At 29.8% G+C, this 111,648-nt stretch overlaps 4 protein-coding genes and 1 non-coding gene across 8 annotated transcripts; 3 read left to right on the forward strand and 2 right to left on the reverse strand.

The window, feature by feature from the left end:
- Positions 1 to 12,230: 12,230 nt before the first annotated feature.
- Positions 12,231 to 19,182, forward strand: LOC8269092 (nuclear transcription factor Y subunit A-1). Of its 4 annotated transcripts, XM_015718390.3 has the most exons (8): positions 12,231 to 12,387; positions 13,145 to 13,428; positions 15,014 to 15,126; positions 15,291 to 15,362; positions 16,519 to 16,683; positions 18,268 to 18,355; positions 18,434 to 18,711; positions 18,807 to 19,182. In XM_015718390.3, the coding sequence occupies exons 2-7, from the start codon at positions 13,176 to 13,178 to the stop codon at positions 18,673 to 18,675; spliced, it is 933 nt and encodes a 310-aa protein (XP_015573876.1). In that variant the 5' UTR covers positions 12,231 to 12,387; positions 13,145 to 13,175; the 3' UTR covers positions 18,676 to 18,711; positions 18,807 to 19,182. The 4 variants fall into 4 exon arrangements, 3 of the variants coding, with proteins under 3 accessions (XP_015573876.1, XP_002517826.1, XP_025012860.1); XR_007216356.1 differs by having other exon boundaries at positions 18,268 to 18,736; XM_002517780.4 differs by having other exon boundaries at positions 18,268 to 18,711.
- Positions 19,183 to 30,149: 10,967 nt separating this feature from the next.
- Positions 30,150 to 36,948, reverse strand: LOC8269090 (carotenoid 9,10(9',10')-cleavage dioxygenase 1). The gene is made up of 14 exons (XM_048375895.1): positions 36,614 to 36,948; positions 36,439 to 36,509; positions 35,974 to 35,988; positions 35,371 to 35,482; positions 34,670 to 34,769; positions 34,223 to 34,285; positions 33,975 to 34,085; positions 33,708 to 33,892; positions 32,961 to 33,099; positions 32,097 to 32,214; positions 31,910 to 32,011; positions 31,473 to 31,724; positions 31,049 to 31,160; positions 30,150 to 30,314 (listed from the first exon to the last, which is right to left on the reverse strand). The coding sequence occupies exons 1-14, from the start codon at positions 36,836 to 36,838 to the stop codon at positions 30,285 to 30,287; spliced, it is 1,635 nt and encodes a 544-aa protein (XP_048231852.1). The 5' UTR covers positions 36,839 to 36,948; the 3' UTR covers positions 30,150 to 30,284.
- A 10,737-nt stretch (positions 36,949 to 47,685) lies between these two features.
- Positions 47,686 to 47,793, reverse strand: LOC112534648. Its single transcript, XR_003078936.1, has one exon. It is a non-coding gene; the product is annotated as a small nucleolar RNA R71 (small nucleolar RNA).
- Positions 47,794 to 48,451: 658 nt separating this feature from the next.
- On the forward strand, positions 48,452 to 49,653 carry LOC125370281. The gene is made up of 3 exons (XM_048375288.1): positions 48,452 to 48,735; positions 48,918 to 49,225; positions 49,286 to 49,653. The coding sequence occupies exons 1-3, from the start codon at positions 48,452 to 48,454 to the stop codon at positions 49,651 to 49,653; spliced, it is 960 nt and encodes a 319-aa protein (XP_048231245.1).
- Positions 49,654 to 66,513: 16,860 nt separating this feature from the next.
- LOC8269089 (polygalacturonase QRT2) lies at positions 66,514 to 70,382 on the forward strand. Its single transcript, XM_002517777.4, has 9 exons — positions 66,514 to 66,909; positions 67,085 to 67,216; positions 67,495 to 67,662; positions 67,749 to 67,769; positions 68,002 to 68,209; positions 68,513 to 68,594; positions 68,724 to 68,832; positions 69,775 to 69,891; positions 70,038 to 70,382. Exons 1-9 carry the CDS (start codon positions 66,622 to 66,624, stop codon positions 70,251 to 70,253), a joined length of 1,341 nt encoding a protein of 446 aa, XP_002517823.1. The 5' UTR covers positions 66,514 to 66,621; the 3' UTR covers positions 70,254 to 70,382.
- Positions 70,383 to 111,648: the final 41,266 nt, after the last annotated feature.

The raw sequence follows: 111,648 nt of genomic DNA on the forward strand, positions 1-111,648 counted from the left end.
TTGCTAAATAAAGGACCTCTACAAGTTAGTCGGGCAAAAGTTAAATAAAGTGACAAGAGAAAACATATTCGAGTATAAAATCTAAATGGACTAGTTGATAACAAGAGCGATATTATGTGAAATAGAAAATATACCAATTTGTATCCTTATTAAATGAATAAGATTTAATTAGATTTTTTGTTGAATTAGCATATTAGTTTTCATTGCTTGTGTACTACTAGGAGGAGAAAACAAAATAAGAAGCGGAATCTATGAGATCTGAATAAAAGCACGATGATCTTCTCTTTTGTAGAAAAATTCAAGAATTTATAGCACTCAAGTCTCCATCAATCTTGGCATCATCTACAAGCTTGACAAAAGAGACTGGAAGTACTCAAATTACCAAATCTGCAAAAAGAGAAAATAAGAGAAAAGAGAAAATAAATAAAAGTAAAAAGAAAAGAAAATGCTAAGTTGAAAACCTGAAAGGGCGGTTTAGGCAAAAATAGAGTCTACTAAGTTGAAAACTCGAAAGGACGGCTTAGGAAAAAGTTAAGACATTAGTCTACTATGTTGAAAACCTGAAAAGTCGGCTTAAAAAAAAGTTAAGGCGTGAAAGTAAGAAAGAAAATAGAATTGGTTGCTATCTGCACGAGATTGTGGCAAAACTAAGCATCAATAGAACCCCCAGGCAAAATTATCTAGTCGTTGCATGCTTGAGTTATCTTTAGATCTGCACTTTCTATTATCACCATGACTTTAAGATCTTTGATGTGAATCTATTGCAAGTGCTCGAAGAGTAGATGATTAAACTTTAGAAGTGTTGATGTTGATGGGCACTAGAATGCCTCTATCCAAACTGAAGGATGATTTTTAAAAATGCATTACATATCATACATAACATGCATATCACGCACTCTTATTACTTTTGCTTATTATAATATTTGTACACTTGTATATGTACCACTAACCTGTAACTATAAAATGAAGAAAAGTTGATGAATAAGAATCTAGCTGCAACGAATATTGATCTCCACTCAAGCGCACAAGTTTACATCCCGAAGTAGAATATGATTAGCTCAATCCTCAAAGTGAAAAATCCAAAAAGGAAATATCCACCAGTTTGTTTTTCAAAATGGAAAATCACAAGCCTATTCTCCAAAGTGGAGAACTAGTTAAAGTTCTAAAGAACAAGTGTACTTCTCGAAGCAGAAGATCTCAAAGTGGCTAACCAATTTACTCCTCGAAATAGAAGATCCTGGAGTGGAAAAATCATTATTCTTCATCTCGAAGTGAAAATTATTAGTTTGACACCCAAAAGTGGGAAGATTTTCCAAATCACAATCCGAAGCGAAAATTATAATATAATTGCATCCCGAAGCGAAAAGTGATCAAGGAGACATAGGAAAGTCTTTACAAGTATAAATCATCAGACGTGGTTCTCAAATCAAACGTGCATGGTCCCAAAATCATCGGGCGTGGTTTTGAAATCATATGGATATATTTTCTAAATTAAGCAGGCCTGGTTCCAGAATCAATGGGTGTGGTTTCCAAATTAGATAGGCATGGTTCCCTAAATCATTAAGCATGGTTTCTAAATCAATAAGTGTGATTTCTAAATCACTAGGCGTAGTTCTCAAATCACTAGGCGTAGTTCCCAAATCACTAGGCGAAGTCCTCAACTCAAGCAGCCGAAGCCCTTAACTCAAGCAGGCAAAGTCCTCAAAATTCAAGCAAGCGAAGTCCTCAACTCAAGCAGGCGAAGTTGTCAAAATTCAAGCAGGTGAAGTCCTCAACTTAAGCAGGCAAAGTCTTTAAAATTCAAGCAGGCGAAGTCCTCAACTCAAGCAGGCGAAGTCCTAAAAATCAAATCAGGTGAAGTCCTCAAAATCCAATCAGGCGTGGTCCTCAAACTAAACAGGCAAAGTCCTCGAAATTCAAGTGGGCGTAGTCCTTACATCAAATTAAAATTTTGCGCATCATATTCGAGCTTACAGGTTGTGGCTTCTACAGCTCATCAAGATATCCTTTTTTGTCTTATTCTTGATGTCTATGATTTGTCTTAATTTTTTTAGTCACATGCATACTTATAAATTTTGACAAACCATGGGCAGCTGTCGGTACCCCTTTTTCAGATTCAGATATCGAAAAAATTACGAAAAATCCTATTATGAAAGTAACCGTCTTTCTTGAGTCTCAAGAGATTGAGGACAAATGAATCCAAGTTAGGTTTGAGAATAATTGGACTTAAATTAAAATCTAATTAGACTTAGTGGGTTTTGCCATATTTAGTTAATTAATCAAGTCACTTAGAATAGGATCATTGAATCAAGACTAGACATGTAAGATGTAGCCCATTTAGGTTAAAAACTTAGTAAGTAAAGCAATAATTTGTAATTGGCTAGACTAGGTGGGCTTGTACATAATTGACTAGTAAATTAGGTTAATAACTTTAAACATGGGTTGAGCTTAATAAAATGAGCTAGACTTAGGTGGACCTCACATTTTGTAGTGCTTAATGTGTAGAAATATAACTATTGCATTTATAGGAAACAACCTATTAAACAATAGAATTAAAGACAAGGATATACAAATAAGGAAATTAGCTTCTGGATTCATCTCTAGATTTATAGCGTAAGCTTTTTTATAGAATCGAGAAACGTCACTCATACATAAAAGTGTCTCGGTGAATTACTCGAGTGGCAACTCCCATCTCCACTGGTCTTTATGACTAGTTAGCGTGTTCTCGATTAGATTGAAAAACCTTACAATGCCATAGTCGCTAAAGACACTTGGGTGTGCGCTCGAAACCACTGCCCACATGAAGTATTTGAATTGTTGATGACTTAATCTGAAAGTTGTTATTGTTGATAAGAAGACGAACAATAATCGATTGCACTCCATTCGGGTTAAGGATACCATATTGCCTCAAAGTCGGTTATACATGTGGATTAGTTTCTCGCCCTTAAATTTGAGGAATTATTTATGGATCATTAGCACGTTGGTGGCCATCTTTTTTCGCTTTTTCCTTATCTTTTTAACGGTCTTCTCAAGTTCAGGGTCAACTCTAATAATAGTTGTGCTCTATTACTTCCCATGCACTATAAAAAGTACTTATTACCTATAAATGATGAATGTTTATGTCAATTACAAAATTATTTCAAAATGCATCACAAAAATAATAAATCTAACTTTCATAAAAAATCAATATAATTTTCATTTAAAAATAAATATTTCACAGTGATTTAAGAAACATATAAAGTTATAATTATTGAATTGATAATAACAAATTTACGAATATATAAATCATAAATGATAAACATCCTTACTATAATAATGAGCATTTAAACAATTATCGAATACAAAATAGACATCGTTATAGTAAATAATGAATATTATTTTATAAATGATAAATATTAATATCCATTATAAAAATGTAGCAGTTTTGATTATGGAATCATCAATTATATGCTGATGAGATTCTTTAAATTATCAAATATACAAAAAATTAGTTTAGTTCACCAATAATATAAAAATTTTAGCATATAAACAATTTTTAAAAGTTATATTATATTAATTTTAATAGATAATTTATTTTATTATTTACTAAAAATATATCAAGTTTTAATTCTTTAGAATATGACTAATTAAAAGATAAAAAATATATTATTAATTATGTTAATTTTTAACAGATGTTATATTTTGACATATTTTGATATTTGTACTATTTTTAATACATATAATTTAATTTTACATATAAAAAAATTAAGAAAGATATTAGAATATTTAATTTATAATTATTTATAAAAATATTATAAAAATTTAAAATTTATTTAATTCTATCTATAAATCTAATTTATATTAATTTTTAAAATTAAAATAATTATTGACAATTCTACAATGTAAAAATAAAAATTAATTTTATAAAATATAAAAATATTTTTAATATATAATTTCAAACTATATAATATTAACTTTATAATCTTATTTTATTAAATCTCAATTTATAATTCTAAAGATATTCATTTAATATATAATTTTAATTTATTTATTATAATTTAAAATAAAAAATTAATTAAAATAGCAGGACATAATTCGTACGTAGATTTAGTGCGGGACATAAATTCCCAGGAGTAGCTGTGCGTTCTATGCTTTGCTCGAGCATGTTTTTGCTATGAATCAGTTCCCTCCTCATTCATGGAAATTGCTAAGGTGCCTGCCCGCTCCATTGGAAGTCAACGCACGCCTTACAAGAAAATTGTTAGCTTTTCGCGATTTCTAATTTAATGTTATTCGGGGAGATAATACCATCGTCACTATCGTCATCATGATCGTCATCATCATGATCATTATTACTATTATTTATTTATTTTATTAGTAATAATTGTTATTTATGAATCCCTTATCCTATATATATGTGTGTGTGTGTGTCTGTATCTATTTTCGCCAGCTCTGCAGCAGCAGCATAGCCAAAGACAACAGAGTCTATGTATACATTTATTTTATTACTTTTGTCTTTTAGCATTCGCAACTTCCATAAAATAGAAACTCTTTTTTGAAAATGGCCGCTAGCAAGCAAGTGTTCCAGCTGTTTAAAGATCGGACTCTCCTCTCTCCACGTGGCTTTATCTCGGTGCTCCAAATGCCAGCCTGTTTACACGTGCCTCCATACACGTGGCTTTTCACCCTCCAAGCTCTATCAGAGACCTGAGAAACTCAATTGACCCCTTGATATTTATAGACATATCTATTTATACCCTTGTTGTTGATATTTTAGTAATTTCACCACCAATGACCCTCCCAATAATGCTTTTATCGTTAAGAATTTGTATACCTAATTAATAATTTTTAATATTCTATACTATCTTGATGAACAAACATATATTATATATTATATAGATATGATATGTATGTTTTATATTTATACTAATTCATATAAATAATTAATATATTAACAAATAAATTTATATTTTAATTTAGTCAAAAAAATAAGTTTATATTTTAGTTGAATGATAATTATGTGAAAATATGTAGCACAATGAATATAACAATATAAATAATGTGTGGAAAGATTATTAACATGTTTTTAAATTAATGTAAATTACAAGGGGACCAACAGACCAAGAAATAAGCAACAATAATTTTATCTCATCTATCATCGAATCTATTAATAGTGATAGGGGGCTGCTACCTAGGATCACGACAGCAATGCCGTCATCTAACGGCCATAATCGCCGTTAGATACCATAGTACAAACGGACTTCGGGAGTTGACAATTTGGCACAAGTGAGGCAGTAACGTGGCAAATTCTTATATTCGCAGACCCCATAACTTAAGTTATTACGATTCCGACACGTAGTGCTTCTACACAATTGGCAGCGCTGGCACAATTCCACTTACAAAACTTTTTTTATTATTTTTTAACCGATTATTTGTTTTTTTCTTTTTCTCCTTGTCTTGTTCTTCGTCTCCAGCAATGCAAAAGCAAATAATAGATATGTCCGAATTGCCCTTGTTTTTTTTGCCAATATATCCCGCTATTTTACTTGAAAAAGAAAAAGATAAAAAGGGATTTTATCAAATATAGTATACATTTTATATATATATATATATATATATGACCTTTTCACTTTTGAGAGATACCAGGGCTCTATCGAAGCAATATGCGGTGGTTGGTATTATTTTAACTGTAAAAAAAATTTATTTATAAGATATAAATTTAATTTTTATATTTTAAAAACTTAAAATATTATAATAAGATTTAACTGATAAAATTAAATCTTATACCAAATAAATATTAATTATAAATATTTTAAATTATTAAACTAATTTAATTAACTAAATTCTCGTTTTAGAGATATAGAGTGTGAAAAATAAAATATAGTTTGAAGTTAGAGTTTGTCCGAGCACATAAGACAATGTCGTATGAGATTTCGTTAGTATCATGCCAGAAAAAAGAAGATAGTACTTCAATCGTCTCCGACACTATAGAAAGGAGCCACATAAAAAAATGCTCGAAAATTAATAAATAGATATAACATCCCATTCTAAGAAGAGTGAACAGAAAAATTCAATCAATTAAAAATCAATTGAATTCTATTAATAAGTTTATTCATCTCTTTTTTCATTACACTTTATATATATATATTATTAATAAACTACTTTTTATTTATAGAAATAATATAAAATTTAAATAAATAAATTATAATTTAAAAAATCTCACCATTAAAAACTTACTATTTTGAATTTGATGTAATTTTATGATTTTGAATTGATGCAATTAAATTTAATAATTTAGTTAGTGAATTTATGTATAATATATGAGTAAACTTATTTTTAAAAAATAAAATCTAATTTAAAAATTATGTTAAATCTTTTCATAATTTTAAAGTTTAATAATAATTATTGTTCATTCTTTCAGGAATAATGAATAACAAATTTTAATTATTAAATTATTATGCATATATAATTGCGAGTATGATAAATTTACTTAAAAATTATTTCATATTAATTATATCAAATTGATATTAATATTTATGATTATTTATTTTATGATTATTGATTAAATCATAATTTATTAATTATATCAATTGATATTGATATTTATAATAATGTTATTAATTTAATTAATTTAATTATTTATAAGCTAAAAAATTTTAAACTGAGATTTTAACTCATTAATAACTTTCTTAAATTAATTAATAAAAGAGAAAACAATAAATAATTAAAGATTTAATGAAATATTAGAATTTTTCTCTAAAAGATTATATAAAAAACTGTTAAATATATTTTTGTAAGACTAGTAATTTATATTTAAATAGAATTTCTAATTAATAAATAGTTAATATTTAGAGTACTAATTCTTATCTTTTAGTTATTTTATTTTTAATGAGTTTAAATATTAAATTCACGTGTAATGCACGTGAAAAAAAATAGTATAATATAAAAGTACGAGGAGAAGAAAATTTTGAATTGATGAAAATACCTTATATAATTAATTCTAATAGAATTAATTAGTTATTAATATAATTCAATCTTAATCCTTTTATGATTTTATATATATTTATAAATCTATAAAAGTTTGATGAATTATTATATCACACTATATATATGATAAAATTCAGATTACTCAGTATAAACTTTTGTAAAAATTGAAAATAAAAAATCAGGAAAAGGTATAATATTTTTAATTTCATTTTATTAATATATTAATACATGTATATATTCATATTTTGCTGTATTTTGTACCTTTTTATCATATAAATTTAAAATTCATCTTTTTTATATTTTTTATTAGTATTTTTATTTTAAAAATAAAATTCTATTTATTTAAGTTATAATAATATTACTATTAAAAGTAGTATATTATAAAATAAAAAATCAAAAGATTACTAAAACTGAAATATGGTATCCTCTTTATATATTTTCTTTATTAACATAGAAATGTATCTCAATATTTTTATTAAATAATTATTAAGATAATACAATTAAATTAACTTTTAAGAAAATAAATAAAAATAATTATTCAACAAGAATTAATGTAAAATGTATCTCAATATTTTTATAAAATTTTTAATTAAATAATGATTATAACTCTAAAAAATAGTATTCTAAATTATATTCTTACTATTTTCGTTAACTAATAAGTTAATTTTTAATTATACCATAGATTATGATCTAAGAAAATCAATATTAATTATATTTATAGTATTGATATATATAATACTAAAATCAATTAATAATTTTTTATTATTATTTGTATATTATTATAGTGATACTTCTTTTGAAACCAATCAACTTTTAAAATATTTAAAGAATTTTAGAAAAATATATTTAGCTTATTATTATTTTTAAAAATATTATAATAATATAAAATAAAAAATCTGTCAAATCTTTCTATAAATATTAGATTTTTAACATGTGTTTTTATATTTTAATATATTTATTTATTTTTGACAAATAAAATTTAAGTTTATATAATTTTATTATTTTTTATTAATTCAATAATTAATAAATTACATATATAACACTAATCTTAGAAAATAGCCTTTATATTTATTTTTTATGAATATGATAAATATATAAAATTTAATATTGATAACGAATCATTAAATTAAAAGAAAAAAATTAAATATTTTATAATTTTATATATATTTAAACTCTAATTATTTATTAAGTTTGCAAAGTATATACTAATACATAAATTTTAATTATATAAAAAATACTCATAAAATAGTTATATATATTTAATAAGTATTATATCAAATACTAACTTATCAAATATATTTAAATTATAATCTTTATAATAATAATTTTAGAAGCATTTGACTAGAAAATGAAGTTTAATAAAATAGACAAAGATCGTCACCTCGATCATATAATAAAAAACTTCAATGATGTCATTATTTAAATTTTTACATCATTTTGAAGAATCAAATGAATTATTATATTTAGATGCATTTTTTATATATAACTGTGAATGCTTTTTAAAATCCAACTAGAGATCTATCAAAGTAAAAGGAAAACAACTGACTTGAGATGCAAATATAATTATGGGAAGAGAAATAATATTTTTAATATGTAATTAAGAATAGGGCTAGAAAAAGAGAAATACTTTAAAAATATTGAGTTTGCAAGCAACATTAATTAGATGAAAAAGTTGAGAGTGACTAATTTGCTAGCCTGATAATAACTTGTGAACTAAAACTTGTATATTATGCAAAGTTAGGTAGAAGATTAAAGTTAGTACTCAAGCATTTCTAAAAGCTAAAGGAAACTCCTTTTAACTTCTGGACACATGTCACTTCCATTGTGCCTTTCTCTTCTTCTCAATTTTAGGTCTTTGTTTGATATAAATAATTTAATTTTTAAATACAAAATTCTGTTATTTTATTATATATTTTAAAAATTAGTAATATTTATAATAAAATTAGTATTAATTTTTTTTTTAAATAAAAATATATTGATCCATCGAGTTTTATTTGTCTAGCTCTTTCTAGGTAAGTTATTTCCTTTATAATAAGGAAAATTGACTTTTGTATTTTTCAAGAATTTTTTTTATTATGTAATATAAATAAAATTAAAATTTTTGTTTTTTAAAAAGTGTTTCTTTCTTTCCTTACTTATTTCGAAGGGTATATTCAACTAAAAGTTTAAAGGCTTATATAGATTTTTATTTTAAATGAATTACTTTTAAAAAGTTCATGAAATTTAATAATTTTTATAGAATTTATATATTTATGAATGTTTTCATAAGTTTTATTTAAAAGAATTTTATAGACATTAATAAATTTTTATTGACTTTCATTAACTATTATTTTTTATTATTTAATTATTTAAAATAAAATTAATCATTGTGCTTTTAATTTTTTACGTTTATTTCAAGCATTATTCCACACAGTGGTATTTGCAACTCCATTTACAAATAATAGATTTTATTTCATTATTGTATTAAATCAATATCCATTTTAATATTTCTTACATCATAATAAGAATATTAATTTTTTTCGTCAAGATTAATATTTTAAAAAAAAAAATTGAATTTTGTATTTTTCAAGAAATTCTTTTCATTATGTAATATAAATAAAATTAAAATTTTTATTTTTTAAAAAGTGTTTCTTTCTCTCCTTACTTATTTCGAAGGGTATATTCTATTAAAACTTTAAAGACTTATATAGACTTTTTATTTTAAGTAAATTACTTTTAAAAAGTTCATGAAATTTAATAACTTTTTATAGAGTTCATATATTTATAAATGCTTTCATAGATTTTATTTAACAATTTTTATAAATATCATTCGATTTCTATTGATTTTCATAAATTATTTTTCTTTTATAAATTATTTTTGCTTTTATAAAATTAATCATTATGCTTTATTTTTTTTATATTTACTTCAAGCATTATTTCACACAATGGTATTTGTAACTCCATTCACAAATAATATACTTTATTTAATTGTTGTATCAAATTTATATTTATTTTTAAATTTCCTACCTCACAGTAAGAATATCTTTTTTGTCAAGATTAATATTTTTTTTAAAAAAAATTGTTATATCACAATTTGTCTCTAAATAAACTACCACATTCATATCATACTCAGTATATTTTATTTTTTACATATTTGATAAATAACCAATAACAATAATTTTAGAAATAATTATATATTCAAAATTTATACTTTTATAAAAAATTTAAGTAACCCTTTTGACTTGTCAATAAAGTGTAAATGTCAAAAATTACATTAAGCAAAAGCAATAATTCATAGCTACTTTCAGTTTTGTGGTGTGTACAATGCGGATACAATGCTGTTTTTGAAACTTGTCCTTGTACTTGATAGGATTTCAACTTATAATGTACTTCGTTTAGTTCCTTTTTCCCTTTCCTTTTTTAGCCAAAAACAAAGAAACAGAAGAAGGATTGTGTTCTTTTTATTTAATTTTATTGTTTTCATGCTAAAGGAACGTGTGCACTTTATTGTTCTGCAACCTTTCTTTCTAAGGAATTTCATGACCTATTATTATTATCATTCTTTTTCTCACTCTTTGCAAGCTTTTTTCAATTCCTTTTAGTCACTTTCAAATTCATTATTAAAATTTTTATCTTTTTATCCTGTTTAGAAAATTTAAAAGACTAAAAATATAATTATAGTCTATAATTTATAATATATATAAAGTACGAAGGATGAAGAATTCTTAAATTAATTAGAATATCTTTAAAATTAATCAATAATTAAAATGATTCTAATATATTGATCCGTAATTAATTTAACTTTATCCTAATCCTACTATATTATAAGTAATTAGCAAATTGTTATATCACACTATGATATAAACTTATAAAAAAATCCAAATAGCTCGATAAAGATTTCTCAAAAATTAAGACATGGTAGAAAAAAGATAAAATATATTTAATATTAAATATATTTTATCTATTAGTATTAATAGAATAATTGTAATTGAATTGCTTTAAATGATCAATATTTTTTATATACTAAACTAATTATTACATTAAAGTCTTCATATATAAAATTAAATTGTATTTTTATATATTATTATAAATTTAAATTATATATTATGTGGATAATTCTTTTGATATATTTTGAATTTAAAAAATTTATTTTACTTTATTTTAGTGAATTCAAGGCAACGTGGTAATATGAAAAAAATATGATTTAAATTTTTTAATATTATTTATTTGTTGTTTAATAGTTTATATTAGTCTTTTTTTCATTTATCATGAAATTTTAAAATTGATCTTCTTACATTTCTCTTATTATCTTCCTTCTACAAAAATAAACTTTTATTTTTTATTTAATTATAATATATTACTATTGAAAGTATTATACTATACAATTAAAATTTTTAAAAAAATTACTAAATTTAATACATTAAATATTTTCATATTTCTTTCTTTTTGAGATTTTACTTCAATATCCTTCTATTTAATAATTATTAAAGTAGTGAAATTAAATAATTCTAAAGATATAATAAAATAGTTATTCAAATAAAATCAAATATTTAGTAATGTAAAATCTTAAAAAAATAAACATTTAAAATTTGTGAGAAAATAATTATAAATAGTTAATATATTTAGTAAATACTATATTATTTTAATATATCAAATATTTTTATATTATAATTTTTATAATAATACTTTATATATGTGACGAATAAAATTAATGTATTTATATAATTTTTTTCAAAAATTTTATTCTAAAGCTAAAATGAATTTTTTATTTAAAAATATATTTTATTTAAATTGAAATATATATTTACTATTAAGATATGTTGATTTATATTTCTTTAAAATGTCACTCTTACAAAATTCATAACATATTTATATTTCTTGATTGGGTAACAGATTTAAAAAATCCGTCATAGTAGAAAACAAGAAAATAAATTAAAAGCAAACATTTATTTATAAAATCACATGTTTTTTATAATATATTTATTATGCAATAAGATATACCATAAACCATATTTCTCCACCAAAATAATTGAAAGAAAATAAAACAGAGTAAAGAATTGGAGAATTCATCAGGGGTAATATTGTCCTATCGGAAAAGTACAAACCTCATGTCCCAAGAATTTTATCATTTTCTTCATTAGAACGGACAAAGAAAACGACATATGCGTGAATTATGCAATTTTCTTTTTAAATTGGAAAAAATAGAGTGACTTACTTTTATTAATTTCAATTGTTCAAAAATACATATTATTATTATATTATTAATTTTCTTTATTATTATTGTTATTATAAATTCTCTTTCTCCATCAAAGTGAGACTGTCTCTCTTGAGGTTGCAGAGAAACAATAATATTTAAAAAAAAAGAGGAAAAAATGGACCAAGAACGATGACTTGTATATGGATTCTCCCAACTTCAGAGGCTTCTAGGATTTGGATTTTACAGTAAGTAAATTCTTTCAAAATTCTCTTTAAATTTGTCTTTCCTCTGTTTTCTTTTCCAGATATGTTCTTTCGTCTCTAAATTTCCTGTTTCTTCTTTCAATTATGAGATTCTGTCTGTTTGGGGATTTTCCTGTTTGGTTTGGTGGAAAAGTTGAGTGAAAGTAAAGGAAATTGGAAAGCTTGCTGTTTTGTGTGTTCTTCTCGCTGTTGTTTTAATTGTCATTCATTTATTTTTTATGTATTAGAACTAGATATATTATAATTTCTACTGTACTTAAAGGATTTAAGGGTATTTTTTTACTTTAATTAATTAATAGAGATAAATTTGTTTTTCTTCATGTTAGTTAAGTGGAGATTCTTGTATTTTAGATTATAAATAACTTTTAGATTTTTGTAATTTTGAATTATTATTATTTGGAATGGAACTTTGAATCTTCTGTTAGAGGCTTTTCTTCTTTCCTTTTATTTATTTATTTATTTCAAATTCAGGTTCAGTGGTGAATGTCTTATTTTAGAAGATTGATAATTGAGATTACTTGTTACCATGCATGCATATCTTTGACATTTGGTGTTTATGGATTATGTTATAGAATCTTAGTTGATATATGATTTTATGTCTTAAGTCAATAGAGCAGTTTTGATAAGTTGTGATGTTTTCTTTTCTTATTGAAACATCCAAAATGCAGTTACCCATGTTTCACTTTGAACATCCGTTTGCTTTAACCCTTTTATTTATTTTTTTTGTTTTGGGGATTAGGCTACTGATTTTTTCCTTAAGGAAGTGAATAATGCCGGCGAAGCTTGAAACTAGAGACCAACGGTTAGACCAGGGTGTGTTTCAGTCGTCCATTTACTCACAACCTTGGTGGCGGGGAGTTGGAAATAGTTCTACCTTTGAGGAAAGCACGTCAAAATCATCATCATCAGATCACCTGAATGGTTCTCTCTCTAATGGACCTATTCGATCACAAGCTAATCTTACCTTAGATAATGGTGCTAACTCCAATAAAGATACACAGGTCGCTGTATCATCACAATCTGGTAGTTATCCTTCTAACTATCGTGTATCCTGAGAATTTTCACATAAAAACATTGTTTATATACCTAACGTTCTCATACATTCACCATTGGAAATAGTGGCTCTATGTATAATCTTCATCCTAGTGATAATTTAGCATTAGCATTTTCTTAATGTTCTACCATCTTTTTCATGGTATCATGTTATCGTAATCTGAGTTATTAATTATTTATTTATTTACTTTTGCTTGGGATGGGATGGTTGGCTGGAAGGAATTTGTGTTCTTATAATTAATTAAGTGAATCAATTATATTTTGTTTAAGCAATTGATTTTTCTTTTTTGCCTTTCAATTTTTTGGGATCTAAATTTAATTTAAAAATTAAGGGAAATATCCTGTCTCATATTTTCTTTTTCTTTCTGAAAAATAGGAGATAAACGGGGTATCATGATGTGCCAATAAGGACAATATCTAGGCATATCAAGTAATGCTGGGGGCCTCTCAATCTCCTTGATTAAAATAGCAGTGTCCAGTGCTGTTTGACAGGAGTATTAGTGCTAAACACTTAGAAATAATGCAATGCATGTTCTAAACATATTTTCTCAATGAACATTAAGAGATGCATTAGTCTAGGATATTGCTATGGGTTACTTCTAATATCATTTTGAATGGACTATTTAAACCTTGCTCTATGAAATTTGAGGATACGCTGGTTATCCCTGAAGTTGACATTAGTAAATGGACAGGCAAGAATCTTACTGTTGGCCATCCTTCTCTTGCCTCCCTAATTTTCAACAGTTCAGGAAGTGCATGTGGTGGCCAGGCTTCAGTATCGTTTAAGAGTTTTTTTTTTATTATTGCTGACTGCACTTTCTTACTATTTGGAAGTCAGCCGAGGTTTATTTGTCAGAAATAGCCTTCTTTAGTTGGTTAGACAAAGGGATCATTGTTGTAATAAACTGTACGTGCTTCCAGGAATATAAATGCCTTGAAATTTCTGTTTGAGAGTGGAATTCGAAAGCCATAACGTTTTTTTTCTTCCTATAATGAGACAAATCAACAGACGCAAACCTTCAAATAACTTTTTGGAGCAGCAAAATTGGAACAACTCCTTTCATTTTCATCTTATGAGTTCCATGATCCCATGTAGTATCTTGATTTTAAGAATTGCTCCTAGACTTTTTTGTCTCTTCCATCGCTTTAGGACGACTTGTGATTCTGTTAAAATCTTTTCCATCAGATGCAGGCAACAGAAGAAAGGAACATTACTTTTAAAAGCAGCTGCTAAGAATAGTACCTGTGCAGTTCGTGAACTATTGCACTTTATTCTTTAAGGGAATTTATCCACTGTGCATGTACTTTATGTGTACATGGAACCATTGCCATCTTGTCATTCTGTAAATATGAATGGATGTCTATCCTGTCATGATAAACAATGCCTCGAGTCTTTCTACTGAGAGGTTGTTAGATGATGCTCTTGCTTCTCATTTTTAAGAATCATTTTTTGTGATATTCAATATGATGTGTTGCCAGCATTATACTTCATCAGATGATCCCCAGATACAGATCTGTATTTGATATTAATGCTAGTGTTTCTTTACTAGACCAGATGGAATTAATGGACAAGGACACCATCTCAAACAGGTTCCATCATCGGCACCTGTCACTATGGTTGGACACGTAGAACCAAATTCCCAAATGGAACTTGTTGGCCACTCAATTGTAAGCTCTCTCTTGTAGTTAATTTGTGCATGCTTGCATGATGTACACTTGCCTGTGGACCTAATGCACATCTTTTTGCGCTTACACTGTTGTGAACAGACATGTCTCTGGCGTTTGGCTTATTTTTTCAACTATGTGGGATTATGAGCTTTCATATGTTACAGGTTTTGACTTCATATCCGTATTCAGATGCACAATATGGTGGGATGTTACCTTCTTATGCGCCACAAGCTATGGTATGTATTTATATGCTCTTTTGTTTCACCAAGTGTAAGCATAAAGAGAATAGTTGTACAACTCAATTTTAAGGTCTTTAAATTTGACCTCTAGATAAGTCCCCAAACTTGCTTTCGCGGCATGGTGTAGTTGTCAGAAGGCGCGCCTGAGGCGAGAGGCGTACAAGGTGCAAGCCTTAGCGCCTCAAGCCAAGAAAGGCAGGTGACTTCCCTAAGGCGCGCCTTTGTGCTCCTCAGACCTAAGGCGAGGCAGGCCTTTGTAATATTTTGACTTTTATTTGTTTCTTTTTCTTTTAAGACATACAATGAGTTCAGCCTATCATCATAGACTTAATATAGAATATAAAGCTTACCCACACCTAATTATCTCCAAAAAATAATTTAAAAAAAAATGGAAGAAAGAAGAATAGGGCAAAAAGACATGGATCAAGAAAAAGAAGAGAAGAATTGCCTAGAAGGGTAGGAGTAGGACCAAGACACTTTTAATAAATTAGTAATGGAAGATGCTTTAGGATTTCTACTATCCTAGGTCTTCTGGTTATTTATAGGACTGTTTTACTTTTATCATCTCTTTTGAACATGACTTTTTGTTGTTTGTTAAATGCCTCTTGAACATGATTGTCATGATCTTTTCATTTCTTTTCTTTGGTTGCGTGTTATATTTATATTTTATGCATGGGTTGTGTTAATGAGTCCTAGTTTTATTTTATTTTATCTTTTGCGCCTCACTTCTGTCATGGTGCGCCTTTCGCCTTTAACAACTATGCGGATGGACCCTTCAAGGCTCACTTATGTAATCTTTGCTTAATTGATGTGGAGGATGCTTATTTAGACATCTTATCTTGTTCAATTAATGAATTCATAGATTTTTGAGTCATTTAGCAAAGAAACCAAATTATTAAAACTGTGGCATATGACAACCTGGTTGCATTTTAGGCCATTAGTTGGACCAACAAATGTTTGCAATAAATTTTGTATATTATGGAAAGACACTTTTTGTATATTAAAAATCATCAGTTCAAATAGGAAAACCCATCTGCCATTTTCCTAGAGCCTTCATTTCTGCAGGTTACAGTTTTATTATGATAATCCAGCTGAAAGCAGTTGGAGACATAAATGTTCTGATATATATTATATATATATTTTGTGATGCTAGGTAACTCCTCAGTTATATGGAATGCATCATGCTAGAATGGCTTTGCCTCTTGAAATGGAAGAGGAACCTGTTTATGTGAATGCAAAGCAGTTTAATGGTATTTTGAGACGGAGACAGGCACGTGCTAAGGCAGAGATTGAAAAGAAAGCAATAAAAGCTAGAAAGGTAGGACTTGTGCTTTTATAATTTAGTTAAAATTTTCTATGGCCTATTGTAAGTTGAGATGTGCATCTGTTATATTAATGAGTATAGCCTTGCCATGTTGATACCTGTTATTTTGGCAAAAGTAGACGTGGATTGTTATAGTTAAACACACCTTTGCCTCTAAAATTAGTGCCTTGTCCGTGTCACAGTTTGTCTGGATGAAATACTTCAGACTATAGGTCTCTTTCAATACAAGCAGGTATTCTTTTGTAGTCATGCAGAGCTTTTATGTGTGGTTTTTTCTCAGGAGTTGGAGGAAGTGAAATTTTCTGCATCTCTTTTGTTGCATAGAATTCTTTGTTAATTGCTTGATTTACAAAGCAGGTGTCATAAAAAACAACAAACTTGAAGGTTAAAGAAATCTTTGAGATATGAAATCTGCTGGTACTTTATGAACCAAATTGATTGTGGATAGGGACAATTGTAATAGCTGATTTAGCTTTGGCTGGTGGTAGAAAATTAAACTAGATGGGTGAATCATAGAAATCTGGAGGATAGAAGATTCACTATACAATCAAACTAGTAAACGCCTTGTGAAGGGTAGGCTACCTACACTAGGTGAGAGATTCAAAAGGGACAAATTCATGACTTCATCACATGCTACAACTGTCAATAATGGCAATGCTGATTTGCAAGATCAAACAAAAGGCATATCAATGGACGTATGGAAAGATATGTTTCAAGTTGCTAGAAAAGTGAATCTAGTTTGAGCTCATATTGGGCGAGTTCATGGTAGTTAAAAAGGTGGTCTGTGGCTATTTATTCTGTTGGTGAACTAATTATTATTCAGCGCCCTATTAATCATCAGAAGTATTATTTCAGTTTGTGAAAGTTCAGATTTACTTTTTTAATTCTATAAGTGTCAGATTCCAAGTTTTAATTTGATAAATCTCAAGGCCTCGATTGGGATTGAGAATGGAAAAGTGCTTTTCTCAAAAGAAACTTTTTCTTTTTTGAGTTTTGAAAACTGCTTTTAGGGAGAAGCATGTAAATTGATGCTCTTTTTTTTTTTTTTTTCAAAAGCAGGTTGAAAAATGCAGTTTATTAAAAATAAAAAAGATCAATCTATTAAATTAAATAATTTTAAAAGTGCTTTTTTCACGCCCAACAACAATTCTAAATAGGCCTTGAATAGCATTTCCCCCAAGTTGAAGATAGTTTTGGGGCTATGACATCAAGGAAACCAACATTTATTTGCTGTAGTTCTTACTGTTCTATACAATACACATTGAAAGCCGATGAACACATGTTGCATTTGCTCAAGGAGAAAGCATCTAGTGGGATAGAGCACTAAAAATGTTTTAATTGTGGTGGATGAACAGAACTGAAAATGGAAGACAGTGGATGGTCTTTAGAGCTATGAGTACCTTTCATGCTAAACCGCCTTACTTATGAATAATTTTATGGAATGGTACTCTAGTAGATGTTTGAAGACTCCGATTCTTAGTCTATATGATTTTGTTCTGTTGGCTTTGAGGTTGAGTTGATGCATTTCAGACTCCAAATTACATCTTGTTGCCTGACATGTTTTGTTATTTGCTATAGCCATACCTTCACGAGTCTCGACACCAACATGCTATGAGAAGGGCAAGGGGTTGTGGAGGCCGATTTCTTAGTTCCAAGAAGCCTGAAAGTAATACTAAAAATCCTGCATCAGATAACGATGTCAATTCATGCATTAATGCTTCAACACGGTCTGCCATTTTAACAGGCTCTGAATGGTTGCAAAAGAATGGAACTCGAAATTTGGATTCCGCCAATGGTGAAGGAAAAGGGTCTACTGACCACGATATGCAATCACACTCATCTTCTCATGGTAATGGTAATGGCCATGGACTGTCATCAATATACCATCCATCTTCAGGCGATGGCTTGGACAGAGGCTTCTTGGTTCAGCAGAGGGCATCCACACACTGGAACGGGGTCACAAATGGGGCTCTGCCCATAAATTAATTTCCCACCTTGGAGCTGCAGGGGACCCTGTCGCTGGTCTGATAGCTGACCCCTCGAACTGGTTTGATTGCTGACTTAGGCCTATTCTCATGTTTTTACATCTGATGGGATGTCTTTATTCTCCTTTGCAGGTGAAGCTGGATATCTTATGCCAGACTCAACTTGCGGGTGGAATCTTCTCTATGTAGTGTTTCCTCGGGCAATTCATTCTTGGCTTTGGATACTTGGTTACTCGGTAAATTTACGGAAGCGAGGGAAGAAATTATGGTGACAGTAGTCTTCACATGGTTATATGAGTTCCATTCAGCTTCTATTCACCTCTTCTGTAAAAGTAGTGAAACTTATAAGCACGTGTGCATTAGGAAATAGTTCCAAAATGTGGCTACACACTCTGAGCTGTATGAAAGACCTTTTTTTCTTTTTTTGGTTTTGTGACAAAGGGTTTACCTAGTGTTGTACATTAGCATCTTAACGGTGTTAAGAATTTGATGGTGGTTTTTTTCTGCATTTATCACTTCCCATCTAACCATGTTTTAAGGCTTTCGTTTCATCTCCATTTTGGTGGTTATTTCATGGCAGCTGTTCTCACGGCGGACAGGGTTTGCCTTTAAAGCCTTTTTCTTTTCCTTCATTTTTTTTTTCTTTTAAAATTTTTATAAAAGAAGGGAACTAGAGCTAATTCATGATTATGGAGGCATTTTGTTGATCTCTTTTTTTTTTTTTTTTCTTTGTATGAGAAGATCTACCCAATTGGTGGTGGCGGCTTGCTTTTTGTAACATTAGGGTTGGGGCTAACCATAGGAGTAATTGCACATGATGTGTTTATATGCTGGTTCACTGAGAATGGATCTGGTTTTTCTTGTTAGCATGTGGAATAACAATCCATTAAAAGAGTTAATAGTTAATTTTATTTATTTTCAATGAACAGTTAATGAGTAAGTTTCTTTTTTCTTTTTTTACACTGGATCCTTATTTTGTGTGAGATGGTAACATGGAAAGCTTCATTTATCCTGTAATTTTTCTGGTGGTTCACTTATATTGGTGCAGGCTCCAAGTCTAGGGTTTAAAATTATGAGGCTTCTGGTGCAAGAATGAATGAGTGGGACGTTTGGCCAATCAGTGAAGTAATTTCAGGGTTAATTTGCTGTATTTTAGTCAATAATGATTAGACATTTTGGATTTCTGGATTAGCATTCTTGTTTTGATTTTGGCTGGGAAGGTATAAAAACAACCTCTTTTGTTAGAAATCATAAAATGCTGAAAACACTATATGACTGGAAACGACGTCGCGGCACATAGTTACTGTACTGTAAGATTCGATAAAGCTAACGACGTCCGGCACATAGTTACTGTACTGTAAGATTCGATAAAGCTAACGACGTCGCGGCACATGGTTACTGGAACATTCAGTAAAGCTAACGACAACGTTTCACTCACTGGTCTAGCAAATTGATGCTCTCTCTTGTACTTGGTTTTGGTCACTCCTTTCCTCTGCTATAAAAACCCTTTTATTTCTCTGCAAACAAAGACGCCGCCAGTACTCTCTCTCTCTCTCTCTCTCTCCTTTGGTCAATTTTACGAATGCATGTATTAAGTTTTGATATCCCGGTGACGAGAAATTTAGTAATCTGAAAACGTACATGAAACGGTCATTATTGTTATTATTATTATTATTATAATTTTTTTGTTCTTGCAAAAAATGGATGCTCCCTATCTGCAGATGTAGAGAGGTTGAGGAACCATCTCTCTTTTGGTTTCATGTACCAGGTCGAATTTGGCGAAATTCCGAGGGATATCTCTTTCGATTATTTTCTTCTTTAAAGATAACTAAATCTTTGTGTTTTAGGTCTGGGTTCATTATTTTTTGAAATTATTGCAGATAAATAAAGTACTTCTTTTTTGCTGTTTGTTTGATAAGAAAACTGCAGGAAAATATAAGAAAACTGATGTGAAGTTTAAGCATTTTGGTATTAACTGAAAAAAATGTCTGTTACGAAGAACTTATTTGAATTTCCGGCAGTTGATTGAGTGTTACTTGTACCTACAATACAAGTAACATTTTTTTTTGAATAAAGGTAAAAAACAAGGAACATAAAAAGAGTTTCTTTAACATTAATATCATTTAAAAATTACTAAATTAAAATTTAATCAACTACAAAAGGCTTTTTATTCTAAAGAGTTTCTTTCAATTTTTATTTTTTTTAATTTCTGCTGAATTAAGATTGTATATGTGAAATAGAAAATTAGATTTTCATCAATAATAAAGTTTTCTCTCAGCTCTCCCTCGAGTCCTCTCAATAGAATCGTTGAGTAGAATAGATTAGATCAGTGGTCTCTTGGAATGGAACCATTTGATATCTCATCACTTTGTGCTTCTCTCGCTTCCTCCAATATTGCTATACCTTCTATTAATTTAGATGGACATCCGGGTGAAGTGGGAGAAAAGAAAGTAAATCTTAAATCTTACCTTGGTACGGAAGCTCATGTGCTCCAAACCTGTCAACAGGTATGCGTTTCTATTAACAATCAGATTTCTACGCAAATCACTTTTTAATCGTATTCATGACTTTAATATTTCTTTTAGATCATTAACAAAACAAATAAAAAAGAATCATAATCAAGCACAAAATAAATAAATTTAAACGCTAAAAATAATTTTTCAATGAAAGAACTGATTTCTAATAATTTTTATCTTTTTTAATATGTAAATAACAGTTTAAGTTTAAGAAACTGTAAATACTTTTTTAATAAATAACTTAATTTCTAAAATTTTGAAACTTTTTCACCAAGTAAATAACAATTCAAAAAAATTAAAAATACTTTTTTATATATTTAAATATCAATCAAATAACAACCAAATATTGAGAAAATCATGCAATTAAGAAAAATCTAAACAAATAGAAAACTTAAATTGACATAAAAAAATCATAAGGGAACTAAAGGTAGTCCAGAAAAAAAAAAAAAAAAATATATATATATATATATATATAATCGAAATAATTTCTTACATAAAGTTGAAGGAAGTTGAACTTTTTACAAAGAATAAAATCCAACAAATTTTAAGAAAATTAAAATGATTATTTTTTTACATAATAAAGAGAGCTGAAATAAGAGCGATCGTAAAAAAAAAAAATAAATAAATTGGGATCTAAAAAAAATAACAATGGAAGAAAAGAAATTAAAAGCAATTCTTCTTAAATATGAAAATCAACCAAATATAAACCAAACATCAATCGAAGATTAACTAAACATCAATAAAATTATTCAAAGTAACTAGTTCTACTACACATAAAGCACTTAATTTATTTTTTTCTCATATTTTTACAGACCGATCAATTTTTCAATGCAACCTATTATTTTTTTTTTTCAATTTTGTTGTATATATGTATTAAAAAAAGAAATAGATTATTTAAGGTTGCTTTTATGGATGTATATATATTGAATATAGTTGGGTTCTTGTTGTTCGTTGTAATAATATGAATTTTTATTTTATCTAAATACTTTTTAGAGGGATTTTGATAATTTAATATTTTTAAAACATTAAATATTTTGAGGTATGTTCGGATGTGCTAATTTATTTTTCATTAACTATATGTGAGTTATTATGTTTCTCTTAATTTTTTTTATTTTAATGTATTATATTTTATTTTTATTTCTATTTTAATTTACGTAGCTATCGTATTACAGGAAAAAATCCTCAATACTTGCACAAATACTAAGAAAAATCTTACCAACCTCCACATACTAAAGCATCCAATAAAAGATTATGCAAAAATTTAATCAAATGACTTAATAGAAGCAATAGATTTTGAATGAAGCATCAATGTACTTAAAATTGTTAATTCAACATCATGTTCCGGGCAAAGTCAGTGACTTGTTTGGTTGTGAGGTTGTTGGGAAGGTCTGGTGAAAAGATATTAATTTTTTTAATCTTATTAAATTTTTAGGAATATCTTAGTAAATTAGTATTTCTAGTATGATTTTCGGAGATTAAAAGAACTTTAACTAATAAGTCTTCATAATTAATTATTTGTTATTATTTTCTTAAAATAATAATGTGCTATTTGATTTTTATTGATTGAAGATAATTTTTGTTATATATATATTGATTTATAAAAATATGTATTTGGATCTAATTTATATTAGTTATTATTTTCTTTATTTTTTTATTATTAATGATTATAGACTAGTGTTAATTAGTTTTGAATATAATTAATATTTTTAAAAAATAAAAAATAAAAAGAAATTAATAAAATATTAAGAACCATATTTTATGGTAGCAATAATTTTCATTTAGGGATCTAAAAGAATTTTCTCTTTACAACAAATTCTATGCTATTAATACTATGCTATTACATCCATTCATTCTCAATTTATTACACTAAATACCCTTTTCGTCTACTTTCAGAAAATATCAACTGGTTAATAGGCTAATTTGGAAAACTAAGAATTTCATCGGCCCCTAGACTTTTTTGATGTAATTAAATTTTCTATTAAATTAGGATAAAATTTTTATTTGATAAGCTTTAAAAAATTAAAATACCACTAAATCATTGTTTTAATTTTTAGTATATGATTCTTTTTAAACCACAAGAGATATATAATTATAAATCGTAATAAAAAAAGATATCTCACGATTAAAAAATTTTGATTTATAAGGATTCAGTGTTGATAAATTATTAGAATGAGAATTAAGAACAACAAGATAATTTTTGACTGAAGAGTTGTTATTATTCATCAGAAACTCAATACAATTTAAATAGAGAAAATGATATCTGCTAAAACAATTATTGCAAATTTTAAGGAAACTAAACTCTCTAAAAATTAGGATTGTTATTCAACAAATCAACTAAAATTACTGGATGCTGATTTGACCAAGTCTTGGTATCTACACATTGACTACATATTAAACTTAACAACTCCTAATATCCACCCTTAAACCGGTTTCTGCTGAAAACAGTTTAGGATTTCATTGAAGTAAAAATACTTTGAGAAGAACAAACTCCAGGCATCCTCCTTAGCTTTTCAAATGCTGGATATTTGAGTGGCTGGGTTAGAATATCAGCAATCTGTTCATCACTCTTAGAGTACTGCAGCTCAATTTTTTCTTCTTTGCAAAGATCTCTTAAAAAATAAAAGCGAACATCAATATGTTTGCTTCTCCCATGCATCACTGGATTTCTTGACAACTTGATAGTTGACATATTATCACAATATATGACGGTTGGGCTCTTTTGCTTAACTCCAAGTATTTGGAATATATTTCTAAGCCACAAAGCTTGACACGAACTTGAAGCTGCTGGCACAAATTTAGCCTCAGTTGTGGAAAGTGTAACTATATGCTGCTTCTTTGACATCCATGATATTGCACCTGAATTGAGCATGAAAACATAACCAGACATGCTCTTGCGATCGTCAATGTCCCCTGCATAATTATTATCAATATACCCAATAAAACTATCAGTATTATTCCTTTTGTAAAACACACCATAATCAGTTGTCCCCTTTACATATCTAAGAATTTTTCTAGTTGCATTGAGATGCATCTCAGATGGTTTTTCCATATATCTACTAATTAAACTTACAACATACATGATGCCTGACCTGGTAGAGGTCAAGTAAATGAGGCTGCCAATTATTTGCTTAAAATGAGTACCATCTACTCCTTCTCCTCCGTCATTTTTATGCAACTTTAAACCAAGTTCAGATGGTGTACAAAATGACCTGCAATCTGTCATTTTGAACCTTAAAAGAATCTCATGAGCATATTTTTGCTGACAGATGAAATTACCAGTAGTAGTTTGAATGACCTCTAGTCCCAAGAAGTACCGCATTAAGCCTAAATCAATCATTTTAAACTCTTTCATCATAGACATCTTAAACTCATCAAACAAATTAGCATTATTACTAGTAAATATCAAGTCATCAACATAAAGACAAACAATAATTATTTTACCTCCTTCAGACCTGACATAAAGAGTATGCTCAAAGGGACATTTCTGAAATCTAAGCTTAGCAAAATGAGCATCTATGCGACTGTACCAGGCCCTAGGTGCCTGTTTTAGTCCATAGAGGGCTTTCTTCAGGCGATTTCTCTTCCCTTCCTTTCTTCTCATAACCAAGTGGTTGGCCAATGAATACTTCTTCTTGTAAGTTGCCATCCAAGAAAGCCGACTTTACACCTAATTGAAGGATCGGCCACGAGTGTTATGCTGCTAAAAAAATCACCAATATGATTGTATCCAACCTCACTACAGGAGCGAAAACTTCTTTGTAATCAATCCCATGCTTCTGCTTGTAGCCTTTTGCCACAAAACGAGCCGTGTGCTTATCAATCTCGCCTTTTTCATTCAACTTCGTCTTGAAGACCCATTTGACACTAATGGTTTTCCGACCTTTAGGAAGATCAGTTAGCTCCCATGTGTGATTTTTCTCAATGGACTCAATTTCTTTATCCATTGCTTCTCGCCATTTCTTTTCTTTCATAGCCTCATCAAAATGTGATTGGGTCACTATCTGCAAACAAAGCAAAGTAAGCATCATCATCTGAACTAATATCATCATACTTCATCATCCATGTTAGCCTTTTTCTTGAGTTTTCATCCCTCAAATAATATCTCATTTCTTCTTCTTCTAAATGTTGATCTGTTTGAGTGATGATTTGAGGTGAAACTGATTGTTGCTCAATTTCAGGTTGCTACTCGGTTTCAGTTTTCTGCTCTTGAAGTTCAACAACTTCTTTCTCACCAACTGAAACTTCATCAACCAGTACCGACATTAATGTTGCATTACCATCAGTCCAATTCCATCTAGTTTCTTCATCAAATACTACATCTCTGTTTATTACAACTTTCTTTGTCAAAGGATTATACAGCTTATAAGCCTTTGAGATTTCACTAACACCAAGAAATACACATTTCTCGCTTTTGGCATCAATTTTGCTTCGTCTTTCATCAGGTACGTGTGCATATGCAATGCACCCAAATACCTTGAAATGATCAACAATAGGCTTCTTACTACTTCAAGCCTATTAAGGTGTCACGTGTTTCACCGCAAAAGTTGGACTTTTGTTTAAAACATGAATGGACAATATCACCGATTCAGGCCAAAATTGTTTTGGAACCCTTCCTGCTGCTAGCGAGCTCCTAACCATGTTGAGGATTGTTATATTCTTCATCTCACTCACTCCATTCTGCTGTGAAGTGTATGGGGCTCTCAAGTATCTCTTAATCCCATTTGCTTCACAAAATGCAACAAATTCATTAGAGCAGAATTCTCCTCATCGGTATGTTCTAAGGGTTTTAATCTTCTTATTAGCTTCATTCTCAATAAGAGCTTTGAAACTCTTGAATGCATTGAATGCTTCAGATTTTTCTTGCAAAAGATAGACCTCCAGCTAAAGTCATCAATAAATGATATAACATATCTTTTATTACTATTTGAAGTTGAATTGACTAGTCTGCATAAGTCTGAATGCACCAATTCAAGTATAGAGTGAGTCCTTTCTACTTTTCCACTAGGAAAAGAATCCCTCTGATGCTTTCCAATAATACATTCTTCACAAGTTGTTGATAGAGGAATAATTGCAGGAAGACCAGTAACCATTTGCTTTTGATGAAGAGTCCTTAGGCCATTAAAATTCAAATGACCATATCTGTAGTGCTAATTCCATGATGAATCATCTGCTTTAGCCAGCAAGCATTCATTAACTGTTGTGATTTTCAAAGGAAATAACTTGTTTGAAGTCATTTTAATTACAACAATTGACCTCTTTTTGGATCATACACCTCACATTCTCCTTTGAAAATTGTGATCCTGTATCCTTTTTCTTATAACTGACCAGCACTCAAGAGATCAGTTTTCAAATCATGAACATAAAATACGTTTGAAATGGTTTTAATAAAATCATTCCTGGTTTTAATTTGAATATCTCCTTTTCTCACCACTTTAACAGTTGATTTATCCCCAAAATTCACAACAGAATGAAAACTATCATTTAAATTAACAAAAGATGACTTACAGCCACTCATGTGATTGCTACATCCAGTATCTACATACCAAGTCTTTTGATTAGGCTCCTCCATTGCATGAAAGGCCATTAGAAGTGTTTCTTCCTCCTTTTGTTTAATAAAGTTGGACTTTTCTCCCTTTTCTTTTAGCATCTTTGTATAGCATTCACTCTTGTAGTGACCATAGTTTCTACACCTGTAACATTCAATCTTGGATTTATCACCATGCCCTTTTCCTCTCCCATAAGAATTATTATTTCTTTTATGAGAGCTGTCATTATTTTTCACATCTTTATCTCTACGACTACCTCTTCCATGACCTCGTCCTTTTGTGCTTGATGATTCAATACAAGTTTTGAGTGTTGTTTGCTCATCCATTTTGTTGGATCGGTTGACCTTCGGTTCATGACAGATCAAAGAGCTTTGAAGCTCATCAATGGACATAAGATTGATATCTTTAGATTCTTCAATGGAAAAAAACAACATAATCCCATTTTGGATCAATTAACCTCAATATCTTTGTCACAATTTTATCATCTTCCATATATGCACCATGAAAACGCATCTTGTTTGCAATTCTCATTGTTCTTCCAACAAAATCTGCAACAGGCTCTCCTGATTTCATTTGAAGAGTTTCGAACTCTCTTGTCAAGAATTGAAGCAATGCTTGCTCACCCTATTTGTGCCTGAGTACTTTTTTATTGAATCCCAAGTTTGTTTGGAGGTATCCTTTTGGAGAATGGTCTCCAAAATTGAACGATCAATTGCCTGAAATAAGTAATTTTTTTTTTTAGATCCTTGAGCTTTCGATCTGGCAAAACTTTAGCTTGTGCTTTAGTGAGAGTTTCCCTTGTTGTTGGTTAAGCTACACCACTCTCCACAATTTTCCAATATTCTTTGGATCTCAAGAAGTTCTCCATCAACATGCTCCAGTGATCATAATGACCATCAAAATGAGGGATTGCTGGTTGTACAAAACCATTGCTATCGGATGCCATCTGCTTCAAGCTCTGATACCAGATGTTGATAATTATTAGAATAGGAATTAAGAACAACAAGATAATTTTTGACTGAAGAGTTGTTATTATCAGAAAAATACAATTTAAATAGAGAAAATGATATATGCTAAAACAATAATTGCATATTTTAAGGAAACTAAATTCCCTAACAATTAGGACTGTTATTCAACAAATCAACTAAAATTACTGGATACTGATTTGACCAAGTCTCAGTATCTACACATTGACTAAATATTAAACTTAACAATTCTTCACATTCAGCCACATTCACTCCAATTAGCTATCGTAAAATATTTTAAACTTAAATAAAATTTTGAAATAAAAATATTTGATCGTTAAATTGCATTTAAGAAGTCATTAACCAATGAGATTGATTTAAAATTTAAACAATGACGTTTTGAGCTGTTAAACTCTACATCCATATTATCAAACACGAAAAATATAATAATGATGACTGATTGGAGTAAAGATGGTTAAATCATTACCAATTGATACTTTTTAATGGTGAAATACTTCTTTTTATTACGATTTTTAATCATGTATCTTCTTTTGTCTAAAAAAAGACTAACTATTGAAAGTCGTCAAATAATAAAACCATAATATATCTTATGTGCTTATCTCTATTAAAAACGCATTCCTTTTAGAATAAATATGGAAAAATTATCTTTTTCTAGGTTTAAATTAGTTTATATAAATATTTTTAAACATAAATTAAATTTGAAATAAAAATATTTACTTATTTATTTATTTTTGAAATAGTAGGAATATATTGAGCTAAAAATTAGAAATAAATTTATTTTAATTCGATAAAAGTTTATCAGAATGACTTATTTTTTATTAATTTTCTTTCAGAGTATATAAAGTAAATATTCTATACTAATTTAATAAGTAAATTTATTGGAACGAATTTTGATTCATTAAAAGTTTAGCAATCAAACTAAATTTCTAGGTATTTTTATTGGTTCATTAATTAGTTGATTTTTAGCAAAAGTAACCAGAGAGGTATTTAGTGTAATGAATTAAAAATGAAAAATATAATAGCATAATTCTAATATGCTGAAACATAAGAGATGTCTGTCATTTACTTGTTATATGATGAAACGATAATTCCAACTCATTTACTAACTTGAAATAATAATATCAATAACAGAATGACAAGAAAAGTTATAAAATAATTTTAAAATTTTTTATTTTAAAATTAAATAATATATCAAAAATTATAAAATCATTAAATTAACCGCACATTCAAAATTCGAGTTTTTTACACAAAAATAGCGAGAGATAAAAAAAGATAAAATAAAATTTGAAAATGTTGAACTAAGAAATATAAAAAATTTTACATCAACCGGATTTGGATTATTATATCATGGATTCGGGAACACGAAGAATTTTGTATCCATAACCAAATCACACCTGTATTCTTAAAATTAGGTGTGTATTTTGATAAATTATGAAATTAGACTTCTTTAATTAGATATTAATTAATATTTTATATCATTAAATGGCTAATCAATTAAACTTTTTTTAAAGAAAAATAGAAAAAATTAACACTACAAATTTAGTTGCATTACAAGATAGATGAATTAATATACTATAAAATATTTTTTTTCATATCTCATTCCTTAATTTTATATTATATTATTATTAAAATTTTATTATTATATTTTTTATTTCAATTTTAATAATTTATTATATTTTATATTTCTTTTTTACTATAACACTAAGTTCATTTTTTAAGAATATGGTAAACATTGGCCTTGTCTATGCTTTTTTTATATTACATTCAATACAATTATTTTGAGGTTTATAATTAAGTTATTATCAAATTGTCTGGATAATATAACAACAAAAACATAACTGTTCAAGTGTCTAGTTATTAAGAAAACAAGGTCAAGCACTAACTGCATATAAATAAAATCATTTGTTAATATATTTTAATTGTCTTTTTGTTTTTTAAACTTCATTAGCTATTCTGCAATAGACAATTAACCTTTATAATGTTTTATATTGTGTTTTGTTAATCCATAAAATTTATAAAAAAATTTAATAAATCTAATTTACATTCTTTAAATAAAAAAAATATTTAAAATTTTATATATAATCAAATTTGTATAAAATTAATTATAGCTAAACTAAATTTTAATAAAATAAATAAAATTTTTAAATTAATTCTATATTTACAAGTCAATATATTTTTTAAAATTTATTATTTTCATCTTCTTTTATTTCTTCTTTTTTTTTTTAAATTAAACAAATTCTATTATTTTTAATAGATTTTAACCATCCAAATATAGCATTAAGCTTTTATTTTCCAAGACATTTGCAGCTAGTCTTCCACGGGGTAGTGAATTGAACAATGATGAACTCAATTTGGCCCCAAAATTTCGATTTAAGTTGGGATAGGTGATGTTAATAATTTCTCCATTCTGCTATAACAGTATTAAACTTGCATCATAGAATGAAGGTTATTACATTACTAGGTATTGTTGCATAGTATACACGGGTGAAATTACAAATATATGCTCTATTTGATATTAAGTCCAGCTATTTATGATAATCACATGCTCTCTGATCCGAACGATTACAATGTTGCCTGTTCTTGAAGTTGTTCCTGTTCAACAATTCCAGGAATTTTTGGTTAAGCAGGAGAACAAAGGTAAACAAAATAATTGATAATTGCAAGGAAACTAGTACAAAAAACTCTGAATTATCTCCATTTTGATGCAAGGTAACAATTCCCCCCAGTCAAACTAAACTTTTGATAAGACATTTAGGTGATGCCAATACTAATGGTTCTTTCATGTATAAATCAAAATGAGGGATATTTTTTTCAGATTATTACATGTCCAATGTGAATGTGGCCTTTATTACAGAGACCATATCAGGTTTGAATGTGGCCTTTACTATATCCAGCTTTTAGTAACTGTATTAATTTATGAAATACAAGAGCTGACCGCAATCCATATCTGCTAAACTGAATTAGCGGTTGCCTATTTTCAAATTTTAAGTCTGATTCACGTTCGATTTGTATCTAATCTTACGTTAACCTGGAGATATTGATCCTCTGCTAAGATTTCTTAGATTCTTCATGCTTATGCCGTCACTATAGATCACCATTAAAATGCCCACATATCTTGGCACCACTGAACTTCTGAGATTTCCTAGCTTAGTTTTAACAGATTTACATAACCTGATTGATGAAAATTCTCCAATATCTAAGTCATTGTATGATTATCTTTAAAAAATTTCCTTTCCTGTCCCGTGGAGATATGCCTTTGGAAAGAAAAAGTTCAAAAAGGAAAGACATTGAAGGAAAATGAAGAAAATAAGTCGCCTTAAACTCACCTCTGTCACAAAGAAGGCATGGAAACCATAAGGAACCCTATGGGGTAATTCAATAACTGCAACAGGATCAGCTGACATTGTTTTTGCATCAATTACATTCACTGACGATTTTCTGCATATTAAAAACAAAATTCTAGTTCAGTGTATACATCTTTACAACTAGCTAGAAACAGCAAGAAATCTCATCTCTTCTCAAATTGAGGGGGTTGGGAAAACGAAACGAGAAAAGAAAAGGATGCATGGTGAAAAGACTAGGGCTTCATCATTGGATAAAAATTTACTTTTGGTATACTAAAATTCACTTGCACAATGAACCCTTAGATGAAAAAAAAATGATGTAAAAGAATTAGTTAATAGACTAATAGTTTTCTACACATTCACAGATGGTAGAGGAAAAAGGATTATCAAGAAAGGACTGCATTACCCTGTGTTCTCATCATACACAAACAATATCAAATAGCCATCATCTTCCTCAGAACTAGTCCCAGGCTCCCGAGGAACAAATACAGCCTCTGAACCAAATCTACCAGGTCCCAGATCAAAGATCCCTTTGACATTTCCTCCAACTTCAAGTTTCTTTTTATCCAGCTGGGGTTCAGCATGTAGATCAAATTTGATTACCCCTGTGACCTTGGCAATGCTATCCAGAATAGTTCCATAAACAAATCTTTGTTTCCTAAATTCAAAGAGGAGAATCAGTACATAGAAGAGCTGAAAAATGACAGAATCTAGTTAATTACACAAACAAATTTTGAAACACTAAGAAATTGATTATGAACACTGCTGTCATTTCACATTCAATATTTGTATCTTCTAGGTTAATGTTTACATAACATCTCTCCAACAAGAGTAGATGGATACCTGCCAGTGTAGCTTTCATTCACCCTGGGAAAATCAACTGCAGAGACTGATAGTTTCTTTTGTAAAGCCATGCCAGTTTTCATGTTGAATCTCATCTCATACCTGCTTGACATAACAACAATCAGAAATGCACATGCAAAGTAATCATTGAACTCATTGAAATGACATTATGCCATAATTCCCTTACAGTTCATTTTTAAAATTCTCAAGTTTTCCTTTAACAGTCCCGCTGACCATGTTTAGATCTGGGTTTTCAAGGCGGCAAGTGATTAAAACAACTTCATCCTCCTCCTCCCAAGCGTTGGCTAGAAATAAGAAGTCCATAGATGAGTCAAAGTCCATAAATAAGTCAAAGTGGATTCATCTGAAATTGATTTGCCCTAAACCCTACACTTAAATTCCATCCCAACGGATCATTGAAAATCTAGGCAAGTTCAAGATGAAGATGGATTATGTAATGGCAAAAGAAAATATCACAGGCAGCTACAAAGACAAGCAAGTGCACCCTTAGACCTAATCAGAAAATCAGCCACCAAAATACGAACCCACCACATTTTCTAGATTTATGATAAATCTAAAATAAAGACAGTCTAATTGCAAAATTTAGTAACAAAGTTAGATTATTGTAATTTATTGTTGTATATGATAACCTTGTTCAGAGAAATAAAATATAAAATGCCGCAGGAACCATTTAAGATCACAACCCAAGTACATTTGCATATGTATAAAGTTTGCAGGAGGCATTGTCACTCAAGCTGATTGTGCTATTGCAATTTGCTTATGCATTGTATGCGTGCTATTGAAATTTGCTTATGCATTGTATGCAAATAAAATTACTGATCTATGAGGCTCGATGTAACCAATTGCAACTAAATAATAAATATTAATTTCTGGCCAGTGCCATAAACCAGGATTAAGCATAAGAACCCAAAAAGAATTGGCATGCTTGCCAAGTATGCCATAATAGTAGTTTAAGTTTTTATCCCAAAGGTAACCTGGCACTGGAAGACAATACTGTTAGCTCTTCATGGATGTTGAAAGTGGCCCTTACCATTATGGAATATGAAACAATTTGGCAGCTCAAACCATCTCATTTCACGGTCATCCTTGGCATACCGTGGAAGAACACCAAAACGAGCTTTTTTTGTTGCATCAAATGTGTATATTAACTTCTTTTCTTTCACCATTTCCTGTTAAAAGAAAGAAGATGTTTGTCAGTCTATCTATAAATAATTTCCACCTACATTTCTTAATCTACAAGTCAACATACTTTTCTTACTCTGCAGTTTTTTTCTTTTTGAATTTTGCACCAGATTTAAGGAAAGTACTCTCGTGGTAGAAATTAGGTGGTGGTGGACTGGCAGGATAAGGTTTTTTGATGATAAACAGATTACCAGAAAGTTAAAGTAGATTTGTATCCATTTTCCTTAATCAAACCAGGTTGTGATTGAAGAGAATTACATAATTATTTCTAAACCTTAAGAATCATAGCCACTGATAAATAGTTGTCCTATCATAATTAAGTCATATTTTCTTTTCAACATGGGTTTTCATTATAAACATAATTCAATAAGCATAATGTACAGTGCACTAAGGCTATGTCTGATTAAGAGAGCATAAAAGTGGAGGGATTTGAATTTCGAAAATGATATAGGTTAGGTATATGTCCCTCCTATTTTTTGCCGAGCAATGTTTTAAAAATTCAAAATTCTTCCTACTTTTCCTCCGTCAACCAAACATAGCCTAAATCCATATATTGAAGGAACTCAAGAATTTGAAAGCTCAAGAACTACCATACCTTTGGCCTAAAGTACATAGGAAGGTCCAAAAAAATTGCATAATTCTCAGTAATAGCAAAGTCGTGCATCATGATGGGCTCTGATATCGTTATTGGTACCGGGTCATGCATGATACCGTCCTTTGAAACAACTCTGTACGTGATGTATGGCTTTTCATGCCCATAGCCAAAGGTGAACATCTCTCCTGTATCCAAGAAATTCATATGTTAGAGATACAAGTTACAGAAATAGTAGACATCCTCTCATGATAATGGATAATTACTTACCTGTGAATGGATCAACCTTTGGATGAGCAGTAAATGAATGTTTAAGTCTCTTGTCATAATCCAGTAGGCCGACGGTTTGTAGATCTCCATCTTCCATAACTTTAACCACATCTGCAGAATGCAATGACCAATAGGGAGAACTTTTATTTCCACTGGACTACAGTAGTAGTTTCCCCAGGCAATCCTTTGTTTTCAGTTAAAAGAAAAAAAAAAAAAACAAAACAAACAAAGAGAGAAGATAAGCTTACAGGGCTTATCTGCCTCTTGAAGTGCTAAGAGCTTTCCATGGTGATAAATGAGAGCTGTATTAGCTGGAAGAGGGATACAGACAGTTAGTTTTGCCAACCCCATCAAAGGTGCCCAATACCATTAGTAGCAGTCAGACATAGCCATAGCCATACAAAATGTTCCCAACTTGAAAAAGATTCCATGGGAAATATCTCTAATTCGAATGAAAAGCCTAACTAAGCTGAACGTTAATAAATACAGGATGAATATTTGGATGGTCAATTGCAGTCAAGGTCCCTGCTTACACAGAAAGCATCATCTTACATAAAGAGCAGAGTGGACAAATTAGGAAATTCATTACTTATCTAGTGAAATAATATGTTTAAAAACTGCAATTGAAAAAATTCACAGCAGCTATACCACATGAGAACCCCATTTTAAAGCAGCAACATACTCAACAAAATTACCTGTTCCCATTCCATAAGACATGTCAAATACTTTCATTTTTGCTCGTAGCATTTGCATGTTAACCATGAGCAAACCAAACAGCCCCCTAAGATCTCCTATCTGCAAATGAGTTTAAAGAAAAGTGATTTTCTCGAGAAACATCTGCAGCATGAGGTTTCTCTACTCTTTAATTCGCAAGAAAACTCAAAAGAGGCATGACAGAGACTAGAGAGTATTAAAACTTGAAAGTATCAATAAAACTGTCCAGTAAGACTATGATATGTACTACATGATTTTCTAATTTGCAGGGATATTGATTTCTTACAGTCAAATTAAGTACAATCACAAACTTTACAGAAGAATAAAGACCTTCAGTGCAGCTTTCTTTTAAGAAAGTGGAACTCATCAATTGAAATTACAAATATCCTTATATTAACAACAGACCTTCTAGTTCAACTTCAAATCTTAACAGCTGACATGAGAAAATTAAAAATAAAAAAGGAAAACAATGCTATTAATAAGAAATGAAGTAATAAATCTGTCCTAACAGACTTGATCAACATAAGAATAACTTGAACATTTCTTACATTTGAAAAATATTATTGAAAAGTCAAAATTATACACATAAAGTAAAGGAAACCATGTATTTTGCCAGTAATTATAAATTTGTATTTCAGATAAAACGAACTCCTTTTCAGGTGGTTGAGTCATGTTATTGTACCTTCATAAATTTGGAGCCTCCAAAAAACTCTTCTTGTTTAAGACGTGATGTCTTCACATAGCGACGAACATATGTTGCCTTTCCATTTTTTATGCGCATACCGTGAATCATGCTGCAAATTATTTGATGAAAAAAGAAATAAACTTGCAAGAACCTTAACTTTATATCTTAACAACTATGTTCTTGATCAAATCAAAGCAACATCCAACTCTCAAAATCCAAAAACAATTACCAGGTTTGCAAAACTGCAAAATAGAAAAAATAAGGTGCATCATACGACTTCTAACACGAGAAAAAGAGATCAATCAGAAATCATATATGAAAATTTTAATTATTAGCAGCAACACTTTGTTCCAATTAATTGCTGTACAAAATGCAGCATATAGAAATTTATTTTCCAGTTTAGGAATATAAAGCAATTGGTTGATAGTGCATTAGCTAAGGTATATAAGACTTCATAAACGCAAAAATAATACTGCATAAACAAAAAGTGAAGTGGTATAACCTGATTCTATTTCCTAAAACCCTGCAAAAAATGAAACAATAATATTCTAACTATAATGTGTTGTACTGTTATAACCAGAAAAATTGAATTTTACATACCCATCTCCATCAAACCTGCACAAGCAGCAACAAGAGAAAATAATTAGCTAACAAAATAAAAATAAAAACAGGTAACCTGACTCAACCTTTTCACTTTCCTTCTTCATTTCAAATAACAAAGAGGAAATTGGACTTAATCATTTGCAGAATTCAATTCAAAAGCATGTCAGTTTTAGCACAATCTCATTTCTCCCGAAATACCTTTTTCTATTACTTTTTAGCTATTTTGTTGGCTTTAAATTGAAAAAATCGAATTCTAGCAACTGCTACTAATTGTTGGAATAAATCACGAGCAAGAATCCAACTGAATCGAATTCTTCCAAAATAATGTCAATTATATTTTTATTTTTTAGTTGAAAGAATTGAATTCAATCAAATCAACTATGAGAATTGACTTAATAAAATTAAAATTGAATTAAATTCTTGCATTTGATTTACTTTCCAAAAACTATATAACATACGTACCAGTGATATCCAGCCACAGGAGAAAACTTTGGATTTGGTCCTACTCTTACAAACTCGCCATTCATGCATTCCTTTCAAATAACATAAAAACGGTAAAACAAAAATATGATTATAACATAAAGTGATTCACATAACAAGAAGAACTCAATATGTCTCAAGGAAGTGATAAACTCACAGGAAGGTGACCTTTAACAGGAAGGTCAGTAACAGGAGGAGTTTCATCAACAGGAGCGAAATTACCGGAGAGATAATGAAGAGGTTGAGAAGGATCATGCATTAATTTCACTATCAGCTTTTCCAAGAAGTCAATAACCTTAGAAGTGAGTCCTTTTCTTGGCGATGGATTCACTTCCACTATTGGCGGCGATGCTATTACAGGCGATGGATTCACCTCAGACATTTTTCGGTTTTTTTTTCTTTTTCAGGTGCCTTTGGCTCTTTTTGCCTCACTGGGCTGCAGTGGAGTGGGAGTCTATGGTGTGGTGGCGTGTATAAATGGAATGAATGTCTTGTCTTTTTTGGTTTTTGGCAGTGGAATTGCCACATGGTTTGGTTTTAATGGGAGGTCGATAAACTATCTCTTTGAATATTTTTCTTTTAAGTTTTATGAGATTTTGCTGTATAAATTAAAGTGATAAATTTTATTTCGCTTCTTTTTTTTTAATTTATCGTTCAAATAAAATATTTCAGTATTGGAACATTTCGTGGTTCCGATTCGATTGTTTTAAATTATATGTATAATTTAATTTTAAATTCTTAAAATAAAAATTATAAAATTATTATTTATAATTTAATTAAATAGCATATTAAAAAGGAATAAGTATATGTATATCTAACTTTTTATTATTATAGAATTATAATAATGAAATCTCTTTTCATAATCCAATCAATTAAATTATAAAATATTATTTTGTGGAATAAAGCTATAAAAATGAAATTGCATAAATTTTAAGTTATTATTAAATAATATAGATTAAGATCATAGAAAAATTATAAATTAGTGAAAAAGAAATATGATTAAACTGTAGAGCGCAAGATAAGCTGATAGATAAAAATAAAGAGATGATTATTTGAAGTTTTAGATTTCAATTCGTTTGTATTGATGGAGAAAAAATAAATTCTATTATGTTAAGATTAAGTGTTACCGAACTATTTAACTCAATTTAATGATTTTTTTTTATAAAATTGCTTCATTTCGGGCTATCTCGTTAATCTCGACCGGAATAGCAATTTCGATCCAATCTCGGTCATTCCGATCTAAAATGACTGAAATTTTGACCGTTATAATATTTTATTTTATTTTTCTTAATAAAATGAGATATCTTAGCCATTATGAATGGAATGGAACTAAATCAATAACCTTATAAACTATTTATTTAAAAGATTTTATGAGATAAAAAAAAGAAATTGAATTTTTATTACAGAGCATACAATATTAATATTATTCAAGAATTTATGAGAAAAAAAGTTATAAGTTTCCTTGCAAAATGAGATAAATAAATAAGTTTTATATAATATATTTATTTAACTATAAAATAATGATTTAAAATATAATAATAATATAACTAAATTTAATTTTGTAATTATTATTTATATTTAAAATTAAATAATTTTTAATATAAATAAAAATCAATTTTATAACACATTAATAAAAATATTACATGAGAAAATACATATATCAATATTTTGACCAGACACTTTTAAAATTAAAATTTTATTTATATATTATATTTAATGTATCAAAATAAATAATAGCAATAACATAAATTACTATCAAGATGATATGATAATTTTTTTAAGAGAAAAAATGAATATAATACATTCAAAAGTCTAATTTAACTTTTCTCAAAAAATAAAAATCTAATAACTAATAAAAAAAGTTTATCCTGCGAAGAGATTTTGTAAATTTAATTTTTTTCTAATATAAGAATAAAAGGAACATAGCAAATAGAACTATCAAAAAGTCTTGTTTTATAATTGAGATTAAATAAAAATTGTATCTCAAAATTTAAATTTCATTAATAATTTATTTTCCTTCCCACAACATAAGGAGCTGACACCACAGAAGAGACGACTTAAATGAGTCCACGTAGCTCGTTGATGTCTAGGTGAGTGGCTGGCTGTCCTTTGGTTTCTCAGTATTTCATTTCACGTTGTTGCATAAAAATAAATATTCTCAATGTTATCTTTTAACATAATTGTTTCAGAGAAGAAGAAATACTATAAGGATAGAACATAATTTTTTTAAAAATTGCTATCAAAATGATAGTCTAACAAGTAACAAGTATGAATAAAAATGACAGAAACAATAAATAAATAAAAATGCTGACCTCTCTTCAGCTTAGATTCTTTCGGGTACCATACAATAGCAAAGGAATCAAACAAATTCATAAGCATCATCAATATATATATATATATATATATATATATATATATATATATATCAGTACATATATAAAAATAATAAATAATTAAAATATCTTTTATTTAAAGAAGCGACAGTTACAGTAGAAGAAAGAGAGTAATTTTTTGCATAAATTTTAAATAAAAATTTATTTATAATTAAATATTTACATTTAATATATTAAATAATAGTTATATTTTTAATAAAATGGATGTTGACTTGAAAATAAATTAAATAGAAAATACATATAAAGAAGGCCATTTTACAAAGTTAATCACCATTTTTAGCGTGTTGTGCAATTTTAACCTCAGCTTTGGCAAATTAAGGCATAAACTTACAAAATTATGCAATTCGAATAATCGATGACACAGGTCCCAACCCATTTCTATTTGTCATGTTGTTTGGGTCATTAAACACGTGGGACATACACATCAAAACACAAGGTTTTTTAAATTTTAAAACTAAATTGAATTTTTAATTTAATAATCCAAAATAATCCCTAATTACCTAAATAATTCATAATTCCATCAAAATCTAATCCTAAAATGATGACAAATTTAAACTGAATTTTATCTAATAATTCCATATTTAACAGAGCCTGAGGATGAATCATTAGCATCCAAAGTGTGAAGATGATGATATGTGGTGAGATTGTAGACGGGACTTGAGTTTGGAGAGAGAGGTCGCTTTGGATGCTGCTAATGGGTAATAAGGAGGAGGTGGTGGGACTTGAACAGAGGCGCTATTGATGTCAGAATAAAGTTGTTTGGGGGATGAAATGGTGATGTTTTAGGCGGCATAGAGGAGATTGTTGTGGATATAATGCATATGATTTAGAGATTTGGATTAGGTTAGGAGAGTTGTGGAATGATGAGAGACAGACATATTGAGAGTTTCTGGTGCGAGTTTTTGGAGGAAGGGAACTCGAGTTTGGAGAGGTTGCTAATGGAAGGGGAGAAGGAGGTGGCCGGACTTGAAGCATAGGCACTACTGGTGTAAGATTAAAGTTGTCTAGTGAATGAAATTGTGGTGTTCCGGGCGGCGATGGCTCTGGTGGTGGTGGAGCAAGTGTGGCTAGATATTAACATCAATGGTATAACAATAAGAGTCCTATTCTTATGAACAATGAAAGTGAAATTGATTTTGGTTTTGAAAATTAACGGATTGCCCTACTGCCTAAGTAGCCAGCATACGAAAACGATGCCGTTGGTAGGGGATAATTTTGTCATTTAATCGAAAAGATTATTTAACCATCTGACATTGCTGCCCTCTGTTCCCACAGCCAAAGATTCTTAAATGGCATCCGGTGGGTATTGCTTTTTAGTCTTCTAGCAATTCCTGCGTGCTGGCAGTAGAGAAGACAGAAATAAAACTATGCCCTAATAGTTAACTACACTGTCATTTCCTATACTAACTTATGTATTTATGAAAATACTCATTTGCTCGTCTCCTTTTTATCAAAACAGCGGCTTGAACTATGTTATCTTCAGTCTTTTTTACTCTGTTTTTTGCCTTCTGTTACAAAATATTTTGTGCAAACTTTTTGCATTTATACTATATATACTCGCATCATGGTTGTTTAAAATATTTTAATATTTTAAGCCTGATATTTTTAATTGTATAATTAAATATATGTCTTATTATTAATAGACAATAGCAAAATAAATTTTATAATAAAAGGGTCTCACAGTATTACGCGGATGATCTATCTGGTTACAGGATGTAATAAAAAAAGGTATGAAATTTTTTAAAAAATTTTTAAATTCAATTCTTATACTTACAAAGCGCTGAGTTTTGATGCATGTCTCTGACATATTTAATTAAACAGACAACTTAGAAAATAAAAATGAGTATCACTTGACATGTTGGCACCTGATCACTGGAAATGTCATTGGTGATTTGAATTTTAAAATTGTGTAGGCTGTATCTAAATTTGCTAAAATGAAAAGTTCATACACGCTAGGTCATGAGTAAATTTTGCAATTCGACCTATAAAGAAAAATATAAAAAAAGTAAAACAAAATAATAAATTAAAAAAAATATTTTAGTCTTATAAAATATAAAAACATACTAATGTGAAATTTATTTAAAAAAAATTATTACTTTATTAAAAATTAGAAATTAGTTTAATTATAAGTTATAACTAATTTTATAAATTTAATTATATATAATTATACATCAACTCTTATTTCAACTTAACATATAAATTTTAAATATATTAATAAATTTTATAAAATCTTATGAAATTTATTTCCATTAAACACGGTACACTAGAATAGAAAAGAGTGAGAAAGAGGAATAATACTTAGTGTTGTTGATGCAAGTTTGTCTTAATCTAATTGGTTTATTAATTTCAATTAAAAAATCCATATTGATGTAATCAAAGAAGAGTGTTTGTAATTGCCACACTTAAATAGTTAATATATTTTACTAAACTAATCATTTGTAGTATTTATATATATATATATATATCAGTCCCCCTTCTTCCCCAACCAAATAATAATTATAAAAAAAAAAAAAAAAAAGAACAGCACCCTCCTTCAACTATTGAAAAACCATTTAAATTCATATTATTTGTATACCAATTAGAAAAATATTAAATTTCAATTGAGTTTCTTTTTTTTGCATATATTTTAATGCATTCCATATGCATAATTAATAAGATTAATGATTAAGAAAATTAAATATAATAAGATACTAATTTATAATTTTCTAATTCTGGTTTTATTTTCTCTTGGGACTCTGGTTTCCATAGCATCTGTGTTGAAAGGGACTGTTTGGAGGACACACGAGCCATACACGATTCTGCAATTTGCATGGGGCACCAAATGATTCTGATTATTGAAGATACCAAACATGTTACCCAAATCTTTTGAGTCTGTTTCTTTTGTCCATGTTAAAAGGGGTGGAAATACGGTTAGCAAATAATAGTTAAGGTAAATGGGATATTTCTGTTGACAGTAAGTTATAATGGAGGATGTCCCTCCATTTTTATGTTGCTGATATTGTTCATATTTTAGTTTAATGCTTTTTTTTTTTAATTAAAAAAGAAGAATAATTATTTATCTATCTCTACAAATAATAATTAATTTAATTCTATTTTTTGGGTTTAAGATATTATTGATTTAAATTACCCATAATTTATCATTCATATATGTGTAATTATTAATATTAAGATAGATAATCGAGGTTAACTCGTATGGTAAGAATATTTACTTCTAAGAGGAGAAGTTTTAAACCTTTTTTCTGGTCTAATTATAAATTAAATTCTAAATTTTACACTTTTTAATAATTTTATCTAATTATTTTAAAATTTTAAAATAAATACGTATTAATTTATTTTTAGAAATGCTTTCAAAATCTTTTAACACTTTTTACATCTAAATGTAACAAATTTTTTATTGGTTTACTGATTTTCATATTAGAAAGCAGAATTAATTTATCACGTCATTTTTTCATGGTATGACTTCAATAATTGTCATCGACAAATATTTTTGAAAATAAATTGAAAGTATAGATATTTAATTTTAGAATTTTGAAACAATTAAATAAAATTATTAAAAAGTATAAAACTCAGAATTTAATTAGCAATTAGATTTTTATTTCTTGACAGGAGTTGTTACTTTTACGGTAAAAGGTATTGCTAGTGGGAAAGCGGAGCTGCAATTGCACTTTCTAAACCTATCCTTGTCATATGCATTTCTTTTCAAAGTAGTTGCTGTTGAGTTGAAGGTGGAAGCTGCTTTCAGTCTGTTACAAATATAAGAAACACGCGGCAAGGAGTTGTGTTTTTGTCTCCTTATTTTTTCATAATTCTGTTGATTAGGATGTAAACGTAGATGAGTCAAATCTAATCCTTAGCTACAATTCTTGAATTTTACTCTTTTAATATCAATCTAACTCGCCTTGGGCAAAAACGTATTAGTGGCTTATATGCCGTGGGAAGGTTACAATTTTGAGGATGCGGTACTCATTAGCGAACGTCTGGTATGTGAAGATATTTATACTTCTTTTCATATACGGAAATATGAAATTCAGACTCATGTGACAAGCCAAGGACCTGAAAGGATCACTAATAAAATACCGCATCTAGAAGCCTATTTACTTCGAAATTTAGACAAAAATGGAATTGTGATGCTAGGATCTTGGGTAGAGACGGGCGATATTTTAGTCGTAAATTAACGCCTCAAATGGCAAGTCATAATTGACAGTTGGAATCAAATTTGAGCATTTTATATAATTGAAGCCGAGATTATATATGGAAAGTTTTGAACTGAATAAGATTTTTTTATATGTTTATATTTTGATAAGACAAAAGATTATATATAAATTAAATTTTTATCCTAATTTATAATTAATTATCTAATATTTAAACTGTCTCAATTAAATTTTAAATATTTTTAAGACAGTTCAATAAAATTTAATAATTAAAATATCGTTGAAGAGCATAAATGATGTGGGTAAGAAGAGTGATTTAGAAAGAACGAAAAATGCATGGTAACTCTTCAACGGACAACATGTTTCAGAGAAGTAAGGCAACTATTGGACATAAGATGAAAAGAACCAATCTAGAGAAGATCGGTTGCTAACTTCGCCGAAAAGGCAATGTATGAAATTTTAAACCTCGAACTTGTTTTCATTTTTCATGCATATTAGTAGCAGTTTTAATTCTTTAACTTAGACATGAAATGAGCTATTGTACCATTTTAAAAATATTGAATGCCTAACTAAGATACTTTTAACACCGAGTAGTTAATTATAGCAGTATTTAACTGCACTTTGAGATAAAACTCGATAGTTTAGCCGCTTTTGGTTATTTGTACTAAAATTTTTTTCTCAGTACGTTGCATGTAAATTATAATAATTTGATTCGCTATTATTTATATACTCTTAAATTAAAATAATTTAAAATAAAAATTAATATAGTTATTTATTTAATATATTAATATTATTATTTTAAAATATCATTTTTGTAACTAAATTTTTTAACTTATAATTCATTATTTTTATTTTTATTCTTAATCTGTATTTCTTTTCATCTTATTTTTTTATATAAAATTATTTATTTATCTCAAAATTTATCATAACAAATTAAAACATATTTTACTTTCCATATTGATATATTTTCATCCATACATTTTTTTTTGTAATTATTAAAATGCATTTATATAAATATAATACCATATAATTACAAGTATTATAATTTATTACAATTAAATTTCAAAAAAATAAATTTAATTACTATTATATTAAAAAATAACATATTTAAAATAAATTAGTCGTTTGAATAAAATAAAAAATATAATCAATTACCTCTTACACATATTTATTATCACTATGTGAGGTTTATAATTATAAAAATCTAGAAACATCAATTCTCTTTTAGTTCAATAATCATTTTCATTCTCAATAAGTGCCATTCTCATTTTTGTATTTAAAAAATAAATTAATATTTAAACTGTGGGCAACACTTTAAGCATGCACCCAAGTATTTTTAGCGACTACGACATTGTAAGGTTTTTCAATCTAATCAAGAACATGATAACTAATAACTGAGACTAGCGCGAAAATGAGAATTGCTATTCGGGTAATCACTGAGATACTTTTACCAATGAGTGACGTTTTTCAGATTCCATAAGGAAGCTTGCGCCACAAATCTAGAGATAGATCTGGAAGTCAACTTCCTTATTTGTGTATATTAGTTTTTAATTCTATTATTTAATAAATTATTCTTTATAAATGCAAGCAATTTATACACATGCATGCCAAAACAACCCATATAATTCATATAAGTTTAACCCATTTTCATTTAATCCAACCCATATTGGAGTTGTTAGCCTAATTTACTAGTTAATTATGTGTAAGGCCCACATAGTCTAGCCTAATTATATGTTATGCTTTTAATTTCCAACCTTTAAATCTAATGGACTATTTATTATGAGAAGACCCATTCATTGTGATTATAATTCTAATTAAGCATAAGCCCTAATTAAAGCATGCCAAAGCCCGCTAAGTCTACTTAGATTTTAGGTTTTTAGGTCCAGTTAATGTTGATTAGCCTATTGGATTATAAGATTCATGTTGGATCCAATTTTTAAACCTAAGTCTATGTGATCCATTTTAATTAATCAATCATATAATATATATACAATAAGCAAGAATAGACAAAATAAAAGCAAAAAGTAAACCTAATTATTACAACCTGGCCTACAATTACAATTGCGAAAAGAAAAGACCTAAAAACTATAGAGAAAGCCGAAATACATAAAAAATCGTACATAAAACAAAAGAAAAGGAAGTTGGCCTTGTACAACCGATTGGCTCTAGGATTCCACATTGGTCTTTCATCGATTTTTCAGTGTATTTTGGCATCTCCAGAGTCGAATTTCACATGCACAAATGTAATACCCGAAATTTTTCCTTTTTAATAAGAATAATATTAGTAATAATTAATAACGAGTTTTTATTTAAATTAATATTATTTTATTTTTAATTAGTTTAATTATGATGATTTAAAGTATAATTTCAAGGCTAGATAAAAATAAGAGAGTTATTTTTCTATATCAAATTAGTTTGATTTTCAAGAAATTAATTAAGTAAATTCCTTGGGTAATAAATGATGATTTTGGTCATTTAATTTTCTCCCCAAAATGAATATATGAATTAAAATTCTATATTTGAGAGTTATGAAGGAATTAATAAATAATATTTTTATAAAATAATTTATTTAAGAATGATGAATTTTAATTAGCTAATGATGTTGATTTAATTGAAAAATAGTTAGCAAATTGATTAATTAAGTTAATTAAGTGTTAGGATTAAATTGAAAATTTATTTGGAATAAGGATTTAAAATATAATTTTATTAATTTGGAGTTTTAATGAAAATTTGTATGTTTGGTATTTTTGATCGGTCCAAATTATGTATAGATATTTAAAGGTATTTTAAAGTTTTAATGATATATTTCTATATATAAAATGGTGAAAATATATGCTTTTGCCTCACTTAAGCTTAATTGTCTATTTTCAGGAATATTAGCAAAAAGAGGAAAATATGAAGCTAAAAGAAGCTTAATGGGACATATTCGTACCAAGGCCCAAGATTAAGATGTATGGATTGCTAATTATAAGGCCCAAAGGATATTTTAGTCATTTTGTATAATTATTAGGATTTATATTAAGAGTTATTTATAGAATAGTATTTGGTGGAGATTAAGATACTTTAAGTCTTATCTCTTAGATAGACTTATATTAGTATACTCATCTGTAGAGAGATTTATTTAGAGGAGGACTCTCCTCTATATAAATCTATGCAAGGAAGAAGAAAAGAAGAGGAGGGGAGTTTTCTCCTACCTGCTCTCTACACCTGCCACCATTATTCTCTCCATAATTCTCTACAGTTTTTCATAAACACTTTAGTTTTAGTTTTCATTGTTCCTTGAGGATCTAAGGAGCTTTTCAAGAAGTGGAGACTGAGGACCAATCTTCTTCCTACTTGAAGAAATTCTGGATCTTGAGGGAGCTTTTATTTTATTGTTTTATGTCTTTCTATTTAATACCATGATCATTGGGTTAAATATGTTAGGCTAGTTTTCTTAAGTGTTTAGTTTAGTCTTTCTACTTTTGTATGAACATTGTTATTTATTTATTTAATGAATGATTTCTTTACCTTCATATCTTTATTAGTTTCAGTTATTATTGTTAGTTAACCATCATATTAATTTAGCAATAGTAATTGTTATGAAAAGCTTTAGGTTTAAAAGTATTAGAAACATCATCTTTACTTTAATCTATGTTGGTATAAGAAACCTAAGTTTCATTAGCTTGAGTGATTTAGGAAAAAGGCACATCACCATCTCATTCGTTAGATCTAGGCTTAAAATAAAACAAGGAGATTACTAAGTAAATGGCTAGATTAAATACTATTTTTAGCATATAGTTTTAGATCATAAGCATTTGCATTTGCATTACATATTTATTTATTGTTTAGTTACTTTACTTTATGACCATTATCCTCTCAAACATACGATTTAGAGTGTTTAGATTTACTTTTATTGTTTTGTGTTGATAATTAGTTTTTATAATAAGTGGCCTCATAGTTCCTTGAGAGATCGACCTCGTGGTGAATTTACCCTTACTATAGGAACGGTTCGTGTACTAAAAAAGACACATCAAGTTTTAGCGTCGTTGCCGGGGAACTGTGTCCAAATTTATTATATTGATTGATTATCAAAATTATCTTGTGTTTGTTAGTTTGTTTTATGTTTTGTGATTTATTTTGTTTATGTATTTTTGTTTTATTTGTTTGTTTTGTATTTTGTGTTTTGTGATTTGTTTTGTTTATGTATTTTTATTTTATTTTTAAATTTTATTTTTAATCTGAAATTTTCTTTTATTTTGTATGCTTAGCAGGAAACAACTAGAAGAAGAATCAATAGAAGAAGTTGATATCATGGCAAACCCACAAAGAGAAGTAGGAGCTGAAAGGCGAATGACTATGAAAGATTATGCACTGCCTACAATTGGTAACACTACTTCATGCATAGTTCTAGGTGATACATCTAGGAATTATGAACTTAAGAGCATTCATTTTAATATGCTTCCTTCATTTTATGGTATGCCTAGTGAGGATGCATTAACATTCATTAGAAAATTTTATGCCATAGTTCATACTTTTCCATTATCTGGACTTAATGAGGATCAACTAAGAATGAGGTGTTTCCCTTATTCATTGAAAGAAAGAGCAAAGGCTTGGTTAATGATCTTGCCTCCTAATTCTTTGAGAAATTGGAATGAAATTTATCAAAAGTTTATGAGTAGATTTTACTCACAGCAAAAGACCAAAGAATTAAGAGGTGAGATTTCTAATTTTTATCAAAAGAATGCTGAATCTTTTCATGAAGCATGGGATCGCTTCAAATCACTTTTATTGCAATGCCCACACCATGGATTCCCACTCCCAATAACTAACCAATCATTTTATGATGGGTTGACATACCAATATCAATGCATGGTTGATAATGCAGCTGGGGGTGCTATGTTAGAAAAGACATCTAATGAGGTTTATAACATCTTTGAGATGTTAGGAGCCAATTCTCAACAAAAGAGTGTGAGGACAAAGAGAATAGAAGTAAATGAAGTGGTAGCTAATAGTGAGATGGCCATGCAATTGGCTGAATTGACTAAGCAAGTTAATATGCTTACTTCAACAAAAAACTCACCAAAAAATGAGGTATGTGGTATTTGTGGTATTTATGGTCATAATGCTAATGTTTGTTCATCTTTTGATAATTACAGAGAAAATATGTACGACCAAACAAATTTGATGAATTCTTACCAACCTATGCATCCTATGAATGACCCTTATTCCAATACATTTAATACAGGTTGGAGAAACCATCTAAATTTTTCTTGAAAATACAATGACCAAAACCCACCACAATTATTGAGAAATCAAAATCAACCTCATTACCAAGACCAATATTCTCAATTCCAAAGGGACTCCAATCCTTTCTTTCAAGATCAAGAATAAACTCTTCGATCTAATGAACAAAGGAAGCCAAGTTTGGAAGAAACACTTCAATAATTTATGATGGCTTCTCATGATAGGATGGAGAGGAATGAGAAAAAGACAGATTCCATTGAGGCTTCACTAAAACGTTTAGAAGCTCAAATGGAACAAATTGTTGAAGAGCTCAATAAAGAGGAACTATCAAGTCAACCTGAACAAGCCAATTCCATTACTACTATTAGAAGATGTGAGGTTGTCGATAATATTACTATGGAAACTGAAAGGAATTTTTCTTCTTATACAGGTACACCTAAAAATGATGGATTAGTGCAAAGCAATGAGGAAAGCATACAAAAGGAAGAAAAAGTAGAGCCTAATCTTAGGTTGGAGAAGAAAGAAAAGGAAGCATTTTCTGGACCTGAATTTCATAAGGCAGCTCAACCTTATAGACCCCCTATTCCTTTTCTAAACCAACCCAAAGAGAGCAAAAATGATGAATTTTTTTTGAAAGTATTGAGATGCTCTCTAAAGTTAATACTAACTTACCTTTGTTGGATGTTATCAGGAATAAACCAGCTTATGCAAAATTCTTTGAAGAGTTGAACACCAACAAAAGGCGATATGCGAACAATGAAAAAGTACAAGTAGCAAGTGTAATGCTTCAACATCAATTGCCCCTTAAGATGAAGGATCCTGGTAGCTTCACCATTGATATTACAATAGGTGATAAAAAACATACAAAAGACATGTTAGATTTGGAAGCAAGCATCAACTTGATGCCTTATTCGATGTATGAACGACTTGGCTTGGGAGAGTTGAAGCCTACCACTATGTCTATACAATTTGCAGACAGATCGATAAAATACCCTAAAGGTATAGTGGAAGACTTGCTAGTGTAAGTAGGTAAGTTAATAATTCCAGTTGCTTTTGTAGTACTTGACATGGAAAATACACCAACAAGAGATAAAGAGCAAACCATACTCCTTGGTAGACCTTTCATGGCAACTACTAGAATTGTGATTGATATGCATGATGGAAAACTTACCATGACAGTTTTAGGAGAAACAGTGGAATTTAAAGTGTTTGATTTTCTAACTTTATCTCCTAAATCTACTATTGATAAGTGTTCATATAATTATTTAGATTCTCTTGTTTATGAACAGTTATATGATGATATTCCATTCTTAATTGACAAGAGTTTTCGTGACACTTTAGATGTTCGCATTAAAAGTATAAAGCCATACTTAAAAGGAATGGCTTATGACGAAGATGTGGAGTGCGCGGATGAACGTCCACCATGAGCATAATCAGGAATGTCTAGCTATAGACAATAAACTTAGCAATTGCATTTTTATTTTTATGCATTTAAGTTATTATTATTATTATTTTAATTTATTTTTTATTTTTTATTTTTCTATTTTTATTTATTTTATGTTTATCTTGTAGGCTTGTATTTGATCCCAAAAAGGCAATACGTCTTCATGAGAAGCAATTAAACCTCCAACCAAAAAAAAAAATTGAGCAAGCCATGTTGCGAATGAATTTTCACACGGGCCCGTAGCGGCCAGAGACAACACGAGCCGCCAGCAGCCGCGGTCGCGGACGCCTCGAGGAAGCCGAGTCATGGACGACCGCGAGGAGGCCAACCGCGGCAGAGTCGCGACGCGGCCACATGCCCGGGCATGCATGCCCGCAACATCGGCAGGTAGCACACGAGCAGACTCTTAAGCAGCCTTAACGACGCAACCGTAAAAAATTTTTGAGCAAAAATTAAAATAATTAAATCCAAGAAATTGGGATTAGTTATGAATTATTTTTAGTTAAAATACTCTCTTTTAAAATTAAATATATGTCTATCTCCTCCACATAAATAGTCATATCATTGATCTAGGACTTTATTTTAAATTTTATTCTAGAATTTATAATTATTTATTAGGATCTAACTTTTAATTATCTTAGGATTTAATCTTTCTAGTATAGTTTATTATTTTTAATTCTTCCTTATTTTTAAATTTTTATTTCTTTATTTCTTTTATAATTATCAATGATGTGTGTTCAAGTGTGCTTCTAAGGTTTGGATGGTGGAGATTGAAATTCAATTTCATGGCTTACTATGCATTGCAAAATTCGAGGGGAGTATTCTATCTTTTTCATCTCTTTTTGTTCTTTATTTTTCTATATGCAATGACATTGAGGGCAATGTCAAATTTAAGTGTAGGGAAGGAAAATAGAATATTTCTTCGATTAAACTTTATATGTCATATGCCATGAGAATTAGCAACTTTGGTTAATCTTTGCAAAATTTTAAATTTTTCCACTCAGCTTTTTCTTATTGTTCTATATAAGAGTCGATGAAAGAATGCTATTATGTTAAGATTCTTGAACTCTTGAGTTAGTTTTAACATGTATAAATATGAACTCATGAGTTATTTGCACTTAAATGATCAAGTGTTCATCTTTCGTATATGGACATGATGAATAGTTTAGCAACATTTGCCATGGGTATGATTAGAAGTGTATGATTTAGATTATGATTTTCTTGTTATTAAATTGGCTTGCCTAAGTTTGTGAGATATGATATGGGCAAGTTTAAAGCTCTAAGTTTAATAACTCTACTCTGCTAATTTTAGTTGCTTAGTAACCGGGGATTTTCATGACCAATGTCGATTTTCGCATAAAAAGGCAATTAAGATTATGAGTATGTAAAGCATCTTGATGTATATTTTGTTGAGTAACCAGATGTATTCATTACCCATGTTTATATTTATGTAAAAAGGCATAACATCTCAAGAAAGAAAGAAGTACTCCAAGTATAAAAAATTAAAATTCAAGGGGTATAAAGAAAAGAAAAAAAAAGGTATAAGAGCTTCAAAAGCAAGTAATAAATGCCTATTGATCTCTTGTTTTTGAATGAAGGTTTTGCCTTTTTGAATAGGGTTATGATAATTTGGATTATGCATCATAGTTGTATCCTTTGAAGATGAGTTAAACTATTTGTTGTGAAACAGGTGTGAAGGATTGAATGCTTAAGTCTTTTGATTAACAATGATTGAGTTTATATTTTTAAAGAAAATTATTATGACTCAAATGTTCTTGGGTTGACATGATCTTTGCATTAGTGATATTCTTTTGAATAATATCTTTAAGCTGAGTAGGGATGTTTTTCATGATTTTTTCAAAAGTTAATTCTCAGTTGCTATTTACTTGAGGACAAGTAAAAGTTTAAGTGTGGGGGTATTTGATCGGTCCAAATTATATATAGATATTTAAAGGTATTTTAAAGTTTTAATGATATATTTCTATATATAAAATGGTGAAAATATATGCTTTTGCCTCACTTAAGCTTAATTGTCTATTTTCAGGAATATTAGCAAAAAGAGGAAAATATGGAGCTAAAAGAAGCTTAATGGGACATATTCGTACCAAGGCCCAAGATTAAGATGCATGGACTGCTAATTATAAGGCCCAAGGGATATTTTAGTCATCTTGTATAATTATTAGGATTTATATTAAGAGTTATTTATAGAATAGTATTTGGTGGAGATTAAGATGCTTTAAGTCTTATCTCTTAGATAGACTTATATTAGTATACTCATCTCTAGAGAGATTTATTTAGAGGAGGACTCTCCTCTATATAAATCTCTGCAAGGAAGAAGAAAAGAAGAGGAGGGGAGTTTTCTCCTACCTGCTCTCTACACCTGCCACCATTATTCTCTCCATAATTCTCTACAGTTTTTCATAAACACTTTAGTTTTAGTTTTCATTGTTCCTTGAGGATCTAAGGAGCTTTTCAAGAAGTGGAGACTGAGGACCAATCTTCTTCCTACTTGAAGAAATTCTGGATCTTGAGGGAGCTTTTATTTTATTGTTTTATGTCTTTCTATTTAATACCATGATCATTGGGTTAAATATGTTAGGCTAGTTTTCTTAAGTGTTTAGTTTAGTCTTTCTACTTTTGTATGAACCTTGTTATTTATTTATTTAATGAATGATTTCTTTACCTTCATATCTTTATTAGTTTCAGTTATTATTGTTAGTTAACCATCATATTAATTTAGCAATAGTAATTGTTATGAAAAGCTTTAGGTTTAAAAGTATTAGAAACATCATCTTTACTTTAATCTATGTTGGTATAAGAAACCTAAGTTTCATTAGCTTGAGTGATTTAGGAAAAAGGCACATCACCATCTCATTCGTTAGATCTAGGCTTAAAATAAAACAAGGAGATTACTAAGTAAATGGCTAGATTAAATACTATTTTTAGCATATAGTTTTAGATCATAAGCATTTGCATTTGCATTACATATTTATTTATTGTTTAGTTACTTTACTTTATGACCATTATCCTCTCAAACATACGATTTAGAGTGTTTAGATTTACTTTTATTGTTTTGTGTTGATAATTAGTTTTTATAATAAGTGGCCTCATAGTTCCTTGAGAGATCGACCTCGTGGTGAACTTACCCTTACTATAGGAACGGTTCGTGTACTTGCGAGTACTAAAAAAGACACATCAATTTTTATAATTAAATATGTCAGCAAGGGCATTTTGGTAATTTTACATTTAAAAGCAAGGGTAAGTAAGTAATTATATATTTTCAATAATTCTAATTTGGCCCAAATTAAATAGTTAGGGGCTTAATTGAAAAGCTAAAGAAAATGTTAAGGATTAATCAAAAATTTTGCAGGGCAAAATTATTATAATTTAAGAAGTTGAGGGACTAAATAGAAAAGAAAAAAAGTTCAGGGACTAAAAGTCAATATGTAGAGGAAAAGGAAAAAAAAGAAAGAAGGAAGAAAGGAAGAAAGGAACAGGAACAGGAAGAAGAAGAAAAAGAAAAAGACGTCGGCTTTAATGGTGGACGGGCGCTGGAGGCTCGGCCGAGGGTGGCGTCGACATTGGGAGGTGTGGCCATCAACGTCGAGCACGCTAAGGGCAGCGACGGTAGCGAATGGCGACGATAGGCGGTGTAAAATGGCCAAAAATGGCAACTGTTTCTTGCTGCCGTTCATGGCGTTTTCAGCAACCATTGCTGATGATTTTGGACTCAAAATGATCAGCAACTTCTGGGCTTCCTTTTCCAACCATCGTCACCCCTTGAGGATGCCAGCATTGCAGGATCTGGCAAGGTGAAAAGTTGGGGGCAGCCAGAAATCTTGGGCTTTTCTGGCGAGTTCCGGCTAGTGATAGTTGATCGAAGGCATATCCGGACTTTCCTCAGCTTAAGCTTTCCAATGGCATTAGTTTCGTGGCGATCGGACTCCGTTTGAAAATCTACGGCTGAGATCATCCGTAAATCTCTTCGAATCTTCGGATGATCGGGGGTCGGATCGGAAGATCAAAAACTGGGATCGTCATCAACGCGTTGTTTCGAGTCCGTTGGTGCGTTTGGATCATCGATCAGACTCTGGCAACTCGAGGCGAGTCGACCGAGAGATCAAGCGTCTCAGTAATTCTCTAGCCCATTGATTTTAGAATTCATTGATAAAATTTATGTGTTTAATTGTTGTGTTGAACTTTAGAAAAGTTATATGAGGTTTATTAGTTAAAATAAATAATTTGTCGGATCGTCTACCAATAGTCGTGTTTGTGTTGTGTTGCGGAGTTGAGAAAATTAATGCAGTTTGGGTGGCCCGACTCCCGTTATTTTAACGTTGTATATTTGAAGTATTTTCTGGCAGATCCTGGACCCGTTATATAGGTGGTAAATTTCTGTAATTTATGGGAGGTTCTGCTGGATTTTCGGTAGAATTTACCCGAGTCGAAAATTTTTAAAAAGAGTCAGTCCTAGGAGTCTAAGCCTAGGTTTAATTGTCAAATATTTTACTTTTTCTGATTAAATTATTCCCGTGATTAGATAAATTCGTCAGTTCGGCTCGCTCTACCCGAGATATCGGAGCAGAGCTAGGAGGTCATCAGAACTGTGAGTTAAAGTCATATGTCTACTTACGTGTGTCATGCTAAGATTTTACGTAATAACTCTGATTAAATGATTAATATTTTATTTATTTATTTATTTACTGTTTATATACATTTCATTTCTGCTTTATGGCTATTGTGATTGCATGTTGACTCGGGATGAGACGGCAGTAGAACATGCCACCTGATGGATTGCATCAGGACCGCGTGCGCACCGTTATGAATTTTGAGTCAGGTAATAGAAGAATGGTTTAGGATTTGCATTGGTCTAGTTTAACTCACTAGTCGAGCATTGCTCTCTGGGCGTCGGCTTAGTTGGAAAGTTAAATGACCATACTAGATTTAAGGACCCTGGTCGAGCTTCGCTCTTTGGGCGCCAGTCCTGTTGGAGCAAGAGAGCTGAAAGGCTGAAACTATTTAGTAATGGGGATTAGGGTTCTATTGAAGTACTTTGTCCCATAGTATGTGAAATTTATTTTTATTTATGCATGGCATGACACGTATATTTTTGCACGACTTAATGTTTATTTTAAATTAAACAATTGTGTTATTGAAGTATTTGTAATTATTTTTGGATATATAATTTTAACTCACTCCTCAGACTGACAGTTTCAATTTAACTGTTTTTCCGGTGTGGTTAGTTTTTCTCGAGTGCTTTTCATCTAGCAGCCTGATTCCTTCATCTTCGGGTTAATGTAATTGATATTTTAATGATATGTTGACTTTTATAATTCTAGAATCTCCATAGTAGGATTTCAGATTTATCCTTTTGTAATTTTCAAGTAAATTCCGATCTTGCTTGGCAGTCCACATTCTAAATATGTAGAACCTGATGGTTAAGATTAATTGTGGTTCAGTGTTATTGGATTGAGATTTGATTAAGTTAGTGAATGGTCAGGTTTACTACGGGATTCGGTGGTCTTACGCCTACCCATTCCCTAATGCCGGTCACGGCCTACAGATCGGGTTATGATAACAAACATAAAAATTAATTAGAATAAAGAATATAATGAATAAAAACAACATGAGTCAATTGAAACTGATAAAAAAATCATAAAAATAAAAAATACAGTAAACAAACAGATAACAAATTGATCATGCAATCATACTAAACATGTCTAATTATCTAATTATAATGGAGATGGAAATCTAAACATTAATTCTATGGCATGTTTCTAATTAGATTTAAAACCCTAATTAGTAAAATTATCAAATTCAAAACCCTAGAGTTCTTATTATCAGATTGAAAACTCAATTAACATACATATTCATAGAAACTCAAATCTAATCATACTAATCATAAATCATAACTCTAATCATGTTTCTAAGAAAAATAAAAAAAGAAAACAAAAGGATCAAAGGAACCAATTTTATAATGATGGTGAATGTATGTTTGAAGGAACCCTCAAGTTGTCACCATAATTGATAGATCAGTGAGTCTCAGGTGATAAAGATGCAGTTGAGTCAAAAATCAGGTAGGAATCTAGTGCTAGATCTAGTGTAGAAAAATCTTCTATTGATTTAGAAAACAGATTTCAAAAAACGGGTTCTTTCTTCAATGGCTTCTTTTCAAAAACAGTTCTTTCTTAATGGCATTAATCTTCTGTTGTCAAATAAGAATAATATTTTCTTTCTTTTCTTTCTAGATTTTCTCTGTGTGTTTTCTTTCTTAATATTTTTCAAGTATCGATGTTACCTCTTGCCAAATAAACAACAAATAAACAATGAACATTTTGTAACATGTTTGAACATGTTTGTAAGATGCTTAACATTCATGTTAATGTCATTGAAATACATAAATATGTACATTGGTTGTATATCTATTGTTCATCAGATATAAACATTTTTTTATGACATTAAAAAGTTCATAAGACATTATTGAAGTAAAATATGTACATTTTTTGTTCGTATGTTATTCCCATTATGTTCGTAATACATTAACGCTAGATTCATGATTATTAGTTTTTGTTACATGATTATTTTTTTATTAGATTTAACAGAAAATATAAAGATATATATATATATATAATCTAAGACTAAAATTAGTAAACCCTAACTTATAGAAATTTGAAATAATATCATAATCATTTCAATAACAACAAGAAATTATTAAACCAATAAACATCTAAATTTATTAAATAACAACTAGAAATTAAGATAATCAGTTGAAAAAATTAAGATTAGGTTTTGATTTAAACTTACCTAGATAGAGCAGAAGAATAAAGTGACGAAGTGATCTGTATTTGAAATAATAAAAACTATTAGTGGAAGAAGAATAAGAATGGAGGATAATGTTGATGGACGAGGTAGTTGGATAGTTTAGTAATGAAAGAAACTGTAGATGGAAGGAGAAGAGTTTTATAAATGTAGTATTTGAAAGGATTTTTGATATTTTGAGTTGATAGAAACGATTATGGAAGGAAGTAGAGGAAACAGATTTTTTTTTTTTTCAAGATACAAAAGAAAACATGCAATGGTCATGGTGCATGTTCTTTAGCTTCCCATGTGTAAGAGTTGGGTCAAACTACATTGCAAGGTGGACCAGGATACAAGATATAAGATTTAGTTATGATATACACTAAAGCAAAAGTAGAAACTCAAAAGCCCAACTTAATGCCCATATTTGGAGACCAAGCAGTGCTTGTTAGGAGCGTTATTCAATAAAATGAGGCAAGGATTATCATAAATAATATGTTAGTAATAAGGCATGTATTAGTTCAAGGAAATCGATAAGCAATATAATATAATAGCATCACAAATATAATCATAAACGTTATAAGATGAGACATACTAATTCAGCCTATTTATTTAATTCATAAAAATGATAATTATTACATTGGATCAATCATTATGTAACATTAGTCTAGATATATGGAAAGTGACTAGTGATCAAGGGTGTTCACCAAAGGTTTAGTTACCTTATCAGATTAGCCTTGATTGGGCTATATAGAAAAAATATCTCTTTAAAATATTAGAACAAATTAATCCATTTAAAATTTTTAATTTTTTAAATATAAAATTAAAAAAAAGAGCAGAAGATGCTAATGATGTTGGATTTTAGAACTCTCAAGTTGTCACTATAGTTTGTTGATCTGCAAGTCTCTGGGATGATGAGGTGGTTGATCGAAGATTGGATGAGAATTCAGTGTTCTTTTTTATTTGAGAAAAAACTTATGTCGTTCAAAGAAAAAAACTCTCCTAATATTATTATTTCTTAGTGACTTTGCTCTCAAGTTACCAAAAATCTTCTGCTTAAATCAACGTAGGTTTTTTTTTTTGTCATAGTAGCTAATAGCATATGATCGATGTAGCTTCCCTAAACCTAGGTTATTATTTTCTATTAATAGATGTAGGTTTTTAGAAAACTTTAGATATTTTATATAAACATCAATAATTAATTAAATATCTTGATTTTATCAGATATTCAATTAAATGAAAATCCATTTAAAATTCAATTAATTTAAATAATTATTACTAAATATTCTTTTTAGAACTTAGTTTTATTAATTTTAGCATTTTTAAGTTAAAATATACGTAAAATGACGTCAAAATCGAGAAATAAGCCAATTGGCATTATGTAGAGCTAATCGACACTGTGTAGAGCCGATCGGCTCTGTGTACAACCAATTCGGCGATACGCAGAGCTGATTAGCCTAGGGGACAAAAGATTCTAAAATTTATGGGTTAATCCCTGAACTTGTAAAAAATATTATTTCACCCTTCAAACTTTATTTTTTTCTATCAATTGGGTCCAAATTTTATAGAAAAAGTAATTTTTCTCAACCCTAACTGGGATTCACCCGTTCTCAACCTCTCGAGACTCAAGAAAGACAGTAACTTTCTTTATTGAATTTTTCGTAATTCCTTTGATATCTAAATCCGAAAAATAGGTGTTGAAAATATCCTGGACCCATGTGCATATAAAATCACGAATTCAAGATAAAAAAAAAAAATTGAGTTACATGATTTCACTTTTCCTTATTTCTTTTTCCTTCAACTTCTTCTTTTCTTTTTGTATCTTTTTTGTCTGCTTTCATTATCAATTTTAATACGTTTCTCATTTTTTTATTATATTATTTTAATAATTTAATTTTTATTTTTATTTTTATTTTATATTTTCAGTTATTTTACATTTGCTTGTTACGATACTAAATCTATTTCTTAATAATATTGTAACACCCGGAATTTTTTTTTATATATTTAATAGTGAGTTTTTATTTAAGTTAATTTTAGCTTTATTTTTATTCAAGTAAACTATTTGAGAAATGATTATATTTTGGTTATTCAAATTTTCCCAAATGCATATTTATATAAATAAAATTATATATTGAAAAATTATGATAGAAATTGTAAGGGATGTTTTTATAAAAGAATTTTGAGAAAATTGGTATTATAATTGATTAGTAGTATTAAATTTTGAGTTGGAAATTGATTATTTAATTTAATTGTGTATAGGATTTAATTGGAGGATTATTTTGGAATAAGGATTAAAAGTATAATTTTATTTTTGTGAGGGTTTAATGGAAATTTGTGAGTTTGGTATTTTCGTAAATAAATATGTCGGTCAGGGGTATTTTTATAATTGTGTATTTTCAATAATTCGGATTTGACCCAAATTAAATAGTTAGGGGCTTAATTGAAAGGCTAAAAAGAAGTTTGGGGGTCAAATTGGAATTCTGCAGGATGAAATTGTAAGTAATTAAGAAAGTTGAGGGACCAAATTGCAATAAGGAAAAGTTCAGGGGTCAAATGTCGATATTGAAGGGAAAGAAATCGGGGAAGAAGAAGGGAGGAAGAGAGATGTCGGGGAGAGAGGAGCGGAGGAAGGAGTCATGGCCTGGCAGACGGCAGCAGCTCACGCGAGGAGGAAGATGGTCAAGCTTCCGCAGCGTTTCGGTGCCGATCGCCGATCGACCTCCCTCGGCTTTGTTTTGGGTGGCCGGAAGCGGAAGATCCGGTGGAGAGAGAAAATGGTGGCGGTCGGCGTTTTGGATTTTTCCGCGAGATCCGGCCGGAGGATGGACGATTGGAGGACGTATCCCGACTCTCCTCAAGCTTCGCGATGGCACTGGTTTCGTGGCGATCGGACTTCGTTTGCAAATCGACGGTCGAGATCGTCTGCAAATCTCTTCGGATGATCGGGTGTCGGATCGGAAAATCGAAAGCGGGGATCGCCATCGTGTCATGAGTCCGATGGTGATCGGACGGGGCGTAGTCGACCGAGCGACCGAGCGTCTCGGTAATTATCTTTGGCCCGTTAATTTTGGAATTCTTGGTTTAATTGTGTCTAATGGTTTATATTGAGTATTTGATGATTTTTGTGAGTCAAAAATAATTGTCTGTCAGTTTGCCTGCCTTGTATTTTGTGCTGTGTGGCGGAGTCGGGAAATAGTGAAGTTTGGGGACCCGACTCCTATTGTTTGAATCGTTAAGTATTTGAAGTGTTCTTCTGGCAGGTCCTGGACCCGTTTTTACGGGGGGTAATGTTCGTGTTGTAGGGGAGGTTCTGCCGGATTTTCGGTAGAATTCTCCCGAGTCGAGATTCTTAGACAGTCAGTCCTAGGAGTCTAGACCTAGGATTAATGATGGATTGTCTCAGCGTATTGATAAATTGTTTTCCGTGATTAGATGATCTGTCTGTTCGGCTCGCTCCAACCGAGGCACCGGAGCAGAGCTAGGAGGTCGCCCAATCCTGTGAGTTAAAGTCATTTAATCATTGCACTATTGCTAAGTCTGATTTTAATATGCTATTTTGGAAGTTTATGTTTAACATGGTTACTAATATCTCAACGTAATTAATTTTACTGGATTATTAATTATTGAAGATAATATGAGTATTATTATAGTAATGTTATAATAATTCCAAATATCATCAGTTTTGCACCTGAGCTGCCTGATGTTTTACTCTTAATTGTTAATCATTAATTTGATATGGTTGAATGACTTCATTATATAATGATATTTATTAAATGGATGATTGTGTCTTGGGAAACGTGGCTTGTAGAACATGCCGGTAATGATCATGGACATGTAATAAGATATTTATGGGTTTGCCCTGGTCGAGCATGGCTCTCTGGGCTGATTTGTGTAAATTGCCGAGGTAAGGTCCCTGGTCGAGCATTGCTCTCGGGGCTTATTTGGATACTTAAGTGACCGGAGGTAAGGTCCTGGTCGAGCATTGCTCTCGGGCGCCAGTCTTATTGGATTAAGAGAGCCGAATGGCTACTAGATTTCTTATTTGGATACTTAAGTGACCGGAGGTAAGGTCCCCGGTCGAGCATTGCTCTCGGCCAGTCTTATTGGATTAAAAGAGCCGAATGGCTACTAGATTTTGGGGTTTAGGGTTCTACCGAGCCACTCGTCTCGTAAAAGTAAAAATATATTTTTATTTATTTCATTTATTTATTTATTATGGTATTGATTATAATATGGATTGCATTTACGTGCATGGTTGATATATTGATTCGAATGATTAATATTTTATGTGAAGGAAATAGTAGGATATGATTATAGTATGGTTTGATATACTGATTTGAATAATCTATGTTTTCTGAGAAGAATGCAATAGTCCCCGGATTATTTGATTTTAACTCACTCTAGACCGATCTCATTTTTTACCTGCTTTTCATATTCGTGACTGTTAGTTCTCCTGCGACTCTTATTCAGTAACCCGACTCCTTCATCATCGGGTGATGTATTTGATTTGGTATATTAAGTTGTAAAATCTTAGATTCTCCGTAGTAATAATAGTAGATGTATCAGTTGTAAATTTTCTGTAGTTTCCGGTCTCGCCTAATTGTTCCGGCAGACCAATTAAATTATGTAAAATGTAGCATTTAAGATAATTTGTGGCTTTAATAATATTAATTTGAGATGAGATTTGTTTAAATCAGTGAGTGTCAGGCTTACTACGGGTTTCGGTGGCCTTAAGCCTACCCATTCCCTAGTGCCGGTCACAGGCTCACGGGTGGGGTCGTGACAAATATACTGGTATTTCTAAAAAAATTAATATATTAAAATTAAAATAATATATATTCATGATACTTTATTGACGATTCAATTTTTCTATGAAAGTATAAAATCCAATTACACTTTATACATTTATATTTCAAATGATATTATATCTTAATTTTTAAAATTTAAATTATTTTTATTATTACATAATACACTAACATCTTGAACTCAATAATAAGAAAGAGATATTAAAACTAAAAATTTGTATTCATAATTATAAATTATGAAATACAATTATATGTTATGAATGCAAATTTATCAGTAAAAACTATAAACATCAATTATAAAACTATAGATTCATAGGTTAAAAGCAATAGGTTTATAAATTATAAACTATAAGTTTATTACATGTATAACTAAGGTTCGTATGTTATGGTCTAAAAATACATAAAAAAATAACAAATTCATAGGTTAAAGACAAAAGATCTATAAATTGATTTATAGATTCAATACATATATACTTGAGATTCATTGATTTTTATTCAGAATTTAAAAATTAAAAAACAGATTCGTATGTTAATTGATGAACTTATGGTTCCTAAATGATGAATCTATATCGTATATTTAATGAACCTATAAATAATACTTAATGATCTTGTTACCTATACATATATTTAACAGTATTTTTTTTTTTTATGAATCTAGGTTATACTACCAATGAACCTACAATTTATATTTAACGAACCTACAATTCATATTTAACAAAACCTACAACTTATCATATGTAAATATGCATGAAAGTAAAACTTCAATGTTATATGAAAGATAAATATGTTATTTTATAAGAATGTAAAATTACCTTTAAAAGATATTTAAGAAATCACTTATAAAATATTAAAACTTATAAATAAAAATTATATTGAAAATTATATTGAAAAATCTTATCAAGACAATAATTTTTTTTAAAAGAAATTATCATATCACAATTTGCCTCCAATTATAAACCATATTTATGTCATAGTCGTTATATTTTGTTTATTACCTATTTGATAAATACTTAAACAAACAACAATCATACTTATCAATTATTTGTAAAAAATTAAATTAAAAGATTTTAACTATTTTTTAATATTTGTAAGTACAAAAGAATTTTATTTATAAATAATTTTTAGCTTCTCACTTTCATCTAATGTTTTATATTTTTTAAGATGGAGAATATAGTGAAAAGAAATAAAAATAATAATGCAGTAAAATTTGAGAAGAATAAATATGAGTTTTCAAAAACAAAATCTAATGAGATTTTTAAAAAAAGTAAAAGATAATTCTTGAGAATTTTTGTTAATAATAATAATACATAAAAAGTCATTAAAAGTATATAAAAGTCTATATTTATAAAATTTAATGACTTTTTGAAAATTAACCTACTTTTAAAAATTTTACAAAATTTATAGTTAAATACTCTTAATTTCTATACACTTCCTTAAAAATTAATATTAAATATTCTATAACTTATATATAATCTTTTAAAATTACTATTAAATGCACCGTGGATATATTCTAGTGTTAGGATTTAGCTAATCTAGCCGCTTCGTATAAATGGGTTAGGCTCCTAATTCAATAAGGGCCATAACAACATGCCATTCATAAATCCAATGTGAGATAAGGGCTAGAACTAACAAGTTGCCATTCATAAACCCAACCCAATCCAATAAAGGACTTGAAAAAACTCAGCTTATATTTGGATTGCATATTATTCAACTAAAATAATCATAAAAAAATACCACTTTCCCCTCTTTTACCACTTTCCACCAACATACACTAAAGATTAAGAAGGTCAAGCTTTTCTAGCTTGGTGGGCGATTAGGAAGCAAAATTAATTTTCCATTTTGAGTTCTTAGACTTAGTTTTCAAGTCTTGGTATTATCAATTTTAGTTGGTATTATAGCAAATTGAGCTCAAAGTCATATTCAGGAAGACATGATTTGCTTATGAAACTAACTTAGCCTAACTGAAAGTCAGAATTTGATCATTGTGGCAGAATAGCAGATCATATGGATTGACCTTCAATTTTTGAAAAGTCATCATTAACCAACTTAACTGCCATTTACATAGTCAACCTCACAAACCCATTAGGCCATTTCCTCAAATCTTAAAGCCATGGTCTCATGGAATCTAGTCTTTAGAAATTATCTAGTGGAGAACTTATTCAAAATAAGTTCATATTTCATTTACATAAATTAATAATAAACCCATTGTTCGATTAGTTTCTTTCCCACTAACTAATGTCATTATCATTTAGAAGAAAGAGCAAGAAGATTGAGAATTTATAGGCAATTTCCCTATTGTGTGAAACACGTTGAGGGACTTGGCTATTCATTTTTCCTCTTTATTCCACCATAAAAACAATCCCCTTTAACTTCTATGTCTTCCTATTCACACAAGTTATCCACACTTTCTTTTATCTTTTTGAGAAATTTTGTATTCATTATATCACATGTTTAGAGATATTCCTTATTTTCATTTCTACTAATGTTTGTAAGTTTTTAAATATTGATATTCATGAAATTTTGAAAAATTAAATGGATATTCATGTTACTAACAACCTTAATTAATTGAAATCTAAACATTTAGAATTAACTATGAGAATTTACTTATTGTAATTTCATTCATATTAAAATCGTCTCCAGAGCTGTAAAGTCTCGAAACCGAATATTAAATTAGCATACAATGAACCTCACGTGATGTTTGCCATTTGCAAATTTACATTTCATAATCTAAGATACAATAAATGCAAATGATGAGATTGAAGTACAAGTTTTCTATTTGGTTAATTATGTCACAAGGCAACAAACTAAAGTAAGAAAAAAAGTAACCCAAGATCATCCCCAGGAGAGTCCAAGACCCCATTCCTTCAAACCATATTTGTTACCCAAAGACACCACGGCAAGTCTAGTGTTTTGACTATTGTAATGATGATGATGTTACTATTACACTTGTTATTGTATCACCAATATCCGAACGACACGCCATTTCCATTCTCTTTACCACAATCTTACCTTCTTTTTCCCTTGCACTATTCTCTAAATCAACTAAATTGGTGCTAACGCCCCTAACGTAATTACCCTACCAAACCACAAGTTTTCTCGGTTGTTCTTTGACGTCATGCCACATGTTTATATGCATTTTTGGCTTCTGTCTGGAATTAGTTCATTTTTCAATAACCGATAATAAATATTAATTAACGAAAAATTTTAAGTTTTATTTATTTAAATACGACATTTATTATAGCAGATTAATTTTATAATTTAATTTGGACACGAGCTAGTTTGTAACTATGTATAGATAATTAGGCTTAGCTATTTTACATCCAAATGATGATGCTGACTTGGAAATTAAATACTAATTTTACTAGTTAAAAGCAGCTTTAATTAATTTAAAAGCACGTAGATGAAATTGTAAGAATTTTTTCTAATTTAATTAAGTTCTCGAGTCTAACCTTAAGAATGCATCTATCTGGCACATTCTATATTAATCATACGAAGTCTAGATATTAGATTAAAAGCAGCTTTAATCAGCACTGACTGATTTCGCAGTTACTTTGGAAATAAACTGCCTTGTGCTTAGGCTAAATTTACAAATGACCAAACTGAAGCCAATTTTCCAATTCTAGTTGGTGGGTTGGAAAGTAGAACCATTATTCAAAATGATGATTATGAAGAACTCCACTCCACCCTTTTAATATTCTATGAAACTAAGATTGAAAAACTTACACGCATAAACAAAAATATCTAAGTTACATGCTCCATTATAAAATTTAAACATTTTAATTAGTGAAGTTGCTATATAAAAGTTCAAGATTAGTTTTAATATCTTATAAAATAAATCATCACTCTTATTATCTACTATTTAAATTTATATTTCTAATTAATAAGGTAAAAAAGAAACAAAGTATTTAAATTTATAAACTAGTCTATAAATTGACAGAAAATGTATAACTGAGGTAACCGTTAATTGATTATCCTTCTATAGTTTCTATTTGTCTTAAAAAAAGTATACTTTAATTATACCAAAACACTCTTTTATACTTTTGTAGGTTTCTTTTTTCTTTTTTCCTTTTTTAAAGTTCAATGAATTATAGGCTATATATAAAAGGGCTAGTCATTCCCTTGTGGATTGACATTCCATAAATTACTTCAACATGTTGCCTGTGAATTTTATCAAACATTAGTATTAAGCCCTCCAAAATCTTTATATATCAGTCCACTAATTTCTAATAAAAAGTTATTTTCATCTTAAAATAGTTCAACTTTGTCCCCCCAATTAATTTTTGTTTTCTGACTTTAGTGGGATTCTAGTGCTGCTCCTAAATGACCTCCATTTCTAAGTTAAAACCTGGCAGATCACTTTTTAAATATTATACAACACCACTTGATTAAATATAAAATTTAAATCTCATAATTCATGCTTTTTTATATTATGTTTGATTGAAACCGATAAAGAAAATAAGTCATTTTATTTGAAAAAATACGAGAGATAAAGTAAAATAGAAACGATAAAATTAAAAGAAATATTTTTATGTTATATAATATATTGATTTAATAATGTGAAATTTATTTGGAAATTTTATCTATTTTATTAGAATTTAGTTTAGATATAATTAATTCATAATAAATTTAATTATATAAAATTTCAAATTAATTCTCACTTCATTCAAAGTATATAAATTTTAGATTTGCAAATAAATTCCATAAATTTAATTATATAAAATTTCAAATTAATTCTCACTTCGTTCAAAGTATACTATTAATTATTACTAAAGTTAAAGTTCTTTTAAAGAAAGATGAACTCAGATAGTCCCAAAGTAGTTACATTACTATTTCTTACTTATTTTTTTATTGCTATATTTTAACGCAGGTAGTTACATAAGTTAGTTAATACATACATGGGCAAAATTATTATACTCTACAAAATAAGAAAATCAGCCATTATATACAAAGATACAAGGCAAGTCAGCTTTGTACCATGTAAGGTAGCATCTCACTATACATGCATGTACGTATTTCTATTATATGTAAACAGAAACAAGCATGGATACTTGGCTAATTTCCTTTCCTTTTCTTTCTTGGTCTAAAGTGTTAATTAACTAACTTACCATTAACTGTATGAAACAATTAGAAGTCGGCTACCGGCCCAATTATCCTTTCGTCTGAATCTCTTGCTTCTCAATCTCTCTCTCTCTCTCTCTCTCTCTCTCTATATATATATATATATATATATATATGTACATGTCTGTATCTTCATGTCTTTAATTAAATCTTGACAACCTTAACTTCTACCGTATCTTTTCATTTGTTTCTTTCCTCTCTAGCTCTTTTAAAGAAAGTAAGAAGACAAAATGTACCCAAAAAACCCACCAAGGCTTTTGCTTCTTTTCTTCTTCTTATTAACATTCTTTGTTTCTTGTTTTGGCTCTTTCCAAGAAAGCCCGGTTTCTCATGTGGTTAAAGATGGCACTGTAAATGGTTTTACCGCCATTCATGGGAAGATCAATAACGCCCTGAAGCTTAGCTTTTCTAGCTTTTCAAAGCTTGCAAGGCAACAGGCAAGCAGTCCTACAAGCTCAACCAAGATAGTGAATGTGGAAGATTTTGGTGCTAAAGCTGATGGAACAGATGCTAGTGAGGTATTTCATCTATTGGAAACTGCCATCAATGTGGTTAAGGCCTTTTTCTTTTTTCTTCTTTTTTTTTTTTTCCTTTTTCCTTCCTTTCCCCTGTTGGTTTGATATTGAAGTTGGGAATTTTTAGCTCTTTGTTTTTGGGTGTAATATTGGATGTTTACTGTTGGGAATTTGTTAGGCTTTCAAGAAAGCATGGGAGGAAGCATGTTCTTCTGAAGAGAGTGCTATTATTGTTGTCCCTAAGAACAAGATTTATTATCTTAAACCAGTCAAATTTTCGGGTCCTTGTCAATCTGATCTTATATTCAAGGTGAGTTTAATGCATAACCATGCATGAATATGCGCATACATACACAACGTTTAAATTATAACACAGTGGACTCTTTTATATTTAATATTTAATAAACTAAGAATCTCTATTAATTATTAAATTTTCAAAAAATTAACTTTATTTTTTTAAATAACTAAATTTAATAAATTAATAATTTTTTGATATACCAATAATTTCTATCTATAAATGATTATTTAAGAGAAATATAAATAAATTGGCAGGGTTATTAGATGTTGTTTTCTCTTGGCATGTTACAGATATATGGAACAATCAAAGCTTCGGTTAAAATGAGAGACTATGAAAAGGATAGAAGGCATTGGATTGTATTTGATAATGTAGAAAATCTTAGAGTTAAAGGTGGCGGCACTATCAATGGCAATGGCAAGATGTGGTGGGATAACTCTTGCAAAATCGACAAAAGCAAGGTGCTTAATGATTTCATTAATTTATATATCTTATTAACATCTCTCTCTACTATCACAACTAATTATGGGTTTCTTTTTTCTTCCAGCCTTGTATAGGAGCACCAACTGTAAGTTCATCATCCTGCCTTTCTTTTTCTTTATTTATTTTTTTAATATTTGATACCAAAAAATTGATCTCCTTCAAAATTTCTCAAATGTTTATAGTCGAAAATACCAATAAGACGACTTTCTGATTTTTTTTACTCGAAAAAATAAGTTTTTAAATTTTTTTAAACTAATTTCTTTGATTTTTGAATATGTAATCTTGTTTTCTATTCTAAAACAATTATTGTTTTGTAGGCTGTCACTTTCTCTGATTGCAAGAACTTAATAGTGGCCAATCTATGGTTCCAGAATGCACAACAAATGCATCTTACATTTCAAAAATGTAAGAATGTGAGAGCTTTGAATCTCATAGTGACTGCACCAGGGAAGAGCCCTAACACCGATGGTATTCATGTCACTAGCACCCAAAACATTCGGATCAGAAATTGTGTCATAAGAACAGGTATAGACATTTACAATCCAATATTCCATAAATCTCTCAGCTAAAATTGGCTCAATTAACATACTTGAATATAATTTCAAGTGAAATTTATTTGAATTTCAAATAAAACATCAATTGGGATTTGACTCAATTGATATATTAAAAATAATTTCAGTTCAAGTTATAAAATTTTTTAAATAAATATTGTACTGAATGGACTGCTGTTATAAATATAACTCAATTAATATTGAAGTTGTAGTAAGAATCTCTAACAGTTACCTTTCCGATTGTAATATTTGTAAATATGTATATTACTTTTCACAGGAGATGATTGTTTATCAATAGAAAGTGGGTCCAAGAATGTTGAAGCTACAGACATAGTTTGTGGACCAGGACATGGAATAAGGTCTCTCCATTTCAACTCTACCAACCCATCCTTGTTCCTAATCAAATTTCAACTATACCATTTCTACACTGCACATGGTCAGATGAATTATGATCTTGACACTAATATTTCTATGTTTTTTCCTTCCAGTATTGGTAGCTTGGGAGATGGTAACTCAGAAGCTGAAGTTTCAAATGTGTTAGTTAATAGAGCAACACTTTCAGGAACCACTAATGGGGTTAGAATTAAGACTTGGCAGGTAATGTCCAAATTTCAGAGCACTTTTCAACTTCTTTTGGGTCATAGTCAAAATATATATATATATGTAAAACCCATGTTGGAGAGACAAAAATTTGACAAACTTTAAATCTTTAAGAAAATTGAGTTGATGTTTAACCAATCTTTTTTGAAAAACTTTATTACTAAATTTTGATATATGGGTTCTTGGCCTAAATCAAGCCGTAATGCCAGCAACTATATGACCTAAGTTTATATGTGCATGAGCCTAAAATACAGAGACATGTACACATATAATTTGCCTGTTGATTTGTGGGTTTGCAGTCTTTTTAGAGCATGAGTTCAAAAGATTAAAGAAACATAATTCCAAGAGTAACAACCTTTGCTTGCAATTTGTAAAATAATACTCATACTAGACCACTTTTTTTTACTAATAGTAATGTGGTAAAGTAACCAATTTTGGTTATGTTGTTTTGGCAAGAGTTCAAATCCCTTCTATTCTAGTCTAACTTCTTAGAAGAAAAAAAATTTCGGAATGAAAATTGATATCATTGTTTGTAAACAAGATTTCTTTTACAGCCATTAGAAAATAGCACTGTTATTTTCACAAAAGCAATTTCTTTTCTTTCTATCTTAACTTGAAATTTTCGCTTCCCGAAAGCATTTAATCTTATTTAAAATATTAAAAGAAATTTATCTTTTATTAAGAGTTAATACATATTTTGAGTCCTAATTAAAAAATCGCTAAATCCTTTTTTTGGGTTGAAATTATTAAACAAGTTAAGTTAAATTAAGATGAGAATTTGGCTCAAAGTTAGGGTCCAACCACTTTTCTTTAGGGGTAATAAATAAAGGATGAAAGCAAGCATATCTAATTGTATAAGTTTTTGATGGATTGTCTAAATTTGTAATTGTTGTAGTTTCAAAGAATTTAATAATGACTTTCGTCTTTTCCCATTTGCAGGGAGGATCTGGGTTTGCCAAGAACATAGTATTCCAAAATATAGTAATGAATAATGTCACAAATCCTATCATTATCGATCAAAACTACTGTGATCAAGATGATCCATGCCCAGAACAGGTAAAATAAACTTGCACTTATACATGTACACAAAACAGAAATATTATGAAACTATTTTAAAAGTGAACATCAGAATTTAAATGTTAAGTAAACGCAATTAACACAAGATCAACTTACAGTATATTTTTTCTTGTGGTGGATGGCAGAAATCAGCAGTGCAAGTAAGCAATGTGGTGTACAAAAGCATAAAAGGAACGAGTGCTTCAGAAACAGCCATGAAATTTGATTGCAGCAAGACATTCCCTTGTCAAGGAATTTTGTTGCAAGATGTTGCTTTAGGAAACCAACGAGTTGACAATGCTAAAGCTTCATGTGCTAATGTTAATTTGTCTAGTAGAGGAAAAGTTTATCCTCAGTGCTAATAGAGGAAAATAAATTTATTAGATTAGATCACCAAATTAATTTTATGCATTTTAGGATTGACATAGAATAAAGATTCCTTGTAAATAACAATATCGTATATGCAATTTATATTGCTATCTTTTATCTTTCTTTTTTTCTTTCTTTGAGGCCTTTCTGAATTTCTAATTGAATTATTAATGTGAGCCAACTATTTATCTTCTAATTTTAACAATATAATGATAAATAATAATACATATATTTCTTGACTAAAAGGAAAATACATATATTTCTTTTTATATTTTATGGCACATACTGTCGAATTATTATATCTTGGGTCCATGTCCATCTAGTATTATGGGTCTGGAACCAATAACACGTGCGGGCCACTATTTTAAAAAAATGCAGCCTTAATTCACGATTTAAACAGCTAACTAAAACCAAAAAATCGTAAGCTGAGGCCACAAATTTTTACTCCAACAAAAAACACAATTAAAAATATTATACTACATCACCACCGAAAAATTAGCTTTTTTCTATAATCCTTTGAAAAACCAACAGACTATTCTTCTTCTTCCATATTGTTTAAACAAAAACTTCTAAAATATCTAAACTTTTCTTATCTGTTTAAACAATTTCGATTTCATTTTTCATCTTTATTCATCTCATGCCCACTAGACATTGTTGATCGTCTTCTACTCTACTGCAAGTAAAACTTTTTTTACCCACTCTCTTCATTCTTATTTTTTACATAAACTCCTCTACGATAGCTTTCGATTTATTTTCTCATTGTTTTGCTTTCCATTTCAATGATTTTAGGTTTAAAACTTCTGCAAATATTATTATTTTATAAGAATAGTCATATTTATATAAAATAACATTCAAATAAACAACATAATTATACTGCATCTATAAACAATGCTATAGTTTGTGTTTATATAAAATTATACTTTTATAAACATTTGATGTATGTTTATCTTTTATTTTTTATTCTTTATTTTGTTCTTTATTCATTTATAGGCATGAGCTTTTGTTATCTATTTGATGAAATTCAATTCATACGTTGAAAAACTTTTTGAATGATTCTGTTGTTTTAATATATATAAAACATTTTATGAACCTCAAATAATACTTTGATGAACTTGCAATTTAAATGTTATGAACCTGTTAATTATAACCTATGAATAATGAATATGTTTTTCGACATGTATAAAACATTTGATGAACATGCAGTTTGAAGATAATGAACTTATTTATTATAACCTATCATAATGAATATGTTATTTCAACATGTTAAAACATTTGATGAACCTCAAGTAAGAATTTGATGAACCTGTAGTTTGAAGATAACGAACCTTTTTATTATAACCTATGAATATAATAAACCTCAAGTGATAATTTGATGAACCTGCAGTTTGAAGATAATGAACTTATTTATTATAACCTATGAATAATGAATATGTTGTTTTCACATGTTAAAAATTTGATGATCCTCAAGTGATAATTTGATAAACCTTCATTTTAAAGATAATATACCTGTTTATTATAACCTATAAATACATATTTGTTTTTATGCACGTATAGCATAATCATTAGTTAAAACTTATAGATTCATTTGTTAATCATATAAGATTCATTATTAATAAAATATATTTATTAAATTATTAGTTTTTATTTCTAATAATTATTATTTTGCAGGATAAAAATTGATAGAAAAAACATCTCAGAGAAAAAAGTTCAGCAAGAAAAATCCAAAAGGGTAGATGAGAGGACTAGAACTAAGGAATTTGATAATGACAATACATATTGGGATGTTCTTGTGACTAATATTATGAAGAATAAAACTACTGATAATGTTGGAAAAGAAAAGGGGCATATGCTCAACAAAAGAAATTAAAGCAAGCCATTGCTGCTAATATGAGTAAAAATATTAAGAAAAGAAAAAAAGTTACTATAGCTCAACAAACTCAAGGGCAGAACAAGAGATACAAAACACGCTCAATAATTGAAAAAGGGAAGAAAGTGGTTGCAGAAGAATTAGATGAGGACACTGATTCTACTCCTAAAGAACAATTACCAAAAGAAACATCTAGATCACGACCTAGAAAACAGAAAGAAAACGAGGTTAGATCTGTCATACCTATTAGATTGTCTCCATTTAATTTGTTCAACATGATCAAGAGACTGTCACCGGAGCAACGTTAAGTAGTTGAAGATATTTTGGCAGCCTTTTGAAATTAATGCTACGTGAATGTTATGGACAGTTAAGTAGATACATTATGAAGAATTTCAATTGCTATAGGTGTGATTTAGTTTTAGAGAAAGAAGAACTTAAGTTGATTGAGAAGGATATAGTTTCTACATTGGATATTTCTCGTGGTCCTAAAGTCATTGTGGAAGCTAAAGGGAACAACGATACTGATGAACATAATCAGTTGCTAAGAGAATGAAGGAAAATATAGGCTATAAATTCTGGTAGTCCTATAACAAGAAGTATGACTGATGAAATAGTGAACAAAGGAGATCATTGTGATGAATTTAAGAGAGATTTTACTGTTTTTGTTATCTCTACTATGCTGAAGGGCCACCAAAGTAGAAAATGCAACTACAAGATTCTATTTTCTCTAATTAATATCAATGAAATTAAGGAGTTCAATTGGTGTCATTACACCATAAAAAGCCTGGTATAATTTGTTCAAGACTAGAAAAAGCAACCGGATGGTTTTTTTACTGGACCTCTCACATTCTTATTGGTAATTGTACTCTACATCTATTTGTGAGTTTATTAGTTAATAACTGTAGGTTCATTAGTTTATATATATAGGTTCATTACTTTATACATATACGTTCATTAAGTTATGCATATAGGTTTATTAGATTATACATATAGGTTTATTAATTTATACATATAGGTTCATTAGGTAATAAATATAGATTCATTACTGTGTATATATATATGTTCATTAAGTTATTACTAATTTTCTTTCTTGAATGAACAACTTTCTTACTTGGACAAAGTTATTTTCAAAGTAAGAGATGATCACAATAGAAAGTTTCCAACACTCTCTTGTTGGACTACTCAAAATGTTAAGGAGAAAGTTAAAAAAGAACTCCAAGCAGATGAATTTAGAAAAAGAAATATTGTGGACATGATAAAGAATGTTAAAGATGATGAAAGATAAGCAGAAGAAAGTGAAGATGATGGAAACCAAAGAGGTGAAATTCTTAAATTTACAAATGTCAAGAAGGTAAATTTATTTTGTATAACTGTTGATGATACTTAGGTTCATATAATCTGCACTACATGGTCATTAAATTATGTATCTATATTCATTACTATAAATAAATAAGGTTTTATGTCTATAGGAGTTTGTGGAAAAAGTATCTATTGTCCTAAAGAAAATGGCTGAAGCAGTGGTTGAGTTTGGAGAAATAATGGCAGAGATAGGAAGAGTACATTAAGGAAATGGAATATTAAAGAAAACATTCACTTCCATATTTGAAATGTTCAGCAATGTTTCAAGCTTATAGGGAGAGGAAGAATTTGATACTGATATTGGAAAACATGATGAAAATGATGATTACTTTTTCAATGATCCAAGTTTTCTTAATGCAGTTGCGGAACTTGAACAAGCAATCAGTAAGACACAAAAATACCCTGTAGCAAAAGTTACTCATGCTCATTCATTCTCTTTAGGCTTCACTCCTGAAGAAAAAGATGAAAATGGTCAACAAGAGAAGGAATAAGTGTAGAAGTTGATGTTGTTGTAGCTAAACAGACTCAATAAGTTTTTCTTGAACCTGAAATACTAGTTGTTGAAGTTAGAGGTAGCCCTGCAAATGAGCAAAGTGAATTTTCTTTTGATAAATACATAAATGTCACTGGTTTTCTTATCCAGATTCATTATGTTAATATATGCTTATATATGTTGGTTCATTAAAAATCTTATGTTGATTCATTAAATGTAAATTGTTGGGTCATTACATTTGTTCAACAGGTTCATTATGAAATAATATGTATTTCTATTTTTTATAATTACTTATCAAATTTATTACAGTGTCATTGAAGAATTTGAGTCACACTTCCTTTCTCTTTAAGATCTCCTTTTTGGACAGAGTATGGAAATCAGTTAACTGAGCTTACTGCCAAGGAAAGACTGATTTCTGAATATGCATTCATGGAATATATAGAAAAGAATAACCCAGAATAAAATTTATTTTAAACAGTTTTATTCATTGCATTATAGTTTTATGATTCTTTTGTCATTAATAAGAATTTCTTTAATAGAGAAGTGTTATCCAGCACCGATAATTGGGCTATATGATATGCAAACTCTTCCATGAGATAAAGAGATTATAGATATGATTCTTGATATTTGGGCAATGAGGATAAATCTGGTAGAAATAAGAAGACATGTTAGCCAGCCTAAGAAAGTCATTTTCTCAACAAGGGCAAATATGAGTATTATTTAATTAATCATGTATTTAAAGTTAATCAATAATAAGTAATGTTATTGTAACCTTGTTCTTTTCAGTTTTAATTATAATCATACTTTGAGTTCATAAAAAGTTTAGCACTTGAACAACGTCAATTGAATTTCAATAATATTTTGGATACAGAATTAGGATATGTGCCAAATATTGATGTCAGTGATGCTAAACTTGTAAGTAATTCTTACCAATATTGAAATATTTTTCAATTAATGCTATCACACACAGTTAACGTTAAATCTATTCTAATAATGTAGGTATTCTTCATTGTTCTCCAGCAAGGCCATTATTTGCTTGTGTGCTTGAATATTAAAAAAAGTCTACGATTGAGGTTGTAGACAACAGACTACTTCCAAAGAAAAGTTAGTTATAATTCAAAGTATCAGGGTTTTTCAAGGCGACTTGTAAGTTTAACTAATTAGGGTTCAGTATTAATAAACTTTAAATTCATTGAGTTTGATATACATATTCATAATTTTATGATTATAGGTTCATATTTCATTGTTAATATTTATTATATTATATTTGATATATGTTATAGGCTACTACTGCATTTACAAATTACTTAGCAACAAAGAAGCAGATAAAAAGAATCTGATAAAAAAATTTAATGAAATGTTGCTAAAAATGCCTTAGAGAACATCAACAAATCATGTTGATTGTAAAGTTTACTGCATAAGACATATGGAGACTTACAAAGGAGAAGAGGATAATTGGGAATGCAACTTGAAGAAAAAATGGTGTAAGTTATAAACATTATTTATTATTTATTACAACTATTTTATCTTTGGAATACTTTACTTATAATTTTAATTGAAGATTCTTTACAGATTCTTGCCTTAAAGGCTCTAAGAGCCAAGTACTGTTCAAATATCCTAATATACCCTTTGAATAAAAATAGAAATGATTTCATCAAGGCAGTAAAAAAAAAAATTTTGAGTCGAAGAAGAAAGAATGATCAATTTATTTTAATGCTTATTTTTTATTTTAAAAAAATTAGAGGCAATATTTAATGTTGAACAATTATCTTAATTGTTGGTTCATTATAATTATTTTTTAAAATATTGAACAGGTATTATATATATTTTACATATTTATATATATATAGTTTTCATTTATACTATGTGTATAATTCAGGTTCATTAATTTTTTGTTTCATGTTCATTAGATATCAACTGCAGGTTCACCACTTACAGATATAGTTTATAAATTATTTTGTACGTTACAAAAGACGAACTTAATCAACTATACACAACATGTTCATCTAAAAACAATAATAAAATTTCTATGTTCATTAATTGTGGATTATAGGTTCATTAATATTAAATTGTAGGCTCATCAATTATCAACTCAGAGTTCATATGAGAAATTTTTTTATTAAAAAATAAAATAAAAGTAAAACCATATATTTCATATATTTCTCAAAGAAGAAAAATTAAACATATATAGAATTTACAATTGGAAACAAATTTAAATTTGGATTTGGAGTGACACTTATCAATTGCGAGCTGCTAGAACTTGGATATGCAACATATCCATTTTCAGTAACTTGAGAAAGAGTTACTTGAAAATTTTTATAAACACAATATAAAGCTTTTAAAATAAGATAACACATATTGAAAAAATAAAAACAAGTATAGTATCTCAACTGAATTTTGAACAACTATTTTTGTCTTCAATGCAGTCCTTTGAGCAATTTTCCTCATCTCTTTTGCTTGATTATATTTTCTCTCCATTATGCTCTTCTTCTTTTGGTTTCACTCTCCTTTTGCTCTACTAGGATCTGGAGTTTTTATTTTCTTATCCGATATAGTTTCATCAGATTCTTTAAGGTAAATAGGATCAACCTCATTCATAATGTTATTTTTTGCATTCTCGAAAACTTCCTCATAATACTGTCGAGCTTTATTATTATTTTCATTAGCTGAAATCAATTTGTTAAAATTTCTAGCCATTGGAATCCTCCAAATAGAAGCAGCTAAAACCAGGTTCATTAGAAAATGGAATAATTGAAATTTCTCCTTTACCACTTCCACTTCCGATTACTTCATTCATCTATCTTTTCATTATATATATATATATATTTTGTTGGAATTGCTACAACATAATGAATATTCATTATATGAAGATAATGGCAACAAAGTATTCCAACTTCTCTAAACAATTTACAAATGCAATATATGCTCTTGTATATTGAATTGCGCCCCATGTCGAATCATATCCACATCCGGCCGCCACACATGATATTTAATGTTATCATCATTTACCATAATACGTTATTGATGACATGCAGTAACCTTCATAAATTGCTCCTCCAAAAGAAAATACTCTATTTTATATATTTTCCTAGCATGTGAAAGAAGCTTCACATGATTCAAAGTCATTGTTGGCTGACCTTGCAAGCAATGTAAGTCTTCACCATTTTCTTTATTCCTCCATTCTGAGAATACATGAGTAAAAGAATTATAAAAATCACAAAGACTAGTAGTCTTAAACAACCTCTTACACATAGAACAATTAATATTCTCACTCCTTTGTGATGATAAAATACCGCCAGAAAAAAGTCCTTATTAAAAGCAGGACACTAGTCTCTAGATTTATATAACTTATGTATCCAAGAATTATTGTGACAATGATATTCTGTCATTAACCTGGAAAAAATACATAAGTTCATCAAAACATAAGTGTAACACCCGAAATTTTTATATATTTAATAATGAGTTTTTATTTAAGTTAATTTTAGCTTCATTATTATTGGGTTTAATTTGAAATGATTATATTTTGGTTATTCAAAATTTTTCCAAATGCATATTTATATAAGTAAAATTATATATTGAAAAAAATTTTGGAAGAAATTATAAGGGATGTTTTTATAAAAGAATTTTGAGGAAATTGATTATTTAATTTAATTGTGTGTAGGATTTAATTGGAAATTTATTTTGGAATAAGGATTGAAAGTATAATGTTATTTTTATGGGGTTTTAATGGAAATTTGTGAGCTTGGTATTTTTGTAAATAAATATGTCGGTCAGGGGTATTTTTGTAATTGTGTATTTTCAATAATTCGGTTTTGGCCCAAATTAAATAGTTAAGGGCTTAATTGAAAGGCTAAAAAGAAGTTTGGGGGTTAAATTGAAATTCTGCGGAATGAAATTGTAAGTAATTAAGAAAGTTGAGGGACGAAATTGTAATAAGGAAAAGTTCAAGGGTCAAATGTCGATATTGAAAGGAATGGAAGTCGGGGAAGGAAGAGAGGAAGAGAGAGAGAGAGAGAGAGAAGTAGAAGAAGGAGAGCTGCGGTGGCGCGTCGTCGGGCCGGAGTGTCTTGGTGGCGGGGAGCTCTCGCGCTAGGAGGAAGATGGTCAGAAGCTTCTTTGCCGCTTCCGGCGTCGGTGGTCGGCCGATTTTAGTGCCGATCGACTCCTCTCGGCCCTCGGCTTTGTTTTTGGCGGCGTGGTGGCGGAATCGGAGATTCACGGTGGAGAGAGAAAATGGTGGCGGTACCGGCATTTTTGGGCTTTTCCGTGAGCTCCGGCCGGAGGATGGATGATCGGAGGATGTATCCCGACTCTCCTCGGCTCAAGCTTCGCGATGGCACTGGTTTCGTGGGCGATCGGGCTTCGTTTCGCGAATCGACGGTCGAGATCGTCCGCAAATCTCTCCGGATGATCGGGTGTCGGATCGGAAAATCGGGCGGGGATCGTCATCGGTAGCGTCATTGTGAGTCCGATGGTGTGTTCGGATCGTCGATCGGACTCCGTGTCGGAGGCGAGTCAACCGAGCGATCGAACGTCTCGGTAAATTTCTTTGGCCCGTTAATTTTAGAAATCCTTGGTTTAATTTGTGTCTATGGTTTATGTTGTGTACTTGATGATATTTGTAAGTCATAAATATTTGTCTGTCAGTTGGCCTGCCATAGTCGTGTTTTTGTGCTGTGTGGCGGAGTCGGGAAATAGTGAAGTTTGGGGACCCGACTCCCGTTGTTTTAATTGTTGGTTATTTGGAGTGTTTTTCTGGCAGGTCCTGGACCCGTTTTTACGGGGGGTAATGTTCGTGTTGTAGAGGAGGTTCTGCCGAATTTTCGGTAGTTCCCAAGTCGAGATTCTTAGACAGTTAGTTCTAGGAGTCTAGACCTAGGGTCTATTGTAATTGTTTCATCGTTTTGATAAATTGTTTTCCGTGATTAGATGATCTGTCTGTTCGGCTCGCTCCTACCGAGACACCTAAGCTGAGCTAGGAGGTCGCCTAATTCTGTGAGTTAAAGTCATATATCGTTTACGCACGTGTCATGCATAAAATTTGATTTGCTACTGTGAACATTTATTTGCAATTTTAATTTTTTATTTAATTATTATTATTATCATTTGCATGATGCTCTTAATTACTATTTAAATATATTTTTCCCTTATTACCAATTTTAATATTGCATGATGACTCAGGATGGGATGACAGTAGAACATAGGAGTTGGATGAGTGTCCAATATAATATGAGAGAGATAGGAAAAGGGTAAAGAGGTAAAAATTTTGAGAAAGAAAGATTAGGACTTGCCCTGGTCGAGCATCGCTCTCTGGGCTTAGTGATTTGTGGTTGCCGGAGTAAGGTCCCCGGTCGAGCATTGCTCTCGGCCGGCTTATTTGGATATTTAAGTGACCAGATCGGAGGTAAGGTCCCTGGTCGAGCTTTGCTCTCGGGGGCGCCCGATCTTATTGGATAAGAGAGCCAAAAGGCTAAGGCCGAGAGTTAAGTGACCGGATCGGAGGTAAGGTCCCTGGTCGAGCTTTGCTCTCCGGGGCGCCCGATCTGTTGGAATGAGAGGTTTGAGATGATAGAGTTGAGGTTAGTTGAGACATAAGTGTTGAAATAATCGAGATTTTAGAGTTGGGATTAGAGTTCTACTCAAGTACTGTCCCGTTGCATGTGGAATAAATTTTGTTTAAGCATGGCATGACACGTATGGTTCGCGTGATTTATTAATTATTTTAAAATTAAATGAATGTGACATTGAGATATTTGAAACTGTTTTAGATATATGATTTTAACTCACTCTCGAGACCGAGTCTCCATTTATGTTGTTTTTCGGATTCGTATTTAGTTCTCTCGCGACTCTTATTCAGTAACCCGACTCCTTCATCATCGGGTGAAGTATTTGATTTGGTATGTAAAATGGTAAATCTTAGATTCTCCGCAGTAGTAAATAGTAGATGTATCAGTTGTAAATTTTCTGAGCTTCGGGTCTCGCCTAGTTTTTCTGGTAGACCGAAGTAATTTTGTAAAGTGTAACTATTAAGATAAATTGTGACTTTAATAATATTAATTTGAGATGAGATTTGTTTAAATCAGTGAGTGTCAGGCTTACTACGGGTTTCGGTGGCCTTAAGCCTACCCATTCCCTAGTGCCGGTCACGGGCCCACGGGTGGGGTCGTGACAATAAGTATGGATTCATTAGAATATAACTGAAGGTTCACTAGAACATAATTGTAGGTTTATTGGAATATAACTGCAGTTTTATTCCAATGTAACTACATGTTCATTAGAATACAAATGTTGATTTATTGGAATGTAATTGCAGGTTCGTTATAATATAATTGTAGGTTCATTAGAATGTAACTGCAGGTTCCTTATATATAATTGCAGGTTCATTGGAATGTAACTGCAAGTATACTGAAATATAATATCAGATTCATTAAAATATAACTGTAGGTTCATTAAAATATAACATCAAGTTCATTATAATATAACTGTAGGTTCATTCGAATATAAATACAGGTTTATTAGAATGTAACTGCAAGTTCATTGAAATTTAACTACAGGTTTATTTGAAATACCCGGTCCAATAAAACTCAAACTCTGCCTCTATATTAGTATACTTCATAACATAATTGAATAATTCTATAAATACTTTTTGACTTCTTAAGCACTTGATGTTCTTCTTTGAGTTCTCTCCTATATGCCAAATACAAAGTCTATGACGTGAGTTTAGAAACACCATATAAATTATAGCAGCTATAGCAGCAGATTGATATGTCATTATTGTTTGTGAATGTTTACCTCCCATAAATCTTAAAAAGGTACTAAACAGTCAAACAAAGGACTCAATTCTCTCATTTAATAGAAAACCATAACCAAACATCACATTCATGCAATGATGATTTATACCAACAAATGAACCACAAATCATATCATATCTATTAGTCGGTATGTGGTATCATAGACTATCAAATCTCCAAACATCTCATAATCTTATCTCATCTGAGCTTCTCTCCCAAAAAAACTACATAGTCTTGCATCAACATCAACCTCAAAATCAAAGAAAAAGTCCTTTTCATTTGATTGTCTTTTTCTAAATATCTCAATCAATGCATTTGAATTGCTGCCATCCAATTTCTTCATATTTTCTAATGCTAAATTATTATAAGCATCTCTAGCTGTAAAACCAATAAATGGTGATCCTCCATATTGATTTTTTAGCAACCTAGTACTATCAGCAACATCAACTCCACTTTTCTTTAGATGCTTAAGATAACTCAACTGGTTTTTTATAACTCCTCTATGTGAACGAAGCAAATAAGTTTTACTTGATAGACATAGCTCGTGATTATATTCTTCTTTATATTTTGTTATACTACAAACTGATTCTTCATCAATATCAACTGAATAAAAGCTTTATAACCATATCAAATATCAAGTTTTGAATAATACTTATTTTCTTTTACTATCTTTTCTTTTTTTCCAATCTTTGAGCAACAAAATCTTTTTATTGATATTATTTTGACATCTACTCTATATTTTTACTTATTCTTTCTAATACTAAAACCCACTTTGAATGCATACTTATTGTATAAATCATAAGTTTCATTAACAGATTTAACGAACAGTCCAAGTAAATTCTCAACAGCTGCATTGTTATTATTATCAACTGTAAAAATAGAAAACATATTGGAACTTAATCTAATACATAATGAATATAATTTATTTCAACAATAAACATGGGCTATAAACATAATAAACCTAAATGTTGTAAATAATGAACCTGTATTTCATATGTAATAAACTTATAGTGCAAGCATAATGAACCTATAGTATAAACATAATGAACCCATAATGCAAGCATAATGAACCTATAGTATAAACATAATGAACTCATAATGCAAGCACAATGAACCTAAATCATGTACATGATGAACATGTTCCTTTTAGACAATGAAACTAAATTATGAGCATTATGAACCTGTAGTTTCTAGACAGTGATCATAATATTCTTTTAACAACTTGTACCTATGTTTTTCAATTTAAAACAAACAACAGATACACTATTATCTGTATTTGAAGATGAATCCAGATTTACAGTTGAACATTCAGCTGCACAAATATTTTGTTAATTCAGAATTTTCAGATTTTCATCCATCAAATCATCTACCTCTATCAATCAATTCTTCGACAAGAAACAAAAAACGAAAAATCTCATATCATAAGAATTTGCAAATTTATCAATGAGAAGGAAAGAAGAAAGAAACAAAAGAATGAAAAATAATAGAATTATGAACAAGAGAATAAAGATTTGAATGATCGAGAATAGAGAATGAAGAAGATAAAATAGAGCCAAACAACAAAAAAAAGCTCACGATTCTATTATAAATTGGTAAAAATAAGGTAGGATGTTATTTTAGAAAAAAAAAAAAAACTTCTCATAGGTGCCATTTAAAATTTGCCCCATTATTTAAATTTAACGGTACCATTTTTATCATACAATGCAGAGTGTAGTCATCAATCACAACTCAACAGTAGCAACAACCTTAAGCCCATTGGGTTTTTATCAAAAACTTTTCTCAGACCGATAAAAACAAGAAAATTTCCCTTTCTCTTTTTCTACTTGCCCGCTTAAGTCCCATTGGGCCTCAGAAAAGAATTGATAGCCTGCAAATGTAGAAGCAGCAAATGACATTTAAAAGAAAAAAGAAAAGTTGTTGGTGTATGTATAGAGTATTTTTCGTATAATATTATATTTAATTAAAATTTATTAAGAATTCTATTTTATTTGATAAAAAAATATGTGAGAGAAATAAAATAATAATAATAAATTTGAAAATGAGATTTTAGTATTATGAAATATATTAACAATCTAATATAGAATTCATTTAAAAATTCTACCTATTTTATTAGAATTTAATCTAGATATAATCAATTTCATATAAATTTAGTTATATAGAATTCTAAATTATATATTTGGTTATGTAGAATTCTAAATTAACTTTCACTACATTAAAAGTACATAAATTTTAAATTTACAAATAATTTTTTTATATTTTATAGATTTCAACCAAATACAACATAAGAATACAATCAAAATCAAGCCAAACCAACCTTTGATTATTTTGTACCTGACTTGCTAAATATCGAGTTGAACTCGAGCCAAGTCAATTAAACTCTTTATATCTTATAAGTTTGAATGATCTAAATTAGTTTAATAATTAAAAACTAAAATAAATTGTTTATGAATTTATTAAAAAAATAAAATATTTGTTAAAAATTAATATATATTTAATAAATTTATGATTTTATTACAATAAGTTTAAGCTAATATTTTTATAATAAATTAAAAAAATATAAATTTTATTCCAAATATCAAGTTATTAATATTTTAACTTGCACGTTAGCTCATTGATCTATAAATAAGTATGCTCATGAGCCTGACAAGTTGAGTTTACTCAATTTGAATCCGACTCTTTTATTAAATAAATTTTGAAATAAATTTAAATAAATCACAAGGGCTCAACTCATTTATAGCCTTAATTATTTACATGGATGTTAATTAAAATAAAGAGCTAATTGTTAGGATTTTTAAAACAAAAATAATGGTGAGCCTTCTAAATTTGATTTCCAAAAATTTCAACTAAATTTTCTGTAACCAATGCTCTATCTATCGACAAAATAAATAAATAAGAATTTAATTGTTGATATATGACCATTATGAGAAAAGGAAAATATTGGTTTCTTTTTTTTTTTTTTTTAAAAGAGAAAAAGATTGTTGTTATTTGGTTGTTGGTAGAATTTTTGGTTCTCTTTCTTATTTTTCTTTTCTCTTCTAATTTTTATTGTATTAGTCTTTAATAAAGAGATCTATTCTGTGAAGAGTGCTTACGATCTTTGTACCTTGTCGGATGTGTCCTTTGCTAACTCTTCTTCCTCTAAGATGATGAGTTGGTGGAAATTCATTTGGAGTTTAAGTCTACCCCGAAGGTATACATTTTTCTATGGAGACTCTGTAATAACGTCTTCCCTGTCTCGATATCCTTTATTCATAATCATGTCCTTGCTTTACCATTTTGTCATCGTTATGGTTATGGTTTGGAAGATATCTGTCGTACACTTTTTAATTGTCCCATTTCTATGAATTTATAAATATAGCCCGTTTTATGCTTTGACTGTGTGTTTTAAGAAAGATGTAACCATTAAAGCTCTTTGGATGGCAAAAGAAGTTTTGGAGCATGATCAATTCGAAGTCTTTGCCTTATGCTGTTGGATGGCGTGGAATATTCAGAATGCAATAAGAAGTTGGAAATCCTTTATGATTATCATCCGCTAATGCGGGAAAGTTGGATAGGGTGGCCCTTACGAAAAGATTATATTTGCTCCTAATTTTTATGAAATACAAGATGCTCATTGAATAATAAGAAACTAATCTTCAATCTTCCGACTATTTGTACGATCTCTCTTATAGATAAACGGAGTCATTGAAGTTTCATTCATATTATTATGGATAGTTGCATGGCTTGTCTTGCATGCAAAGTACGTTGGTATATAACTAGCATGGATGTTTCAGAAAGAGCATATACTGTCTGGAGGCTGCTCGTCCACGTCTTGCTAGGAATGGGTTTGGCTAGCTGGCCACCACCACCAGCAGGTTGTTTAAAGCTAAATGCGGATGCTGCCTATGTAGAACTGACGACCTTATGTGGTATTGGAGCTGTAGTGCGCGATAACGAGGAAGCAGTGATGGCTACTTTCACTCGGAGAGAAAAGAGAGTTAGTTCGATGCTCTTGGCAGAATAATTGGCTATCAGGGAGGATTTTTGCGAATGGCTTTTGAATGCGGCTTCTTGTCTGTGTTGGTTGAGTCTGATTTGGCAAACAGGGTGGCCTTAGTGAATGAAGGTTGTTCTACATCTTGAGTTTGGTATGATTGTCTCGAATATTCTCTCTCTTGATTGCTTAGTCAAAATGAGACCTTGGAAACTAAAGAAAAAAAAAAAGGAAAGCCTTATATTTGCTTTTAATATAGTTTACTCTTGGATTTTTTTCTAAAGGTCTAAGAGAAATTTTTCAGAAATTGGAAGTAAAAGCAAATCTAGCAAGTTTCATGAGCTACTAATACATTAGCTCATCTAAGAACATTCTAAAAAAATAAACCAATAAAAGAAGAAAGGGTTTGTCAAATCCACAATGTGATATAAGTTGCACATATGGGATGATCAATTGAATTGCTCAAGACAAAGAACCATTGTTAACCAGTTTGTAATCTGTCTACAATTTGGTCACCCAAAGTCTGATTTCAACTTATTCTCCTGTTTAATTACCTTTTAGAATGGAGCCATGTTTCTGCTCTTCCAAAAGTAGTTTCCAGTTTGTCTATTGACAGGATAGAAAATACTTCTAAACCATATTGATTCAATAACCACCCATTTTTCCCACACTTTTATCAATCTTCTGTTGCCTACAATCCAACAGGAACCCTCTCAATAATTGATCTAGCTTCCAATTTGATTCTTCAGGTACAACTAGGCTGTTTCTTTAAAATAGCCATTCAATAATATCCAATCTAGGACTAATAATTAATTTTATTATAAATAATTTATGAGAACCTAATGCACAGAATAAGCCTTAACCCCAAGATAGCTAAAATCATATTTATTTAAAAGATTTTAATCAGATTTTTGTATGCAAAATAGAACAAAAAAATAACAATAATTATTTACGGCACACTCAAGAATAAAAATAAAAAAATGGGTGATAAATGGAATTTAAATATTACAAGAGTAATCTTGATGAGCAGGATAATAGCTCTTTCAAAGGAAATCATATTATTACTATTTAATTAATTAAAAGTTCATAATTTCCTAAATATAATAAAAAGAATAGCTAGAGTCCTAAATTAAATAAATAATAATAATTCTAATGGAATCGGAGTTCATCAATTTAATTTAGAATAAAAGAAATTAAATAAAAAAATAACACAAAGTAGGAGAATAAACATATATCCTCAATTAAGCATCAGTTGTCGCCTCAACCAATTGTCGTAGCCTATTTGGATTGATTGCATTTAATACTTATGCACATTGGCCTTCACATCAGCTTTCTGTATACTTTCAAATCATCTACTAACTCCACCAAATAAACTATATAAATGAGGCAATATTATGCTATGCACCACCATAACTTTGCAGTATAGTCTGGAGGCAGGGTCGTTCGTATAGAACAATAGTCCCCGCCATGTTATTTTTCTAATCATTATTATAAAATTAAATTAAATAAATTTTAAAAATAATATAAATATTAACACATTTTTTAATTTTTCAATTAGTCATACTCTAAAAAAATTAAAAACTAATATACTTTTGATAAATAATAGAATAAATTATTTATTAAAATTAATATAATATAATTTTTAGAAAGCCTTCTTATACTAAAAAATTTATATTAATAGTGAATGAAACTAATTTTTTACACATTTGACAATTTAAGAATTTTATCAATATGTAATTGATAATTCTATAACCAAAATTATTACATTTTTATGACATAATCACCATATTCATTGATTATTATAAAGACGTTCATTATTTATTACATGAACTTTTAAATTTTTATTATTCTAGTGAAGGTTATTCATAATTTATTATCTATATGTTCATTTATTTTTATTAAATCAGTAGTTATAGATATGTTTTTCATATCATTATAAAATATTATTTCAGATAAAAAAATATAGATTCTTTATGAAAGTTAGATTCATTGTTTTTACAAAGTATATTAATATTTTTATGATTGACATAAATATTCATTATTTATAAGCATAATATTTATTAATTTGTTAATAAATATTCATCATTGATAAACCATACTCATTAATCGATTCATACATACATATATAATATAGATATAATATAACTTGTCCTTATAATTAATAAACAAGAAAAGATCAAGCTGGAATTATATTATAAATATTTATAATGTATCATAAATATCTTTTGAACAAAATAAATTTAGTAAATTATGAATATTTAACGTTTAAATAATAAAATATTTAATATATATTTAATAAACATTTAGTATATATTTAGTGAATGTAATTTAAAAAAAAAATTATATCTATACCTCTATTTCAATAATTTGGAGACATGTTACTTAAATATGCACCATTTCATTCTTTTCCAAAAAATGTCTTAGCTCTAGTTCATTTATTGAAATTCCAAAAATTATATAATGGTTTTCTTATTATTGGACTTCCTTTAATGTTCAAAGCATCATTTAAAACTTAATATTATGTGGCACTCAGATTTTTATGTTCTTAAAATTTCTTTTATCTTACTTAAATTTCTTTATATCATTTAAAGTTTGTATCCCTATAATTTTTATTGGCTAAATTAAAAGTATTAAAAACTGAAAACTTAATCTAAGAATATATAGATGAAATGCTAAAATCTCTTCTAATTTAATTAAGATATTAAATTTTAAAATTTAATTAAGATATCAAATTTTAACTTTAAGTATATTACTATATTAAATTCTTAAAATAATATTTTATTATTTATAAAAATTATATCCAACACGCGCTCTAGATTAATTATACTATACTAACTTGATAAAAGAAACTCAAAACTTAACCTCCTACCTTTTTGCTTTTATAAAGCATATATATCCTATTTACACTAATGCACACCTTCCTTTCATCAGCTTGCTGACCCTACCAGAATATTCTATGTTTGCATAATGCAATGGAATCCAAGATGATTATGACTTAACTCACTTTTCTTCCCCTTTGGTTTTTGTCACTATACATTTATTTTAAAAGAACCTAATAAACTAGCAAACCTTATTTTTAATTAATACTATCAACTGCTTTGATGTGAATCCAGAAGAGCCAAGTGATTACAGTTTGAAACTTGTAACTTCATACTGATTCTAAGTCCTTAAATTAAATTTAAAATTGCATGCCATTTATAATAAGATGACATTAGAATAGAGTGCCAGTTTGGTTCTCTTTGTTAAATTACAGTCAATATATAGATGAAAATTATAGTAGAGGCCATAGGTTCCTCTTTGTCAAAGATGGATGTGTAAGCTTTGGCCCGCCATGCATAAATTAAAGTCAAAATGCAATCTTTTAACTGCTTGAATTTTTAAATTTTATTTTATTGAGTTTATTAGTTTTTATTTTTCATTGTAATTTTTATTTTTATTGATGATCTAATAGTTCTTAATAAAAATAAAAATAAAAATATAAAAACTTATTATAAAAAATTAAAATCTCATAAAATATATATATAACAAATCCTTAATAAAATTAAAAATATAAATATAAAAACATAACAGAATAAAATATAAATTTAAAAGGTGAATAGAATAAATTTAAAATTTTAATCATGGATTTTGTCTAAATTAAAAGCACTATGGAACCTTCCAGGATTATAAAAAGAAAGCACCAAAAGAAGCAACCACCACAATCAACTTCCTTTCCTTTCCTTTTTTCTTCCCCTCCCCTTTAAAATTTTAAATCATATGAAAACTGATTAACATGCAAAATATATGTTAATGTTAACCATTATTCTTATAGAATTTAAAATAAGAACCAAAGGTGATAAGAACTTTGCACAGTATGTCTTTGTTTAATTGAAGATTAATCATTATTAAATGCACTCTGGAATTTTCTAATTTTAAATATCCAAAATTTTCTTCTAGCTACTTTATTTTTCACATTTTTAAGTTTATGATTTTTCTTAAACATTTCTTTTGATATAAATTTCTCAATTTTTATTGATCTTACCAAAATATATTTGATTTCCATCAAATCTTTTGGAATTATTTTCTAATCTTTATAATATTTTAAAAAATTAATTTATTATTTTAGCGGCCGGCTTCTGATATGGATTTTAAATCTTTTCCATCACAAAACAAGAAGTCCTATATAATACTATATAAATTAATAAAAATTGATATGTAAGTTTAATAATTTATTAATAGAATTAAATATTATAATAGTTAATAGTGCTTAGTTACTGATTAATCAAATTTATTATTTTAATTTATTAAAAAATAAAATTTTATCAATAATATTTAATGATTATGAGATTTACTTATATAATTTTAATTTATATAAATAATTATATATATATATATATATATATTAATTTTTGAAACTAAAAATATTAATTAATATACTAGTTTCTTAATTAGATAATTATTTTAATTCTAGAAAATATTATATTGAATTATATTAAAAATAATAAATTAATCTTTAATTATATAATAAGTTTTTAATTATAAAAACAGTAATATTAATTATATTGATAATATTAAAATTAATTAATAAAAATCTTAAAAATAATTTTTATATTATTATATTAATAAAATTTTAAGACTTTAAAAAGTTAAAAAGAACATTTAAATATAGTTAATTTGTTATTTTATTATAAATTAATATCAAATACTAAAAACTTTTATTAAATAGCATTTATTAATTTAATTTTATAAGTGAATTAATAATAACGGATATGTAACGTATGAATGCACGACTAGTTATATATAAATTTTACTAATAATATAAATTAGTAAGACATAAATTAATATAAATTATTTAAAATAACATTAATTAATTGTCTAATGGTAGAGGGCTGTAATAGTAATTTAGCAAAATTTTAAAAGAACAAATATAAGAAAATACACTTAAATTTTTAATTTTTTAATTTTTTAATATAATTTAATAGATATTTTCTAATAATCTTTAAATTCTTTTTAATATATGGCTTTATTAAGAAGTTAACATATATTGTACATGAACTATAAATATTATAAAACAAATAATAAGTATTTATTAGATTAAAATGTAAGTTTATAATAATAAATACTTGTTAGATTAAATTAAAAACTAAAATATTAGAATTATTAAATAACTGAATAATATTCTACCAAAAATACGATTGAAGTTCCAAATCGTACAAGGCATGGGTCATGCAAGAAATTTCACTCAAACAAAATTATAAAAACATAAGAAGAAAGAGTCGCATACACTAAAACAAATATTTTCCATGGCGGATTCGATACTTCCTTTTTTCAAAAATAAACTTCTAATTTATTTTTTTTTTATTTTTAAAAGTTTGTCTTTTCAAAAATAAAGTTTTGAGAAACGTTAGAAAACTCAGCTTATTGCAAAAGTCATTTTCCATACATTGAAAAACAATTAAAGAATAAAAATTATAATTTCTACCCTAAAAAGATGTATGAAACTCAATTTTTTATTGGTTGTTTTCCCATCTTTACGACCCAACAATAATAGTGAGCTTTGGTCATGATAAATGTATCCAAAAATAATTTCCAAATTATTAGTTGAGAAATTCATCATTTGTACCTAATCTTATGCTTACTATATAAATTTGCATTCATATAATATATATATATATATATATATATATATATATATATATATATATATATATATGCCTTTAAGTATGCACATACATGTCATCAATATCACCAGGATACGGCTAGAATGGTATCTATATGGATACTTAACTTTGCAAATAAAATAAATAAATATTTGGAAAGGCCAAACTTACTTAATACATTAATTTATCTTAATTCCCTGACACATGCCTATTGAATATCAGAAAAGAGAGTTGAATTCTTTAAGAAAATATTTATAAAAAAATAAGGGAATAGTGGGTACGAAATGATCCTTGAAAAGGAAAAACCGTAAATTTATTAACTATATGAAGAAAATCAATACAAGATCTTTAAGGCAGGGATTTGGAATTAGGTATTGAAGTTAGCTTAACAAATTAATGTCAATGCAAAATGGTATTGATTATGGAACAGACCATTATCACTTAAGATAGCTTTAATCAATAAATAATTAAGATTTGTCCAGTTACTGAAATTTAGCAAAGTAGATTAATAGTCTTGGCTGGCTCAGTTCAATCAATGATGAACTACAATAAGCAAAAAGAAAATTTATCCATAAATTTGACATCATTTTTGTCAGATATGAGCATATACCACATCTTCCATTTTGAATTAATTCTCACAATAACTAATATATAAATAAAAGAATCAAAATTAATTATTTTTTAAATTAATTAGTGAAATTTGTACCCTAATCTCACCTTACTCTTAAAGACTTGAATTTATCCATAAGCAATAATAATTTAAAGAGAAAAAGGAGATATTCTTGTCTTCTTAAATGCTCTTTTTCATTCATCTAACCCAAATAATGTAGACATTCAGAGGGTACTTACATGTATTTCAATTTGTATTTCAAATAACATGAATCGTATGTTGACTGCTTTTTTTATTGCAATTAAAAGAGCTTTATTGATATACATTCATCTAAGGATAGTATGTCAACTATGTTTTCTCAGAAATTTTGGGATATTTTGAGTGTTGATATTACTTAAGCTTGTTTGAAGGTTCTCAATAAGAGCGAGGATATGAGTCTTTGGAATTCTAGTCTTGTTAAACTGACTCCTAAAATCTCTAATCCTTAAGTGGTTAAGGATTTTAAGCCAATTAATTTGTACAATGTTATCTACAAAATTATTTCCAGGGCTGTTACTAGTCGTTTTCAGTTAGTTTTTCACTAAGTGGTCGATGATGTTTAATGTGCTTTTTTTCTTGGGAGACAAATTACTGATAAGGTCCTTCTAGGTTTTGAGTGCATCCATTGGTTGAGAAATCACAGGGGTGGTCATAGAGGCTATACTTCTATGAAACCTGACATGTTATGATAGAGTGGAATGAATCTTTCTTAAGAGAATCATGTTAGCTATGGGCTTTAACAGAAGTTAGGTATCTCTTATTCTGAGATGTACTTCTTTTATCTCGTACTCTTTTATGCTCAATGGTCGAGTCTCTAGCTGTATGAAATCCACTCGTGGCTTGGGACAAGGTAACCCCTTTCCCTATATTTATATCTTTTGTGTGCCCAAGGCGTCCCCTCTTTATAATCATCTGCTATTAGTTTGTGTCATTCATAGGATAAAAATTGTTGGTACAAGTCCTGTACTTTCTCAATTATTTCCATCCTCAAGTGTAAGCAGCTAAAGAGGTATTTAGGATTGTATGAGAAAGCTTCAGGTCAACTCATTAACTATGACAAGTCTGCTCTATCATTTAGTCCTAACACTTTTCAAAAATCAATTGAGGCTATCCGACATATTTTTGGAGTTTCTATGGTTGTTGAACATAATGTTTATCTTGGCATGCCTACATTTTCAGTGAAAAATAAAATTGTTCAGTTTGGTAATCTTAGGGACTGAGTAGCAAAAAGGCTTAATAATGGGTAGAATGATAACTTCTTCTCATAGGCTTTTCATCTTCCTATCTCGATTGTGGAAAACATTGAGTGGATGTGTGCTAGAATTTGATGAGGAACTAATGAGGAGAGCTCTAAAATGCATTGGAAGTCTTAAAGGTGATGTGCAAGCCAAAATTAATGGGTGGTATGGGTTTTAGAGATATGAGGGTTGAACCAGGCTTTGATTGGTAACCAGATTTGGAGGATACTTACCAGACCTACTTCTCTAATGGCTCAGGTTTTGAAAGGTAGACACTTTCCTAATGGGACTTTATTGGAGGCTGAGTTGGAATATAATCCATCTTTTATTTAGCGGAATATTTTATGGGGTCGTGCCTTGTTTTCTAAGGGATATTGATGGCGAATTGAAAATGGTATGAATGTTAGTATTTATAAGGATAGATGGATACCCCTTCCCTATAGTTTTCAAGTTGCATTTCCAAGGACTCGACTTGAAAATGCATTAGTCTTTAATTTGCTAAATGATGATAGTTCTTGGAATGTTGTTTTGATTGAAGCTAACTTTCTTCCTTATGAAGTTGAGCTTGTACTGTAGATTCCTAGGCCTAGATTTATGACAGATGATGATTTATGTTGCCATTATAAGAAGAAAGGTTTTCATATTGTAAAAAGTGCCTATCATTTGGGTATTTCTTTTGATTATCATATCCTAGGTCCTATTGTAACACTATCAAGAAATGGTGGAAGTTTATTTGAAGTTTATATATACCTCATAAGGTGAAGATTTTTCTCTAACGTGTATGTCGCGATATTATTCCCACCTCATGCAATTTAATGACTTACTATGTTCCTGTGGGAGGTCATTGTCTTTGATATGGCTATTATTTGAAAACTACGATGCATGCTTTATTTGATTGTCCTTATTCAACGTTAGTTTGGGAGGAAAACAAGTTTCATTCTTTATCCATGCAAGTTCATTGTTTTTGTATCGTTGATGCTTTTATTGGACAAATTTCTTTTTGAGTTATTTTGCATTATATGTTGGTCTTTATGGGATCAACGTAATAATGCGCTGCATGGCAAGGAGGTGGTGTTTGTTTCTAATTTAGTTGATTGGGCAGAAGCTTTCTTGGTTAAATTTCATAATGCCCAGGGTATGTGCATGGCAAAGAATGTGGCCCAACCTTGTCAAGTATGGAAAAAACCAAAATTAGGCCAAACAAATTAAATGTGGATGTAAGCTTTCATATGGAATTAAGTAGATATGTTATAGGTGCAGTAATCAGGATAACTTTAGCTTAAATCTTGTGTCTTCAACTAATCCTTTGGTTCATAGTACTTTTGTCCTTTTAAGTGAGTTATATGCTATATGAAATGACTTCATTCTAGCATTACAAAAAAATAGGGAAATAGCGATGGATGGAGACTGTAACCAAAGGAGTTAATATGTTGTTAAGGCAATATAGTGATAGACTTACGATGGATAATATATGTCAGTAAAGCGAGCCTCGCTAATCACATGCCGATAGAATTTCTTAATCCGTAGCTAATATAGCGACTGTTCTAGTGACGGATTCTCATCAGTAAATAATGAGAAAGACATGTAAACGTAGTGACAAAATTGGAAAGAGTAGCGATGGGTTAACAAGGGAGAATTCATTTTTAAGAAAGTCCATTTAGCGAAGGAATAAGTCCTTCGCTATTGTGGCAGCAGAATTTTCCTAATTATGTCCTTGTCATTTCGCAATAAATACTGAGCATCGCTAACCCCTTAAATGTAGCAATAGACAAAATCTGTCGCTAACTCGTATACATCTAACCAACGGATTGGTCAATCGCTAATTTCATATAGAAATGTTCCTCATCATTCGCTTCTATTAGAGACAGATTAATTTCAACGGATTGGTCTGTCGGTAATTTCATATAGGTTATTTTTTTAAAATAATATTTAATTTTGGATCATCGTTAATCCGTCACTACATTGTTGGTTTTGTGAATATAAAAGTATTATTTATTTACCTTTTGTTAGTGTTAATAAAATGCATATTATAGAGAAATTAAATGGAAATATGAGAAAAATTATATATAAGTCAACAAAAAAATTTGAATGCAAAATATAATATCATAAATATATAGATTATATAAAACTATGAAAAAAATTAAAAACAGTTAATAAGTCAATGATTAAGATCAAAGGCAAATAAAGTAGGATCCTATGGAGGTGCAAACTGGTCGAAACATGCCTTCTCTATAATGAGGTGTCGCATGTCCTCCATTTTCTTCTGCATTTGCTGCTCTATTGCGACCCATTGTGCCTCCATGGTTGCTTGCTACTCCTCTAGTGTCGATGCCCACTGCTTCTCCATCTGCTGATGCAGCTCCTACTGCAAGTCTTGGCGAATAGCGTCTCACATACGTTGGACATCAAAATCTATGCAGCAGTGGAGGAGGAACTGCTATAGAAGTTTGGAGTCTGGCACCCATGTTGTACACTTGATGCTTCTTCTCTCAAAGTTCCATTTTAAAGGCGAGAAGGTACCTACTCCATCGAATCTCGTGTCAGCTATTACAGCTAGGCGGATGCTTCACTGTGGATGTCAGGAATATCTGGCTTTAGTCAGAGATACCTTAGCAAGAAAAGGTAGCGTTGAGGACATAATAAATTTTGACGTAATTTTGGGAATGGATTAGTGGCCTTAAGCCTATCCATTTCTTAGTGCTGGTCACGGGCTCACTGATCAGGTCGCGACAAAGTTGGTATATTAGTGTCAATCTCAAAAACTTGATTTTCAATATCAAAATATGTGGAATAACTGTCCTTATTATTATTCCAAACTAAAAAAGTTTTATCAGCGCCCAAATTTTAAATGACACCATACTCCTATAAGAACAATTGCTTCAAATCTAGCTTTTCCGTCACCATCGAGCCGTCCTGGATCTTACTAGCTTTCTCCTTCGGCTCATGATAGGGATCCTGCATTTAGTTTAAAAAGTATTAATACAATAAAATTATTAAACATTAATTAGGAAATTAACCTTAAATATTAATTTTTAATAAATTTACAACTACTTCCTTAGAATTTTTGTCAATCCAATATTTATTCTTCTTACTCGTGTACATAGCCTCGAAAAGCTCGATGTAGTCTGGCTCTTGACCTAGTTCTTTAGCCTGCCAAAGAGAATAGTCTACAAAGAAAATAAACTTAAATAAATATAAAAATAAAATTTAAGATTTGATTCTCAACATACATCTAGTACGCTATACCATAAAGATAGAGCCTCTTGTATGGCGTGAAGGCCTATATCTAGGGCCGCCTATCTCGCTCAACTGGTTCTTTGATGTTGTAGCACACTTGGCTTTAAACTTAGGCTTGGACCATTCTTGTTGCCAACTATCCTAAACATTATGAATAAACAGCCAACAATCTCTTATCAAATTTCCTCCACCTTAACAGATTATCGGTGTATCAGATACTTGCCTGCGATTCTCATCACCTACGAATCTGGGTCTCGAGATGTGGCTACCATGTAAAATGTTTCTGAAAAAATGAAAAAATATATTAGTCGAAAATTACTTGAAAGTGTGGAAATAGTTAATAATAAAAAAAACTAATAAAAATTCAGCAGAATCTCCCCTATACAATTAATATATCCCCCTATAGAACAGGTCCATTTCTTGTTAAAATAATTTAATAAACACAATAATAATATATGTAGTAGTTAAAAGAACCTAAACCTGAAACTCCTACTAATAATACTCTCTAGTAGCTAGTGGCACTGTCTACCATGAATGGCCAATAAGATCCATTTTTTGCAAAAGAATCTTCTACATGGTGGACGAATAAGCGTTGGACTGAATAAAACTATTTTATTTTTTAAAACAAACAAAAATTACACATAATAATAAAAATAAACAAACATCGAATAAATGAATCATAAATTATATAAGCGTACCTGCCAGAATGGAGCTCAAGTAACTGCCTGGAAGAACTCAACTTTGCTACCGGGGCCAAGGGTGGTGCCTAGAGTGCCACATCAAAAGTTCTGAGAGATGGTGTGGGTGACTGTAACGGGAAAGACACTACATGTGGGGATGATATAGAAGGAGATACCAGGGGTCGCGCAGTAAATGACGACGGAGCTGGTAGAGGAGAAAGTGATAATGGTTGTGGCACCTCGGCCTCAGCCATCTAATCCTCATTCAGGTTGCCCCTGCCCTTCTGTCCCACGGCCAGACGATATAGACCCATCTCGGCCCCTCATACTAACTACAATCAAACCATATGAGGCAAATATACAAACATAATATTGTACGAGAAAAATATCAATTTATAGATCATCATTTTTCAACAAAATTATTTCTAAAGATTCAAATTCAAAAAAAATAGTTTAATATATATATTAGCATAAATGAATATTTTCAACCTTGTCTAAATACTATCTCTAATCACTATCAGTCTCATCGTATAAACCTTCGTCCTCATCTGTTTCTTCATCCACATCATATGATTCCAACTTTTCCTCTTATTCTTCCTCAACATTGTCATAATCAATTTCTAGGTATTCACCTTATTGATCATTCAAAGAGACAAATTTTATAATGTCTTCCATTGAAATAGAACGAGTCTCAATGTAATATTTTTGGGAGGTCGGTACAACTCTAGACAATTATGTTGTTTTAGATGATTCTGGAATCTTGACTACAATTCATGGTTTAATTTTGCAAACATCACACCATTTGCTTCTATCATGCCTTAGGCTAAAGTAAGGACAAGAATACACTTGACAAGCTTGAGTAGCCAAAATAAATGGCTCATACTTATTAGATATGAGCTTATGGTTAACCTCGACAAGCTTCTTTTACAGATGAACTTTAGTCCCCAAGTTTGGCGTCAGATCAAACCATTCAAACTTAAATGATACAATTCTCTTAATTGGTAATGCAGGATACTCCAATTGTATAACTTCAATCAGTTGCTCATAGTAGTCACTCTCACCGCTACCATAACTAGATCCTTTTATGCACATAATGTTGTTCATGGTAGCTCTGCTAGAACCATATCATTCAGTATGAAATTTGTATCCATTCACGTAATATACTGAGTACGATGTGATAGTTTGCAGAGGAGTTGATAAGTGCTAAAAGCACTTACTTTTGAGTCTTGTTTTATCTTCCACCTTAAATTGAGTTTAATTTGTTTATTGGAGTTTTTTTTTTCAATTTTTTAGAAGCTTGACAAGCTTGCATGACAAGAGGAAGTTTTGGCATCAAACTACATGAAAAATCAGCAAAAGAACACTTCTTTTATCAAGGAATGGAGAATCACACGGGCACAACATGGGAAGAACCTTCTCTTGTGGCCTTCCTGTCTAAACTGGCAGTTTGAAGGAGTGCACAACACGGGAAACACACGCCCATGTGGCTTTCCCGTGTGATATGGAAAAGTGGCAGATTATCCAAGACACAACACGGGAAGACGTCATGTCCGTGTGCCCTTCCCTTGTGACCCGAGGATTTTCTCAAGAATGGTTTTTAGCTAAGGACGCCACACGGCCCTCTGGTGCCCATGTGGCCCCCTTGTGGATCATAAAAACATATTATTTAAAGAATTTTTAGGGTTTCTTTGAGGGAGTTTGGTGATATTTTCATTTCTAGAGAGAAACACTGAGAAATTTTATTTTCCTTTCATTTTTAGGGTCTTGCTTGCTATTTCTTAAGGAAGAACATCAATCCTTCATTATTTTCCAAGATTGAAGATTCATTATTTTTCAAGATTGAAGATTCAAGATTGAAAATTTTCATCCTTACTCTTCCATGACTAGTTTGAGATCATCATTCCCTAATCTTTATTTCTTCAATGTGATGTTTAGGAACTAATTTTCTTGCTATTTGGGTTTTGATGAATCCTAATTTTTTTGTATGGATTGGTTCAAACTTAATGCAATTTATCTTTTCTATGAGTTATTTTGTTACTTTGATTGCTTAATTATCTATTTCAATTGATAAGTCGACGTATAGATTGAGATTTATTTTCATAAACTGATTAGACATAACTTTTTATGGATTGATCAGATCTTAGGGATTGAGGATTGATTGGGATACTAGAGATAGATCTACAAGATCCTTTGTTTCAATAGTTTCTTAATCTTATTGCATAATCTAAATGAGTATATTTGAGAAAACATTCATCTCACTCCTCTTAGGAATTAGAGGTTTAATCACTTGAGAAAAGTTTAAACCTAATTTTATGAAATACCAACTCAACTATTGATTTGAATTAATTGTTCTTTGTTCTATGAAATACTAAACTTATTATGGGGATTTACTGCCTAAATAGGCTTTATCCTTCATAAACTTACCAATTATTTGTCTTTAGTTTCAAGATTGTTTTACTTTTAAATATTATTACACATAAACAATATTTTGATTGCTACATATTAGTGTATGATTGAAAGTAGTACTCACTGTTAGGTCTCCAGTACAACGATATTCTTATTCATCATTATATTACTTGATACAATCGGTGCACTTTACCGTGTGCAGAAAGTGTGCATCAGTTTTTTGACACCGTTGCCGGGAAACTTTTTTCTATTGTGATATTATTAGTAATTCAAAAGCTAGCAATTTAGAGTTTTTAATTTTTTCATTTGATTTATCTTTTTTGTGTTTGTATTTTCTCTAGGTACCTGAATCTATGTATGACCCGAGCTAGTTTGATAAAACTAATCGCTTATGGAAGGAAGTTGGGAAGAATTTTGAGGAAGCAGCAAAGAGAAGAACGAGAACGAGCTTTACCGAAATAGTGGCAGTTACATAATCAGAATCAAGAAGGAGAACCAAACCAAGAAGATGAATAGTTAAGAATGGTGGCTCCATTTAAGGAGAGAACCATGCAATAATATGCATGCCCAACTCTAAAAGGGGCTAAATCAAGTATTGTTACGCCAAATATTGCAGCAAACAACTTCGAGATCAAGCCCAACATTATTCAGATGGTGCGAAACAATTGCATGTTTGATGGTTTGCCCAATGAGAATCCAAACACCCATTTGAATGATTTTCTAGAGATTTGTGATACTTTCAAGATTAATGGGATATTAGATGATGTTATTCGATGAAGGCTATTCCCGTTCTCATTGAGGGATAAGCCAAAGAAGTGATTGAAGTCATTTCCAACTGGGACATTTATGACTTGGAATCAACTGGCCGAGAAGTTCTTTAAGAGATATTCCACCTTCTAATACGACTAAGTTGAGGAATGATATAGCAGGATTTCTTCAGTAAGAGAATGAGACTCTATATGCTTGCTGGTAACATTTCAAGAATTTACTGAGGAGCTGTCCATATCATGGTTTATCTTTATGGTTGCAAATTCAGACATTCTCTAATGGACTGAATTACGTAAGTAAATAGTCTATTAATGTTGCAGTAGGTGGATCACTAAACAAAAAGACTATTAAGGAAGCTATAGATCTTATTAAGGATATGGCAATCACGAACTATTAATGGCAGAATCCAAGAGAGTAGGTTCTAGTCAAAGGGAGTGGAATCCATGTGGTAGACCCAATGATAGTTGTAAATGCACAGTTAGAGGCCATGAGCAGAAAGATGAATGCTTTGACTATGTCTTCATCTGGAAGACAAGTGCAATTTATGAATTATGATTGGTATGGGGTTGGTCATCTAATCAAGATTGACAAAATGGCAATACTTTTACTTAGCCGGAGTAGGTTAATTATATGGGTAATACTTCGGGCCAATAAAACAATCCCTATAGCAATACTTATAATCCAAGGTGGAGAAATCATTTGAATTTCTCTTAGAGAAATTAGAATCAATAGAGACCTCCACCACCAGGATTCCAATAGCATAACCAGCAGTAGACTCCTCATAGAAGGAGTAATTTAGAAGAGATGATGGTACGGCTTTTTAGCGTCGCCATATCTTGCTGGAAATTCATCTTAGCTTCTGAGTTAAGGTTTCAATCTATAGGAACTGCTCTTAGAAACCAACAAGCTTTGATTCACAATTTAGAGAATCAAGTGGGGTAGATTGTAAAGCTTTTAAGTGAAAGATCCTAAGGAAGCTTGCCTAGCAACATAAAGATAAATCCTAAAGAGAAACTCAAGGTCATTACCTTGAGAAGTGGAAAATAATTGGAAACTGAAAGAAAGTAAGCAGAAAAGCAATCTGATGTGGTTAAAGATATAGTGGAAGAAGAGAAGGGTGTAGAGGCTAAAGTAGAAGCAATAATAAAGCCCACCCCTTTGTGAAGTAGTATAAACCAAGGGTGCCTTGTCGAGCTTCTCTTCTAAAGGACAAATTGGATACACAATTTGGTAAGTTTCTTGAACTCCTTAAATAATTGCATATTGATATATCTTTTGTAGAAGCTCTATTGAAGATGCCAAAGTATGCAAAGTTCTTAAAGGAACTCCTCTCTAACAAGAGGAAGCTTGAGGAAGTGTCGGTGGCGCAACTATTAGAGAACAGCTTGGCAATCATTCAGAGGTGGTTACCAAAGAAGCTAAAAGACCTAGGGAATGGTTGATTTAGGGGTTAGCATTAGTGATATGCCTTATAATTTGTTCAAGAAATTAAGGCCGGAAGAACCTAAACCAACACTCATGGCTGATAAATTTGTTGTATATCCTTGAGGTATCATTGAGGACTTGTTAGTAAAGGTTCGAGAGTTTATTTTTCATATGGGTTTTATAGTTATGGATATGGATGAAATTGTTCATGTTTCCATTATTTTAGTAAGACTCTTTCTTGCTACAACTAGGGCCATCATTAATGCTAATGATGGTAAGCTTATTCTTAGGGTAGGGAAAGAGCAAGTGACTTTTCAGATCTTTAACGCCATGAAACATCCACTTGTACTTGATGACATGGATGTTAGTAATGATATAATTGAGCATGAGACTGTGAATTGTATTTCATCTATTATTGCTAAAGATCCTTTGGAGTTATGTTTGGTACAGAAACAGAAAAAATGTGAAATGCTAGGAGCTTTAGAACAGCTAGCCTACCTTAAGGCGGCAAGGCCAATGAGAAAGCAGTCATTCAAGCCTATCGAGATGCCGAAAGAGAAAAGGATGAAGCCTTCCATTGAAGACTTTTATTCTTTGGAACTCAAGCAACTTTCGGAGCATTTGGAGTACGCCTGTCTGATGGAAGGATCCAAGCTACTAGTAATAATTAGTTTTGTATTACTATATGACCAAAAGGCTAAGCTTTTGGAAGTCTTGAGAAGGAGGCGGAGGGCAATAGCTTAGAAAATAGCAGATATAAAGGGAATCAGCCCTTCCTTTTGCACATATAAGATTCTTATGGAAGAAGAGTTCAAAACTGTGGTACAACTTCAAAGGTGTCTCAATCCCAACATGAAGGAAGTAGTAAAAATGGAGGCGATTAAACTTCTTGATGTCGGGATTATCTATCCCATTTCAGATAGTTTTTGGGTAAGCCCAGTACAAGTAGTGCCGAAAAAGAAGGCATGAAAGTTGTGGTGAGAAAATAATGAGCTAATCCCAACAAGAACTATGATAGAGTAGATGGTGTGCATCGACTATAGGAAGTTGAATGATGCCACGAGGAAAGATCATTTCCTATTACCATTCCTTAATCAAATACTAGAGAGATTATCAAGGCATGAGTACTATTATTTTCTAGATGGTTTGTCGGGATATTTTCATATTCCAATAGCTCTTGAGGATCAGAAAAAGACCATATTCTCATGCCCTTATGTAACCTTTGTGTATAGAAGAACGTCATTCATATTATGTAATGCACCAGCCACATTTTATAGGTACATAATAGTTGTCTTCAATGACTTGGTTGAGGATATTATAGAAGCTTTCATGGATGACTTTTCTATCGTTGAAAATTCATTTGAAGAATGACTAGAGCATTTAGAGAAGGTATTGAAAAGATGCAAGGAGACCATTTTAGTGCTAAATTGGGAGAAATGCCATTTTATGGTATATGAAGGCATTATGCTGGGACACAAAATCTCTAGTAAAGGAATTGAGGTGGATAGAGCTAAGATTGAGACTATTAAGAAACTACCACCTCCCTCATCTGTCATAGCTATTAGAACTTTTCTTGGGCATATGCGGATTTCTATTATAGGTTCATTAAAGACTTCTTTCAAATAGCTAGACCTCTTACTAGACTTTTGAAGAAGGTTGTTGACTTTATATTTGATGAGGAATGTATGGCAGCCTTCACCTCCCTAAAAGCCAAGCTTGTTAACGCCCCAATTATGGTAGCACCGGATTGGAGTCTTTTCTTTGAGCTAATGTATGACGCAAGTGACTTTGCAATTGGAGCCATTCTTGGTCAGAGGAAAGAAAATCACTTTCACCATATCTATTACGCGAGTAAAACGATGACTGACGCGTAGGCGAATTGCACTACTACTGAAAAGGTACTGCTTACGGTTATTTTTACTTTTGACAAATTTTAATCATACTTGATTTTGTCAAAAGTGATATTATACACTAACCATTCAGTATTAAGGTATTTGTTCTCTAAAATTGATGTGAAACCAAGATTGATAAGATGGGTTTTACTTTTGTAAGAATTTGATTTGGAGATACAAGACAAAAAAGGTGTAAAAAACTTGGCGGTTGACCATCTATCACGCCTTGAGAACTCCCGTCTTGAGAAGTTACATGAGAAGGACATTAATGATCACTTTCCAGATGAACAATTATATGCTATAACAAATTTAGTAGGTAGTTCAAATTTTTGGTATTGCTGATTTTGCAAACTATTTAGTTGCAAGGAAGCTTCCAAAAGAATACTTTTATTAACAAAAGAAAAAATTCTTTACAGATTTGAAATGTTACTTTTGAGAAGACCTTTTTTCTTATTTAAAATATATGCAGACAAGATGATAAGGAGGTGTGTGGCATGGCCGGAAACTATGAGCATTTTTTGTCATTGCCATAGTGGACCAAGTAGAGGAGATTATGGAATGGGTAGAACAACTCAAAAAGTTCTAGAATTAGGATTCTATTGACCAACTTTATTTAAGGATAGCCAATCATTTATACAAAAATGTGATTATTGCCAACGTGCAGGTAATATTTCGTCTTATAATGAAATGCCTAACACAGTATACTTGAATGTAAATTTTTGATGTGTGGGAAATAGATTTTATGGGACCCTTTTCCAGTTCTTATGGCAATAAATATATATTGGTGACTACTGATTATGTCTTTAAATGGATCGAGGCACACGCTTTGCCTCGTAATGATGTAAGGGTAATAGTGAAATTCTTGAAAAAGATTTTATACAGGTTTGGCATCCCTAAGGCCATTATTAGTGATAGGGGTACACACTTTTGTAATGCTCAGCTAGAAAAAGTGTTAAAGATGGTTAGAGTCATGCATAAATTTGCTACCCCTTATCACCCTCAAACTAGTAGTCAAGTAGAGAATAACAATAGAGAGTTGAAGAAGATCCTTGAGAAAACTGTAGAGCTATCTAGGAAGGATTGGTCCATTAAACTAGATGATGTTATGTGGGCCTACAAGACTGCATTCAAAATAGCCCTGGAAGCTACTCTTTATAGTTTAATTTATGAAAAATCTTGTCATCTACCTATTGAAATTGAGCACAAAGCTTTTTTGGAAATTAAATAAGTTAATCTTGATCTAGCTAGTGCAAGTTTGAAGAGAAAATTGCAGGTTAATGAATTAGTTGAATGGAGGCTGAGAACACAAGAAGAAATGGCATGATGCTAGGATTAAACCAATGAGAGAGTTTCAAACAGGAGATAAGGTGCTTTATTCAATTCGAGACTTCAGCTTTTTTCGGGTAAGTTAAAGTCACGTCGGTCAAGCCAATTTGTTGCTAAGAAAATATTTTCATATGGAACAATTGAGTTAACTCATCCTAAAAAGGGTGATTTCAAAGTTAATGGCTACAGATTAAAACTATATTTTGGAGGAGTGTTTGATTTAGGAAAGGAAGTGTTACAACTTCTCAAGTCAATGTGAGTTGATAAATATTTGTCTAGCCAACAGGATGTAAAAGAAGCACTTGGTAGGAGGCAACCTACTACTTCCTTTTTAATTGATTTTCTTGCTATTTGGGTTTTGATGAACCCTAGTTTATTTTGTATGGATTGATTCAAAGTTAATGCAATTAATCTATTCTTTGATTTGATTGCTTAATTATCTATTTCAATTGATAAGTCGAAGTATTGATTGGGATTTATTTTTATAAATTGATTAGACATAACTTTTTATGAATTGATCACATCTTAGAGACTGATGATTGATTGGGATACTAGAGATAGATCTACAAGATTCTTTGATTCAATAGTTTCTTAATCTTATTGCATGATCTAAATGAGTGGGTTTGAGAAGAGATTACTCTCCCCCCTCTTAGGAATTAGGGGTTTAATCACTCGAGAAAGGTTTAAACCTAATTTTTTGGAATGCCAACTCAACTCTTGATTTGAATTAATTATTGTTTGTTCCATGAAATACTAAACTTATTAGGGGGATTCACTACCTAAATAGGCTTTATCCTTCATAAACTTACCAATTGTTTGTCTTTATTTTCAAGATTGTTTTACTTTTAAATATTATTACACCCAAACAACATTTTGATTGCTAAAGATTACTATGTGATTGAAGGTAGTACTTATAATTAGGTCCCCGGTAGAATGATACTCTTATTCATCATTATATTACTTGATACGATCGATGCACTTTATCGTGTGAGGATAGCGTGCTTCAGAATCTTTGGCTAGATGCTTTATAAATTGGTTTGAAATATTGTCTGATGGTTTGTGGGCCTAAAGAAATAATCACATAATGAAATATGAAATATGAATACTTACTCAATAAACGGTTCAACTTTTGAGCAATTGAGTAAAATGTAGCATTGAGTAACATTATATTCTTCAGCTGTCATAAATCTTGATTTTTCCTTTCAACTGCTCGACCAGGATATTTAAATATTGAAAGATTACCTTCATGCGCTTCTCCCACTGCTGAACAACCCTAATCATTACGTGGCAGTTTCTGATACCTCGTACTTACATGATCCTCAAAGTAGTGCGAACAAAATAATTATGCTTCTTTGACCAAATATGCATTGCATATTGATCCTTCTACCTTCGTTATATTTCTTACATTATTTTTCAATCTCCGAAGGTACCTACAACATTATAACATAATAAATACATTGAGCATATTGGACATGATACAATTCTTTAGCCTAATGTAACTTTAATTCTTTACCTTTCAAATGGATACATCCACTGGTATTGCACAGGATTGGCTATTCTTGCTTCATAAGCCAAGTAGATTAGAAGATTTTTTAAAGAGTCAAAGAATCTTAGAGGAAAAATACGTTCCAACTTATAAAGAATAATAAGAATCTATACTTCAAGCCGTATCATGTCCTCATTGGTTATTGTTGTAGTTTTAGATCCTTAAAGAAAAGACTCAATTTTGTAAGTGTCTTCCATACATTATCAGGAAGTAGTTCATGGAATGCAATAGGAATCAATCATTGCATGAAAACATGACAATCGTGGCTTTTCATTCCAGAGAGCTTAAGTTTCTTCATGCCCACACATCTAGCCATATTTGACACATATCCATTAGAAAATTTGAGACTTTTTATCCATTCACATAATACTTCTTTCGTATGCTTCTCTAGCATATAACAGGCATTAGGGTACTTTCCTCTAGTGATAATATTGATGCAACTCCTTTTTAGATTTGATTGTGTCTTTGTTTTACCTTCCACATTCATGACAGTGTTAAACACATTATAAAATGAATTTCTTTTTCAATATGCATCACATCTAAGTTATGTCAAATTAGTTTAGTACTCCAATAAAGTAAATCTCAAAAGATGCTTTTTTCCTCCAACCGTAACTCTTACAGATCAATCGATTAATATGTTCAGCAACAACTTTTTTACCTTTTTAAGCCCCAACTGCTCAATATTATGCAATATCTCAACTCTAGATCTAACTGGTGGTGGAACTTTATTAACTATCTTATTCTATATAAATGACGTATTATTCCTTCAAAATGGATGATCTGGTGGTAAGAACTTATGATGGTTATCAAACCACGACTACTTTTTATTCTCAGTAAGTATAAAAGCATTAAATTGCTTCATGCAATAAGGGCAAGCTAACCTTCCGGCAGTATTCCAACTAGACAACATCGAATATACAGGGAAATTGATTGTCTGCACACCTTCATGCCACAATAATTTAAGTTATACAATTAATGGCTGCAAGTACACATCAAGTTTATCCTTGGGATTTCTTGGCACAAGTAACTAAAACCGTTAAAAATATGTAGGCATCCTTCATACATATTTAAGGTGGCAAATTGTACGTTGTCACAATAACAGGCCATGAAGAATGTTGTTGCCCTGATTGCCTGAATGGTTGAAACCCATCAGTGCAAAGACCTAGTCTAACATTCTAACTTTCAGTAGCAAAATCTAGATGTGTCTGATTGAAATGAATCCAAGTAGGAGAATCTAAGCAATGCCGCATAACACCATATTCAACATCATACTTAGCGTGCCACCACATTTTTCCAACTGTTGCATTTGATGTATAAAATTGTTGCAGTCGATGAGTTAGGAGAAAGTATACATCTTCTTATAAGGCTATAATATTTTTTGTCGATTACAAACTTCTCGATGTTGCCTCTGATAACAAGGATGATCATAAAGCTTGTAACTACTCAAATCACTCTCTTCATCCCATTATAACATGCAGCTGTTAGGACAACAATGAATCTTTTCTACTGGTGGCCCCATTACCCTGCACTAATCTTTTAATACTGTAAAAATTATTAGGCACACGACTATCATCAGGAGTAATCTCTTTCATCAATCATACCATGTCATCAAAGTATCGTTCAGACATATGGTGTTCTACTTCATGTTCGTCAACTAAGCTACAAGCTATAACTACGAATGGTTATTATAACCACGGTACAAGTCCTGATTTACAGCAATCGGCATGTTGGAAAACTTTTGAGCCTCGGGGTTCAATAATTCCTCCATGTAACTGGGATTAAATTCAAAACTTGGAGCATCCATTACCATTGTTTGGTATGGATTGAATGATCCTGCATATTCTCCATGGAAATCATTAACATTCTAGTGTGAGTTATATCCCATAATAGTTTTCCCATGAAGAGTCCAATCATAATACTTCGAAATAAATCCATATATGTATAAATGAAGCGAAACCATTTCCACTTCGTGAAACATACGGTTCTAGCACTTACATGGACACCTTATTTTTGTCCTATCCATTAGTTCTGGTTGACTACATGCAAGTTCAACAAAATATTTCGTACCACTGATAAACTCCAGGTTCATAAGTCTATAAGGCAGCCTACTGTACATCCATCGACAATCAAACCTCATTCTTTATCCCTGTGTTATTTTTAAAAAATATTATTGTATAATTAATTAATTAACTTTTAAATAGACTTAATATGTATATTCTTATTCGTATGATTAATTGATTTCTTTGATACGCTTAATAATACTTTTTAACTCCATTTCTTTGATAGGTGGGGGACCTACTCACTTAGAAATGTATCCATATGATCAAGAATGGATACACCATATCTATAAATATATAGAAAATTCAACAGCATCTATCTACAGTTCTCCAAATGTACATATGAAATATATACTCATTCACATGACTTATAACCCATTAAAGATAATCGTATGAATCAACACATATTGCATAATCTATCTGGAGAACAATAACAGATATTGTTGTCTTTCTATATATGCATAAGTAACTATACATCAGCCTAGTTGATATATAAATGTTGCATTTCCAAACTGTCCAAATTAGTTAATTTGGTGACCTCTCACTATCTAGTAGAGACACCAAATGAGCTACTAAGGCTACATACACTTGCTTAATAATGTATAGTTGTGTTCGGATTATTTTTATATTAAAAAATTATATTAAGCATTCTATCAAAAATTTAGCAGAACTTCCTAATAAACAATTTAAGTTTAAACAAATTATTCTAAGCATTCTACGAAAATTTTTAGTAGAATCTCTCCTATACACCCGCGTATTCTTTCCATAAAACGGGTCTATTTTCTAATAAATAATTTAATTTTATGCACATCACATAATAATATATAGTATTAATAACGTAAATAAACACTTTTTTAAAAAGTCATATCATGTCCTTCGCTCCCAGTTCTCCTTGGATCATCAAATACCCAATAAAATATATACAAATATATAAAATACAAAATAATAATTTTAATAGGTTAAAAGCAATTTCAAAATAATAATTTTGGTGAATAATATATCATTCACCTCCATCACCAATATCAAACAAACATCATAACAATTTCAAAATTTTAATAACCACTGCATTTTGCCTTTGGTAAAAGATCCAACTTTGCATCTCTTTTCTTCTTCTTTTTTTTGTTAATATAATTGGTTACTCTTTTCTTTCTTATTTCAAATTTTTATTACGAAATTATATTTACGTATGATATTATATAAATTTTTATTCTTATCTTTTTTTCATGGCAATTTCATTAAATTTTTTTTATGGGTAACATAATGGGCTATTCTTTTTTTTTTTCTTTTCCAGATTTTTATCATAAAATTACATTTACCTAGACTTTTTATATAAATTTTTATTTTATTTTTTTCCATGGCTTTCTTTTTCTTTTTTCTGATTAACATAATTGGCTATTTTTTCTTTTGTAATTTTTTATTATGAAATTATATTTACTTGTGATATTACATAATTTTTTTTTTTTATCTATATACTTCTAATTTATACATTTTTTTCTACTCTAACCAAAACTAAGAAAACCCTAATCAAATAAACTACTCTAACATCGAGGTTATAAACATATCCCTAAATTTATTTATTTATTTTCCTTTAGAGTAAAAATAATTGACAATTCCAATCTTTCACTAGTTTTTTTTAATTGTTAATTGTATTCTTATTCCTTAACTATCAATTTTTTCAGAAAAATATATTAATTCCAATCAAACAAAATGCTAACAGTTAATTAGAGGACAAAGAAATTAAAAACACTAACCTGTGATGCAAATGCTAATTCCCTATGGATCGGGTCTACCAAATTCCAAAAAAAAAAATAATTTGACAAATTAAAAATTAAATAAACAAATAAAACAAGAAAAGGAATATGTTTCTTACCTACAGCGACCTAGAGAGAGAGTAACAGCGAGAGAAAGAGAGTGCAGGAGAGAGAGAGAGAGAGAGAGAGAGAGAGAGAGAGGAAAATGGATTTACAATAGTGTGAGAGAGGGAAAAATGAGAAATGTGTTTTTAGGTTTTGATAATAAGGAAGAAGAAGATCCGAAACGTTGTGTTGTAATCTTACAAATTGTTGGTTGCTAAGTCTTAAGTTAAATGGTGCTGCTTCTCTGCCGTTTTAACATAAGAAAATAAACTACTTGCAAATTATTGACGAATACCAATTCGTCGCCAAAAGCTCATTAAAATAACAACAACGTTGATCTTTAACTGCAAGCACTTTAGCAATGGAAAAGTATGTCGCTATTAATGACGGACACTGTTGTCGCTAAATCGATTACATATTTGGCACCTACATACCGACAACTTTAGTGACGGATCTTGTGTTTTGTCGCTAAAACTCCTACGCAAGTCCGTCAGTAAGTTGACGTTAGTATCAGCGTCAATTCTTAATGCTAAAATTACCTGTAGTATATCGATAGAATGAATTCGTCGCGAACTCTCTATCGCAATGAATCCATTGCGAACTCTCTATTGCCTTTTTGTCAGTAAGTTATCGCCATTTGGAAGAAAAAAAAACTTCGGTTCATATGATCCGTCGATAGTCTCTCGCAAATCCATCGTTATCTAGAAAGGGATCAAGTCCGTCACCAATATCTTGTCTCTATATTACTATTGTTTTGTAATGTAACTAGAGATTGTAGTATACGGAATTTAATTGTAAAAGTGATAGCACGAGACTATTAATTTAGTTAAGAGTCAAAACTCAATCTCTAAAGTCGGATTAATTGCTAACAATATCAATTATCTTGCTAGGGATATTGGTGTGATTGATTTTCAAACAGCCAAGAAAATGGCTAATGGTGTGGTTCATGAATTAGCAAAATTTAGTGTTTCTATCCCTATAGTTAGGGAATTCATTGAGGATGACTACCTATATGGTTTTATGACCTTATTTTATTAAAGTCTATATAATTGTCTCTTAAATATGTGCTTATTGGATTTTACCATATTTTAATTGCATTTCTTTTTTTTATAAGATTTTATCTCACTAGATTTTTTTTAAAGATTTTTAATGAAACAATATTATGGTAAAATTTATACCCATTAGAAATCCTTTTTTCTCAAAAAAAATTATGATGAGGTAAATTTTAGGAGGAAAAATTACTCATATATTTATGGTTCAATGATTTCTAAAAAAGAAAATACACAATTATTCATTTAATACAGTGGGTTCAGATAGAATGTGCCACCTAGACTGACATAGAAAATAATTGAAAAACATAAAATGCTAGCTAGGAAGATTTATGATATCCTATGGCTATATATGTCTGTGTAATTTCCATTCTGTAATTACATTAATTAATCTAATAAAAGCTTAAACTATTAAATTAATGGTTCAATTTAACCATAATCTTTTAATTTTAATGATCAGTGATTGTAGTTTTGAATTTTTTTGGGTTAGAAGATTATTATATAAATGGTCAAAATCGCAAACCTCCCATAGATTGCCATGAACCAAAATTCCTACTACGAATGGTCATGTTGATAAGATTCCCTTGATCAATTTGTACCCTTTTTCCCCCCTTTTCTTTCTGAAAAATCTTTTGGATCCATCCAATCAACATAACATTTAAATATAGTTGTTCCAAGAAATGGTACAATTGGCTATAGTAGTGACTGACATAATATAATCCCAAATAACATCTTGTTTTTGGATGGAGGATCTTCTTAATTGTGAGATTTGAATATGATAAAATTTAAAAGATTCTCTTCTAAACGATTAAATTTATTATTACATAAAACTAATGAAAAATGAATTAATTTTATATTTCGAATCTAACTTAAATGATAAAAAAGTTTATTTTTATAATTAAATTTTTAGATTTTAGTCCATATTAAATAAATTTATTAAATTTATTGCAAATATAAATAAATAGTTACCTTGTTGTATAGCCCTAATCATTCAACCTCCAATGATAAAAAAATAAAATTTAAAGAGCCAATTTTCATCTAAACAATCTAATCTAAAATCAAATCAAAGTCCGGAATCATTATCTATATTGTCAAAGTGCATCATTCACATTTTTTTTATCCAAGGTTGAAGAAAAA

Source organism: Ricinus communis, chromosome 6 (genome assembly GCF_019578655.1).
Source record: "Ricinus communis isolate WT05 ecotype wild-type chromosome 6, ASM1957865v1, whole genome shotgun sequence".
In the NCBI taxonomy this organism is placed as follows: domain Eukaryota; kingdom Viridiplantae; phylum Streptophyta; class Magnoliopsida; order Malpighiales; family Euphorbiaceae; genus Ricinus; species Ricinus communis.

Bases quoted from the DNA above. Each gene is read 5' to 3' on its own strand.
- LOC8269092 (XM_002517780.4), top strand. From the start codon at position 13,176: ATGCCGGCGAAGCTTGAAACTAGAGACCAACGGTTAGACCAGGGTGTG. The intron at 13,429-15,013 runs GTAGTTATCCTT...TTACTAGACCAG, and splicing joins CGCTGTATCATCACAATCTG to ATGGAATTAATGGACAAGGA. The intron at 15,363-16,518 runs GTATGTATTTAT...TTGTGATGCTAG, and splicing joins CTTATGCGCCACAAGCTATG to GTAACTCCTCAGTTATATGG.
- LOC8269090 (XM_048375895.1), bottom strand. From the start codon at position 36,838: ATGTCTGAGGTGAATCCATCGCCTGTAATAGCATCGCCGCCAATAGTG. The intron at 34,770-35,370 runs GTACAATAACAT...ACTCATTTGCAG, and splicing joins GAGGCTCCAAATTTATGAAG to ATAGGAGATCTTAGGGGGCT. The intron at 34,086-34,222 runs GTAAGCTTATCT...TGCATTCTGCAG, and splicing joins TCAAGAGGCAGATAAGCCCT to ATGTGGTTAAAGTTATGGAA.
- LOC125370281 (XM_048375288.1), top strand. From the start codon at position 48,452: ATGGAGAGGAATGAGAAAAAGACAGATTCCATTGAGGCTTCACTAAAA. The intron at 48,736-48,917 runs GTTGGAGAAGAA...GGATGTTATCAG, and splicing joins AAAGTAGAGCCTAATCTTAG to GAATAAACCAGCTTATGCAA. The intron at 49,226-49,285 runs GTATAGTGGAAG...TTGCTTTTGTAG, and splicing joins ATCGATAAAATACCCTAAAG to TACTTGACATGGAAAATACA.
- LOC8269089 (XM_002517777.4), top strand. From the start codon at position 66,622: ATGTACCCAAAAAACCCACCAAGGCTTTTGCTTCTTTTCTTCTTCTTA. The intron at 68,210-68,512 runs GTATAGACATTT...TACTTTTCACAG, and splicing joins AAATTGTGTCATAAGAACAG to GAGATGATTGTTTATCAATA. The intron at 68,595-68,723 runs GTCTCTCCATTT...TTTTCCTTCCAG, and splicing joins GGACCAGGACATGGAATAAG to TATTGGTAGCTTGGGAGATG.